We start from the raw sequence: 144179 nt of genomic DNA, 5'->3' as shown, positions 1-144179 counted from the left end.
GAATTTTAAATATATGAAAAAAGGTATGGGAGGGCTCCGGAGAAACTCCACAACCAAAATGTTCTATCACTAAGCTATGAAACATGGCCAATGTAACTTGTTATGATGAATTGAACAAAACGGCTGCTGTGATTTTCACTGATCTGTTCATACTGTTTCCATGAAGAATAACTAGAGAGCAGAAGTGGACGCATCAGGGATTCAAAACTATTGACTGGCTGGGCAGAGAACTGGGGGAAGGAGCTGGCAAACTTTGTGTTAACATAAAAAATTTAAAGAGGAAAAAATGGAGATATATGTGCTTAAGACACACATAAGAGGGTGACAAAAAGAACAAGCACAACTCGGACTAGAAGAAGGAGCCGGGCAGCGGAGGACAGGACGGAAGTCGCTTCCTGAATTCCCGTCTGGCGCAGTGGAGAGGATCAGTCATCCGTCTCCACTTTCCCTCCCCAGCTGGATGACAGGTGCTTGAAGGCAAGAACTTTCATGGCTGGGGCCTGGCGCCTGAGCCCGTGGCTGGCAGGGTGGTCCCCACTCTATGGATTGGTGCAGATGTTTCCGTCCAAGTTCACCCTGTAGAGGGAAGAGGAAAGTCCTGGCAGCCGCTGGTCAATGTCTGGTCCACCGAGCTGGGCTGCTGTCACTAGAAAGAAAATGACTCAGGGTCGGCTGACCATGGAGTCCCGGCCCGTCTAGCTGAAGCCCACTTCACGGGACTGCTGTTTGGAGATTCCTCCCCCTCTGCTGTCACTCTCTCCCCGTCCTTACTCTACACTCTCCTGGGTCTCTTCTACCCCTCAGCTCTCCTGGAGGGTCCTGGCTCCACCAGGGGGTCCACAGCAAGGTCCTGGAGGTCATGTCGAACATGGCGCTCAAGTCCTTCCATCGCAGAAAGACATTGGGAAGAAGAGCTCGGATGGTTACAAGCTGCACTGATGCCTCCTTTGGGTTTCATACAAACAAAAGTCCACTTCATCTCACCACACACCACCTCTCGCTCTAGACCAGGGAGGGGGAAGGGGAGCCAGTCCTGCCTTTGCTCCTTAAATATTTCCAGTAATTGTAGCATCAGACTCTGCCCCTTTCAGGTCCTGACAAGTCACCTGGCTAGGAGGGTGGCCTTTCTAATGTCCACAGAATCCTGAAACATAGATGCTGCTAAATTCACCTCTCCTCATGGCCCATTGCCGAGGAAAAACAGGCTCTATTTTCATTTAGAGGTCTCTGGAGACAGGAGGGTGGATGAAGTGACCTCCGGAACTCCAGGCTAGGCTCAGGAAATTCTGACAAACTCAGAAATGCAGGTTTAAGATACCAGCAGGCTTCACACAATGAGACCCTTGTGCCGCTGCAGGCTGATGGGCTGAATTAATCACTGTTCTTTGCAATCAGCTAAGGAAAATGGCTGTTCCTTCAAAAAACAGCTGTCGGCAATGACTATAAATTGGTTCATTTTATGTGCAAAGATGCCCCGTGATAGGTTGTCAGCTCAATGAATTCTTACTCCGATGTGACTCGAAACAGAATGTTGGAAGTGACAAGCTGTGAATGAACAAGACGGGATAATAAACAGCAGTGTCTCAGTCACACTGAGGCAGCAGAAGAGATACAAGGGGTGAATTTTCAAGTTGACGGCTAAAAGTCATAATCCTAACTATGATGCCTAAGGTCTATTGAACACTCATTATGTCCTCGGCACTGTGCTAAGTACATCACTTGCCTTATCTCAACCACCATTAAAGTATATCCAAGAGATCTGTTTGCTACTGAGACCTGCCAGGGCTTCATCAAAATCACAGGCCCATGTCAATGGTCTAAATGTACCAATTAACAGACAGAGATTATCAAGGTGGATCAAACTGTACGTTGGCTACAGGAAATTCACTTTAAATATAAAGTCACATACAGATTAAAAGTAAATGGATGGAGAAAAGTATACCATGCTAACCTAATCAAAAGAAAGCAGGAGTAGCTACATCAATTTCAGGCAAAACAGACTTCAAAGTAAGAAAAGTTTCAGGGATAACGAAGGGCATTACATTTGGATAAACGGGCTGATTCTCCAGGAAGACATAACAGTTCTGAAAGAGTATGTGCCGGGACTTCCCTGGTGGCACAGTGGTTGGGAGTCCACCTGCCGATGCAAGGGACACGGGTTTGTGCCCCGGTCTGGGAAGATCCCACATGCCGCTGAGCGGCTGGGCCCGTGAGCCATGGCCACTGGGCCTGCACGTCCAGAGCCTGTGCTCCGCAACGGGAGAGGCCACAACAGTGAGAGGCCCGCGTATCGAAAAAAAAAAAAAAAAGAATCCACCTGCCAATGCAGGGTACATGGGTTTGAGCCCTGGTCCAGGAAGATCCCACATGCCGTGAGCAACTAAGCCTATGCACCACAACTACTGAAGCCCGCATGCCTAGAGCCTGTGCTCTGCAACAAGAGAACCGCAATGAGACGCCCGGGCACCTCAGTGAGAGAGCCCACGTGCCCTGGACCCCGAGGGCCACAACTAGAAAGAGAAAAAAAAAATCTGCTCACCACAACTAGAGAGAAGCCCGTGTGCTGCAACAAAAGATCCTGCATGCCTCGATGAAGATCCTGCATGCCACAACTAAGACCCAACACAGCCAAAAAATAAATAAATAAAATTTAAAAAAAAGAAGAAAGGTCTAAAATCAGCAATATAACTTTCACCTTAGGAAACTAGAAAAAGGAGAGCACATAAAATCCACAGTAAGCAGAAGAAAAGAACACGTATTAGAGCAGAAATCAATGAAATTTAAAATAGGAAATCAGTACAGAAAATCAACGAAACCAAAAGGTGGTTCTTTAAAAAGATCAATAAAATTGACAAGCCTCTAGCCAGGCTAACTAAGAAAAAAGAGAGAGAATACAAATTACTGATACCAGAAATGAAAGAGGGATATCATTTGCGTATTCCAGTATGAAAAACTCTGTGCCCACAAATTTGATAAACCTAGGTGAAATGGACCAATTCCTTAAAAGATACAATCTGCCAAAACTCACACAAGAAGAAATAGACTATCTAAACTGGCCCGTATCTATTAAACATCTTGAGTCAATAATTAATAACCTTTCAAAACAGAAAGCACCAGACCCAGATGGGTTCACTTGTGAATTCTACCAAACATTGAAAGAAGAAATGATATCAATTCTCTACAGCCTCTTTCAGAAGACAGAAGTGGAGAGAATACTTCCTAACTCATTCTATGAGGCAAGTATTATACCAAAATCAGACAAAGACATGGGAAGTAAGGAAATCTACAGACCAATATCTCTCATGAACATAGATACAAAAAATTCTCAACAAAATATTAGCAATGTATGAAATGAATTATACACCATGACCAAGTGGGATTTGTTCCAGGCATGCAAGGCTAGTTCAACATTAGAAAATCAATAAATATAATCAATCACATCAACTAACTAAAAATTAAGTTACATGATTATGTCAACAGATGCACAAAAAGCATTTGATAAAATCCAACAGCCATCCATGATAGAAATTCTCAGTAAACTAGGAATAGAGAGAAGCTTTGTCAACTTGATAAAGATTACCAAAAAACTGACATACTTAATGTTTAACGTGAAGCTTTCCCATTTATATAAGTTACAAGGCAAGGACATCCCCTCTCACCACTCCTTTCCAAAGAGTGGAAGTCTTTCCTAATGCACTAAGACAAGAAAAGGAAATAAAAAGCTTACAGATTGGGAAGGAAGACATAAACCTATCTTTGTTGACAGGTGATATGATGACTATGTAGAAAATCTAAAAGAATTGACAAAAAACCTCCTGGAGCTAATTGATTATAGTAAGGCTGCAGGATATATTGTGTTAATATACAAAAGTCAATTGCTTTCCTTTATATTAGCAATGAACAAGTGGAGTCTGAAATTAAAAGCACAATACCATTTACATTAGCACCCCCAAAATGAAATACTTAGTTATAAATTTAACAAAATACGTGGGACTTCCCTGGTGGCACAGTGGTTAAGAATCCGCCTACCAATGCAGGGGACATGGGTTTGAGCCCTGGTCCGGGAAGATCCCACATGCCACAGAGCAACAAATCCCATGTGCCATGACTACTGAGCCTGTGCTCTAGAGCCTGCGAGCCACAACTGCTGAGCCTGCGCGCCACAACTATTGAAGCCCATGCACCTAGAGCCTGTGCTCCACAACAAGAGAAGCCACTGCGATGAGAAGCCCACACACCGCAACGAAGAGTAGCCCCTGCTCGATGCAACTAGAGGAAGCCCACACGCAGCAATGAAGACCCAACGCAGCCCAAAAAAAAAAATACAAGATCTACATGAAGAAAACTACCAAACTCTGATGAATGAAATCAAAGAACTAAATAAATGGAGAGCTATTCCATGTTCATGAGCAGCAAGATTCAATACTGTCAAGATGTCAGTTCTTCCCAGTATAATACACAAATTCAATACAATCCCAGTCAAAATCCTAGAAAACCGATTCTAAAGTTTATGTGACAGGCAAAAGACCTAGACTAGCCAACACAACGCTGAAGAAGAACAAAGTCAGAGGCCTGATATTACCTGACTTCAAGACTTACTATAAAGCTACAGTAACCAAGGTAGTGTGATATTGGTTAAACACTAGACAAATAGATCAATGGAACAGAATAGAGAACCCAGAAATACACCACATAAATATAGTCAACTGGTCTTTGACAAAGGAGCAAAGGTAATACAATGGAACAAAGATAGCTTTTTTAACAAATGGTGCTTGAACAACTGAACACTCACATGCAAAGAAATGAATCTAGACAGACCACATACCCTTCACAAAAATTAATTCAAAACAGATCATGGACCAACATGTAAAACACAAAATAACAAAACTCCTAAAAGATAATATAGGAGAAAATCTAGGTGACCTTTGGTATGGTGATGACTTTTTCCATTAAACACCAAAGGCATGAACCATGAAAGAAAAAATTGATAAGCTGGACTTCATTAAAATTAAAAACTTTTGCTCTGCAGGAGACACTGTCAAGAGGATGAGAAGACAAAACCACAGACTGGGAGGAAATATTTGCCAAACACATATCTAATAAAGGACCGTTATCCAAAATATACAAAGAGCTCTTAAAATTCAACAACAAGGAAACAAAAACCTGATTAAAAAATGGGCCAAAGATCTTGACACCTCACCAAAGAAGACATACAGTTGGCAAATAAGCACATGAAAAGATGCACTATATCATATGCCATCAGAGAAATGCAAATTAAAATAACAATGAGATACAGGTACACTTCTATTAGAATGGCCAAAGTCCTAAACACCAAATGCTAGCAAGCGTGTGGAACAACAGGAATTCTTATTTATTGCAGGTGAGAATGCAAAAGTGTACAGCCACTTTGGAAGACAGTTTGGTGGTTTCTTACAAAACTAAACATACTTCTTACCATTAAATGCACTAATTATGTCCCTCGGATTTACCCAAAGGAGTTGAAAACTTATGTGCACACAAAAACCTATGCGTGAACATTTATAACAGCTTTATTCATAATTGCCCAAACTTAGAAACCACCAAGATATGTTTTCAGGAGGTGAATGGTTAAATAAATGTGGCTCTTGAAAAAAGCATTCAGTAGAAGTTTCATGTCCCTGATAAACTCCAGATATAGCCACTTTGAGAGACATAATGGTCTCCTTGAAGTACTCCTTTCTATTTATTTATTTATAATTTTAAAAAATTTTTGCCACACTGCCCGGCTTGCAGGATCTTAGTTCCCCGACCAGTGATTGAATCCAGGCCCCTCGCGGTGGAAGCACAGAGTCCTAACCACTGCAAAGACAGGGAAGTCCCTTATTTATTTATTTGTTTATTTATTTATTATTTTTTTAGGTTGTGCATTTTTTTAAGTTGACGATTAGTAATCTCCTTTCCCTGCTTCCCCCTCCTCCCCCTCTATCTCCGACTCATCTTCGTTAGACAGTTGTACGCATTGAGGTTTAATGGACACATGATATGTGGAACATATGTAAATCATATAATGTGTTTTGACACGTGAAGTCATCATGGAACTGTGACCTCATCATGACAATCAAGACAGTGAACACGGCCATCGCCTCCAAAAGTTTCCTCACGCCCCTTTGTAATCCTTCCCACTGCCCTCTCTTCAGCCAGTCACCGATCTGCTTTCCGTCACTCAGTCAACTCCTCTGTAAATTCCAGTCTGGCAAATAGGTCTCTGTCTTGCTCCAGGCCTTAATTTCTCTTAATTCAAGGTCCTTGGCAGACTCACACCTCACACCAACTTTTAAAAGTCTTTCCCATCACCCCTTCTTATATTTAAAGAGGGATATTTCTCCCCTCCATGTATCTAAGGACTCACATTTGAGGCCCTTTAATTAATGCTTTATAATTAAAGCATAAATTAATATGCCTTATAAATTACAAATTTTCAATTTTGAAAATTTTTCAGCTTTATAAATGTTCAATCTTGCCCTCATCCCATAAGGGCCGGAGGCTAGCTGGAGGGCACATACACTCCTGGGATCTACTAACCATAGAGTGTTCCATGGACCAGGCAGCTTCTCGTCTGCTATGGGTCATTGGCGTGCCAAACTTCCACCACCCCCAGCGCAGAAACAAAAAAATCTATTTAGGGCGGCTGTACACCATTCTGTGCTGTTGGTCTTATGACTATTGGTCTGGGTGCTTTTATTGGTTTCAACCAGACATGACACGTGCTGAGGTCCACACGCCACCATGTTTGAGTAACAGAAGCCCCCCAAAAAAAAAAAAAAAAAAAAAAACAGAAGCCCCACAACCCAAAGACCTCACTGGCTTGCCCATCACCACCTAAACCTACAGCTGAGGGGAAGGGCCCATGGTAATCGGCCGACTCAGAGGGCCTGCCTGCAGGCTCACGCTGGAGCTGCAACCGTAGCCACAGATATTTTAATTGGCAAATCACCTTACACCCTATCGACATCATAGACCCCGATCAGGACATATGGTTTAAAACCCATTGCAGTAGAACCCTTCTTATCACCCATCTGGGCAAAGCCTCAGATCGCTGGAAACTTTTAGATTCAGCCACACCCTTAACTGGGGCTTTAACAGACAGCTGGGCTCTGGCATGGATGGCAGCATCACCTGTACTCGCTGTGCACCCATGAGCACCTTGACAGAAAAGTTCTTTCCAAGTTAAGCTCCAAGGCCCAAGGTTGCCCTCAGATTACACAAGTGGCTTAGCCTCATTACAATAACAGAAAGAGCCATGAAAGCAAGATCCTCAGCAACTTGAGGGCGTATCCAACCGGAAAGGATTCCCCAGTCCCACGTCCCAGTTGATATCACCGTGGCCCAGGAGCTTGCTCTGGAGATGACTTCGCCCTCTGCACCAGAGGTGACCTTACCCCAGACTCTAAAACCTCCCCCCAGTGACGCCTGCAGGCTGCCTCCCCTAAGGTGCTGACGACTTGGACACAGGACATTACTGCTTTTTTGTTCCTTTGATATTAGGAATTTAATTATGTTTCTTGAGCTTTCTACTTTCTGCTTAGCCCGTGATCCTGGTATATTCCTTGCTCTCTGCCAAAGGTACAGCACAGGCTTCCGTGCCCAAAGGGAATCTGGGAGAGGTTACTGCTATCACTGTCATTCTAAAATGAATGGAGATTACTGCTTTCCCCAGTAGGCACCTACCTCATACCAGGCAACTCCTCGACCCCTTGAAGAGAGGACCACCCATCCCCCAGAGCCTTCCCCCACTCCCTTCTCCAGTTTTCCACCAAAACCTCCATATGTTGTCCAAGTACCATGAGGCCAATTGTATTAGCTATGTCTCTTCTTTTCTGTGTTCTGATTCTTTGGCATCTGGAGGTTTGCCGACCCTGAAGGGACTGTACTTCCCAAGGTCCTAGAGATAGTACACAGCTCACCCCCAAGAGCACAGCTTTTAGATGCAAACCAACCAATCCACAGCCCACAGCCCAGCCACCTCCTTTATCAGCTCTCACACTCCGGACCACTGTCAACCTATCCCAATCACCCCAGAGCCAGGTACCAGACAACCAGACAGCCCCTATGCCCCAGAACCTGCTGAAATTATTCAGTCTACCCAATCCTAAGCCCGCCTACCCATTCCTTCAAGCAGAAACCACAATAAAGGCTCTTACCACTTTCCGCTTCTCCCTCTGCCCCATGACCAGCCCCTGTGCATTCCTGTGTGGCCCCTCTGGATGAGGCATGCCCCCTTCTTTTGGGATCTGTGAGTGTAGTAAGCTTCCTTTTTTTTTTTTTTTTTTTTTAAGCTTCCTTTTAAATGGCAGTCATCTCCCGATCTGCTGGCCTCACCGTCTATGGCCCTGTGTCCCCAGCCACCCCAGTAGTGCTCAGCAGTGCTGAGATTGAGGAATCCTGACTTAGAGCAACATTTCCTCTGGATACACCATGATCAAGTGGGATTTATCCCTGGGACGCAAGGATGGTTCAACATACAAAAATCAATAAATGTGATACACAGCATTAATAGATTGAAAGGCAAAAATCATTAGGTCATCTCAATAGATACAGAAAAAGCATTTGACAAAATGCAACATCCCTTCATGATAAAAACCCTCAACAAATTGGTTAGAGAAGGAATATACCTCAACCTACTAAAGGCCATATACAACAAACCCACAACTAACATGAAATTCAACAGTGAAAGTTTGAGAGCTTTTCCTCCAAGACCAGGAACAAGCCAAGGGTGCCCACTCTCAACACTCCTATCTGACATAGGACTGGACGTCCTAGCCAGAGCAATCAGGCAAGATAAAGAAATGAAAGGCATCCAAATTAGAAAGAAGTAAAATTATCATTTTTTTGCAGAGGGTATGATCTTATATACAGAAAATCTAAAGACTCTATTGAAACTAATCAATGAATTCAGTAAAGTTGCAGGACATAAAATCACAAGCTTTTCTAAACATTAACAATGAAATAGCTGAAAAAGAAATAAAGAAAACTATCCCATTCACGACAGCATCAAAAACAATAAAATAATTGGGAATAAGGAGGAGGAAAACACCCTCAACAAATAATTAGCTGTAGGTATTTTAACTATTGGGTTGATACTGAGCTTTCATAAGCCCAGTGATTATGAGGCTTCGGGCCCTACAGCCACTGGTTTCCATCATAAAAGACTCGTTGCCTCCGCCAGCGTCCCCTGAGTTACTCAGCCCCAGGCCAGCACGGAAGGCCCTGCTCGATTTCCAGCTCTGATTTATCGGTACTTCTGCCCCAGATGCATCACTGTTCACAAAGCAGTTCCTTTAAAACAGCTCCATGAAAACCCCCGAAGCACAGCCCGTGAATGGGGCTCTTTCCTGCTGCTGCTCTCAGCCCTCTCATCCCCTAGAACCGGGAAAGGCCTAGATTCCTGGGGAGACACTGTTACCTGGAGCATCGACCCCGGATCAGGGCAAACCAAAGGGTTCTGAGCCCAAAGTCAAACCTCGGGCTGTGCCCGGACATTGCACTCATTGGTATCACTTCGTTTAAAGTGGGCAGATTCACACCTCTGAGCTGTCGCCGACTCTGCTTCTGTATGTGACCCAGTTTGTTTACTCTGCTTCCTCATCCAGTCTCCCCCATCCTTGGCCCCTGACGCTTCTCCGTGTAATTAGGAGATACAGCCCCTCCCCACTCCCACCCCAACTGCTCCCAGTGTAGACGGGTCGTGATCCCCACAGTGAGGGTGGGCACCCGGCTATTGGGCCACAGGGCAGCTCCATGGGGAGAAGAGGCGTCTGACCCCCTGTCCCCCTGGAACTGAACCAGCAGGCAGAGTCTCCAGGAGGCCACTCCTATGTCCAGCTCAACCTTGGACCCTGATGGGCTCACAGGCCGAGTGCAGTGTGTGGGCAGCTTCACGCCTGCTCTGGTAGGACGGTTGTGGCAGTCTCAGGAAACACATTTATTATGAAGAAATTAAAATATTTGTCATGCTTGTACATTTGTGAGACTGGAAGCCATATTTTCTCTTATATTGCGGTAATCTACCCTCGTATTTAAAATAATGATAATGTCAACCACTATTAAAGTCTGGTAGGTGGTTCTGCAGCTCACTGATACAGAAAACACTGGGAGACTTGAAGCCCCATCCAGTGGTTATCTCAGGTCAGCCAGGTGAAGTGAGGTTCACAGGATTTTGGTGAATCTGTGACTCTTGATAGGGAAACATCAAAACCTTTACATATGGATTTCTGGATTTCCTTGTTATAATTTTGGGCATAGAAATTACACGACTTGGTTATGAAAATAAAGGTCACCTAAAAGATCCAGAATATATATATATCTCAATTTTTTTAGATTATCATCTAAAATAAGACATTTAAAAGTATTTTTGAGGAACCTGGGCTCATTGAGAACATGTCTACAGGCCTCTGGGAGTTTGAGAATCCTGCTATCATTATTTCAGTGGAAATAATCAAGAGCTCCATCTCTCCCTCCCAGGATTTGGAGATTCCTGTAAAATGCCAGATTGACCCACCAATCTTGATTGGATGGTTAGCCTAACAAATCTATTGTAATGACCAGTTATAAATGTTATCTGAAAGGACTTTCTTCTTGTAGGACACGTTTAACACTTAAAAGATTATACAAAATACTGTCCCTGCTTTCTGATAGTTACCAATCCTGCGTCATCACTGTAAAACATCATAATAATATAATTATAATTTAAAAAATCAGAAACAGAAAAAGACCATTCTGAAAATAAAATCTAGTTTAAAATTAACACGAAATAAATCAAAATCCCAGCAGGGTCTTAAAAATGCAAACTGACAATCTGATTCTAAAATTTGTATGAGATGCAAAAGGCCAAGAAAATCCAAGACATCCTTTAAGTAGAACAACAAGATAAAAGAAACTACTCTGTAGACACAAAGGCCATATAAATCTACAGGAATTATGACTAATACTGAAACAAGAATAGAACCAAACCGACTGAAAAGAGCAGAGCCCCCAAACTGACCCACACATAGGCAGGCATGTGCTCTATGACAAAGGAAGTACTGTAGATTTGTGAAAAATTAATGGTGCTAGGTCATTTGGTAGCCAAGTAGGCAAGTCTTCTCAAAACTGGGCAGGTGATGTGCTCCAGAGACCTGGACCGCAGGGGCTTTGAAAGGACGCTCCTTGGAACGATCCACCTAACCTTCCAGGTGTCAGCGCTGCCTCTGTGGCCTCAGAGAGGAGCGTCGCATGCCCACAGGCCGTCTGAGGAAGCAGCCGTGCCTTCCCACCACTCTGGCTCACAGGGGAGGTGCTGGGCCCACGGGCAGCTAACTTACAGGATGACCTCCGTCTTAGGAGGTGGACTGGGGCGAGGTCTCTGCCCAGTAGGAAGGAGAGAAACTATGTGAAGCAATCACATCCCTTCTTTGTGGGGACCTGAATGTGAGATGAAGGGGATCAGAGTGTACCACCCCAAAACACACAGCTGTGGCATTGTGACGAGCAACCCCCTATGAGACCTTCCCAGAACAGAACCCCACCCATGTCCCCTGCCTGCCTTTTGTCTGTAGAAAAACTTAAGTCAAAGAATAAACTTAATCAGAGAAGTGAGAAAATGCAGAAAGAAAGGTAAAATCACCTTTACCTGGGTGACCGGCTGACCAGGTGCCCAACTAAAGGTTGTGTTTCTACATGTGAAGGGAAGAGTGAACGCTGGGGACAATGACAGTCTCTGGCAGAATAATAAAAGCTCACGTGAGGAAAGATAGTCTGGAAAGGTCCATAGGATGGATTTGGAGGAGGAAGTCTTAGCACACTGTGGACAGTTCGTGTTTGCTGACTGTTAAGTCCGTGGACATACTTAGGACGTTAAATAACAATAAATACATGTGTGAAAGGATGAAGATCTGAACAGGGTGGTAGCCATAAAAATGGACAGGATTGGAAAAGTCCAAGAGGAAGTTTGAAAAGCAAAAACAACGGATACTTCTTGGTGAACGCAGAATGTTACAAGAGTCAAAGCTCTTTGAGCCTGTCACCCAAAAGAGGGAGGCGCTCCTGGAAATGGGGGTCAAGGGGGGTCTGCCTTCAGGAAGCAAAGATGATGAGTTCAGTTTGGGACATTTTTGAGTTAATTGAGGGGAAAAGCTCTGGCAGAGAATGAGGCTCTCTTCAAAGAACATTCATGTAAAATTGACTAGTAAAGTAATCTCCGAGGAGCCCTCATTATCTCAAACAAAAGAACATTCTCTAGTTGTTTTTTTAATGGATAAAACTTACCTCTGAGCAAATGTAACCTATTAATACCGACCGGGCCACATCAGACAGATGAAAGAGAGACCATTAACATAAAAGTGACACAGACTTGGCATTTGAAAGCTCAGGTGGGAAAAGTTAAACTGCAAATTTGTTCTGAGCTCAGACTGCCCATGGCTTCAGCGTCAGGAGGGAGGTTTAGGCTTCGATCACGGACAGCAGAGCCTCTAGCCATTCTGAGATACCGTTCAGGTTGGGGTGTGGCCAGGAGGGAAGGGAGGTGGTGGTGGGGCTGTAAATGAACCAAGAAAGTGAGACCCATTTCTCTGGGTCATTCAGGCGACCCTCCACCCCTCGGATAGAGGGATTCAGTTCCAAAGGTGGGACCGGGCTTCTACATGTCAGTGGAGGACTGTTCCCTTTGCCTAGTTGTTGATGTTTTGCGTTAATCCTATTTTCTTTCTTTCTTTTTTGCGGTACGCAGGCCTCTCACTGTTGTGGCCTCTCCCCTTGCGGAGCACAGGCTCCGGACACACAGGTTCAGCGGCCACGGCTCATGGGCCCAGCCGCTCCGCGGCATGTGGGATCTTCCCGGACCGGGGCACAAACCCGTGTCGCCTGCAACGGCAGGCAGACTCTCAACCACTGCGCCACCAGGGAAGCCCAATCCTATTTTCTTTTGGTCCCATAACTTTATAAGAACAGACTGGGAGAACACTGTTGGAAACTATTTCAATACAAATGTCAAGCCCTGACAGGTGTAATATTTCCCCAGGGTTTCAGCGTTAAGCTTCCACAAGAAGAGAAGGGAAGAGCTGAGGTCATCTGTGTGACACATTATTAGTAAGACATATGTTAATTCCAAAGAACTCTTGGCTAAGCATGACTTGTACCGTCTTTGGGTATCTAAATAGTTTACTTCACAACTTCTCCTTAAAAAAAAGATCACAGGGACTTCCCTGTGGTCCAGTGGTAAAGAATCCGGCTTACGATGCAGGGGATGCAGGTTCGATCCCTGGTCAGGGAACTAAGATCCCACATGCCACGGGGCAACTAAGCCCGCGTTCCACAACTACTGAGCTATCACACCTCAACTAGAGAGCCCGCATGTGGCAAACTACAGAGCCCACGCACTCTGGAACATGTGCGCCACTAGAGAGAGAAAACCCGCACACCACAACTAGAGAGAAGCCTGCGCACCACAACGAAAGATTCCAAGTGCAGCAACTAAGACCCACCACCGCCAAAAATAAATAAATAAATAATAAAATAAATATTAAAAAAGAAAAAGATCACAAAACTAATAAACCAAACACAGGAAAGCATACCCAAGTGCGGGCAACTGAGATCTTTCCCAGGAACTACAGCAGAAGTAAGCAGTGTGTCTACCGATATAATTGGAGACTAACAAACAGGCAGGGTTAGTTGTCCACTGGAATCGTGGCAGCTGTTCCAAGAAAGTGCAAGGTCATCCTGAAGTAGGAGAAAACGGATAAAGCTAGTCAGACTGAATGTGGCACAGTTCCATAAACTAGAACAGTCAGCCCTGTTCTCCGTGTGGCCTGAATCACCCCTCTCCTGCAGCACACCGGCCTGTAAGGAGGCAGAGGGGGGCAAAGTTATCAAATGAATCCCTTACTTTTCTGTACTCTTTCAATTTCTCCACAATATTATTTCATAAAAACAGGGAGGACTTCCCTGGTGGCGAGGTGGTTAAGAAGCTGCCTGCCAATGCAGAGGACGCAGGTTTGATCCCTGGTCCAGGAAGATCCCACATGCCGCAGAGCAACTAAGCCCATGTGCCACAACTACTGAGCCCGCGTGCCACAACTATTGAAGCCTGAGTGCCTAGAGCCTGTGCTCAACAAGAGAAGCCACCACAATGAGAAGCCCGTGCACCACAACGAAGAGTAGCCCCCGCTCGCCGCAACTAGAGAAAGCCCACGGCAGCAACAAAGACACAATGCAGCAGCCAAAAAAATAATTAATTTTTTTAAAAAAAGGGAGGGAAAGATGGGGGGGCAAGCAAGTGGCTTACTGTCACAGCTGACTTGGCTGTGACAGCCATGAAGTCCTGTCCTTTCCTGGGCAGTAGAGGGAGAGAGGCAGATGGATGGGAGTAGGGGAGGTGCTGCCAGCATGACCAGAGGGATTGCACGTGTGTGCAGGCATCAGAGGCCACCCCCAAGTGTCCTACAGTGGAAATCATCGCTCACATCTTAACAAATATATTCCCAACTTTTCAAAAGAAATTCCACATTTGAAACTCTTCCCCTGGATTTTATAAATAGAAATCAAGGTTAACTGAAGAACAAGGAAGGCTTTCCCACACATCACAGCTTCCTGTTGACTCGCTTTATTTCATTTCTTGGTGTTGCAATTCCTTGCTACCCCTCAAAACTAACGGCCCCTTGGTCACTTGCAGAAAGAAAACTAAGCTGGAGCTTGAGCACCAGGCTGTGGTCTGGGAGCTGAAACACTGTTTGAAATCATTTTGAGCAGAAGTTCTGGAATGCCTACTCCATTCCTTAAGGGCTAAGAATTGTTATTAGATTCATTTTGTTTGTTTGTCTCTCAATCTCAGTGTCAAATATAAACTATTTCACATTCCTGTATGAGTTTTACATATGGACTCACAGATCATCTTCTGCATGTTTTTCTGTAAATTTCTACAGTTTTTCTGTAAATTTTCTTTCTTTGACTTTTTGAGGAGTTGAAGAAAGTGCCCAAATGATAAGCGTTGAACAAAAATCATGGGTGAAAAATATGGTCTCTGCATTGGAAGGGACACATCTAAAGGCATCCCTCCATACTTCTAGGTCAGAAAGCTCAGAAAGCCATAATAAAAATGTTTCATTATATTAAGAATAGAATTTAGCAAGCTGAGTAACAAAAATTATTGAATAGTGCTCTAATGTTCCAGGGTTAGTACACCTTCTATCAGAAATTTTCCCCAAAGTCAGATGGAAATAAAGCTAATAGAATCCAATGCCCAGTGCAATGTCTGGCACATAATAGGTAGCTAATAACTATTTTAAAATAAATAAACAAACAAATGAATATGAAATAAAATACAAAAAGGAAGAGAGATGAATGATCCACACAGTAACGGGGGCTGTATGTGCCCCCAAGTAGCTATAGTCACTTTTAAGAACAGGTCTGTATCAGGGGAATAATAATAAAGAACCGTCCATCAGTTCTAAGGATATTAAAAACAACAAAAAATAAATTAAACAACTCCAAGTTTTATAATTGAAATATTCGTCTAGTAGAACACTATTCTCAGAGTATTCTTAGTGTTATGGGTTGCCTCATGTCCTCCAAAAAAAGATACGCTGAAGTCTGAACTCTTAGTAGCTCAGGATGTGACTTTATTTGAAAATAGGGTATTTACAGAGGTAGTCAAGTTAAAATGAGGATTTGGGTGGGCCCTAATCCAAAAGGACGTGTGTCCGTAGGAAAAGGGGAAATTTGGAAACAAAGATAGACATGCACAGAAGGAAGACTATGTTAAGAGACTCAAGGAGAACTCCATGTGAAGATTGGAGATAAACTACCACAAGTCAAAGAACACGTAGGACTACAGGAAGCTGGAAGAGTCAAGAAAGTACTCTTCCCCTACAGCTTTCAGAGGAAACACGGCCCTGCAGACACCTTGGTTTTGGACTTCCAGCCTCCAGAACTGTGAGACAATAAGTTCCTGTTGTTCTAAGTCACCCAGTTGTGGCACTCTGTTATGGTGGCCCCAGGAAACTGTATGCTCAGCATAATCACGTTATATTTGCAGCTAGAGCAATGAGGGTGTTAAAAGGTAATCTGAGGCCTCAAACTATACAGATGTGAATCCTAGAAATGGGGGCTGGGGTACAGTTACAGCAACTCTGTTTCCCTCCTCAGATGCATCTGTGTTCTCCCCTTAAATTAAAGATATTGTCACCTCTGTATATTCTCTGAGCTAGTCTCGTAATAAGCAAACACCCACAGGGAGTTTGTTGAATTTGACTAAGTTAATAAAACAATCACAGAATTTTTTATCAGCTTTTGTGATTCTATAGTGGTTCATGTGTTTTTAAACATTCATTGCTATTCAATGGAACCTGTGTTAATCCTTAGTGGTTATCATGTGAAGTTGGCTTCGTAAAGCTGACTGACTTTGTAATATTTGTAACACTCTCCCCACTCTGCCCTTTTAAATAACATTGACGGTATTCCCTTACAGAGTCTCTGAAGTTAGCCGATGATTCAGGGGGGAAAAGAAACACCCTCATTTGACAAATGACTACACTAAGTCCCAAAGAGGTGAAATAAACTGACCTTAAATCACACAGCTAGTTAAGGACACAGGCAGGACTATCTAATGCCCTTCACTTACACTCCATTTTCCCCCTGCAAGGTGTTCCCATGTAAACTACCCTTTGAAACATAGGGTTTCGAGTCAGAGAACCTACGTTCTTTCCCCAATTTTAACACTTATTGCTGTATGATCTTGAGCAAGGTGATTTACCTCTATGAACTCTCCTCTTTAAATGGGTTTAGTGATATCTATCTTATTGTTATAAAAAAAGATATGACAAATACCATATATCATAAAAGCATTAAACAGGTTTAAAAAAATAAAGTTTATTAAAAAGGTAATTTGGGGCATTTTTCTTTTTTTAATTTATTTTTTATTTTATTTATTTGTTTATTTATTTATTTATTTATGGCTGCGTTGGGTCTTCATTGCTGCATGCGGGCTTTCTCTAGTTGCGGCAGGCAGGGGCTACTCTGTTGCGGTGCGTGGCTTCTCATTGTGGTGGCTTCTCTTGTTGCGGAGCACGGGCTGTAGGTGCACAGGCTCAGTAGTTGTGGCACGCAGGCTTCAGTAGTTGTGGCATGCGGGCTCAGTAGTTGTGGCTTGTGAGCTCTGGAGCACAGGCTCAGTAGTCGTGGTGTGCAGGCTTCAATAGTTGTGGCACATGGGCTCAGTAGTTGTGGCTTGTGAGCTCTAGAGCACAGGCTCAGTAGTCGTGGCGTGCAGGCTTCAATAGTTGTGGCACATGGGCTCAGTAGTTGTGGTGCGTGGGCTCAGTAATTGTGGCTCATGGGCTCTAGAGTGCAGGCTCAGTAGTTGTGGTGCACGGGTTTAGTTGCTCCGCAGCATGTGGCATCTTCCCGACCAGGGTTTGAACCCGTGTCCCCTGCACTGGCAGGTGGATTCTTAACCACTGTGCCACCAGGGAAGTCCCATTTTTCTTTTATGTTATTTTAAAATGATTATTTCTCTATAATTTGACTAAAATATAAGAATTTTAAAATTTGTTTATATTTACATCCTTCGCCTCTCACTATTCTAATGTTGCTTGAAGTTTACATAATTTAATTTAGAATCAGCATTCCTGGGAAAAAGACAACGTTCCTAAGTAAATCCTACTGCTGATAATAAAATAATAACAATAAATATTATATTTGCTACACAGTATCTACGAAAGGGGTCAGTGAGGTAAAGGAATTTTCAAAAAATTTATAAACACACACAACAGCAGAACATATTACATTCATTGTTCAATAATCCTTATGATGACAATGCTTTTATGTAAAGTAATCCGCCGGAGCAGATTACAAGTGAATTTATCCACCACAAACCAAAATCTAGTCACTTATGTTATAGCCACATCTCTTTCTTAAAAATAAAAAGTTGGCATTACCTAGCTTAATCACTTGCATTATACATCAGCGTTAACTGTGAATGACTTTTTGACTATTCACAATAATCAAATCCAATGTCGGTGGATGAAGATCTATCACCATTGACAATATTTGTAAAAATATGCTTAAAGTTCTGAAGGCAATTCTTAAAAAAGAAGCACTAAATGTTTCAGAAATTTCAGAATGTTTTTTTAAAAAGTTAATTTCCAGTCGGCATTTTTTTAGTATTAATATGTTGGCCAATGTCTTCCTGAGGCAAAAGATTCCTTCCAGGTATATAAACGTTATTACATTCATTTAAAAAGTAGACTGACAGTTTTAGAAAATGTGAATACAGATAAATTTAAAGGGCATATGTCCCTCATCTTTTGGTTCTAAAGTAAAGACAGCATGATGTTAGGTTAGCTTATACAGTAAGGAAATTGCCCGCGAGTGGACAAGGCACATAGTTCAGCAGGGTTGTCCCACTCTGTACAACCCAAGTGTGGTCGGTGAGGAAAGCACTAAACAGTTAATCCAGGCAGCTCTCTTTTACAAACTTCCCCTTGATTTTGTGCCAGCCCTGCTGGTGCCACGCTTTGTTGGGTTCAGCCCTGCATAGAGATTCTTTCCTGAGCCTAAAAGAAGCAGGCTATACGAGAACAAAATAACAGGATAGATGTACGGGAAAAGAGGAAGCAGGAGCACGAAAGAAGGGCCCTGTCGCTCGCTCGCTGGATAATGTCCATGGATGTGGAAGTTAGTCATGAAGCAAACATGTTTTAGTTGCATCCAGCTTAGGACCTGACATAATTTAACAACTTCATCAAGGGATTATTACCTACCAGCTGGAACATTAACACATAAAAATTAGAACATGTTATATACCGGTAATTGTCCCTAATGTGCCAGTAATCTAACCTGGAGACAGTCTGCAAGTGAGAAGCTGAACGATGCACTCCTTTAGCCAATAACTTTATCCCTGGTGTCTTTACGAAAAGAAGCCGTGTTTTCCTTCGCTGATTGATTCAGATGAGGTGAAACTTGTTCTTGTCTCTTTGGCCCCTTTGCCCATCGTTTAATCAAATGTTTGTTGTTGTTGTTAGTCTGTATGCATTCTCCATGGAGTTCTCTAAGCCCTCTCAAGCATCCCCGTTCAAATTCACGGGGTCTTGATTTTCTCTAATTCTGTGTTCTAACTTTTACTTACATGAATGGTGACTGTAACTGACAGAGTAATTCAGCAACCCTAAGTTTCAAATTTTGAGTTTAGTTTTCAGCTACTTTAGCCTTAAAACATAGAAGAGGATTATTTTTGGTTTTGGGTGTTTTTACATTTATTTATTTTGTGTGTGTGTTTTAAAATTTTCTTAAAAAAATTAAAAAGTGAACAACATTGACTTGAAGGACCTAATAGCTCATAAGAAAGATAAATTGAATCAAAGGATTAGGAAGATGATTGAAGGTGATCTTACAGAATGCCATGATAACTTCAAAAGAAAATCACAAAGAATCTACAGACACGGTGTTAGAAATAGTAAGATAGTTTAATGAGGCAGACGGGTGTAAAATTTTCATACAAAAGTCGACTGCACTTCTTTACACCAGAAGAGAGAGTCCAGATACAGACTCAGATATATAGGCCATGTTGTCTATGATAAAAGTGAACCATGGGGGAAAGATTATGGGGGATCATGGGGGAAAGATTAGTCAATAAAGGTGCTGGGAAAGAGAAAGACAAATACCATTTGCTATCACTTATATGTGGAATCTAAAATAGGACACAACTGAACATAGCTATGAAACAGAAACAGACTCACAGACATAGAGAACAGCCTTGTGGTTGCCAAGGGGGAGGGCGGGGAGAGGGCTGGACTGGGAGTTTGGGGTTAGCAGATTGAAACTATTATCTATAGAGCAGATAAACAACAAGGTCCTACTGTATAGCACAGTGATTAACTATATTCAATATCCTGTGAGAAACCATAATGGGAAAGAATATGAAAAAACATATATGTATGTATAACCGAGTCACTTTGCTGTACAGCAGAAATTAACACAACATTGTAAATCAACTACACTTCAATACATAAATTTTTTAAAAAGGTGTTGGGACAAAAGGTCTGTCCTTCAGCTTAAAATATTCAATATGCCAAGATGCCATACCATGGGGTAGTATGTCCTGAACCCCATCAGTACATATCAGACTAGCAAAGATTTTTTTTTTTTAAAAAGATAATGTCCTGAGCTAGTAAGAATGTAGTAAAAAAAAAAAAAAAAACACTCTCTTACGTTTTATTGGGAGTATAAATTGGTGTACTTTTTAAGGTAATTCACTGGTGTTTATTGAATTTAAATATTCATACCTGTCTGCCCTCTCACAGTCCCACTTCCAGGAATTTAGCTACTGAAACACTTATTCAAGGAAGCAAAACATACGTTATCTACAAAAACAGCTACAAGTAATGAAGAATATCTATAAATACTAGCACTGTAAGTTCAAGATGTAGACAAAAAATTACACAATAGTTTATATAGCATGATCCCCATTTAGTAAGAAAAAAGCAATTATAACATATATGTTAATATACTCATAAAATATCTCCAGAGGTTAAGACAATAGAGTTTTCCCTTTTAGTGTTATGTTTATGTTTAAAGCACAAGCATTTATAAATTAATAATAATTATATATTAGTAATAATTTATAATTGAAATAGGTCACGGGAGGAGAGTAGACACCAAAGTATAAGAGGAAGTCTCTCAGGAGGGAAAGATAGGCTCCAAGGGTCAGGCAAAATGGGGGCGACACCAGATGGTAAAAGTCACTAAATGCTTCATAATGAACCACCAGCCAAGCAGTCTGCACACGACAGTTAATATTCAAATTAAATCTCTCATCTATTCATTGAGAAATACAGTATAAGTTAACCACCACTTTAACATTAAAAAAAGCTGCACTAGTTTTCCACAATTTAGATTTTGCATTAATTCTGAGAAGGTCTTTCTCTTGCTCCCTCATCTCACTTGAAATTATCTCATGAGTGTAGATTCAAACGCATCTGTGCAAACAAACGCTTTCAATGCTCGGAAAAGTGCTGGATTCTGTGCATCTGGACCAGGCTTGAGCGGAATAGCAACAAGCATACAGATTGCTCTGAGGAAAAGTGAGTTTTACTGCTCCATGTCAGTAAAAGTGCATAGGTTTATTATAGTATTTTGACGTGAAACATTATATTTAAAAAAACTGAACACTATTTCTGAACACAAAGTCTTTCTGAATGCAGTATTGATTCTTCACACGTGTGTGATACCGCCTGACGCTGCTCTTTAGTTTTGCCTCTGAAACAATCTCTCCCTTCATATACTTACCTTTAAATTCATCTTACATTGAGTTTAGACCATTAACATAACATAGGCCATCCTTGTTTAACTTGCCAATCCAAGCCATTTATTCCTAATCTTAAAGCACGCTTCATTTAAAAAAAGCGTTCAAGGGAATGAATGCACGGAAATGGAAGTTGCCCAAGAGCTTCATATGTAGGCAGATACAAAAGACATCTGTGTAGTAATCCAGGAATCAGATCACTCTACTTGTCACCGTTTTTTTTTCAAGGATGGTAAAGGAACGGGTGTAACCATGGAAATGTTCCATCCTAAAACACAAATCTTAAACAAAAGCCCAAAGCCTAGGAACATCAAGGAAACCAAAAGCCCTGGCCTTCCAACAGAGAATTCAACATTACCATGACACAGAGAAACTAAAAAAATCCTTTCCACAACAGAAAGGAAAGTGCTACAAAGAAGGGGCCCTTTGCTTTTACCCTAGGCAAGATGCCTTTTATTCTGTAAAATAAAACGCTTGTCAGCAACTACAGAAATAAAGTACGTGTCTAAAATTTTTTCCTAAGAAGGACCATTATTCAGTAGCTAGATTCAGCCACTTTCTATAGATAATTGTGGTGTGGCATTTAGATCCCAAAGTAAGGCTGGATATTCCTCATGTACTGGCTGAAATGAGGTAGTACTTGGGGGCACATGGATCCCTCTTGGTATAAACTTAACTGGAAACAACTAAACCTTGGACAAATTCATATAAAGATAATAAACCCTCTTTTGCCAAAGAGGCTAGAGTATGGACTACCAACACGTATTTGTCATACGTATATCATACGGTAAACACTGTCTGTGCTGGGCAAACAGCTGCCAACAAAACAGACAGGGTCCCGAATCTGATAGAACTTACATCTCACTTAGTGAACAATTATTGAATAAAGTAGAAGGGACAATTGCACATAGTCTTAAATCGTGAGAAGGAAATAAAAGTGGTGAGTTAGGGTGAGAGGCTACTTGAGGCTGAGAAATATTGAAAACATGACCTTTCAGCCAAGACTGAGAAGCCAGGAAGAGTGAACACGTCCAGAGGAAGAGGAAAAGCGGTCTCAGCAGAGGAACGACACCCGGAAAAAGCTCAGAGAGTTAAAATAGAGGAAAAGAAGGTGTGCCTGGACCTTAAAGAGCTCAAGGGGAACTTTAGGGAGGGCCGAATGCATAGGGGCTTACAGACCACGGTGAGCAGAATGAATTTTATTTGATGCACAAGGAGAAAACACTGATGGATTTTTGCTCTGATTAATGTTCTGAAACATCACTCTGCTGCTTCGGGGAAGAAGGAATAGAAGCAGAGACCAGGTGAGACACTTCCATGGCTTCGATGAGGGTGACAGAAATGGAGATGAAGACAAGACAAAATCCTGTGACACCTTTCACAGTAAGGCCAATGGGCAGGCTCTTGCCTTCCCCTTACCTAAATTAATTAATCAAGGAAAAGAATGTCATTGCAGGAGCAGGTGTGGGCTGACCTCAAACAGGTCTCATCATCTGAGAATTAAGGAAAAATTCTCCTCCTAGGGCCAAAAAGAGACAACTTGGAAATTTGCCATGAAAAGTTATAGCCATTTCATAAATGGCTTAAAACACAAACAAAAAAATCAAAAACACATTCTGAAGATTTGGGTAAATAAAAATTTGCAAGTTTCTTTCTTTTTTAAAATAAGCCTGATAACAAAGTTGCTTATTTAAAACAGATGAAAGCTGGTAACTTACTGTTATCAGTATGAGGACAAATGCAGAGGTCAGATTATAAAAAATTAACCAAATAATATGAAACGTGAAATTCTAATCAAGACTGGGAAAATATAAAAGATATCTGAAAAAAATATGTATGAGTGTGTTAAGAATGGATAAGTGAGGAAAGAAAATAAAGAAGAATAAGCTAGAACAGTATTGGAGGATGCTGGAGTGTAATATATTATCACAGTAAAAAAAATCATGCTCAAAAGAGAAATGCATTGAATGTGTGAATTTAAAGTAACATAAAAACAATGAATTCCACTCAGATGCCGTGGTTTCTGCTCTATAGAGAAGGAAATAAAGTCTAGGCTCAGGTATACTCTGTGTGTAAATTGGATTTTTATATGCCCAAACCTCTGTTCCAATCAGTTATATATTATTACATTAATTGTGATAATAATAACTGTGATAATTTTAGACACCAATTTCCCATGAAAATCCATGGATTCCTCAAGATATCATAACATTTCAATGAAATCTGTCAGAAGACTTTAAAAATATATATTTAAGAGAAAAATACTTTCCTAAAAACAGGTTAAATATTACCAACAATAGGGTACATCATGATACATTCAAGGAGGATACCCAAGACCACTGGTGTGGGCGTTTACTATTCAGAAATCGGGCTGGCCAAGCACCAGAGCAGGACCCAGGAGGTCCCTAATGGGCCATCCATTTGCCCTCTCGCTGCTGGAGAGATTCAGTGGGAAGCCACACCGAGGACTCAGGGCAGCACCCCTTACCCACCAGTAAGGAGGTCTTTTCATATTTTAACAACCAGTATGGCTGTCCCTGCTGTGAGGTAAGTCCCAGTAGAGCATCATTCCCGAGCAGTCTACATAACACGGTCCTCTGCAGCCACTACACACATCAGCGTTTCATGACATTGAGAGCCGTGCCATGATACCTTACTACATGAATAAGGTAGGTTACACACAGTGAGCGTGTTCTGACCCTTCATGTAAGTGGGCATGTGTGTGTGGGGATGGACAGACAGGACCAAAAAGATTTATAGACTCAAGTAGGACTGTGGGTGATTTTTTTCTTCGTGCTTATTCTTATTTTGTAAATGTCCTATGATAAAAATAAATACAAGTTAAAATAGTATGCTTAGAATATAAAATTACACTATTTTGAAAGTTATAATCATTGGTAAAGAAAAATGGAAAGGCAGAGTATGTATGAGTGAAGAAGCTCTGATCCAATCAAAGAAAGCTGCAATCCACAATTGTTCTCCCTATTCCTTCCTTTTACTATTACCAAGAATGACACCGTCTTATACATAAAATAAACAACAAGGACCTACTGTATAGCACAGGGAGCTATGGTCAATATCTTGTGATAGGGTTTCCCTGGTGGTGCAGTGGTTAAGAATCCACCTGCCAATGCAGCGGACATGGGTTCAAGCCCTGGTCCGGGAAGATCCCACGTGCCACAGAGCAATTAAGCCCGAGCACCACAACTACTGAACCTGTGCTCTAGAGCCCGCGAGCCACAACTACTGAGCCCTCGTGCTACAACTACTGAAGCCCACGCGCCTAGAGCCTGTGCTCCGCAACGAGAGAAGCCACCGCAGTGAGAAGCCCGCACACCGCAACGAAGAGTAGCCCCCGCTCGCCGCAACTAGAGAAAGCCGGCGTGCGGCAATGAAGATCCAACACAACCAAAACTAAATAAATTAATTAATTAAAAATTTAAAATATCTTGTGATAACCTATAATGGAAAAGAATCTGAAAAAGAATTTATATATATATATATAAATAACTGAATCACTTTGCTGTACACCTGAAACTAACACAACATTGTAAATCAACTATACTTCAATTAAAAAAAAAGAATAACACGGCATTAGAAATATAACACTGTACTCGTAAATCAATTGATTAAGACTCTAGGATCTGAAAACTGGAATTCTATTTACCTGAAGCTTTATTTCACTTCCATAGAATCATGGGATTTTATAGCAAAAAGTATCCTTAGAAGATCACATCCTCTGTGTTGAGGTCAGGCAGACTTGGAAACATATTAATCCTACTCTCTGCTGGGTTGGTTAAAATCCAAGGATGTACCTTGACAACATAATATATCCACTCTACGTTCCTGAAGGAAAGGATAAAATCAAATTCTTTGCTATTCTATGCTTATCAAAAGTTTAGCCTCAAAACACACATTTCTGAAGGGTTGCTCAGAAGACATGGGATCCATGTGTTCACTAATCAGTGTGTCATACATCCTCGGATCATGCCACATGACTGAAGAGTCACACGTCAGGATCATAAGATAGTGGTCCCTCCTTGATTTGTCACGATAAAAGAAAAAGCCTCACACTTTTACTGTGGGAGTGTTACCAAAAATCTTGTTCACAACATCCTATGGCATCAACTTCATAAATATCCAAAGAAGAAATCTTTCCCAGGCCCCACTACCTGGGAAAGTTGCGCTTCCTCTGAGCCATTGCTTTGTGTTTATCATATCCGGAAGTCTTGCCAATAACCTGGCTTCCTCTTTTCTTTGACATCTGGGAAGCTCTGAGGCTACCTCATGATCTGTATTTTGTGTACTAACCTTAGTTGGTGCCTTTGGTAAGAGCACATTGGATCAGAGCATGAAAACTGCAGCTCTGCTATTCACCAACCATGTGGCCGTGGGCAGTCGGCTCTCAACTATAAAATGAGGGCAATAATAATACCCACTTCCTAGACCGTTTTGAGGACTAAATGTACATAAATCACTTTGAACAGTGCCTAGGACACAGTAACCACTATTATTAATTCAGACCTTTTCCCCTGTGAAGAAATGGATCCTGACCACACAGATCCTCTCTTTCTTTCCAATGAAAAGAAGGTAGTTTTCCTACTTATCCAATGTTGACTCATATTTTTGAAAAGCAAAAGGAAGGAAGTAACTACTTATAGTCAATGCATTTAGAGATGAGCTTCATATCTGTTTCAGGACTTCCTTGTAATGGGGTGGGGCTGGTGGCAGCGCTGAGACGCAATTACACAAATAAAAACAAAGAAGCTGCTCAGAAAAGTGCAGAAAATGGAGAGTTCATTTCTCCCTCCCTCTCTCTCCCTCCCTCCCCCCTACTTTTTCTTTCCTGCCCAGCATACGTAGCAGATACAAAGGAAGGCAACAGATCTATTCCATGAGCCCCAAAGAACACAAAAATGATCAGAGGAAAAGAATCTTTTCTTCTTATTTTATTACTTCCTGTTCTTGAGAGAGCTGGTTGAATCAACTGATTTTACCACCTTACAAATATAAAATAAACAGATGTTTTAGAATACAAAGAAATAACCATCATAACTGAAGTGGCCATCTGTAACGGTTAATGGCTTTTCCCCTTTGGAAAGCTTGAAGGCAAAGAAAGATATACTAGATCCAGTTTGTTTAAAGTATGGATTACAGCATTGAGAGTAATCGAATGAAAAGTTCTGTCTCTAAATTTCAAATCGACAGCCAAATTCAAACTGAGTTTGAGACAACAGAGCTTGACAACTTCTGGTATGTTCAATGTGCTGATAAACACACGAGTGGAGATCCCTGGGGAGAAACTCTGTGACCACCAGTTTGCATAATCATTTTTATACAAGTAATCAAAATCCAGAAATCACTGGCTATTTAAAAAACCTCATTTGGGGGCTTCCCTGGTGGTGCAGTGGTTGAGAGTCCGCCTGCCGATGCAGGGGACACGGGTTCATGCCCCGGTCTGGGAAGATCCCACATGCCGCAGAGCGGCTGGGCCCGTGAGCCATGGCCACTGAGCTTGCGCGTCCGGAGCCTGTGCTCCGCAACGGGAGAGGCCACAACAGTGAGAGGCCCGCGTACCGCAAAAAAAAAAAAAAAAAAAAAAAAAAACCTCATTTGTCAAACATAGAAGTTACAACAAAAGAGTTCTTAATCTGCAAACCTCTTTAAAATTAGTAATGTATTCTTAATATTACTATAAAATTAAAATAGACTATAATTTGGAGGGTTAGTTTTTTTAGTTATAGACTGTGACTTGTTTTATAGTTATGACCTTTTTATGGTTATGATGGTTTAAAGAACTAACCATTTTTATGTACTCTTCGAGGCCCTGCAAGTACACAAATAAACAAAAGAGATGAAATCCCTGCCACCTCTGAGGAGCACGATAAAGGCAGGCAGACAAGCTGAAAACAAATGGCTTCCAAGATGCTGACACACTGGAAGCAGAGGTGCTGCTGGGCAACGCAGGGCACCGGGTCTCCCATCTTCCTTTGAACTGAGAAGTCCTGGGACTTCCCTGGCGGTCCAAGGGTTAAGACTTCAGTGCAGGGGGTGTGGGTTCAATCCCTCCTCTGGGAGGTAAGATCCCACATGCCTCGGGGGCCAAAAAACATAAAACAGAAGCAATATTGTAACAAATGCAATAAAGACTTTAAAAACAGTCCACATCAAAAAAATCTTAAAAAAAAAAAAGGAAGAACTAGAGAAGTGTTAGAGAAGAGGCTGACTAGGCTCATATCCATTCCATGGGACTCTAAATTGGTACATCTTAGTCTGTTCAGGCTGCTGTAGCAGAATACCATAGACTGGGTGGCTTATCAACAATGGAAATTGATTTCTTCTAGTTCTGGAGGCTGGGGACCCTAAGATCAGGGTGTCAGCATGCTCGACTTCTGGCGAGAACCCTCTTCCAGGTTGCAGAAGGCGAGTGTATCCTCACAAGGCAGAGAGAGGAGAGAGCGTTCTAGAGTCCCTTTGACAAGGACACAAATTCCACACAAATTCCACACAAAAGAGGACCTAATCACCTCTTAACGGCCCCACCTCCTAAGACCGTCACACTGGAGGTTAGGATCTCAACATATGAATTTCAGGGGGACACAAACATTCGGTCTATTGCATACAACCACTTTGGAAAGTGCTTGGTGCTATTTGTTGAGCTAAACATTAACAGAAATTCTACCCTTTGGTTTAAGCCCCAAAGAAGTTATTGCTTAAGTACAATAAAAAGTAGGAAAAACCTTGAAACAACCTATCAATAGAAGAGTGGAAAACAAGCTCTGGTATATACATATAGTGGGATGGTGTCAGAAGACTCCATATAATTTTGAAAAATTCCATATAGTATGAATATAATTCTTTTCTTAGTTAAAAACAAGTGTATTAGATAATATTTTAAGGAAATATATAGATAAAGCCATGTAAAGCAAAGGACTAACAGGCAAAAAGACAAGGGAATGATAAATACCTCAAATGCAGGGAGACCCGGAACAAGAGGGGGGTGTACTACAGAGCTAGTTGTAGGTTAATATCAAGGTTCTGGCTGTTGAACTGGATGGCAGCTTTATGGATGCTTAATCAATATTAAAAATAAGTAAAAAATAAATGAGGACCTTGCGTGGATCAGTAGTGAGAACATGTCATGAACCAGAAATTATTATTCATCTATTTCTGTGCACCATTTGAGGTCCACTTGAAAAGACACAAAATGAAACAAACAAAATAATAATATTCTCAGATTAAAATTTTAGATTATTTCTCAAAATATAGGCATGTCACAAGGGAGAAATGGAAAAAGAAATCAGGCTAAATGTCTTTTATTTGAAAGTTGGAGGTTAGATACTGATTAATTCTCCACATTGATAGAAAGATATTTCAAATACAGCTAGTAAAAATTTAAACACAAGAGATAAAAAAACAAAACCATCATCAATGAAGTTTTACAGGCAAAGGAGAAAAAAGAAATAATCAGGAAATATTAACAAATGAAAGCCGTTAAAAATGTCAGAAATAAGAAGAAACATAATTATTACAATAAATTTGTGAGAATTAAGTGAGGATGAAACAAGCTCGGTGCCTCAAATCTTATTTTATTTACTTACTTAGAAGAAAAAAAACTGGAGTTACCGAATTAAGATAGGCCATTTGAGGAATTTCACTGCTGGGGCCCAGGTTTGATCCCTGGTCAGGGAACTAAGATCCCTGCAAGCTGCATGGAGCAGCCAGAAAAAAAAAAAAGATAAGCCATTTGAGATAGTGAAAGATTTTAACATAATATTCACATGCATTTAATTGGCTTTACAAGTTACATAAATATTATGTTCATTAATTTAAAAATATAAAAGTAGCTACCTCTGTAATGGCCTATACTTTCCTTTTTCAGACCCTTAACAGGATTTTCTTTAGGTAAGTACTGCCAAGACAGTAGGCTATTGGGTTAGTCTTTTCTAGCTCTATCTTTTAATTGTTCTCAGCCTCTCCAGGATATAGAAATTCTCCTGTTTATTAAAACCAGGCGAAGGAGGCATTGCCATTCTACCCACCCCCTTTTTTTATTAGATGGGGAAACAGCCTCGGAAAGGTTAAGTAGTCTCTCCAGGCCACACAGCTGGGAAGTCATGCTTCCAGCATTCAGACCCCAGTGGCTGACCCCACGGCCAGCATTCAATTACAAAGCTGTCACTGAAACCACAGGCCGCGTGTGATAATCCACTCTGCAGTATAAAAACCACAAGAGACCATATAGAAGATAACCTAGAAACAAAGTGAAGCTATAACCATGCCCTCTGTTTTCCCTTACTCTTGGAAGATTCCTGATATTTCAGTTTTCAATGTGTAAGGTCTAAGACTTCGTACATAAGAACAAAATGAGAATGGTCCTTTGCTGCCCTCTCATGGAAGATGTCCACAGACGCACAAAAATCCCCAGCCAGTAACTGCAGTGTCACTTTGTCATAACTAAATTATTTCAGGTGTACCCTGCTTTAAATGATAGATGAGTTTCTAGTACGATGCAACTAGTACATAAGAGGTACCCGATGAATATTTGTGGAATTGAACTGAAAGTTTTATCCACTGAATCTCTGATATGTACTAGGAGTTAGATTTTATAAGAATCCTATGATAAATTATTTATTTAGTTAAATGACTAAACACCTTCCAATATAATCTTTATGGTATACAGACTGGAATATATTATGTTTATTTAAAATTATAAAATTGCATCATGTAGCCAATTTATTCACAATAAATAAATAAAATCATAAAATTTACAAAATAAATAAAAATCATAATCTAAAAATATTTGTTTCAAGCACCTTTGCTTCCTTTCTTAAAATTGAAGTATATTTGATTTACATTATTAATTTTAGTTTCAGCTGTAAAACACAGTGATTCAATATTTTTATAGATCATACCCCATTTAAAGTTATTATAAAACAATGGCTATATTCCCTGTTCTGTATAATACATCCTTGTTGCTTGTCTATTTTATATGTAGTATTTTTTCTCTTAATCCCCTGCTCCTAACTTGCCCCTCCCCCCTTTCCTCTTCCCGCTGGTAACCACTAGTTTGTTCTTATATCTGTAAGTCTGTTTCTGATTTCATTATATACATTTGTTTGTTTTATTTTTTAGATTCCACATATAAGTCATGATATAGAATATTTGCCTTTGTCAGACTTATTTCACTAAGCGTAATACTCTCTAGGTCCATCCATGTTTTTGCAAATGACAGAATTTCATTATTTTTTATGGCTGAGTAATATTCCATTGTATATATGTACCACATCTTCTTTATCCGTTTGTCTGTTGATGGATACTTAGGTTGCTTCCGTATCTCTGCAATTGTAAATCATGCTGCTATGAGCATTGGGGTGCATGTATCTTTTTGAATTAGTGTTTTTGCTTTCTTCAGATAAATAACCCAGAGTGAAATTGCTGAATCATGTGAATCATGGTAGTTCTATTTTTAGCTTTTCGAGGGAACTCCATACTGTTTTCCAGAGTGGCTGCACCACTTTAATGTCATTTGGAGAAGAGCCCTCTATGGAACTGACATTTAAGCCAACACCTGAAGGATAAATTGTAGTAGTCTAGGTGAAGAGTGAGAAAGGAGAAATCCAGGCAGAAGAAATAGCAAAAACCCTAAGCCTTAGGAAAGAGCATGGCATGCTTTAGGGTTAACATAAGGCCAGTGAGGCTCAGAGATGAGACTGGAAAATAGAGCCTAAATTATCAAGGCTTTACAGGCCACGTGAAGGAGTTTGATTTCATTCAAAGAACCACAGTACCATTGAATGGTTTGGAGCAGGAAAGCAATGAGAACCTAATTCACGCTTTTAAAAGCTTACTCCAGTTTCTGGTTAGAGGATGGTTTGGAGCACAGCAAAGGCAAGAGTGGAGAAATCACAGAGAAATAAAGGAGACAACTGCAGGAGTTCCAACAAGATGGAAGCTTGGACTAAGGTGGTGACAACAGAATTAGAAAGAACACAGAGAATTTAATAGATGTTTTAAAGGTAAAATTAATAGAACTTGATGATGGACTAGATGTAGACTGGTTTGAATGGAGGTATCTCATATACTGAGGTAAGGAAGACCAAGGAGCCAGTTTAGGCGGGTGGGGGAAGATTTCTGAGAGATATCCAAGTAAATCTGTCAAGTAGCCAGTCCATAAATGACAAATAATGGAAATGGATGAGCTCACTTAAGCAGATAGTAGGGTGAGAAGAAAAGAGACTCAAGACTAAGCCACAGGGGAGGATAAAGAGGAAGAGCCCCAAAGACCCAGAGAGGAGGAAAGTCTGGAGACTGCTATGCCACCTAACTTTAAGTTTAGTAATTGGAGCTGTTAAAAGAACATATGAATAGCAGGTTAGTCCATTTGACCAATTTCTTTAAAAAAAAAATTAATTTATTTATTTATTTTATTTATTTATTTTTGGCTGTGTTGGGTCTTCGTTGCCGCGCGCGGGCTTTCTCTAGTTGCCGCGAGCGGGGGCTGCTCTCCGTCACGGTGAGCAGACTTCTCATTGCAGCGGCTTTTCTTGTTGTGGAACACAGGCTCTAGGCGCGCGGGCTTCAGTAGTTGTGGCACCTGGGCTCAGTAGTTGTGGCCTGTGGGCTCTAAAGCGCAGGCTCAGTAGTTGTGGCGCATGGGCTTAGTTGCTCCGCGGCATGTGGGATATTCCCAGACCAGAGCTCGAACCCGTGTCCCCTTCATTGGCAATCGGATTCTTAACCACTGCACCACGAGGGAAGTCCAATTTGACCAATTGCTTACAAAGGTCTTATAGAAGAATTAAACGCTCAAAACCAGCATATTGTAGAAGTTCACCCCCTAGCATCGTGATCGCATCATAAAATGGGGTAAATGGTTTTCAGTGGGAACGTGGGCCTCCTTCCTGTATTTTGAACACATCAAATGTATTCCTATCTCAGGGTCTTCACACTTGCTGCTGTTTGGAACACTCTTCCCCCAATGGCTCCCCTTTCATATTATTCAAGTCTCAGTTCAAATGTCACTTCCTCAGAGAAGCTTTGATGACCATCCTCTAAGTAGCCTTCTTCTACCCTGTCATTCTGCTTTATTTTTTCACTGCACTTACTATTATATGTTTCCTACCTATAAGAATGTAAGAGTGAGGGCCTTACACATCCTGAGTTCACCATCATTTCCCCAACGCCCAGAATAGTGCTTAAAACACAGTAGGGACTCCACAAATGTGGGGAATAAAAAAAGAAATATATAATAATTTTCCAGTAAGCCTAGGGAATCACTGCTATTCATGGCTTGGAAAATATAATATTAAAGATAGATCTGAATCAGATAAAAGCAATATGTATTCTAGAATTCTGAATCGTTGTTGGTGTCTTATCTTTCTTCTAGTCCTGAGGACACACTGAGCTTTCACGCTGCACTGCTACTTTCTTCCCTTAGGTCACACTTGGCAATATCACTCTGCTCCTAATGAGGAAGCCTAGCTCAATAAGTGAATGGATAAACTGCGGTACATTCAGACAAAGGGATTTTATTCAGCAACAAAAATAAATGAATTATCAAGCACCCCCTCCCCCTAAAAAGACACATAGGAAATGTAAATACATATTGCTAAACAAAGGAAGCAAATCTGAAAAGACTACAAACTGTATGATTCCAGGTATACGATATTCAGAAAAGACAAAATTATGGAGACAGTAAAAAGATCAGTGGTTGCCAGGGATTCAGGGGGAGGAAAGGAGGGATGAATGGGTGGAGCACGGGAGATTTTTAGGGCAACGAAACCATTCTGTATGATACTGTAATAGTGGATACATGACATTATATTATACATTTGTCAAAACCCATAGAACTGTAAGATGCAAATAGTGAATCTTGGGACTTTCCTGATGGTCCAGTGGTTAAGACTTCCACTGCAGGGGGCATGGATTCAATCCCTGGTTGGGGAGCTAAGATCCCACATGACTTGTGGTGCAGCCACAAAAAAAAAAAGTGTATTTTAGAGAGTGAACCTTAATTGAACTATGGACCTCAGTTAATAATAATGTATCGATATTGATTTATTAATTATAACAGATGTACCACACTAATGCAAGATGTTAACAGCAGAAATTGCAGGGGTGGAGGGAGGAGAAGAATATGGAAACCCTTTGTACTGCCTATTCAATTTTTCTGTAAATTTAAAACTGTTCTAAAAATTAACATCTATTGGATTTCCCTGGTGGTCCAATGGTTAAGACGCCATGCTTCCACTGCAGGGGCATGGGTTTGACCCCCGGTCAGTGAACTAAGATCACGCATGCCATGCAGCCAAAAGAAAAAGAAAAAAAAAGGCTAAGGGAAAATAACATCTATTAATTTTAAGAAATCATATGACTTGGAAAGGAAGAAGTTAAAGTGTCTTTATTTGCAAACAAGTGATTAATATATAAGAAATCTTAACAGATCTGCACAAAACCCACTAGAAATAGTGAGTTTAACAAAGTTATGAGATACACAGTCAATATACAAAAATTATTTATATTCTCTATATAGCAGTAAACAAATGACAATTGACATTGAACAGATACCATGGCACCAAGAAATGTGAAACATGTAAGGATAAATTTAACAAAATATGTGTTAAGACCTATATACTGAAAACTAGAAAATACTGCTCAGAGAAATTTTTAAATAGCTAAATAAATGGAGATGTATACAATGTTCATGGATCAAAAGACTCAATATTGTTAACATGTCAATTCTTTCTAAACTGAACTACAGATTCAGCACAAATGTCAATCAATATCATGGCAGGATCTTTTGAAAAATCAACAAGCACACTTCTGTGGTTTCTGGGCTGACATGTAAAATGGTTTTACATTGTCACTTCCATTCTTACAAGAGAAAATCTAAACAAACTGAAAATCACTAATTCTTCTTTGACACATCAGAGAATTGAGGTCACAGGGAAAACTGCTGCCCCCAAAGCTGGGGAAACAGACAGGATAGGAAGAATCTGAGATACAAAGAATCACAGCTTACTGGGAACAAATACCTAGGAGCACAAGCTGGCAGCTGGTGCCAGTAATGGAAAGAACACTTTAAACCGTAATTGACGAATTGCTGGAGGCTTAGTGTGCAGAAGCTTGAGAGTTAAAATATCCTAAGAGAGCCCATTCTTGGGGGGGGGATCCCATACTTAATGAGTTTTACCTCCTGGAATCCTACCACTGTAAAGGTCAGACAAAAATCCTTTTGTGCTTCCAGGAGGGGATTGGGAAATGAACCACATAAAAGTGCACCCAGAGTATTTTGTTCTTGTTAACAAGGGAAACTATTTTACCAGAGCCTACTGGCTGGGGTTTTACCTTCGCCTAACTGGCCAAAGGGCAGGGAAACAGCTCAGTCCTCCTGTAGCCTTCAAAGTGGGCAAAGGCAAATACGGACAATAGATTGCTTCTCCTCCCACATACCTTACCACAAAATCAATAGAGCTCCTCTATAATCACAGGGGATTACAGCTAAATTAACAGCAAGCGTCAGAACTTATTTAAGGAGTCTCTAGGAATACCCGGAGACAATAGGGGACACAAAAACGAGGGCACTAGAGGAGATTTTAACCTCTGACACCACAGCTACAGCCAACAGTAAACACAGCCTAACTCTAAGCCAGATAAACATAAAATCTCATTAAAGGCATATCTACCTCATTTTATCATATATAGCTTTCAACAAAAAATTTTAAGCCATGCTGAAAGGAAACAATGCAGTCTGAGGAGGTAAAGCACACATCAGAAGCCAACTCAGATACGGCAGGAAATTTGGAATTATTAGATCAAGAATTTTAAATAACTATGATTCATACGCTAATAATGAGAAAAGCAGACAACATGTAAGGAATGGTAGTGGATGTAGGAAGATGGAAACACTAAGAAAGAATTAGAAAGAAAGTCTAGAAATCAAAACACTGTAACAGAAGTGAAGAACGGATGGGCCTGTAGACAGAATGGACAAGGAAAGAATCAGAGGTTGAAAACCAATCAACAGAAACTTAAAAAACTAAAATGCAAGGAGAAAAAAGAATGGAAAAAAATGAAATAGAATATCCACAAAATATGAGACCACTGCAAAAGGTATAACGTAGTGTAATGGAACTGCCAGGAAGAAAAGAAAGAGAAGAAGGAACAGAAGAAATATTGGAAGTCATAACAGCTGACACTTTTCCAAAATCAATGACATACACCAAACCACAGATCCAGGAATCGCAGACAACAGGAAGCAGGATAAATACCAAAACACCTCGGCATATCATATTCAAACTGCAGAAGATCAAAGACAAAGAAAATATCTTGAAAGAAGCCAGAGAAAAAGAACACTTTACCCATAGCAAAATAAGGATATGAATTATATCAGATTTCTCACCAGAAACCATGGAAGCATGAAAACAGTGGAATGAAATATTTTAAGTGTTGCAGGAAAAAAAGCACCAACCCAGAATGTAACTACCAGGGATGGTAATTACAAAGTTTCTTCTGGGTGAGGATTTTAGGAGACGGGAGCTGGGAAAGACAGAGAGAAAAGGGATAGGCCCACATAATCAAGAAAGAGCAGATGAAATAATGTAACATGGAATCTACACCAGGCAGGAGAGGAGCAAAAAGAAAAGAGGAAACGGAGAAGTCAGTGGTTTCTCCCACTGATCACACTGAGACTGAAAATGCTCATAGCGGTTGTGGTTGGGAGAGGGTGTTTGAATTACTGAGTTTGGGAGAGAAGCAGGTCCAGTGTGTGCCCTTGGGTGTGGTTGCCAAGCTAAGTAAGTAAAAAGACACTGGAGAAGACAGAGCATTAAGGTTAGAATTTGGGGTGACAAGACCTTGTTTTGTTTTATTTTCCCTTTCTTCTTTTTTCCAAATTTCTTTAAAGGAATAGTTAGAAAAATTAAATTAGCTTCTTATGTCCACTGTAATTACCCACCCTTTCAAACCTAAAATAATCTGACTTTTCTCTGTTCTATTTACTTTTATGCTAGAATTTAATTTTGCTTAATATGCCAAGTTATCCTACAACTAAGTGGAGTTTGCTAGGTTTAAACAAGAAAGACATGCAAGGGAATTCCCTGGAGGTCCAGTGGTTAGGACTCTGAGCTTCCACTGCAGGCGTCGCGGGTTCGATCCCAGATAGCCGGGGAACTAAGATCCCGCAAGCCTCAGAGAGAGAAAGGAAGGGAGGGAGGGAGGGCGGGAGAGAGAAAGAAAGAAAGACATGCGATACACTACCAAACGTAAAATAGATAGCTAGTGGGAAGCAGCCGCATAGCACAGGGAGATCAGCTCGGTGCTTTGTGACCACCTAGAGGGGTGGGATAGGGAGGGTGGGAGGGAGGAAGACGCAAGAGGGAAGAGATATGGGAACATATGTATATGTATAACTGATTCTCTTTGTTATAAAGCAGAAACTAACACACCATTGTAAAGCAATTATACTCCAATAAAGATGTAAAAAAAATTAAAAATAAAATAAGAAGTACAGAATATAATAAAGGATAGTATTTAAAATAGAATAAATCTAGTTTTAAGAAAAAAAAAGTGAAGGACGTGCTGCAACTAAGGAGTCTGCCTCTTGCAACTAAGATGCGGTGCTACCAAAAAAAAAAAATGGAGGAAAAAGGTGCAGTCATTGTGGAAAATTGCTTGGCAGTTCCACAAAAAATTAAATATAGAATTACCATATGACCTAGGAATTCTGCTCCTAGGTATACAGTTGACCCTTGAACAACACAGGTTTGAACTGCAAGCGTCCACTTACTTGTGGAGTATAATAAATTGAAATTTATTTTTTTCGATAAATACATACTACAGTACTACACGATCCATCGTTGGTCGAATTCAAGGATATAGAATCACTGATATGGAGAGCTGACTATAAAGTTAGAAGCTGGGACTTCCCTGGTGGTCCAGTGGTTAAGAATCCGCCTTCCAATGCAGGGGACGCAGGTTTGATCCCTGGTTGGGGAACTAAGATCCCACGTGCCGCTGGGCAACTAAGCCCATGTGCTCTAGAGCCCGCGAGCCACAACTAGCGAGAAGCCCGCACGCCCCAACAAAGAGCCCGCATGTCACAACTAAGACCCAACGCAGCCAAATAAATAAATAAATATTTTTTTAAAAATAGATGGGAGGGGAGTTTGGGGGAGAACGGATACACATATATGTATGTCTGGGTCCCTTGGCTGTGCACCTGAAACTATCACAACATTGTTAATCGGCTACACTCCAAAATAAAATAAAATATTAAAAAAATAATATATTGAAAAATATAAAATAAACTTTGCACCTATTTAAAAAATAAAATAAAATAAAGTTAGATGCTGATTTTCAACTGTAGGAGGGTCAGCACCCCTAACTCCTGCATTCAAGGGTCAACTGTATATCCAAAACGCTTGAAAGCAGGGATTTAAACAGGCATCTCCACACCCATGTTCACAGCAGCACTATTCTCAATGGTGGAAACAACCGTGTCCATCAATAAATGAATGGATAAACAAAGTGTGGTGTATATATTACACAAAGGGATACTATTCAGCCATAAAAAGGAATTAAATGCTTATATATGCTACAACATGGATGGACCTTGAAGATATCCATGAGGTCTCACTAAGTGATATAAGCCAGACACAGAAGGACAGATATTGTATGATTCCATTGAGACGAGGTAGCTAGAATAGGCAATTCACAGACACAGATCAGAAAAGAGGTTGTGGAGGGGGTGGGGAGGAGAAAAGGAAGAGTTGGTATTTCCCGGGAATAGAGTCTATGTTGGGTGCAGATAGTAGTGATGAGTACACAGCATTGTGGATGTAAGTGATGCCACTGAATTTACACTTATGAATAGTTAAGATGATAAAAATTATGTATATTTTACCACAATTTTTAAAAACTATTTTAAAAAAGGGAAGGAGAAGTAAACAGTTTCTCAGATAAGTAAAAATTGACAGATTCTAAAATGTATGTGGGAGTGGAAATGGAAAGGACCTAGAATAGCCAAGCAATTTTGAAAAATAACAAAGTTGGACATCTTATACCACCTAATGTCAACACTTGCTGCAAAGATACAGTAATTAAGGCAGTGCAGAATTGGTGTAGGAATAGAAATGTTGACCGATGGAAAAGAACAGGCAGTTCAAAACTATACCCATGCATATACAGCCATTTGATTTCTCAGCACAAAGACAAAGGTAACTTAATGGTGTTGGAACAACTGGAAATCCATGTGATAGACTTAAAAAAAAAAAAAAAAGGACTCTTGACTCTTATCTCACACCATAATGAAAAAAATCACCCGGACAAGCTAAAACCACACAATGTCTAAAACAAAACATCAAAGAAAAAAACTGTTCCCTTTACTGAAAGTACATTTCCTATGCAAGAAATTGTTTTATAACAGATTCAAGAAAAAATGCAATGAGTCGCATATAGTTAATATTGACTTTAGAAGGGCATTGAAATAAAAAATGTTTCAAAGCAGCCTGAAGAGTTAAAATAAGATGCTCTCCTAAAAGCAGTCAGCTGTATTCAGTAATACTTTTTAAGTTCTCAAAGCACTTCCTGATTAGATTTATTTTTATACAAAGTTTAGAAAAGTTAAATTATTATTTTAAAAGTCTCTACTAGATATGTATTTACCTAAAAACTATTATCAACCACCTTTCTAACCAAATATTATATCTTAAGTCACAGGGATAAAAGTAACAAACTTCCCACGAGTGATATTTAGATAGCAATTAGCTAAACATTTAAAAGAGCAGAAAAAAGATCGTTAAGGAGATTAGTGAGAAAAAAATCACATCACTAAGAAGATAAAAGTCTGTACCAGTTTTTTCCTCCATAAATTACCAACTCAAGGACAGTACAAATTAATTAAAGATATGGGCAGTTGTATTCCCTCTTTCATGTCTTCTGAAATCTAATTCTATTAAAAAAATAGAGAGATGTGTATAATATCCTAACACAATGAAAAAGGGACAAAATTATAACTGTGCGGGATCATTTAGTAGGAATGGTATGTCCCTAAGTTTTTAAATTAAAGAAGCAGAAATACATGTTCCCTTGGAAGAGCATTTCCCGGGACCCAAAATTTGCTCTAATTCACACAGACAAATTGGAAGTGATTCAAAGTTCATTATTCTTAAAATCTTTTTAATTAACATGGAATATTGGAGGCCAGTGCAAACAATCAGAAAGAAAAAAAGAATTAAAGGTAATTTGTCTTTACTTGTTTTCAAATCCCGTCTCTGCCACTCACTAGCTATGTGAGCTTAGGAAAATTACCTAACCTCTCTGTTTGCAGATTTTTCATCTGTAGAATGAAGATACTATTGCCTACTGCATAGACTGATTATAAGATTAAATGAACTAATATGTGTAAAGCAGTCTTTACAGTGTCTGGCACACAGTAAGTATACATGTCAGCTACCATCATTGTAACATTGTAACATTACATTGTTATCATTCTCCTAAACTATGCTACAGAAAATAGATTCCTCAAAACTATTTACACAAACGGTCAGGAAGGTAGATTTGGCATACACAGTCTGATTCCAATTTCCATGTTTGACTACAGTGTCCAAGCCCCCCTCCCATATCCCTCCCCTGTGCCCCACATCTGAGCAAGCTGATGAGAGCATCGAATGCTCCTACTTTGGTGCAAGTTCAAACCACACAAGCCCAGGCTGGGTCGTGGGAACCCTACGCCAAACCAAGGCAGTCGCCCTCCCCTGCTCTCTTGAGCCACTTTCAAACCAGGCTGGGAGCCAGTGGCTGCTCGCCCCAGAAAACCTGACTATGTAAATAAACTTTTTTTTAATTTATTTTTTACTGAAGTATAGTTACAATGTTGTGTTAATTACTGCTGTATAGCAAAGTGACTCAGTTATGCATATATATATACATCCTTTCTCATAGTCTTTTCCATTATGGTTTATCGCAGGATATTGAATATAGTTGCTTGTGCTATACAGTAGGACCTTGTTTATCCATTCTATATATACCAGTTTGCATCTGCTAATCCCAAACTCCCACTCCTACCCTCCCCCACCCCCTCCGCCTTGGCAACCACCAGTCTATTTTCTATGTCCCTGATTTTCTGTTTTATAGACAGTTTCAGTAAATAAGCTTTTCCATACTCACTTGGTGTGATGGTGGCGTCATCCGTCTCAACATCAGAACCAGTTTCTGGGTGGGGTCCATCCTCCTTCTATTGCAAGGTTTTCCAAAGAGAGGAGCTAATCCAAACAAAAAATTATATAGAAAGGGTTGAAGAATGTTATGAGAACACCAAGAAGTAAACTGAAAGCTTCTGTGAAAGACACATATTATGGTGTAAAATATGTTTATGAATACCTGAAAAACAACTATTATAGTATTTCAAAACCTTCTAAAATATGTTAGTAGCAATAAAGTGAAAAATAATTATAACCGTCCCTTGGTATCTACAGGGGATTGGTTCCAGGGCCCCCTCAGATACCAAAATCCATGGAAGCTCAAGTAACTTATATAAAATGGCATGATATTTGCATATAACCTACGCACAGCCTCCAGTATACTTTAAATCGTCTCTAAATTACTTATAATACCTAATACAATGTAAAGGCTTTGTAAATAGCTGCCAATGTGCAGCAAGTTCGAGTATGGCTTTTTGGAACATTCTGGAATTTCCCCCCAAATGTTGTTGAATCTTCATGGATGCAGAACCTGCAGACACAGAGGATCAACTGTAGCAGGGTCTGAGTTTCTGTATTTTCATACACCTCAGGATGTTGTCAGTATATTCATAAAATATACTGATTAAAAGGCAAGAAAGTATACGGTTGGGGGCAGTGTGGTTCTGTACTTCTATGTCTAAATTCAAGGTGTGTTTTCTAAATAGTAATACAGAATATTTTAATTAAAAAGTTTTAAAGCTTTTTTATTTCATCCATTAAGTTTTGCCCTCCTTCACTGGTTCTACCTAAATCTTAACTGACTAAAAATAACCTACGTGTCACTTTAGATCTAAAAAACCCAAAAAACTGTTTTTAAGGAAAACGCCAGAAAAAGAGGGACTGGAAGGAAATATCAAAATGTTAATATAGGGACTATTTCTTGGTGGTAGGATCATAGATAACTTATTTTTCACTTTATAGTTTTCCATGGTTTCTAGTTTACCTATTAACAGCAAGTCACTTGCATATTGATGCAATCTTGTTGCTGTCGTTATTTTGTTTTGTTTTCTTCACATTCATTGGACAAATGTGAGTAGCAATTGTGGGTATGGGCATTGAGATGCTTGGGAATCTCAGGCAAATTTTTATCTGTCAAAAAAAAAAAGCTCAGGAATATATATAGTATATTTAGATGATCTGTAATCTTCAAAATGATAATGAAGACCAATCAGAAATACTCATTTTAACTCTATGAATTGTAGTTAGTACAGATACAATATAAATCTGTACCTATATATTTACAGATTCATATATATCCTATCAAAACTAAGTCCTGTATGGATGAAAAAAGCACAAGAACCAAGTTACAGCTTATAAAAGGGAGCAACACAGAAAGACGGAAATCCTGTCTTGGAGATCAAAGTCCCCTTGCACAGTCACATCACCCTCATGTCTGTGAGTTAGGCAGCCTCCTCTTTCTTGCAAGTGTTTTACCCTTGTTCTCATGTCTTCCTCTTTCTCTTATGTTTTCCTCTTTCCTCTCATGTCTTCCTCTTACTTTATTACCTTCCAGTAACTATTATTTGTACATACACTTACAGATTGCAAAGTACTTTTCACATGACTTGTGTGTTTAGGGAAACCGCTCATGTTACCCAAATAAGATGAGTAAGGCACAGCAGAATGTTTCAGATAGTCTAGAGGTGGTTTCTTGTCGCAGTAATTTTATAATCTGACATCTGTAAGTTTCGTCCCTGGCAAGATGAATGAACTCACGTGTAGTTAAAAATTAGAAATCATCTCACTGGCACCTCTCCAGTGTATACCATTTCAGAGTCTACCAGCCATCCTTACACATTAGGACAGTTAGTCCAAAGCAATTCAAATTCTCCCCAGAATACTACCTAGAACTTATAACTTGAGGCAGTGCCCACTGACCAGAGGAAACAGGTGACTTCCTTCTAGCAGGGTACACCAGAGGTGCCCTCAAGAGAGGTGAGAACGTCCCTCCAGTGAAGTGAAAAGGGCGAGTCTAGTAGCCGTTGTCTCTTGCAAGAATGAGAAAAACACAGGAATACTCCCCATGTAGAACTAGTGGAGAAAGAATCCCATTCTGTAGCGGATCTCTCTGCCTTTTGCATTCTCCATTGATAAGCCTATCGACAACAGGAAGTCGGTCACCAGTTTAACAAGCACCCAAAGTAGGCAGGATTCAGCATTATTTACTCCAAATAGTTTGTGAAAGTGGCGAAAGGCTCTAAGTAGGCAGAAAATAAGAGGAGGGGGCAGTGACTGGAAGCGACGACATGCCCCCCAGATACAAAGATGGCATGAGTCCTGGAAGTTTTGATTTTATCCTTTCTTCAGTCTTGAGGACACCTGTAATAGGTAGCTATCCAGCACTTACTTACTACTTTGGATTGACTGCTAGTTGGTTATAATTTTTAAATGAGGCCTCATTTCCTCCACTATTAATTTTTAAAAGCAAACATCTATACGATTAATTTTTTTTTTTTTTTTTTGGTACGCGGGCCTCTCACTGTTGTGACCTCTCCCGTTGCGGAGCACAGGCTCCGGACGCGCAGGCTCAGCGGCCATGGCTCACGGGCACAGCCGCTCCGCGGCATGTGGGATCCTCCCGGACCGGGGCACGAACCCACGTCCCCTGCATCGGCAGGCGGACTCTCAACCACTGTGCCACCAGGGAAGCCCACGATTAAATTTTATAATAATTTTCAAGTGAGAAAACATTACAGAACACATGAAGGCAAAATAATTTGACCAAAAAAAGGAAGGAAAGTAACTGGATGAGGTTAGATAAACAGAAGCAGTAGGTAAGACTGGAGTGGGAACAGATCACACATAATTGCCGGGAAAGGCTATCTCCTGCCCACGGCCCTTCGACCTCGCTCGTTCCCTGGATACTTCCTCACCAAGGGAAAGAGCCCACACAGCCCGGTCTTTTACGGCCTTGTGTGGGATGTATTTCCCTGTTTCAGGCTCACTGTGGGCTCCTTTGCTCCGCTCTGGTGGGTGTCTGGATAACCCGCAGACTTTCAGTATTTCAGACTCCTCGGGGAGGGACCGGGTCCTTCTGCTGCAGCCCAAGAGAGATGCGTGCAGGCCGTTCGTCCTGCCTCGGCTGGGGTGGGGAACTGCTGGCCGTGGGAGAGCAACACACACTGTTTACTGGAGCTGATCTTCCGCTGTCTCTTCTCCACACCAGTAAAAGTGTTGGTCCATTCAGCACTAGAGCGCGCTGTGTTTTCCTTGGAGACTCTGATACCAGTGATGAGTTTCGCTGCCCTCCGGGGGCTGGAACCCTCCCCTGGCAGTGTCAGCCAATGCACGGTGTCATCCCTCCCTATTCTATTCTGTCTATTTAACTAACTTTTCTAACTACCGTCGCAGTTCTCCAAGTGTGGTCCACAAATCATTGGGGGTTTCCAGACGCCTTTCATAGGGTCTACAATGTCAAAACTACTTTCATAACAACACTGAGATGCTGTCTGCGTTTTTGGCTGTGTCGATGCTGTACTGATGGTACAAAATCAAAGGTGGTAAAACTGCTGGCACCCTAGTACCCATCAAGGCAGTGGCACCAAACTGTATTCTTCACCACTGTGCCCTAATGGCTAATAGACTGCAGGCTTATCAAGATACGTAGAAAAGTTTTTAACTCTTCAAAATTATGGACATATATTCAAACAGACATTAAGAGGAGACAATATAATGCATATACTAGAAAACCATTTTCTATTCCAACACTCTTTGATTATACTGAATTATATCAAACTGCCTGAAATTTTGCAAGCTGCAAAAAGGCTAATAGTAACCAGCTGCACTAGGAAACACAGGCGCCACGACTGTTCACATCCAAAATACGATTTTCTGAATTTCATCTGAGTGAATAAGAACAGCAACAACCAAAAAGAAATGCTCTAAACTTTCCATAAAAATGACTGTTCAGAGACTTAAGTTATCATAGCGAGAAGTCTCCTGAGATTTCTAACGTGTTCAGCTTCACTGAAAGCCAAACACTGTGGACAATTTAAAAAACACTGATGACTGACTCCTTTCTGTGATGACTGATTCCTATGTTTCCCCCAATCACTTTGTGTCAAGAAAACCTTTTCCCTATCAAGCACTGATGATTACTTTTTGTAGCATGCGAAAAACTGTGAAAACTGTCTTCCCATTAAGTTCTACTTAGATCTCAGTTACAACAGAAACGCGTAAATCCAAAAGGTCTCTTTTGACATTTACAACGTAAGTTAGGACAACTGTGGTCTAAAATAGGCTACATAGAAGGCTTCTTTCATCACAACATTTTAAGAGGTAAGCTCGATTGTCATTTCTTCCTTCTTTTCTGACTTTTATCAGTTCTCATTTTGAAACAACTTTGGACACTGAATTCTCCCAAGGTTCTGAGATTGTATAGTAGAACTTCAGCATAAGCCAACAGCTATAAAGCACTCAGGCCAGGTCTTTCTATCTTACCTACCTGATTTTAGCTCAGAGGACATTAGCCACAGGAGAGAAAGGCCCATTAGCAGGAACTGTCCAGCTTCTTCAGCATGCTTGATTAATGGGCCCACGAAGACTGTTGCTGTGACCACCCGGGGTTAGGATCTGACACAGAATTTAGGCCTGGGAGCACGTACGTTGGTAACAGAAAAGGTATCGTTTCCAGATTTTGTTTGTTTTCTGACTAATCTGCATTCTAAAATTTGAAGTTTTCATCTGAGTCAATTTTCATTTCTGGTTCAAAACCGTACTGGCACCTATCATTCAACAGGAAATTAAGATGTGGCTCCAGAGGCGTCCTTTGTGTTGCTTGTGACCTGGCAAAGCTTGCACCCACACGTCTCTAAGGAAAGTATTTCTCCCAAGCTTGCAACTTGAGCTTCAAAGTCTTCCCCTAGGAACCCTAGGAAAAAGGATTTGGACATAATGCTTTCCTCTGGTAAATGTCAGGATCACAGGAAATGTACTGGAATGTAAATTCAGATTCATTAATTTAACAACACAGACTTACCTATGAATAGAAAAAAAAAGAGAAAAGAACGTATAAGAAGGTATTTTAAAAGGCTGGTGTTAAATCCTTTTTTTCCCCAGTTTTATTGAGATATGATTGACATACAGTTGGGTGTTAAATTTTCACTACAAGGCACACAACTTTAAAAACAATCTATTGTAGGGCTTCCCTGGTGGCGCAGTGGTTGAGAGTCCGCCTGCCGATGCAGGGGACGCGGGTTCGTGCCCCGGTCCGGGAAGATCCCACGTGCCGCGGAGCGGCTAGGCCCGTGAGCCATGGCCGCTGAGCCTGTGCATCCGGAGCCTGTGCTCCGCAACGGGAGAGGCCACAGCAGTGAGAGGCCCGCGTACCGCAAAGAAAAAAAAACCCAATCTATTGTAAATGTGGAGGGGAAAATGTTGCTGAAATGACACCTAGTTATCTGTGACTCCACCCTGTATACAAAGACACCTCCCCCACACACTCAAAACATACAGAGGTCTACCTCACAAATTTGACAGCTGAGCTTTTTAAAAACTAGACTTTATTTATGAGAGTTTTAGGTTTACATACAACGGAGCAGAGAGTACAGAACGTTATCGTACACTCCCTCTCTCCCCATCTCAGTTTCCCCTACTATTAACGTCCTAAATAGGTGTGCTACATTCATTACAATTAATGGACCAAGGTTGATACATTATTAACTAAAGTGCATAGTTTACTTTAGGGTTCACTTTTGGTGTTGTGTGTTCTATGGGTTCGGACAAATGTACAATGACATGTGTCCACCATTATAGTATCACTCTTGTAAAATCCTCTGTGTTCAGCCTATTCATCTCTCCCTCCCCTTGGGCCCCTGGCAACCACTGTCTCCATAGTTTTGCCTTTTACAGAGCGTCATATAGTTGGAATCATACACTATTCAGCCTTTTCAGACTTCTTTTACTCAGCTACGTGCATTTAAGATCCCTCCATGTCTTTTTGTGGCACGATAATTCATTTCTCACTATCCTGGAATAGTATTCTGTTGTACTGATGTACAACGGTTTGTTTATCCATTCACTTACTGAAGAACATAGCATACAGAGATCTACTGCACAAATTGCTGTGTTCGCAACTGCAACATAAAAAGAATTTTTTAATACAAAATGCTTTGCCTTCTAGGCAGACCTTACCTAGACCTTAGAAGGTAATTTTATCTGAAAAATTAAATCATCTTTCCCTAAACTTCAAAAAGGTTCTGAAGTCACTGAGAAGTGACATATACATCAAAATTCTAGTTTGATCAGTCACGTAAAGACCTACAGTGAATATTAAAAAGTCTGGAGTACTTCTTAGTTGTGGCACGTGGGATCTAATTCTCTGACCAAGGATCGAACCTGGGCCCCCTGCATTGGGAGCACCGAGTCTTAGCCACTGGACCACCAGGGAAGCCCTGAAAGAGGAGTTACTGGGGCAAATGGCATTGACATTTGTAAGGATCTTGAAGCACATTACTTAAATTCATTCCTACCAGCAGTGTATAAGCAAGCCCATTTTACCAAACTCTTGCCAGCACTGAGTACAGGAATTTATATAAGTACCTGGAATTTGAGAAAGCAAGAATGTGTAGTTATCCAATTTTAAAGAATAATAGGCTGCAGTTGGAAGGTACAATGAGGCTCTCGTCATCACCTAGCTCCACTCCTTCATTTTAGTCGAGGAAACTGAGATTAAACAACTCACTCAAGGCCACACGCTATTACTTAGCTGCAGAGCAGTTAAGGAAATTGTTAAATGTCTCCTAACTCTTTATGTGACTTTAACGTTTTTTCTCTAATGGCACCTAAGTGATAACGCTTACTGCCAATCACCCTAAATAAGCATGGCCTTTAAAACCTTGCCTACACTCTTCTCCATCTACCTTCTTGCCCAGAACCTAAGTGAGCTTGGTCAATCTCATTCTTAAAATGCATGCACACGCCATGTCTCCAGAACGTCTATCTCCAGCTCTACTTTCACCCTTGAACTCCAGACCTGTCTATCCACTGCCTACTTCACATCTACAATTAGACATTTAACTGGCATTGCAGTGTGAGGAGTTCCATGAACCCACTCCCCAGCAAACCTGATAAAAGGTATTTAAAACAATCACTTATAGTCTCTGGAAATTATCCTAAGGGCATGCAGCAAATGAAGAAACATTCATTCAAGAAAATCTACTAGGGGCTTCCCTGGTGGCGCTGTGGTTGAGAATCTGCCTGCCGATGCAGGGGACACGGGTTCGAGCCCTGGTCTGGGAGGATCCCACATGCCACGGAGCAACTAGGCCCGTGAGCCACAACTACTGAGCCTGCGCATCTGGAGCCTGTGCTCCACAACAAGAGAGGCCGCGATAGTGAGAAGCCCGCGCACCGCGATGAAGAGTGGCCCCTGCTCGCCGCAACTAGAGAAAGCCCTCGCACAGAAACAAAGACCCAACACAGCAAAAATAAATAAATAAATAAATAAACTCCTACCCCCAACATCTTTAAAAAAAAAAAAAAGAAAATCTACTATAATTTGGTAAAATCAGCAAGAGTTTGTGGTATTTGAACCAACACCTGCTCCCTCCTTCACACCCTCCCAAATCAGAGAGACAGAAACTCCACCCCAGCCTGGTGTCACCCAAAACACGGGGCTCCCTGTCCCCCAGCTCCCAGGCAGAGGGCCATCTTCTGGAGCTGTCAGCCTTTCTCATTCTGCCCCCAGCTCCCTGTTCCTCAGGCTAAGTTCCAGGAGGATGCAGCCAAGAGGAGAGGACTTTCTTCTGCCCAGCTCCCGTTTGTGAACCGAAGGCTTTACGCCTCAAGTGTGGCACCACTGAGAATACTGGGGCCCTGACTGCCTTTGCCATGGTCCCAAGGCAGAGGTACTGGGAGGAGAGGACCTGTGGCTACTGTTGTCCCCTTCCGCCGAGCGCCCAGCCCCTAACACAGTGTCACTTAGAGAGAGGCGTGTCACTGCCCCACTCCCAGCTCCAGAGTCCTGGATCAGAGACTTTGCCAGGAGGCTACAGGAGGCTGTAAAACAGACAGCTTCTCATCTCCTCCCAAAAGAACTGGCTTCATCTGCAACAGAGGAGAGGAAGTTCGAGCTTCCAGATACTCTCAGAAACAGCGGAGGATGTGGGGAAAGACAACCCGGAGGAGATCGGTAGAATCATTGCATATGGAGGTTAAACTGTAGGCCAGCCGTTTGTAAGAGAACCAGGGATAGAGACTGGTGGTAGGAACCCACCTTGAGTCAGATCTCAGTCAAATCTCAGACAGTGACCTTAGAAAGTATCCTGTTAAATGTCCCTGAATTTGATTGGTTTAGTCTGTGGACCAATTTATGCCCCAGGGTAATGTTGAAAACAATACAGCGGTCAGCCAGCACCTAGTGGAGCTTAACACACCGGGGTATGGCCAGTACAAGAAACAGGCAAAGGGAAACTTTCCAAAACCACTGTCATCCCAGAGCGACTGTAGGAATCCACAAGGCTGCACTCCCTCAGAAGCAACACCAGAGGCTTCACACAGCATGGGGTGAGGAAGGAATAGACTTCACTAGAATAACTGAGTCACTAAACAAACGAACAAGCATATAATAATAACAAGACTGGAGAAGGGTGGAAACCAGTAACCAGAGTTGCTAAAACATGCCAACTTCCAGCAAAAGATTACAAGGCATGCAAAGAAACAGGAAAGTATGACCCCACACCATGGGAAGAAAGCAGGCAATAGAAACTGTGAGAGTAACTAGATGTTGGACTTAACAACGGCTTTCAAAGTTGCCACTGTAAACATGTTCGAAGAACTAAAGGAAACGTGGTTAAAGAAGTAAGGTCTGATGACAATGTCACATCGAAGACAGAATATCAATAAAGAGGAATTATTTTTAAAAAACAAGTGGGAATTCCGGAGTTGAAAAATACAATAATTGAAATGAAAACTTCATTAGAGGGGCTCAACAGTAGATTGGAACTGGCAGAAAAAAAAAATTAGTAAACTTGACAATAGATCAATAGAAATTATGCAATCAGAAAACAGAGAGAAAAAAGAATTTTTGAAAGAATGAACAGAGCCTTAGGATTGTGTGACACTCTAAAGCACACCAACATACATGTAAGGAGATGGCCAGAGAGAGAAGAAAAAGGAGCAGAAAAATATTGGAAGAAATAATGGCTGGAAGCTTCCCAAATTTATTGAAAAGCCATAGAACAAAGAACTCCAAGTAGAATAAATGCAAAAGAGATCCACATATTAACACATCACAGTAAAATTGCTGAAAGCCAAACACAAGGAGAAAACCTTCAAAGCAGCAAGAGAAAAACAATTCATCATTTAAAGGGGACACTGGGACTTCCCTGGTGGTTCAGTGGTTAGGACTCCAAGCTTCCATTGCAGGGGGCACGGGTTTGATCCCTGGTTGGGGAACTAAGATGCGGTGTGGCCCAAAATAAGTTAACCTCAATGAGATTAACAGCAGGTTTCTCAGCAGAAACAATGGAAGGCAGGAGGCAGAGTAATAACATATTCAAAAGGGTCAAACAGGCTTCCCTGGTGGTGCAGTGGTTAAGAATCCACCTGCCAATGCAGGGGACACGGGTTCGAGCCCTGGTCCGGGAGGATCCCACATGCCGCAGAGCAACTGGGCCTGTGCGTCATAACTACTGAGCCTGCGCTCTAGAGCCCACGAGCCCCAACTACTGAGCCTGCGAGCCACAACTACTGAGCCCAAGTGCCACAGCTATTGAGACCCGTGCGCCTAGAGCCCGTGCTCCGCAACGGGAGAGGCCACCACGGTGAGAAGCCTGCGCACTGCAATGAAGAGTAGCCCCCCTTCACCACAACTAGAGAAAGCCTGTGCGCAGTAACGAAGACCCAACACAGCCAAAAATAAAATAAACAATTTTTTTTAAAAAAAAGGGTCAAATAAAAACCTGTCAACCAATAATAGTATATCTAAAAAGTTATCTTTCAAAAATGAAGATGAAATAAAGAAACTTCCAGATAAACAAGAACTGAGAATTTGCTGCTGGCAGTCCCACCCTACAAGAAATACTAAAGGAAGTTCTTTAGGCTAAAAGAAAGTGACCACAGACAGTAATCTGAATCAACACATAAAAACAAACAGCACTGGTAATTAGGTAATTACAAAAGACAGCATAAATGCATTTTTGTTTCTTCTCTTAAGAGATTTAAAAAACAATTGTATATATTCATACAATCGAATATTATTCCTCCATAGAAAGAAATGAAGTACTGATACATACTACAATGTGAATCAACCTCTAAAACAAGTAAAAGAAGACAGATACAACTGGTCACATAATCTATTATTCCATATAGATAAAATATCCAAAATAGATGAATCCATAGCAACAGGATGCTGACTGGTGGTTGCCAGGGGCTGGGTGGATAGGGGAATGGGGACAAACAGCTTATTGGGGACAGGTTTTATTCTGGAGTGATGAAAATATTTGGGACTAGACAGAGGTAGTAGTTGTACAAAATTGAGAATGTACTATAAAATTGAAAAAGAAAAAGACAATGATTGCCGAGAAAAGACAAATCCATAGAGAAAGAAAGTATATTAACGGTCGCTTGGGACCAGGGGTGGGAATGGCGAGTGACTGCCAGTGGGCATGAGGAGATATCACAGGGGTGATGAAAATGCTCTGAAACTGGCTTATGCTGATGGGTCACAATTATGTAAATTCGCTAAGAATCACTGAAGTGTGCACTTAAAATGGGTGACTTTATGATATGCAAATTATACCTCAATAAAGTTGTTTTTAAGATGCACACATAAAAAAAGCAATTGTATAAAACAATACATTTTATGTATATAAATAATAAAATGTATCGTTGGGTCTATAACATATAGAATAGAAATGTAACATATTTGCTCACAGCAGTACAAAGGAGGTGGGTAGAAGCAAGGCTGTACTGAGCTAAAGAAATTACTCCAGGTGGTAACTTGGATCCACAAAAACAAGAAATAAAGAGAACCAGAAATGATAAATAAGAAGGTCATGCATAATAAAAGCTATACAGTCGACCCTTGAGCAATGTGGTGTTAAGGGCACTGACCCCCCTCGCAGTTGAAAACGTGTTATAACTTTACAGTTTGCCCTCCATATCCAAGGTTCTGCATCCATGAATTCAACCAAGCACGGATCATGTAGTACTGTAGTATTTATTGAAAACAATCCACGTATAAGTGGATCCACAGTGTTGTTCAAGGGTCAATTGTAAATATGTATTGCTTTCCTTTCTTCTCTCAGTTTCCTTAAAAGATATAAAGTAATCATCATAACAATGTACTGTTGGGTTTGTAAGATTTATAGATACAATATATATATAATAATTATACCACAAAAAATAGGTAAATAGAACAAACCTATACTGGAGTAAGGTTTTTAATCTCATTGGAATTACGTTAGTACAAATTTGGAGCTAATTCTGGTAAGTTAAGATGTATGTGGTAAGCCCTAGAGCAACCACAAAGGAAATAACTAAAATAGTGGGGAAAAAAATCACTTAGAGATTAAACTGCTACATTAGAAAATATTCACTTGATTCAAAAGAAAACAGTAAAGGAGGGACAAAAGAACAATAAGACATGAGACATACAGAAAAGTAAAATCATAGACATAAATCCAACTATGTCAATAACATTGAATGCGAGTGGATTAAACAAGCTCTAATCAAAAGGTAGAGATTAGAATAGATTTTAAAAAACAAGACCCAACTACATGCTGTCTACAGAGATATACTTGATTTCATAGTAAAAATCATGCAAGCAGCAACCACAGAAAGTGGGAATGACTGTGCTAATGTCAGACAAAACACTACAGAAAAAGAGGGACATTTTGTAATGATAAAAGTGTCAATCCAATAGGATATAATGTTTATAAACATGCGTGAACCTAATAACAAAGAACCAAAATACATGTAGCAAAAACTGACAGAAATGAAAGGGAAAATGGACAATAATAATTGAAGTCTTTAAGACCCCACTTACAATTAGACATCTAATAGACTCTGAAATCATAATAGGACTGAAACAGAACTCTTCATTTGCCCCCAATCCCCACCAATTAAATCTGCTCTAAGTGGCAATTGCATTATATCTGCTCAAGCCAAAATACCTTTAAGTCACCGTCTCTCACACCCCACATCCAATCCATCAGTGAATTCTACAGCTTGTCCTTTCAAAATATATCCAGAATCCAACCACTTTTTCCCACTTTCACCCTGTTCTAAGCCACCACCTCCACTCACCAGGATTACTGAGTTACACTCCTAACTGGATTCCACCTTTCCTCCCCAGGTCCCCGGCTGTCTAGCTCCTTGGAGCAGCCAAGAAAACATTGTAAAATAAATTATGCCATCCTTCAACCCTGCACTTACTCTGTCCAATAAATTTTAAGTGAAATCCAAATCCTACAAACTCCCTTTCCAGCTTTACTTCCTACTCCTGTAATCACTGCACTCTCTCCACACTGGCCTCTTCGCTATCCTTGGCCCGTTATGAGACTGCGTTCATAATGCAATTGCAGTTTTTAAAATGTCATTAATATACGAATACAAGTATAAAAAAGTGAGAAAGGCTAGGTAGCCCTATTATAAAATGTGAATAATAATTATCTACAGGGAGTAGGATTACAGTTTTCATTTTTTCTTACTGCAAAAAGTGCTTCTAATTTATGTATTATTTATGTGTTAATTATGTAATAAAATTATGAAAAGCTGTGTATAAAACCCCTTACACCCAATGTAGCAATTGTATGTAACCACATACAAAATCTGGAACTAAACAAAAAAATCAGAACAAAAGAAACAAACTAAAAAAAAAAACAAAAACCTTGCCTATAGAAATAGCTAGTATTTATCAATACATGCTCCAGGGACTTTCACTCATTATTTCATTTAATTCTTGTAATAATCCGACATGATGGGAACTATTACCCCCACGTTACTGAGGTGTAAAGTGAGGCTCCAAAGGTTAAACACGTGGTGAAGCCCAGGTCTTCCTGACCTGAATGGTCACGTTCTGAACACCACTGGAGTCACTGCCTCATCAGTCACACACAACAGAGCAACACTGACCCTACTGGACACCCAGTAACAAGGAAAGGGCCATCGTGTAGTTACGAAGACATTTACTAAAGCTAGAATTATGTAAAACTTGATAGGCATGGGGCTTCCCTGGTGGCGCAGTGGTTGAGAGTCCGCCTGCCAATGCAGGGGACGCGGGTTCGTGCCCCGGTCCGGGAAGATCCCACATGCCGCGGAGCGGCTGGGCCCGTGAGCCATGGCCGCTGAGCCTGCGCGTCCGGAGCCTGTGCTCCGCAATGGGAGAGGCCACAACAGTGAGAGGCCCGCCTACCGCAAAAAAAAAAAAAAAAAAAAAATTGATAGGCATGTTACGTGGAAAAGCAAACTATCACATTCCATACAGGAGTACAAGAAATATTTCACGTGGAAATAGGCCCCAATAGGCCCATACATGGATTTTGGTTCAGTTTGGGTAATGGAACTCTGGATGGTTTTCGTTTCGTTTTCTTTTGCTCTCTTGTATTTTCCAGATATTCGTGAATGCATTGGAGCTGCTTTAAAACAAAGAACAAAAAACTATTTTCATGGAACAAAGGGAAAAGTTTTTGTTTTGTAATAAAGGAAAAACTCAACCCAGTGTCTTCCCAAGCATCTACAAATCCCGTCTAGATCTAAACTGAGTCAAACCTTACGTGTTACCTAAAAGGTCGTCGACATTCTTTGAATTGACATCTGGGGAGTCTGCGCGGGCCAGTTTTCCTCAAAGGACTTAGGATAGCTGTTTGTTTGTCTGCTAACAAGCCACGCTATAACGAGCCTATGAAGAGCTTGGCGCGATCAAGAACGGGGTAGCTTAGAAGGTCCAAGTTTAATACATCGCTTGGCACGGAAGGAACGTCACGCTAAAGCACCGCACTATTTCGGGAAGGTGCGTCTTGCCGGAAACCACTAATACTTGGAAAACGGTAAGAAAAAGTCCAGTGTGCGAAAATGCGTGCTTGTCCCCCAAACCTTGTCCTCGGGCCGGAGAGTGTGTCCGGCGTCCGGGCGCGGCGGTCCCCGACATCCGTCAGCAGCACCGAGCAACCCTCACGGGTCCGCTCGCAGGCGCGAGGCTGGCTGGGCTCCGAAGGGCGGGGCGGGGCGGGGCTGCAGCTCTCCTCAGCTCCGCCCACCCTTGCACAGGCGCACGCACGCAAGGACGCACGCACGCACGCACGCACGCACGCGCCTCCCTGGGCCGAGAAACGCGCGCTCGCCGAGGCCCCGCCCCTCCAGGGACTTCCGGTGGGCGGGGTCACCCCCAGAGCTAGCTCCAGGCGCGGGATCGACCCAGCGGCAACTACTGCGGCTGCTTTCCGGTGCAAAGGTTCCCGAACTAGGACAGGAAAAAGTAGCGAGGCTGAGAGGATGGGCTTCAAGTTTAAGAATGAAAAGTTGGGCTTAAGTTTGTCGCCTAGTAAACGTTTGCTGAATGATTAAAGTAATAAGTGGATGTTTGCTTTAACTCCGCCTTCAAAGAACCCCGTTTTTCCCAAAACTTCAACGGCAGTATAGTTCGGACTGAGTCCTTGACAAATCCTGTCCTAGTGCACCCTCCGAGAGTAGTACCGAGCGAGAGAAATGTGTTTGCCAGCATCATTTTCTGAAACTTGATTTTTACTATGCTCTTGTTGAAAAACTTGAATGGTTTGTCTAAGTCTAAACTTGAGCCAGTCATAATCAAGCCTGATAATCAAGCCTTCAAGCCTGAACCTTACTTCCTGTGTTCCCCACCTAAACTTCGCCACACTCGGTATGCTTAATGTCCACATGAAAGCTGCTGCAAAGAAACGCGGAGCGGGGGCGGGGGGGGGGCGAGGGAGATCACGTTATGACTGAGGAAAGATTGGTTTATGAGCGTTCCACGAATCAGCAACAAGGAAGAGACTACTGCTTACGGACACAGAGAAAATAAGGAATTTCTGGGTGCCCATCCAGTGCTCTTTCCGTTACCTTTATTCGAAAGGAGTTTGAAAACCAAAGAGCTGTGTGGGTGGGTGCTCAATAAGAGGATGCTAAACCAATGACATTTCTGTGGGAAGCAGCACAGTAAGAAGGAAGAGCACAGACTTGAGAAATTTCAGTTCAAACCGTGTCTTGGCACCTAGGAACTGAGTCATCACAAGCAAGTCACCTTACCTCTGAGTGCCAGTTTGCTAGGCTTCTTTGCCTTAAAGTATATTATTCTACTTTATATCCAAGGTGAGATCTCTTACAGGCTTGCCCTCAATTCCAAGAAGAGATCTGTAATAAGTCTGTTACACTCTATTTTCATTTTAAAATTATTTATTTAAAAATAATGTACTAATTTTCTGTTATTTTAATAACATATTTGAGCTATTCTTAACACAATGACACATGGCCTTGCCTTCGTGGGACAGAGAATATAATCTGTAAATACAAGGCTGCCATATACAAAATACCTTTGAAAAGATATACAGGGATGAGAATCCAGAGGTAGGAACAATTAGTGGAACTCTGAAATCCCAACCTACACACTATTCGTACATAGATAAATATATTGTTGAAAATATAAAGCATTCTTAACATATTTCTGAAAACTATTTCCTTTGAAAGAAGCCTTCTAAGTTATTATACCTGGATTTGATTATTAAGGAGAAAGAGAAATCCTTAAGTAAAACAATATAATTAAGGACCATATAAAGAAATGCAACAATGGGTATGTGTGGGGGGAACCCACAAAAATCAATAAATATCCAGGGATTGATTTAGTGTTCCATGTTAATAAAGTCTATGAGGGGAAAATGCTTAACATTTTAACACATTTGGAATTCCAGCCAACGAGGGACTTACTTTGTAAGAGTACTTGTAACTCTTCCTCTCTGAAAATCAAGAGATATATATAAGAAGCTCAGATATTCCGAACTCAAATTTCTAGGTCAAACCAAAACTCAGTGGATTATAAGAATAAAAGTGATCATCACCCTGCTTTCAGGTTCCAGAGTATGGAGAAAGATATGTCTCTTTTAAGAGACAGAGTATGTAAAAACTTCCATGGTATTGAAAGCTCTCCAAGAGACAGTAAATGTTTTCTCATACGTTTCATTTAATCTCGTTACTGTAAATTCATTATAGAAAAACAAAGTTACAAAGTTATTCGGACCAATTACAGAACCAGCGAAACTAAACAGGAGTAACGGATTCCTGAATCGTTACCCCTGTACTTAGCAAAAGCTGAAACAAAGTTCAAAAGTTTCAAAGAAATGTATTAATAAAAATAGTTCCCTATGTTCTAGGTACAGCCCTAGGTTTCCAGTACTCCTGCCTTTCTACAAAGTTTCCTTTAATGCCGCTTCACATTGACTTATCTAGACAGTAAAAGGCATTTAAAAGCAGTCATCTTGTTTGCCCCAGTTTGAGAATTTTAACCCAACTGTGGGCCCCACAATGTAACCAGTTCTCGGAACCGCGCCCGCAAGGCGGACACCCCCTTTTTCCACCGGGGTCCTAGAACGTAACGTCGGTTCTAACCCAATCAACGCGCGCCATTAAAGCCCCAGCCCTCGCCGCCGCAGCCCCGCCCCGTCGCGGAAGTGCGTCATGACGCTAGTGCGCCCTGTCCCCGGATGCATTTTATATCCGGATTCTCCGAGCAATTCTGAGTTCCACGGTTCCCGACGCTGTCGGCACATGCGCGACGGCCCTGCTCCCGCTTCCTCCTCCTCCAGTGGCTTCCACCGTCCGGGCAACCACCGCCACCGCCGCCCAGGAGTCAGGAAGTTCAAGATGGCCGCCGCAGAGGCTCAGTCGCTGCGGGAACAGCCAGAGTAAGTAGTCTAGGAGCGCGGAAGGCCGGCGCCCGGGGTCGGCCGAGGGGGAACGGGCGGAGAGCTGCCCGGGCGGGCGGGCGGGAAAGTTCGGGCCCTGGGGCCGTGGCCAAACTTTGCCTCCCGCGAGGCGTCGTGGGGCGCGGGCGGGCGGCCTGCGCGCTCCGCTCGCCGGGAGGCCGCGGCTGCTGGGTGGAGGGCGGCCGGGCCTGCCGCGTCGTTGCCCCGGGAGGCGTGGGCGCGAGCGGCCTCTACAGGTCCCGAGCGCGCGGCTCCAGCGGGGGCGCGCCTGCCCGCCTGCAGTCCGCGGGGACGAGCGGGGCTCCCGGCGGCCTCGGTGCTGGCCCCCGAGCAGCAGGGCGGCGCGGGCAAGCCCTGAGACCTTCCCTCCGCAGGCGGTTCCCCCGGTGCTTCTGCTGCCCTTGTCAGTCTTAGGACCTGAAAGCAGGGAGGAGAAGGGGTGCCGGGGCCATGCTCCTTGACCACCCCAGAGCTGTAGTTTGCGGCTGGCGGGGTGCTTTTTCCTGCCACCCTGTACTCTACTCCAGCATCCACCCGATATCTCCCCTCCCCCTCCCCCTCCCCCCCCCCCCCGGCCTATTACTGCAATTTGCCAACTTGCAAACTTGAGACAAAGTAAGATCAAGTCCTCGGTTTTGAGGCCTAGCATTTTTGGCCTGCGTTTATAGTGCTTCTTTGGGAGTACGAGTGGAAGAAGTGGAAATTGTTAGCTACTTCCAAACCCAAGCACTTCATGTCTGTAATTAAGCTAATATAAGGATCGATGCGGTCGAGCGAAAACAGACTTGTACATGCTGCAAGGGTGACCGTTGCTTAACTAAAAGCAGTATCTTGTTTTTCGTGTGTTTGTTAGGAAAACTCAAGAACCTAGAAGAGAATGGATTTTAAAACCGTATTCCTATAGCGACCTTTTTTTTTTGCATCCGCATTATCTGATTTGTTTCCTGACATCTTAGGAAAGAGGTAGATACATTCTCCCAGCAACTTTGGACTGAGAGAGAGGAGAAATCTTTGCCACCAGCCAGCCCATCGCTTCATTGCTGTGCGTCCAGTTCTGGACTGCTCAGTCATTTGTTTTACTCAGCTAGACAGAGATATTTACGAAGTTTTTCATTAAAGGCCTCTGAAAGCTGCTTTATTATCTTCACTTCAATTTGACTTAAAAGAGGGCAAATGGATTCCAAAGTTCTGGGTAGACTTTGCCTCTTTTTGTTTCTCCTCGAGTTCACAGTGAGGCCCAGTTCCAGTCTTCACGACAAGATGGTCCAAACCTTAGGCAACGCGGCTCATTTTTCTAGTAATCTGTTTAAAGTTCTATAGTAAGTCCATTTATTTGATTTCAGGGACAGTTCAGATTCCTTTTGAGGAGTGGCTCAGCCATATTTATTTACATATTCAAATAACACTAGATTTAATAATAATACTTATTTTGGCCCCTGCAGGATGAATGACCCTGAGATAGTCTTTAATTCCACCTCCCCCCTCCTCGACACTTTTTTGCATGGCATGTGTGGTCTGTGTGTGTCCCACTTTCACTTATCTGAAGATGTTTTGCCATAGAAAATGACAGTTTGCTAAGAAAGCAGGTACCCTGTTGGCTGCCCGCAGTGAATGCTAGAATGTAGTGTCTTAATAGTTTTTTTCTGAGGACACACTGAGGAGTTCCCAGTTGCATGGAGTCTATTCCAAGTGGAACATTTAGAAAAGGTAAACGTATAAAATAGTTTAAGCTCCCTGAAGGCCTTTTAGCGGCGTTTACATTTGTCAGTCTCTTTAGCTCAGTCTTTTTCGATGGTTTTAAGCATTTAAATTTTTATATGCACTGACTTACTTGCACTTACCAAGACCAGGTACTGAACAAATCTCACCTCAGTCAGTCCTTCTAACAACCCGATGGAGGTGGATACTGTTATTTCCCCCAGTTTACAGATGAGGCAACAGAAGTATGGAGAAACTAAGTTAGCTTGCCCAAGGTCACACTAAGTGACAGATGCAGGATTGAAACCCAGGCAGTCTAGTTCTAGAGCCCTGCTCCTGACTTTGGTACTGTCTGGTCCCTCGCTATACAGTGTGGCTCCTTTTAAAAATAGCCTTTAACCTTTGAAATCATTTTTATTTATTTCCAGTGTCCTAGAAAGGTCCGTTTTCATGATATGACAGTTCTAACTCTTTGAAACTTAATATCCCACTTGGAAAAGGTGGGGGGCAGAGGAAGGTTCGTTTTAAGACTAGTTGGTCTTTTGAATCCATTTTTATATCTACATAGTCAGAGAAACAGGCTTAATTATTTTCCTTATAAAATGCAGTGGCATTCATTTTGCTCCCCCTTGCCCCCAACTGCAAAGCATGAATTGAGTGCTTCCCGAATAAGATGTTATTAAGAATATTCTTTGAAAAAAATATGTGAAAGAGGAAGTTAAAATACTGCTAGAGGTTGGTAACTGGTCACTATTTTAAAGTTGTTCCATGGCTATTTTCATTGTGCCAGATGCCCCAAGACCCTGGGCTGTTTGAAGGGTGAAACTTGTACAATGTATTTAACCAAACACGTGAATGAATACTGTTGAACACTTCCATACTGTCTGCACTTTGAATTCAGCTTTGTTTCCAAGTGAGATTTGAAGGATGGCACTCAGCTCTCAGTAAGTACTGGTTTATGACAAACCTGTTGTAGACCAGTTTAGTGTAGACATATACCTGCTAAATGTGTAGTGTTAGGTTGCAAGATGTAAATGTTAGAGTATAAATTTATGTATATGGGATTTATATATGTGTGTTTATTGTTAATATGAACCATCCAGGAAGATGACCAGGTTTCTTTACAAGAAGCCTTTTCTTAAAGCTTTAGAAGAACGTTGTTGATAATGAACCTCGATTAACTGACCTAGCACAAGCTCGTGCATTATATGTGATATGTTACGAGTGTCACTTACTCCTTGAGTTCAAGTTTCCCTGATTTACCTAGCCAGACTTCACTCGTTATTTTCTTTGAAATTTGCCTTGAGAGATCAACGGAAGAGGCTGAAGGTCTGCTCTCTGCCTAACCCCAGTATAGGAGAACTCTGGGGTTAGTTATTAAGGTTAACCTAGCTGGCCCTAAGGCACTGGTAGCGTTTCATTAGCAGCCTAGCCATTATTTCTTGAATTACATTCATTAAGTTACAAAGAAAACTGGGGTCACTCAAACTGGGACCCAAAACTGGGAATGACTGTTTAGTAACATTGGGTACCGCTATGTCAGTCTTCATTCTCAGAGGCTTTAGGAACTTGATTTTCTTTTGAAGGAAATTACTTCCTCTGTGGGTAAACTCTTTTTTTTTTTTTTTTTTTTTTTTTGCGGTACGTGGGTCTCTCCCGTTGCGGAGCACAGGCTCTGGACGCGCAGGCTCAGCGGCCGTGGCTCACGGGCCCAGCCGCTCCGAGGCATGTGGGATCTTCCCGGACCGGGGCACGAACCCGTGTCCCCTGCATCGGCAGGCGGACTGTCAACCACTGCGCCACCAGGGAAGCCCCCTGTGGGTAAACGCTTAAGAATTTTGATTTGAAACTCCTTGGAAGACTTGTAAATTATAGGAAGCATTGGAAAAAAGTTAAAAGAGCAGATTTTTCTGCGGGAGGTGGTTAAATTTAAATCGTTTGAGGGTATTGCCGTCAAGAACTAGGCATGGGCACTGTGTGGGGCACTGGGGGTGTAAGTGAGCGAAAGAGGTCACCGTCAGGAGCTGCGAGTGGGTGCAGACAGTGTAAACCAGCTGTAGCCAGTGATACCGTCTCTGTATGTTACTCTATGTAGATCGTTTCTTTGACACAACAAATACTTACTGAGTACCTGCTCTAGCTTAGATCATCTTATGGGCCTCAGGGGTAGAGCATGGAGCTAAACAGATTCAGATCCTGCTCTCAGGGCTTGTGTTACAATAGGGAGAGTGAATAAGAATTCTATTAAGTGGAGGGCAGTTAAGCAGAGAAAGCGCATCTATGTGGGCTAGGGTGGGGTAGCAGTTAAAAGGAACTGGCCCCAGGCCTGGCTGAGGAAGTGTAATTTGAGCAAAGGCCTGAGGTGGGCAAGGGGCAGCAGCGCTGTGTCTGGGGGAAGCGTGCCAGGCCCTTTGGTGGGAGAGCCCCTGCTGTGGGAGGAGAGCAGTGAGGGTGGGAGGGAACAAGGGGTTCAGGGTGGTGGACGGGTTGGGCTGATAGTATAGGACTCATAGAGAGTTTGAGTTTTTGCTCTGAATAAGGTAGGAAACAGTAATCAGTTTTCACTCAGAGTGGTGACATGACCTGACATTTTAAAAGCATCTTTGAGCAAATGCAAGAGCTCTGACTTTGAATGTAATACCAGCCTTCTCACCAGCCTGAGATACATCTGCCCTTAGGCGAGTCCCGTCCACCTCCTTGAATGTGAAGTCTCATCTGTCCTGGGGACATAGCAGAGGCAGTACTTCTTGAGCGCTTTGTGCGACAGTTTAATTTGTATGAACTCATTGCTGCGACTCATTGCTGCGACAAACCTGTGATTTGCCAGTACTGTTATGTCCCCCGTTTTTACAGTGGAGGAAACTGAGGCACAGGGGAGTAGCTTGTCTAAGGTCACATTAGAGGTGTCCCATTGCAGGCGGCATTGGAACAAGGCCGTTTGACTCGAGGATCCTTGCTCCCGCCAGGATTCCTTAAAATAACATTCTTAGTGTCCGTCCACAGCTGCACAGTATCCACAGTGGGGAGCACATTTATCCATTGTCTGAACAATAAGAACAACTTACTTTTGGGGCCCTAGGGTTGTGCTAGGCCTTGCTGTCCTTGATGTCTGTTAGCCAGCACTGTGCTGTCCTTACCGCGTGCCTTGAGGTGGGCACTGCTCCTTTCTCCATCAAGCTTAAACTCACCTAAGGCCACACAACTAGTAAGTAGTGAGACCAGGAACTGAGCCCAGGTAGTCTGGCTCTGGAGACTTTACCACCCAACTCTCCTTTTCCTTGAGGATACTTAGAGGGTCTTCAGATGGTTTGAGTTTGTTTTTTTGCTGTACTGTGCAGCTTGTGGGATTTCAGGTCCCCAACCAGGGGTTGAACCCAGGCCCTTGGCCGTGAGAGCATGGAGTCCTAACCACTGGACCACCAGGGAATTCCCTAGATCAGGGGTCCCCAACTCCCCGGCTGCGGACCGTTACTGGTGCGCCGGTGTGTGGCCTGCTAGGAACCGGGCCGCACAGCAGGAGGTGAGCGAGTGAAGCTTCATCTGCCGCTCCCCATGGCTCCCCGTGGCTCCCCATCGCTCGTGTTTCTGCCTGAACCATCCCCCGCTACCCCGTCCGTGGAAAAACTGTCTTCCATGAAACCGGTCCCTGGTGCCAAAAAGGTTGGGGACCGCTGCCCTACATTGTTTGGGTTTTAGCTTATTGACTAGAATTTTGTACTTCGGACACTGAGATTTTATATACCTGAAAACCCTTCCCGACCTCAAAAAGGTTCTCCGTACCTACTTCTGTATCTTGAATTAGCCTAGTTCTGTTTTTCTCAAGCTTTTCTCTCTGTAGCTCAAGGTTCAGAAAAACCGACACATAGCTCACCTTCTAGACTGTGGGCTGGGAGATTCTAGGGAAGGGAGGTGGTTACCTGTATGAGGTTGTAGTCTATACAAGGATCAAAGTTGAAATGTCTTTGTATCTTCACCCTAAATCTGTGATTTTTTCCCCCCTCCTTGATAAAGCCATGTTGGTTTTTTGTTTTTTAAACACAAAAATTACACTTTCCTTTTCCAAATCTCTGAGAAAATTTGATGATCCCAGAACACTACTTCATCTATCCTGTGTCTTCTTATACCACATTTGAGAGAAGTCAGGCCAGACTAAAACCTGACTCAGCTGAAGACACGGCTTCCTCTGCAGCATTGTTTAATACTTTCTCCTTTCCCACAGTGCGTAGTGCCAGAAATGGACATTGGCAGTCTGGCGCCCCACATTCAAAGTTCGTGCCATGTGGTAGTTGTATGTTCTCCATGTTCTCCACACCCCCTCATTGTTGTGAGCGAGTAACTTCACAAGCATGCTGTGCTGTGTTGTGCTGCTTGCCCCGCCCCTCATCCCCCAAGCGTATCGAAGACTGAGACCTGGCTGGAGGACCATAACAGCAGTATCATTACAGACCATCCATCCAGTAGCTTAACCTTGCAGTTCCTGAGCCTCTGACTGTCTCAGCCGTGTGCTTCCAGAATCCCATACTATATCTTTCCATCTGGAATTGGTCTGCTTGAGATCTTAACCTCCGTTAGACCAGTCTCTTCCACAAGTTTGACGTCCCGGTAACACTGATCTTTTTTCCTGTATCTAAAGTACCCCTTAACCCTTGTGGTTAATTTCTTACTCATTCTTTAGGACAGTGTTACTCACCCTTTTTTTTTTTTTTTTTTTTTTTTGCGGTACGCGGGCCTCTCACTGCTGTGCCCTCTCCCGTTGCGGAGCACAGGCTCCAAACGCACAGGCTCAGCGGCCATGGCTCACGGGCCCAGCCGCTCCGCGGCATGTGGGATCTTCCCGGACCGGGGCACGAACCCGCGTCCCCTGCATCGGCAGGCGGACTCTCAACCACTGCACCACCAGGGAAGCCCAACTTTGAAGTTTTTAACCCTCGGGATGTGTTTACAATATCAACATCAGCCATCAGCCGCCTGTGCACATCGAAGGGACTGCTGCTTTTGGGTGTAGCTCTGTATTGGCTTTAGAGATTTAAATATATATATATTTCTGAATCCAAGTGGAGAAGGAGATGTGTGTCCCAATATATGTCATTACTAATGTTTTACGGAAAAAGAAAATGGGAGGGGAGGTCCTTTGGTGTTGAGTTGTGTGGGAAATGCTGGTTTAAAAACCAGGTTACTTGAGTGACTGTTTAAGGAAGTCAGCATTAACAATTTGTTGCACCTGGTTTGGATTCCCTTCCTTATTCTATTAAGTATAATTATGTTAACCTCCCCCATTATGTATTTCCTGTAATACTTTTGGTATTTGAGTTCAACCATTAGAAACAAATTAAAGTTAAATCACTGTTCAACTCAGTTCTTGCCATATACCTTTGAAATAAAATATTTCAGTGACTAACTTCATGTATCCCATTGAGATGTATTTTATCTTTGCTATTATTTTGTTATGATTCTGAATGCTTGATAAATGATGTGACTTTTAAATGTGTTTGATACATTTATAGGATGGAAGATGCTGATAATTCTGAAAAGAGTGTAAATGAAGAAAATGGAGAAGTATCAGAAGACCAATCTCAAAATAAGCACAGTCGTCACAAAAAAAAGAAGCATAAACACAGAAGTAAACATAAGAAACATAAACATTCTTCAGAAGAAGACAAGGATAAAAAACATAAACATAAGCATAAACATAAGAAACACAAAAGAAAAGAGGTTATTGATGCTTCTGACAAAGAAGGTATGTCTCCAGCAAAAAGAACTAAACTTGATGATTTGGCTTTGCTGGAAGACTTGGAGAAACAGAGGGCTTTGATTAAAGCTGAACTTGATAATGAGTTAATGGAAGGAAAGGTCCAGTCTGGCATGGGGCTCATATTACAAGGTTATGAGTCTGGCTCTGAAGAGGAGGGGGAGATTCATGAAAAGGCACGAAATGGAAATAGGTCTAGTACTAGATCTTCGAGTACGAAGGGGAAACTTGAACTTATGGACAATAAAAATAGTACAAAAAAACGAAGTAAAAGCAGATCCAAAGAACGGACTAGACATAGGTCTGATAAAAAGAAAAGTAAGGGAGGTGTTGAAATAGTTAAAGAGAAGGCGACAAGGAGCAAGTCAAAGGAGAGGAAAAAGTCCAAAAGTCCCTCCAAACGAAGCAAGTCTCAAGATCAGGCAAGAAAGTCCAAGTCTCCTACCCTTAGAAGGCGCTCTCAAGAGAAGATTGGGAAGGCCAGATCTCCTGCCGATGACAAGGTGAAAATTGAAGATAAAAGTAAGTCAAAAGATAGGAAAAAATCCCCAATTATAAATGAAAGTAGAAGTCGTGATCGAGGCAAAAAATCTAGATCCCCAATTGACTTGAGAGGTAAATCCAAAGACAGAAGGTCACGGTCCAAAGAGAGAAAATCGAAACGGTCTGAAACTGATAAAGAGAAGAAGCCAATTAAATCTCCCTCTAAAGATGCTTCCTCTGGGAAAGAAAATAGGTCACCCAGTAGAAGACCTGGTCGTAGTCCCAAAAGAAGAAGTTTGTCTCCGAAACAACGTGATAAGTCAAGAAGAAGTCGATCTCCACTCTTAAATGATAGAAGGTCTAAGCAAAGCAAGTCACCTTCTCGAACTCTGTCTCCTGGTAGGAGAGCCAAGAGCCGATCCTTGGAAAGAAAACGCAGGGAGCCTGAACGGAGACGCCTTTCTTCGCCAAGGTAACTTGACTGCAAAGCTGTATTGCAGCAGATTTCAGAGGAGAAACTAGAACTTGTGGACAATAAAAATGAGATGGTAATGAGTTTTATAGTGTTATGTATAACCCTGTCCACTAACTATATTAATGTTTGCACTTTCTTGTCAGTATCTTGACTCTAGGTGATTTTTAATTTTATTGACATTTTTAAAGTTCTTAATTTAGTATTTGATGTGCAGAATCACTCCTTTAAATCCAAGTAATTTGGCTGATGAGTCTATGTATGCCCATTTTATTTATTTATTTTTTTTTTATGTATGCCCATTTTATGGGAAAGGAGATTGTATAGTTCCAGAGTAGGGATTGTTCTTTGAACAGTATGGGCTGACAATTTAAAAAATGGAGGTATCAGTTTAAGGATTGTGATCTGTCCATTCTTTTGAATTGACATGATTTTGAATTCTGACAATATGACTGGAACTACAGTTGTCTTTTTTGGTCCCCAAAATATAATTAAATTAAAACTGGAAGTTTTTTTCTGTTACTAATTCATATACTTGTAATCTCATTGAAAAAAATAAATAGTACCTCTTAAGTTTAGGAAGAATAGTGTAAGACGTGATTTTATTTCTTATCAATAATAATGAAAATGTTTCATATACATCTGGTCCATCAGTTCTTTTCTCATAAGTTCTCGTGATTGTCTCTCATGAAGTGGAGTGATCCTCATACTTAATTTTTTTTGTCATCATTTTTTTTTTTTCACACCTTTATTGGAGTATAATTGCTTTACAATGTTGTGTTAGTTTCTGGTGTACAACAGATTGCATCAACTATATGTACACATATATCCCCATATCCCCTCCCTCTTGAGCCTCCCTTCCACCCTCCCTATCCCACCCTTCTAGGTGGTCACAGAGCACCGAGCTGATCTCCCTGTGCTATGTGGCTGCTTCCCACTAGCTATCTATTTTACGTTTGGTAGTGTATATATGTCCACGCCACTCTCTCGCTTTGTCCCAGCTTGCCCTTCCCCTTCCCTGAGTCCTCAGGTCCGTTCTCCACATCTGCGTCTTTATTCCTGTCCTGCCACTAGGTTCATCAGTACCGCTTTTTTAGTTTCCATATATAGTTGTTAGCATACGGTATTCATTTTTCTCTTTCTGACTTAATACAGAGTGAAGTAAGTCATACTTAATTTATAAATGAGAAAATAGATTGAGAGGTTATCTAACTTACCTAGGGTCATAGAACTGATGAGTAAAGGCACAGAAGGGATTTTGGCGGAGAGGGGAGGGTGTTGTTTAGATTAGTCCAAAAGCTACTTTAGAAACTGATTTTTTAATGTCTTTATATTCAGTAATTAGACATGAGAAATTACCAACCAAGTTTCCCTTAAAAGAATGTCGGCTTATACCATGCAAAGATAACTCTGAATTCCTGGCCATCTACTGTTGCATGTTAATGTTTCCTGTGTATGGGTATAAATCTGAACTGGCCTTGAAGTTTAAATAAATCATCCTATGTTTTGAGAAGCTTCAAGAATGCTATTTTCAAAGTGCTGTATCTTAAGAGATCCTGTTGACTCTGCTAAGCAGTGTAATGAAATGGCTCTGCCTGCAGCTCTGTGGAGACAGTGTTGCTGGTGTTATCTGACGTTCTTAAGGTCCTGTTCTCTTTCTGTTGCTTTCAGTTTGAAAAGGAAATTCTGAGGAGGAGTTTATCAAGGACTAGAGTTGAATATTTGAAACAAATTTTTATTTTTAGTTGCAGAAGAGATACATGCTAATTTAAGAGAAATTTAAATCGTGCTGGAAGCCTGTAAATTCACTTTTTCCATCCCTCCTCTGCTGCCACTCCAAAGAAGACTGTCTCTTTCTAGCCCCTTTACTATGCACATACAATTGTATGTATGCGTTTTTTCTTAAAAATAGGTTTCATACTATTTATGTTAACAGTGATTTTTTTTTTCATGAAACACTTCTGTGACAATACATAAGGATCGTTTTTAATTCTTCATATATCAATAATAGCAACATGGTATTTCACAGTGTAGAGGTACCATAATATATTTAACCATTCCCTTGTTGAAACTGATGAAAGTTGAGGTTGGTTCCAGTTTTTCATGATTGTTTGCAAAGACATCCATTGGTTCTGTGTTAAGTTTCTTTTAGAATAGATTCATAGAAGTAGAATTGCAGTCTGAGATTATGTACATTTACATTTTAGAAAGTTAACTGCCACATTTCCTTCCAGATAAGTTATACCAGTATTTACTTTGATGACTAGGTGGACTGTCCTTTTCCCTAAACTCTTACCTGTATTTCCTCTTCTGAGGTTAATGTTGACTTTTAAGGGGGGTTTTATTCTTAATTGATACGTTAAAAATAAGGCTCTTAATTGCAAAAATTTAAAAAGAAAACAGTATTCAAACCAAGGGAATGGAATATTATTACTCACTTGGGCAAGTTTTTTTTGTTTATCTGAAATTAAAATCAGTGGCTTTAACGATATGAATAATCTTTAATAATGCTTCAAATTGTGAGACCAGAGGAAATAGACCTTCTATTGTGTGTCTGCCGTAACACCAGATGTCACTGTGATCATCTGAATTTTTGTTATAAAACTTATTAATCTGTGTTTACTACCTTTAGGTTAATGTGCCCTTTCTTCAAGTGTTCTTTACATGCAGAAGAAATTCATTTATTCTGATTTGATTTATTCTTCTTTGAACTTGTATTTGGTCCCCTTAAGAACACGACCTCGAGATGACATCCTCAGTAGGCGGGAAAGGTCAAAAGATGCCAGCCCAATCAGTAGGTGGTCTCCAGCCCGAAGAAGAGCCAGTAGATCTCCTGTTAGGAGGAGGTCCCGCTCCCCCCTCAGACGGAGCCGATCTCCCAGAAGAAGAAGCCGGTCTCCTCGGAGAAGGTAAAGATACCCGTTTGATCTATCAAACTCTGACTGTTTTTGAAGCTCAGTTGGTAGGTTTTCTTAACAAGCAGTTTTCTCTGAAAAATTGTAGCCTTGACGCCATATAGTTTTCTATTACCAACATGTGATATTTCACACACACTGATTTTTCTTTAATAGAGTTTTCCTTCAAATTTATATAAATCCGTGTTCATTAAAAACACAATCTTTTTTTCTTTTTAAGTAGGGCATTTTTTCCCTCTGTTTTAAAGAGAGATAAATACTAAATGAGCTAGGCTTATGATTTTTCTTTTAACTAGCAGGCTAGATCACAGTAATAAATAAGTATCCTGTCATTCCAGAGTTGCAGCTCTGTGTTTATTTTTCTGTGAACTTGTATTTGGTCCTCTTAAGAACACGACTTGGAGACGATGTCCTCAGTAGACGTGAAAGACTCTTTGGGTGAAGATCTCTTTTAACTCACAGCAGTAGAAACCAGTCTTTATGTATGTATCTTTGAATGTTTTTTGTTTTTTTTTTGTTTTTTTTTTTTGCGGTATGTGGTCCTCTCACTGTTGTGGCCTCCTCTGTTGTGGAGCACAGGCTCCGGACGCGCAGGCTCAACAGCCATGGCTCACAGGCCCAGCTGCTCCACGGCATGTGGGATCTTCCCGGACTGGGGCACGAACCCGCGTCCCCTGCATCGGCAGGTGTACTTTCAACCACTGCGCCACCAGGGAAGCCCTCTTTGAATGTTTTTGTGTACTAGATTCTCAGAAGTGGAAATGCCTTGATAGTGTGTTTGTCTAAATTTTTTTAAGTTATTGCCATATGTTTTGGTTTCATTAGTTTTTTTAATACTGTTCCTCACACGTTTCTGTTCTGCCCAGTTTCATCACATTTCTTGCAGATGGACATGGTCGAGGTTAATGTAATCATTGTGATCGTATACATACCGTTCATTCCAGAGCAAGCAGTCGGTGGGAGAGGGGAAGAGAGGACTCTCATGCTCCCAGCCTTCTGGCTCCAAGTTGACGGTAGTTTGCGTAGGATTTGCTTCCCTTTTCCAGAGTCCCTTGTTCTTCTCTGACGTTGTGATTCCGTTTCCTGTATCCAGTTTCTTGCTTTACCTCCTTGTTTGCTAATGCATCTCCAATAGCTTTTTGAGGAAAGTGAACAGAAAGGACAATTTTGGGGAACTGTGTCTCTAAAAAATGCCTATTATTCTCATTGCTGATTTATCAAGGAATAGAATTCTAGTTTGAGATCATTTTCTAAAGAATTTTTAAATTGTTATTACACTGATTTCTAGCTTCCCTTATTGCTGTTCAGAAGTCCTCTTCTGATAAGTGGGCGTTTCTTTATAGGACTTGCTTTTTTCTCTCTCTTTTTATAAGAAATGTCCTGTGTTCCGAAATTTCACTATAATAATGCCTTGATGAGCAGCTCCTTCTTTTCCATTTATTTTGCGGGGCACTAGATAGGCCCCTTAAAGCAGGGAGATTATGGCTGCCTGTACTGGCAAATTTTCTCGTGTTTTTGTTTGCTTTCTCCCCCATTATTTTCTGGATTTTTTCCAATTAGACCTTATAAATTGTTACACTGACTTCCCCCTCTCTCATCTTTTCTTTTTTAATTAATTTTATTTTATTTTTATACAGTAGGTTCTTATATGTCATTCCCAAACTCCACCACCACTGCCCCCCACCGCTTTCCCCCCTTAGTGTCCATACGTTTGTTCTCTACATATGTGTCTCTATTTCTGCCCTGCAGACCAGTTCATCGGTACCATTTTTCTAGGTTCCACATATATGCGTTAATATACGATATTTGTTTATCTCTTTCTGACTTACTTCACTCTCTATGGCAGTCTCTAGATCCATCCACGTCTCTACAAATGACCCAATTTCATTCTTTTTTATGGCTGAGTAATATTTCCATTGTATATATGTACCACATCTTCTTTATCCATTCGTCTGTTGATGGACATTCAGGTTGCTTCCATGACCTGGCTATTATTGTAGGTACTGCTGCAATGAACATTGGGGTGCATGTGTCTTTTTGAATTATGCTTTTTCTGGGTATATGCCTAGTAGTGGGATTGCTGGGTCATATGGTAATTCTATTTTTAGTTTTTTAAGGAACCTCCATACTGTTCTCCATAGTGATTGTATTAATTTACATTCCCACCAACAGTGCAAGAGGGTTCCCTTTTCTCCACACCCTCTCCAGCATTTGTTGTTTGTAGATTTTCTGATGATGCCCATTCTAACTGGTGTGAGGTGATACCTCATTGTAGTTTTGATTTGCATTTCTCTAACAATTAGTGATGTTGAGCAGCTTTTCATGTGCTTCTTGGCCATCTGTATGTCTTTGGAGAAATGTCTATTTAGGTCTTCTGCCCATTTTTGGATTGGGTTGTTTGTTTTTTTAATATTGAGCTGCATGAGCTTTTTATATATTTTGGAGATTAATCCTTTGTTGATTAGTTTGCAAATATATTCTCCCATTCTGAGGGTTGTCTTTTCGTTTTGTTTGTGGTTTCTTTTGCTGTGCAAAAGCCTTGAAGTTTCATTAGGTCCCATTTGTTTATTTTTGTTTTTATTCCCATTACTGTAGGAGGTGGATCAAAAAAGATCTTGCTGTGATTTATGTCAAAGAGTGTTTTGCTTATGTTTTCCTCTAAGAGTTTTATAGTGTCTGGTCTTACATTTAGGTCTCTAACCCGTTTTGAGTTTATTTTTGTCTATGGTGTTAGGGAGTGTTCTAATTTCATTCTTTTACATGTAGCTGTCCAGTTTTCCCAGCACCACTTATTGAAGAGACTGTCTTTTCTCCATTGTATATCCTTGCCTCCTTTGCCATTGATTAGTTCACCATAGGTGTGTCGGTTTATCTCTGGGCTTTATATCCTGTTCCATTGATCTCTGTTTCTGTGCCAGTACCATATTGTCTTGATTACTGTAGCTTTGTAATATAGTCTGATTCCTCCACCTCTGTGTTTTTCCCTCAAGACTGCTTTGGCTATTCGGGGTCTTTTGTGTCTCCATACAGATTTTAAGATTTTTTGTTCTAGTTCTGTAAAAAGTGCCACTGGTAATTTGATAGGGATTGCATTGAATCTCTAGATTGCTTTGGGTAATGTAGAAATTTTCGCAATATTGGTTCTTCCATCCAAGAACATGGTATATGTTTCCATCTGTTTGTGTCATCTTTGATTTCTTTCATCAGTGTCTTATAGTTTTCTGAGTACAGGTCTTTTATCTCCTTAGGTAGGTTTATTCCTAGGTATTTTATTCTTTTTGTTGCAATGGTGAATGGAATTGTTTCCTTAATTTCTCTTTCTGATATTTCGTTGTTAGTGTATAGGAATGCAAGAGATTTCGGTGCATTAATTTTGTATCCTGCAACTTTACCAAATTCATTGATTAGCTCTAGTAGTTTTCTGGTGGCATCCTTAGGATTATCTATGTATAGTATCATGTCATCTGCAGACAGTGACAATTTTACTTCTTCTTTTCCAATTTGTATTCCTTTTATTTCTTTTTCTTCTCTGATTGCTGTGGCTAGGACTTCCAAAACTATGTTGAATAATAGTGGTGAGAGTGGACATCCTTGACTTGTTCCTGATCTTAGAGGAAATGCTTTCAGTTTTTCACCATTGAGAATGATGTTTGCTGTGAGTTTGTCATATGTGGCCTTTATTATGTTGAGGTTGGTTCCCTCTGTGCCCACTTTCTACAGAGTTTTTATCATAAATGGGTGTTGAACTTTGTCAAAAGCTTTTTCTGCATCTATTGAGGTGATCATATGGTTTTTCTCCTTCAGTTTGTTAGTATGGTGTATCACATTGATTGATTTGCGTACATTGAAGAATCCTTTCATCCCTGGGATAAATCCCACTTGATCATGATGTATGATCCTTTTAATGTGTTGTTGGATTCCATTTGCTAGTATTTTGTTGAGGATTTTTGCATCTGTATTCATCAGTGATATTGGTCTGTAATTTTCTTTTTTTGTAGTTTCTTTGTCTGGTTTTGGTATCAGGGTGATGGTGGCCTCATAGAATGAGTTTGGGAGTGTTCCTTCCTCTGCAGTTTTTTGGAAGAGTTTGAGAAGGATGGGTGTTAGCTCTTCTCTAAATGTTTGACAGAATTCACCTGTGAAGCCATCTGGTCCTGGACTTTTGTTTGTTGGAAGATTTTTAATCACAGTTTCAATTTCATTACTTGTGGTTGGTCTGTTCATATTTTCTATTTCTTCCTAGTTCATTCTTAGAAGGTTATACCTTTCTAAGAATTTGCCCATTTCTTCCAGGTTGTCCATTTTATTGGCATAGAGTTGCTTGTAGTAGTCTCTTATGATGCTTTGTATTTCTGTGATGTCCATTGTAACTTCTCCTTTTCATTTCTAATTTTATTGATTTGAGTTCTCTTCCTCTTTTTTTTGATGAGTCTGGCTAAAGGTTTATCAATTTTGTTTATCTTCTCAAAGAACCAGCTTTTAGTTTTATTGATCTTTGCTATTGTTTTCTTTGTTTCTATTTCATTTAGTTCTCTTCTGATCTTTATGATTTCTTTCCTTCTACTAACTTTGGGTTTTGTTTGTTCTTCTTTCTCTAGTTCCTTTAGGTGCAAGGTTAGATTGTTTATTTGAGATTTTTCTTGTTTCTTGAGGTAGGCTTGTATTGCTATAAATTTCCCTCTTAGAACTGCTTTTGCTGCATCCCATAGGTTTTGGATTGTCGTGTTTTCATTGTCATTAGTCTCCAGGTATTGTTAGATTTCCTCTTTGATTTCTTCAGTGATCTCTTGGTTATTTAGTAGCGTATTGTTTACCCTCCATGTGTTTGTGTTTTTTATGTTTTTTTCCCTGTAATTGATTTCTAATCTCATAGCATTGTGGTTGGAAATGATGCTTGTTGTGATTTCAGTTTTCTTAAATTTACTGAGGTTTGATTTGTGACCCAAGTTTTGATCAGTCCTGGAGAATGTTCTGTGTGCACTTGAGAAGAAAGTGTAATCTGCTGTTTTGGGATGGAATGTCCTTTAAATATCAATTAAATCTATCTGGTCTCTTGTGTCATTTAAAGTTTGTGTTTCCTTATTAATTTTCTGTCTGGATGATCTGTCCATTGGTGTAAGTGAGGTGTTTAAGTCCCCCACTATTGTGTTACTGTCAGTTTCCTCTTTTATAGCTATTAACAGTTGTCTTATGTATTGAGGTGCTGCTATGTTGGGTGCGTGAATATTTATAATTGTTTTCTCGGAGTGATCCCTTGACCATTATGTAGTGTCCTTCCTTGTCTCTTGTAACATTCTTTATTTTAAAGTCTGTTTTATCTGATGAGTATTGCTACTCCAGCTTTCGTTTGATTCCATTTGCATAGAGTATCTTTTTCCATCCCCTCACTTTCAGTCTGTTTGTGTCCCTAGGTCTGAAGTGGGTCTCTTGTAGACAGCATATATATATGGGTCTTGTTTTTGTATCCATTCAGCAAGCCTGTGTCTTTTGGTGGGAGCTTTAATCCATTCACGTTTAAGGTAATTATCGATATTTGTCTTCCTATTACCGTTTTCTTAATTGTTATGGGTTTGTTTTTGTAGGTCCTTTTCTTCTCTTGTGTTTCCCACTTAGAGAAGTTCCTTTAGCATTTGTTGTAGGGCTGGTTTGATAGGCTGAATTCTCTTAGCTTTTGCTTGTCTGTAAAGCTTTTGATTTCTCCATCGAATCTGAATGAGATCTTTGCTGGGTAGAGTAATATTGGTCGTAGGTTCTTCCCTTTCATCACTTTGAATATATTGTGCTACTCCCTTCTGGCTTGTGGAGTTTCTGCTGAGAAATCAGCTGTTAACCTTATGGGAGTTCCCTTGTATGTTATTTGTCATTTTTCCCTTGTTGATTTCAATAATGTGTGTTTCTCCTTGGGTTTATCCTGCCTGGGACTCTGTGCTTCCTGGACTTGGGTGGCTATTTCCTTTCCCATGTTAGGGAAGTTTTTGACCATAACCTCTTCAGATATTTTCTCGGGTCATTTCTCTCTCTCTTCTCCTTCTGGGACCCCTATGATGCAAATGTTGTTGTGTTTAATGTTATCCCAGAGGTCTCTTAGGCTGTCTTCATTTCTTTTCATTCTTTTTTCTTTATTCTGTTCCACAGCAGTGAATTCCTCCATTCTGTCTTCCTTGTCACTTACCCGTTGTTCTGCCTCAGTTATTCTGCTATTGATTCCTTCTAGTGTATTTTTCATTTCAGTTGTTGTATTGTTCATCTGTTTGTTTGTTCTTTAATTCTTCTAGGCCTTTGTTAAACATTTCTTGCATCTTCTCGATCTTTGCCTCCATTCTTTTTCCAACGTCCTGGATCATCTTCACTATCATTATTCGGAATTCTTTTTCTGGATGGTTGCCTATCTCTCCTTCATTTAGTTGTTCTTCCGGGGTTTTATCTTGTTCCTTCATCTGGTACGAAGTCTCTGCCTTTTCATTTTGTCTCTCTTTCTGTGAATGTGTTTCTCGCTCATCTTTTATGTTTGTCCTCTTGTTCTACTTTCAGTCTTGAGAAGCTTTCTCAATCTGCCTTCTTACCTTTCTGTTGATTTTGTTTTTCTCCCTTCTGCGCACACATAATTTTTTAAATTGCCAAGGCCTTGTTGGCTGTTTTTTAATAACATTTTACTCTCATTTTATGGAAGTAGCATCTTTATGTCGTAGATGATAATGAGTCTGCTTTGTGGAGCTTTTCTTCTCTGTAGTCTCTCCTCTTCCCTGTGTATTGTTTCTACCCAGATTTCTTTGGCTGCTTGTTGGCCTTTTCATTTGAGGACTTTCCTCCACCAGGTGGGTCCTCCCTTGCTGCCTATTCTGATTCATCTGCCTATCCTCTCCATGAGAGTAGGATCTTAGGTCTCTGACCAGGGATGGAACCTGGTCCCCCTGACGTGGAAGTACAGAGTCCTAACCACTGGACTGCCAGGAGAGTCGCAAATGACTATTTATTTATTTGTTTTTCTATTCTGGTTTAGGATGCTAAATGGAAGCTTTCTTCCATTCTGACAACCTGGAGCTTGTGGATTGGTGGCGGATTAGCGTATCAGTGACTGTAGATCTTTCCTTTTGGGCTTGTGAGTTTTCCAGAATCTCCTCATCTGCTGGAGAGTAAGACATGGCCGCCAGTAGAGTTCTGGTCCTAAATAATGTGGGTCCCCCCTTAACCCTTCTTTTCCCAGTGCAGTGCCCTCCGGTACCATGGGCCAGTTTTCACAACCACCACTACCTCTCTGTAAAGTGAATATTAAGTTTCCTACGGTAGTGTGGGGAGGGGCGGCTGGTGGCATTCTCCACTGAGTCAGAAAGGGGAATATACCAAATCAAACTGTTCCTAAAGGATTTCAACCAATTCTCTTTAGCTTTTCCCTTGTATTCCATCCTTCAGAGGATACAGTATCTCCAGATCTTGAGACTTTCTGGGGCTTTGTGGCAGGCACTGACTTGTTTCTTATTTACCTTGTGTGTCCCTATTGGACTAAGATTTAGACTTGATCTGCTGCTGCTTTTCTGTCCACTTTGCATGTTTCAAGCTTTTATTGGTATCTGTTGTCCCATCTCTTCACATTGTCTTTGACTGAAGGTTTTTTGTCATTGTTCCTTTTAATGTTGTTTTAGTAAGTTTTCAGAAGAAATCTGAGATAAACATGGTCAGATGTGACATGAACATAGTTTATCAGCCCTTTGTAGACTCACAGCCTTCTCTGTTGGGAGTCCCACAGCACTTTCTCACACAGACTTCCACCTTCATACTTGAACTCTGAAGTCACTTTCTATTTGGTTAACAGGGCACTTATAACAATGCCTGAAGGCCATATTAATTAGACTTATAATTTCTGTCACCTTTGTCTTTCCCGTACTTTATTCAGCATAGATCTTTTTAAAAATCAAGTTTATCGCGATACATTATTTACATAAAGTAAAATTCACCCTTTTTGTTGTAAAGTTGAGTTTCGACAGATGTGTGGTCGCACAGCTGCCGTCATCGAGGTACAGAGCCCGACAGTTCCCTCGCGCCCCTTTGTAGTTGATAAGAAGAGTAGCTGTGGTTTAGTTGTCGTCAGTTAGGCTGGGTATCCATATCTCATTGATGGTGTGTTAATTTTGTTTAAAAATTTTAACTGTTTTTAAAGACTTGACTTTTAGAACGCTTTTGGATTCACAACAGAGCTGAGCTTTTGAAAGGTACAGAGAGTCCCTGTACTACCCCTACGCCCAGCAAACTCACAGCCTTCTCAACTTTAATTGACCTTTAAAGTATGTCTTCTTCTTCTCCTCAAACAGGGACAGAGGTCGAAGGAGCAGATCACGCCTGAGAAGGCGGTCTCGGTCACGGGGTGGTCGTAGACGTAGGAGCAGAAGCAAAGTAAAGGAAGATAAATTTAAAGGAAGTCTTTCTGAAGGAATGAAAGTTGAGCAGGAATCTTCATCTGATGACAAGTAAGAACGGAACTTTCCTATAATTTCCTTTTTCCAAATCAGAGAAACACTGTTTGACTTGGAAATCTTTAATTTCCTTCTGAATATTTTAAGCAAATACATTAATTTGACCCTGAATTTAAGTTCATCTTCTGTGCAGGTTTTATGGGTTATGTGACAGAGGTCATGGTTTGGCTGGGATGAATACGGGCCGTCACTTGATCACGAGCCTTTCCTTCTGTATTTTCACTAGGAACCGTGGAGGTATCCTGCCAATCTCAGTTACCAGTTTTGGTGGGGGGATTTTTTTACTAAGTTTAGACTTCGCATTTTGTGTAAACGATACACACTTGCTATGCCTGTTACAGTGTAGAAAATGCAGAAATATTCAGTGCCTAATAAAATAGTGGGGACATTTTTTTAAATGCAGACTTCGTTGTCTAAATGGCACATCTCAGAAATAAGTGAGATGGATTTAGAGCAGTGGTTCTCAGCGGGGGGAGATTTGCCTCCCTGGCATGTTTTGGCGATGTCTGAAGACCTGTGTAGTTGTCATCTAGTAGCGGGAGGCCAGGGACACTGTTCTGCATCCTCCAGTGCATAGGATATGCCCCACCGCACAGAACTGTCCTAGTGTTAGCAGCGCTTGAGCTGAGGAGCCCTGGTTGGAGCTGGGAGAGAAGAGGGCTGAGTGGAGGGAAAGTGTCCTGCGCAGACCTGGTACCTTCCAAGTGCAGGTGCAGGTCGCTTACACCTCTGCAGTGAACACCCAGCAGGTCGTAGAAAGGGCTGCGCTAGGAGCGATCATGAAGAGTGCGGGGTTCTTGGGGGACCATCTGAACCGCTCGGGGCAGTGTTTGCAGGGAGAGCCACTTTCCCTTCAGATTGTGTGCAAATGTCTACCTGTGCATTTTGGGTGGGGAAAGGATCTATAGCTCTCAAAGGCTTCTGTGACCCAGAAAAGGTAGCAGTTTACTTGTGTATCCCAGCCCCCCTCTTGTTGTATAGGTGTGGAAACGAGGGCTGCGGAGATGAAATGACTTTACTACAAGGCACAGCTAGTGATGACTTTTAAACTTAGGCATCTTTCTTTTGTTCCCAGTCTTTGTGCTATGATACAGGTGAGGAGAAAAATGAGACGTAGAAGGTTAAGTTACTTGCCAGGATTCCAAACCAGGACAGTTCGAAAGCAAGGATAGAGTGGGGTGGCTTAAGATTGTTCCTCAATGTACTGATGACCTACATTTTCCAGCTTTTATTTTTTTTAATGTATAAACGTAATGCTTTTGGAGTGTCTAAGTATGTTTGAAGTTAATTACACAGACGTGTGTTAATTTTTTCTAAGCCTTGAAGACTTCGATGTTGAGGAGGAAGATGAAGAAGCCTTGATAGAACAGAGGAGAATACAAAGGCAGGCCATTGTTCAGGTGCGTGGTTTCAGGAACGTGTTGATCGACACTCCTTCACCACTGTTGTAACAAAACTAAGGATTTTTACTTTGACAATGCAGTGACAGTAGTAGCAATTGAATAGGTCTTGAAAGGAAGGTGGTTCCTTAATAAAATTGAAACAGTTAATCTTTTTTGTTACACATGGGATTCTGATACAAACCTCTTTTATAAGACAAAATTTGGAGTTTGCTTTCTTTTTTTTCTTTAAGTTGATGAACAAGAAAACCCTCATAAGTGAGTATAAATTGGAGGAATTTCCTTTAGCTCAAACTTATAAATAGCCTGTTAATATGTGGGAAAGGTTTTTTAATGCCTAATAAAATGGCACATTTTCTAATGCAGATGTGAACGTTTAAATGGAACATCTCAATAATTGTAAGACTCCTTGAGAGCCGATCGACGCAGGGATCGGGTGGGAAAGGGTGTCAAACTCAGGCCTAATGGTAAGGTGAGCTGCCTGGGAAGGCTGCCGGTTCTCCCTGCCATCCTGAGATGAGGCCTGGCTACTCCAGCCTTGGAGGACGGTGGTCCCTGTATAGCGCCTTCTCTCACCATCATGTGATGGGGGTGAGTGATGGAGCTGAGAGGAGGAATTCTGGAACATATGAAACATACTTGGGTGCTGTTAGGAGGACAGCAGACAAGGAAAGGACAGTCGTAGCAGCTTGTGTAAACAGAGAGAGCAACCACAGCATTTCAGAGTGAGGGAAAGAATTTGAATCACCTGAGTACATAGGGCATAACTAGAATTCCAGGGAAACTTACCTTTGTGGGGCACTGATGAAACTGTTATTAAACTGATATCCCTAAAGACTTGGTTGAATCTTTTTTTGTTCTTACCCAGGTCCACAATCCCTTATCTCCAACCTTTGGGGCCAGATGTGCTTCAGAACTCAGAAATATGTGAATGTTAGAAAGGTAATATGGTGCATATATGTGTGTCCCTTTGCCCCGTCAGTGGGGACTAGCACGGCACCCCATTACCAGCCGCTAGGAGAGTTTTGCAGTGCGTGCGGCGCATCGTGTTCACACTGGGAAAGGCGAGACTGTTGAGAACGCCACATCTCTGCAGCACAGATTTCGCCACCTAATGAACGTGCACCAGACAGAGCAAAGCTTTCAGAGTTTTGTGGATTTGGAATTATATATAAGGGATTGTGGATCTAATTCAGTCAAGACTTCAATACCTTTAAAACTTTTTTAGCATTACTTGACACTTAACTTTTCAGTTCAGGCCCTCTTAGCACCAGATGTTGTGACAGTAACACTCGGTGTCGTTACCGCAGAAATACAAATACCTTGCTGAGGACAGCAACATGTCCGCGCCGTCTGAGCCCAGCAGCCCCCAGAGCAGCACCCGTACCCGCTCTCCCTCCCCGGAGGACGTCCTGGAACGCGTCGCTGCCGACGTCAAGGAGTACGAACGGGAGAACGTTGATACGTTTGAGGCCTCAGTCAAGGCCAAGCATAATCTCATGACAGTCGAACAGAATAATGGTGAGTCAGTTACAGTTCTGTTTCAGCCATGCTTTTCTCTGAATTTGCAGCCCTGTTGCTTCCTAAGGAGGGAGGTTATTTGGGGATGGGGGTGGGAAGGGGGACAAGGAATGCTGCTTCTGCAACAAACTGCAGAGGACGGCAGGGCCCTGGGCGCCTCAGCGACTGCTCCCTGTGAGCAAGCGTGACCTGAGTGTCGCCCTGAACCCCGCGCGCGCTCACCGCCTTCGCTTTGGCTTGCTAGGCTGTTTTCAGGCAAATCCCAACCGTGATTTGATTTCACCTGGGAACACTTCAGTTTGTATCTGCTAGATAAGGACCTTTTAAAAAACATTACTTACACTTGATAAAGTTGATAATTTTTAAATATCTGATGTCTAAAGTTGGTTGGTTTGAGTCAAAATCCAAATAAGATACACATTATGTTTGGGGTATACATCTCTGAAGTCTCTTTTTTAATAGTTTTCTCATTGTGGTGTGGTCTGTCGCCCGCCCCCCGACGCCCCCCTTTACTTGTGAAGGTGCTAGGGCCTGTGTCCTGTGAACTTTTCTACTCTGATTTTGTCTGGCCACGTTCTTGTGTCATTTATTTCCTCTCTCCTCCGTATTTCTTGAAAACTAGTAGTTAGTGTTAGAGACTTGAATAGGTGTCGGTTTAACTTTTTTTGGCAGGAATGCTTCATTAACTGGCGGTATGTACTTTATATCACATCTGGTGGCACGTAGGTGTGGTGTGGCTGTCCCTGTTTGTATTGGCACTGAGGTTGTGTGTTTAGGTAAGATATTCCACTGAAGTTTCTGTTCAGCTGTTTGCCTCACGTGAGCTTTTAGCAGCCATTGATGGTTCCTGCTTAGATCCATTATTTCATCGGTGGTGGCAGGGTTTCCAAAGTGGTGATTTTTAAAATCTCTATCATTCCTTTTGAATTGTTAGCTCTAATTCTGTAAAAGAAGAGGTTTCCATTCTTTGGTTACCCCAAAATATAGTTCGTACAGGAAAGGCAGGTTAAATGCTCGATTGTTTTCGCTTATTGACCAGTTTTTAGCATAGCATAGAGTGGTGCCCCAGCGCCCTCCAGAGGTGAGCAGTGAGGTTTTGGTTATTTTGTTGGGTTTTACTATTTGCTGTCATTATGCTCTTGTGTTTGGATCCACTGCTGCCATTTTCTTTTTGAAGCTTAGATTGTTCTCTCTTCACACGAGGAGGGAGCCCCTTTTAAATGGGTTTCTGGTGTCTTTTTGAGGCAAACCCTGCAGTATTTATTTAACATGGCTGTTTTACTTTCTGGGACAGGGGCTTTCTGTAAAATATCCAATGTTTTAGGCTTTTGTAATTATTTTAGACTTTTTTCTCTGTTCCAAGTACTGAGCTCTGCTCTCGTGGTGCAGAGCGGCTGGGCCAGCACAGATGGATGAGCATGGCCACGTTCCCAAAACACTTGATGGACTGAAGTTCACGAGGTGTTCACGTGTCAGGGCCATACAGGAACAAGCAAGGGGCCAAATTCGGCCCAATCTGTAGTTTGCTGACTCCTGTTCCAAGGCAGTAAGACATCATAGGCTCACCTTGTGTGTATCTTGCCCCAGAGCAGAATCAGTTATTATTCCAGGGAATCCTTGGTTCCACTTAGTAGGAAATGCCACTTGGAGACTACAGGGCACTTAGGGATGCCCATTACTGGTGGGCCTTTTCAGTGGACCAAACTAGGAAAATACATACGTTTTTGGAAAGGAGGAGTTCATACTGATTTGCCGATTCAAATTCGAGATTACAGGGTTTTTATTAACTTTCTTGACTTTGTATTTCTCTCTTTTACAGTAGAAAAACTTGGTTCCTAATAAACACAGGTACTTAGGTTATTTTGAAACTTTCATACGCAGAGTTATCACTGCGATTGTCAGTATTAAATGTACTGAATGCAGTTTGAAAATGTAATGGTTTTGTCCCTAGGATATAGTTCAGGATGTATACAAACCTGTGTTGTTTTAAAGTTTTTGAAATAGTTCTCCTCTGTACGGTTATACCACCAGTTTGATTTGGTTTAGGCTTATTTTCATTTGCTTTTGATTTTTAGGAATATTTTGAGTGTTTAAAAAATCACTAAAACATCTTTCATATATGCATGTGTTTGTATTCTGTCTACACATGCACACAAAATATTATACACACTCATCTGTATGAAATGACCTTCATTCCTTTTTACAGCTGCGTATTACCCCAGTGTGATGAGTGTACCGTAGTTTATTCAGTTAGTCTTCTAACGGTAGATGTTTGGCTGTTGATTGGAGCATTAATGATAATAGCGTTGTGCACTAAGTCGTCTTTTTCTGCTTGTTACTGTGTCTTTGGAATGGTTTCATAGAAGTGGGATTTCAGGGTCTGAATGAATATGTCATTTTGCTATATACTTCCAGATTGCCCTCTGTAAAGGTTATACAGTTTTGCAATCCCACAAGCCATGTCTGAGGGCTTTTTATCCGGGGCCTTGTTAACAGAATGTTGTCATACTTTTAGATTTTTAGCCAGTCTCATGGGATGGCATTTCATTGTGATTTTAATTTGCGTTTGAGTTGGGCGTATGAGATCGGGCATGTGTTCGTGTGATTAAAGCTGTTGCGTTCTTTTTTTCCTTACATTTATTTTTTTGCCCAGTGTTTTAATGGGGTCATTAGGCGTTTTAGGAGAGAAATACGTAGATCTGTATTCATAGTGCGGGGTGCTAACCTTCTGAGAGAAATTGCCGTTTAGAGAGGAGCGTCCCTTGTAATACCTAATCGTTGCTTGGTTATTAGCATATTAATTCAACGTTAGTGGAAGTACCGCTATTAGGTCTTTCAGCTTTCTCAAGTGCACTCTCAGTAAAAAGTGGATAGCTGTGTATGTCTTAGTGTCACAAGGTGATTGTAAGCTGGATGTTGGTGAAAAACGGATGTGCAAGAGGAAAAAGAAGTTAGAATTGCTGTTAGTGACTTTCCATTGATATATATTATTTGTGTTTCAATTTGTATCTCTTCATTTTTCAAATATTAATGCTAATTTCCATTAAGGGTCATCTCAGAAGAAGCTGTTGGCGCCCGACATGTTCACAGAATCTGATGATATGTTTGCTGCGTATTTTGACGTGAGTAATTTTAAGTCATAAAAACACAACTGTTAATCAGAAAAGGGTATATAACAAATATGTATTTCAGTGGTATATACATATAGAGAGAGAAGGATAAAGCAAATTAATGCTAACATTTGGACAGTCTGGGTGAAGTGTATCTAGAATCTCTTTACACTAGTTGGGCAACTTTTCTCTGTCTGAAACTAAATCAAATTTTAAAACAAGTACAGCAGAACAATCTGAGGGCTTCATAAAAGTTAAATAGCAAATGACTTAAATGTGCAGTTATTTTCTTTTTAAACAACTTGCTTCTTGGATTTACAAGCCTCTGTGTATGTGTGCTGTAGTTAGGGGAGACCAGGTGATGTCAGTAATTTTCAGGCCTAAAGTCCACTTTGGGCCTCTGCATTGTAGGCGATTGGGAACTTAAGGATTTGGAGCCTAACAGTAGTCATGGAAGAGTTGGAAATGTTATAAGGAGTGGGTTGAGAAATTTTGTACCGTTAGCCACTTTATCAGTGGTTTTTCTTGAAGAGATTTTCTTGAAAAATGGTCTCAAAAGTAGCAGACCGTTTCCATCATAAATTTAAAAGAACGTGAGAAATACAGAGGCTTTGGTGAAGGGAGGTGGGAGAGATAAACATGTAACAGGGAGATTAAAAATGGACTAGGATAAAGCAGTGATGTCCAGGACCCTGAAGACACCGGTGATTGGCTTAAGTAACGTGTCCCGTGTGTGGTGTGCTCCCACGGGAGCACGCAAAAAAGATGGGTTAAGAAAGCGTGAGATGATTTTGAGCCAGTTAAAGTATTGCTACCCATCATCCACCTGGATGATGTTGAAGGGCTTTCTGGGTGTCATGGAGAGTGATGTGAGTGACGTGTAGTGAAGACACTTCAGAAGTACCAGATATTCTTAAACTCATCTTCTAACACAGCCAGTGACATTTCATCCATAGACGGGAGGAGACAGGGAGGGGGTGTTGCGTGACTAGGGCAGTAAAAGAAATGTGAAGATAACTTGTTACCTTTTTTCTTGAGCATTATTGTGATTCAGGAGACTTAGATAACCATGTTTCTGCTGTGTTGCATTTACACAAGTCATAGAGTTCATTTAAGTTGGCATAAAATGTTATCAAATTTTAGCTGGTTCTACCTGTTTTTCTTTGGAAGGAAGTGCTTTAAATGTCTGCCCGTTTGGTGGCTAAATAGCTCACGTTTGCTGCCTTAATTTCAGAGTGCGCGTCTGCGGGCTGCTGGCATCGGAAAAGATTTCAAAGAGAATCCCAACCTCAGGGATAACTGGACTGATGCAGAAGGCTATTATCGTAAGTTCACAGTTTTTTGTTTCTGTTTTTTGAACTTTTTATTTTCTATTGGAGTATAGTTGTTAACAGGGTGATAGTTTCAGGCGTATGGCGGAGTGACTCGGTTATACACGTATCTATCCTTTTTCGATACAGTTCCTATTAATTTTAGAGTTCATTGTAACATCTTGTAAAAGCGCGTGGCCTAATGCCTTCACACTTGGGAGGACTCTGAAAGTCACATCCCAGTGCCGTCACTTCAAAAGTGTGGCACGTCTAGCAGCTTCATGAACCCATGTTACAGCCCAGAAGCATCACAAATTGAAGTGAGCTGAAGACTTGATGTGAAGCTTAAATCTGTTCAGAGTTATTTTCAGCCATGAGATCATCCTCCAGAGGGAAGGGGTGCCAGCCACGCAGACTGCAGCTGGAGACCCTGCAGTGAGCACAGTTCTTCCTTCCTCGGCGTTAGGACCGTCAGCAGTTGCTAGGAGAGCAGAAAGTCTTCCTGCAGCGGTTGGCAGCCGGCAGCTTTAACCGCATTATGCAAGAGGGTCACGACGGGGGCGAGGCCTTGAGTCTCCATGGTGTCCAGGAAGCCAAGCACGCAGCAGAGATTTGACACAGTTTTTAAGTGACTGCACTGTGTATCCTACTTTCCGACTTTCCGATGTGTAGCTCACAGTTTTGTGCAGTAGTCTATTATGGTCAGAATTCTGATCTTGTAGCTTACCTTTTCAGGTGTGAACATAGGTGAAGTCCTGGATAAGCGTTACAACGTGTATGGCTACACGGGTCAAGGCGTGTTCAGTAACGTGGTCCGAGCCAGGGATAATGCGAGGGCCAACCAGGAGGTGGCCGTGAAGATAATTCGGAACAACGAGCTCATGTAAGTTCAGGGCACAGAACAGAACCTTCACGGACACCGTCACGGGTGTTCACAAATACGCCTGTTTTTAAGTAGTGACCGCAGTCTGTGTAGGACAGGTATTGGGCTTATAAAACGACAGCAGCTCTGGGTATTTAATTGATAGTCACGTGTTGTTCTGTGCGAAGCACTCGAGCCGTAGGCTGATTGTATTTAATTCATTTCAGTGCATTTCAGCACTTGCTTTGTGCACTGATGTCAGCTCAGACTCCTTCCGTCTACCGCTTGTCTTACGACCATCCTTTGCTGTGAATAGCTTAAGCTCAAGACGAAAGGTGAGAAATCAAAAGGTCAGATTGATCAGGTGTCACTGAGCATATGGTGGCCTGCAAAAGGCGTAAAATCAGATCGTTCTGGGAATTATCTGTATCTTGGTCTGTCACCTCCTCTCTTCATGAGCAAGGAGGTGATGGCCGTACCCGTGTGCTTTAATGCACAGTCTATGCCACACACTGAGCTGGCATTAAAGTCAACTTGGCACTGGTTTGGAAACGCAAGAAAGAAGTGTTTAGGTTTATACTGAAGTCTTAGGTTGCCTAGGCTTAGAAAGTTTGTTTGATGGAAGTCTCCAACTTCTGTATTATAGACACTAATTTTAAACTGTAGCCTATTGACAAATTATAACTAGAATTTCAGAGGATAATATTTACATCAAGACATCTTGAGATAAAATGTGCAAGATTGATTTCCGTTCAAGCAAGGTGGGTTTATTCCTCTATGTTTCTGTTTTGTTCATTGATTATTTTGGAAATTAACTCCATGAAAACAATATTTGGCTAAGAGTAAAGTATTGTGTGAATGACATAGAGACTTGTGTTCCTCAACAGTTCTATTATTAGTACTTAAAAAAAAAAACAGACTAAACACATCACCAAATAAATCCATATTATTTAGTTTTCCTAAATTCTTTTTTTTTTTAATTGGGATATCGTCGCTTTACAATGCCGTGTTAGTTTCTACTGTACAGCGAAGTGGAGTTCCCTGTGCTATACAGCAGGTTCTTATTAGTTATCTGTTTTATACATAGTAGGGCATATATGTCAATACCAATCGCCCAATTCATCCCACCCCACACACCCACCCTGGCTCTCCCCCCGGGTGTCCATACGTTTGTTCTCAATGTCTATTTCTGCCTTGCAAACCGGTTCATCTGTACCATTTTTCTAGATTCCACGTATATGCGTTAACATATATTTGGTTTTCTCTTTCTGACTTGCTTCACTCTGTATGACAGTCTCTGGGTTCATCCACGTCTCTACAAATAACTCCATTTCGTTTCTTTTTATGGCTGAGTAATGCTCTATTGTATTTATGTGCCACATCTTCTGTATCCATTCATCTGTCACTGGACATTTAGGTTGCTTCCATGACCTGGCTATTGTAAATAGAGCTGCAGTGAGCATTGGGGTGCATGTGTCCTTTTGAATTATGCTCTTCTCAGGGTATATGCCCAGTAGTGGGATTGCTGGGTCATATGGTAGGTTCTATTTTTTAAAGGAACCTCCATACTGCTCTCCGTAGTGGCTGTATCAATTTACATTCCCACCAACAGTGCAAGAGGGTTCCCTTTCCTCCACACCCTCTCCAGCATTTATTGTTTGCATAGTTTTCCTAAATTCTTGATGTATCCAATTTTGACCTAATTTTCTTTTTCATTTCAGGCAAAAAACTGGTTTAAAAGAACTAGAATTCTTGAAAAAATTGAACGATGCTGATCCTGATGACAAATTTCACTGTTTGCGACTCTTCAGACACTTTTATCACAAACAGCATCTCTGCCTCGTGTTTGAGCCTCTGAGGTACAAGTGTCAAAACCTGTACATTACCCTGAAAACTCAGCTTCTTCACCTTTGCCAACCTCAGTTCAGATAAATGCCGTGATAAATGTTCTGGGTATTTGATGTGTTTTTTCCCGTTGGCTCTGGGTTTTGTTTTTTAACTATTGGTGAAGACCTAGCTTCTTGACAGTTGTTAATGTGTAAACAGTGATTGGCTGTGTACTGTGTGTCACACGCTCACCTCGTGTGTCCTTCAGCTCAGCAGAGAGTTCTCTGAAAATTAAATACTTCAAGAAAGGATTAAGCCACAGTGAAAAGAAATGGGAATAGTGGAGTAGGACTATGACGTCCCCCTTCAGAATTGTGGCTTCATGTTTATGCTTTCAAGCGGAAGCCCATTCCAAACCAGTAGGAATTTTAGCACTGCATACCTTCCCTTCTCTTCATTTTGAAAATTGTGTTGTGTACACACAGTTTCATGTGCTCTCATTTCAACGTAGGATAATTTATCAAACGTTTGGGCCGTGGGAGGGGGTTCTTGAACAGAGTGTTTTCATTGTAATTCATGCTTTGAACTTGATTTTACTTTATGCTTGAAAATGGTTTTGCCTTCCTTAATTTCCATTTTGCATTTTAACCCCTAATTTTATTTGTTTTTTTCTTTCCTAAAAGTATGAATTTACGAGAGGTGTTAAAAAAATATGGTAAGGATGTTGGCCTTCATATTAAGGCTGTGCGATCCTATAGTCAACAGTTGTTCTTGGCACTAAAACTCCTTAAAAGATGCAATATTCTCCATGCAGACATCAAGCCAGACAATATCTTGGTAAGTCAAGCGATCAGCTGCCTTGTTACATCCATATAACTCCTACTGTAACGTGCTTACCACTGTGTTCTAGAAAGGACACCTCTGAAGAATAATTCAGTGCATTACCCATTACAAATGACTTTGCCAGTTTTTACTCTTCTAGAAATTGGGCCATGAAATTTTATAGTAAAGTATGAAGAGAGAGGAAGTAGGCTGCTGTCCCAATGTTTTCCTGTTGATTGATGGATTTGATGAGTGCACACAGACCCCAAGAATGCTTTGATGTAGTAACGATGGGCTTCCTCGGGTACCTGGAGAAATGCTGCAGTGTTGCTGTTTTGAAATAAGGAGTGTTCACAGTCTTTTGTTCTCTGGTTTTATAGACTGACAGAGCGAGGGACGTTTAAGGGAGTTACCCTCTCTGAAGTAGATGCACGGGGTTGAGTTCACGGTGTCCAGGAATAATTCTTTTTCATTTATTCTTCATGATGTAGAAGCTGTGGCTTCTGGCGGCCACACCCGGGAAGGCTCGGTTGTACTTGGGCCTTGTATGGAAGGGAGCCTTTCCCAGTCTTGACCTATCCTAGCTCGTGCCTTCTGGTGTGGTAGATGCAGATTTCCCAGTGCTTATGTTTTTGAAACTTAGAAACACATCTCATCACAGTGGAGTGATTGGTGTGTGCGCGCCCCTTCCCTCCCCAGCCCTTTCTCTGTCATGCTGTCAGAGTCGGGGCTGTTCACAGCTGGGGGATTCTAGCTCATCTGCCCATAACATGTTCCACATGTTTTTAAGAAAGATACAATCCCGTTAAAGTTTGTTTTGGACTCCTTGTCAGTAACTTAGCTCTTAGTTCAGATTTCCCTTTCTCTCTTTTTTTAAAATCTTAAAATATCTCTTTCCAGACCACCACATTAATGGGGCGTTCCATTTTGTACGTTTGGTCTGAGTTTCAAAGGAAGGTACTGCATCTCTGATGTTCCTTGAGGTTAGAGTGGCTGAGCAACCCCAGCGAACTGGCGGCCACGGTGTCAGCTGTGGGCTGCCCGGTCCACCTCATAGTTGATCTTTACCTCAATTTTTCTTTCTCTTTTTTGAATTGTGAAGTACACCATCCACATCAAAGAATGTATAGACTATGTGTAAGGTAAAGGTAACGATGCACAGAACATCTGTGTAACCACCGTGGAGGTTAAGTAATAAGACATTTGTTAGCATCTTGGAAGCTCTTGTTTTTAAAACTTCATTTTTCTTTGAGTTAGTGCTAAACTAGTATGGGTTTCAGACAGTTCGGCCTTCTTCCTGAGAAAGGAACAGACATCCGCAACCACGCGGCGCTGTTTGTTAATGAAAATCCAAAGCTTTTAGCCCAGGATTTCAGCCGTCAGTCTGGCAGAAGTGCTGCGTTCCCCGCGGGCGAGTGGAGGGAAGTGCCCGGAGTGTGGGTCCCTGCTGCTGAGGGCACTTCACCCAGCGCGAGCACTCCCCTGGCAGACTCAGATTTTAAAGTGGCCCCGGGGTTTTCTCTGGTTACTGCAGCTGCACCCTTAAGCGGCTGAATGCAGTTTATATTTTAAAACTTTAAAAGTACTTTTCCTGTATTATCTTAATTCCGTGGATGTCGTCTGTAGTGGACCGGTCTGTAGCGCTGACCAGGCTTTATGGTATCCCAGGAGAGACCACCCAGGGCTGCTTATTTAAAGTGTTACGTTTCTTTGGGGTGCGAACGGTAGGCCAAGTTCAAGTCCCAACTCAGAATTTGTGTGTGTCTCTTTCGAAGGGGGGAAGGGACTCTGCAGTGTGGATTACCTTCACTTGTTATCCCTGAACATGCTCCAGCTCATGAGTGTGGCAGTAGCTGTGGGAGCACCGCCAGCCCCTCTCAGAAGGTGCCACTGTCGCTGTGTATGTGGAAGTGTTGGCAGAGGAGAAAAGAGACAAATGACCGATACAGTGTTCCTGTTTATCCGTCTTGCCAAACATATTTAACATTTTCCTGACTAATACTTTCTTTACATTTAAGGGATTTAATGTTTTTTAGGCTCGAAGGGAGTGCTAAATTTGGGATGGTCTAGCAGCTTCGGGTGAAGAATTGTTTTTATTCTCTTTTTGTCCAAATTGAATCTGAATCATTCTTCAGCTTTCATTGCCATCGTAATTTTCTGGCAAATGAAAGTTAACTTAAGTCAGTTGTAAGTTAATCTAAGTCTGATTTCTTCCCAGTGACCGTCTTCGTGTTCCTTAAGGCAGGAACTTGATTGGTTCGGGTTTCCTGGGGGTTTGTAGAAGACGCTTTGCTTCAGTGCCTTCTGTTACTATTCCACCCTTTCCTAAATAGCTTTGGTTAAATTTACTTGGCATTATCTCTTATTTCCTCACTGAAGAAAGCTCTTTTACTAATTTATGATCAAATATTTGAGAGCTCTTAATTCTTCACAATTAGGAAGTTGAATTATAAAATAATTAGAAAAGGAATTTTCAAGTGAGTGACTTTGTTCTCAGTATTGGGAATAACTTCTCAGAGCCATTTTTTTAAATCTGATCATGTGTCTTAATTTCTCCTGGCGTGAGTTAAACTTCAATTATAAAATGTTTTGCAGGTTAATGAATCAAAAACTATTTTAAAGCTCTGTGACTTCGGGTCGGCTTCACATGTTGCGGATAATGACATAACGCCTTACCTTGTCAGTAGATTTTATCGCGCTCCCGAAATCAGTAAGTTTCTTCCAGCGCTCTTCGACCTGGGCCGCCGTGCGCAGTGGGAGCGGCATGCTGACTGTCTAAGCAGTGTTTTCCGTCGCTGCAGCAGCTGCTTGAGTCATGCGTGAGGAAGGGAACCGTAGCCAGTCCATACTCCTCAGGTGGGATGGCCGTGGTGGTGGCAGGTGTGGAAAGCCCTCGGCTTTGGGAAACTGCTCCTACTTCCTCAGGGCCTGACTGTCACATTTGTGGATTGTCTGGGACCTGTGTTCTTCCCCTTCTTTGGCCTTGGCTGAAGCTGGTTAGCCCCTCCTCCAAAGGCGAAATGAAAAGATAGAAGAGATGCACCCTTTCTTCTGCCCCTTCAGTTCCTTCCCCACGCCCTCATTTTTTTTTAAGGTATTTAAGTTGAAGAGTCCCTATTAAGAATTCGTGGGAAAGAATATGAAGCTGATGTGAAAGTGAGGTACTCAGGCTGTGGTTACATAGTCCGAGCTAAATTGATTCCCCTGTTAATGGAAGTAAACAGTAGTTGATTGTTTTTATCATCATACGTTAAAATTTGTATTATGTTTTCAGTTATAGGTAAAAGCTATGACTATGGTATAGATATGTGGTCCGTAGGCTGCACCTTGTATGAACTCTACACTGGAAAGATTTTATTTCCTGGCAAAACCAATAACCATATGTTGAAGCTCGCCATGGATCTCAAAGGAAAGATGCCAAATAAGGTAGGATGTTAGTGTGAGCTTGTTTCCGAGGTCTCAGTGGCGCCTCCGGCAGATGCGTGGTTGCTGACACTCATCTCTAGTGGTTATAAAACAGTTTCTGAGAGGTGGGTACGTGGCTACTCTGATTCCTTAGCTCTTCTCATTTCTGGTGTTTAAATTAGTGGTTCTAATCAGCCAAGAGCTATCAAGAGAGAATAAGAGGATCCCATTTTCCTTTTCTTGTCTAAAATCTGTCTTTGTGCTTTTCTTTACTCTCCTGAATTAAGCAGAAGCGTAGGGCCTATAGTTTCAGGTAGAATTGGAACTGAGGGAGAGAGGATACATGCGACTGTTTTCACGTCTCTGTCCTTCCCTTGTTCCACTGGTTGTCATTCCGTGATGGGCAGAGCAGCAGCAGGGTTCCTGGGAGCACACCTGTATTGGTAACAGCTGCAGTGAGAAAAGATGCAGGTCCAGGTAGGCAGATGGTGGAGGGAAGGACTCAGTCATCAAAGAATGAGCGGGGGACGTGGCGGCAGTCCGTTTATAGAGGTTGGAAGCTGCTGGGAGAGGAAGAAGGTACCGAGAAAACTCACGGCCAATGACATCTTTTTAACGTGAAACTCGCTCGAGTTCACGCTTGAGTTTCACGTTAAAAAAAATGCTTGAGCTGTGATATTAGTTTGTTTGATGAACACAAATCAAGAACTTTATAGGCATTTATAAAAATGTCTAAAGACCGTATCTTAGGCTTTTATGATTTCAGCTTACGTGCTGACTTTCTGAGAGATTTACAGATTTTTCTCCCTGTAGGTCAGAAGCCATTATGTTTTTTAAGTTCTGTCCAAATTCTGTTATGTTGGACTCGTTTAGACAGATACACAGAAATTAGCTATGTTGGTACTTGTTTTAACGAGGCCTGACCTGCTATCACTTTAGGGCTGTTAGAACATAATTTTTTAAATGTCCTTAGGTTTCTTAACTGCCAAGAGAGAAGGCCCCACTTGTGTGGTATCTTTCCTAAGAGCCGCTGACGTAAGTCTCTGCTCACTTAGTCTTCAGTGTTGAATAGTGAAAGCACAGCATGGTGTGCTTACCGCAGTTGGTTTAAGTCGCTGCCCGGGAAAATAGAACTCCCTGTTGTTAAGTAGTCTTAGGCAGAGCATTCGTCTGAGCTTCTCCAGAGGTGTTACTCTCTCGAGAACAAGCAATCGGAGATCATTCTCGAATAAGGAAGCAAACCCAGAGACACTAAACAGGAACACTTGTGTGCCTTGTGTATTGGGGTCATCGGTAGACCAGACTACCAGTGTTGTCTAAGAGCTCAAAATCCAACTGTTCTGTTTTATTGCCAGATGATTCGGAAAGGCGTATTTAAAGACCAACATTTTGATCAAAACCTCAACTTCATGTACATAGAAGTTGATAAAGTAACAGAGAGGGTAAGTGTCCTTTAGGTGTGCTACATTAGATGATGATCTCATTGTTGACGGATTGCGTGCCGGGTGGTTCTAGGAGATGCGAGTATTTTAAAACAATAAAAATAATTCCTGTTGCAGTCGGCCAGTTCCTGAATAAGACACGTCAGGCCATGGAAAAGATTTTAAAATGTCTGCCTAGTAGAACGAGTTTATTTTTATCGTATTTAGGCCCTTTTCTCTCTCCTTGGGTCCCTTTCTTGGTCTGGCTTCCCCTCCTGCTTCCATACTGCTGCCAGTGATCTTTTTGAAAACAAATCCGATCGTGTTACTCTCCCTGCTTAAAAATTCTTTCTTGGCGCCCTCTTACCTATAAGATAATGTATTTAACTCCTCAGAAAGACTGCCGTCCTCAGCGGTTCCCCCTCCTCACGACTCCATGGACCCCACCATCCCACACCTGGCAGTAGGCCAGCGGGCATGCTGCTTGTTCCAGACCTCCATGCCTTTGTTCACACCCCATCCTGACCTTAATCACTTAACTATGTTTTTGAATTCTCAGAATTCCTTTCTGTTGTCATTCTGATCTGTTCATAAAATTAAACTACAGAATGATGTTTAAACTATCATAGCTAACTTGGGGTTGACCCTTTCTCATTCAAGTTTTTTAGGTTATATATGTTTAGTAATTTATTTAGAGATACACATTTAAAAAATTATTTGTAGGAGAAAGTTACTGTCATGAGCACCATTAATCCAACTAAGGACCTGTTGGCTGACTTGATTGGGTGCCAGCGACTTCCTGAAGACCAACGTAAAAAAGTGCACCAGCTGAAGGACTTGTTGGACCAGATCCTAATGTTGGACCCAGCTAAACGGATTAGCATCAACCAGGCCCTACAGCATGCCTTCATCCAGGAGAAGATTTAAGCGAGATGAAGAAGCTCCAAGGGTTTGAGTAATTAAATACAAAGACTGAAGAAATTTCACAGCAGTTCATTAATGTATATAAACTTATAAATATTTCTCCTGCAAATTTGAGGAAGCATGATATATTTGAATTAACACCAAGGGTGATATTTCTTTTAGAAATGTTAGTTAATCTGTTCTGTGTCGTATGTGAAATTTCACTGTAGAAATGTTTCAGTTGCCAAGACTGCACAGAATTACGATGCTAATGTAAGTGGTTGCAGTTCACGTAAAAGACAAAAGCATCTGTTATAAAATGAGCAGTAATACTGGGTGGTTGATTTATTTTTAGCAAACTTGGCTTCGTTTTGGTCTCCAGGTAAAAAGGCCAGCGTAAATGCTGTTTATATTCACGTTTTCCTAGGTGTGTGTGTGCAGGCCACAGCAGCATGCCCTGGGTAGTCAGTGCCGAAGGGGCCTGTTCCTTCTTGAGCCTGCCTGCAGGGATGGCCTCCTCTTTTAAAGCAGGTTGTGTACAGCATTCAGTACACTGAAGGTAAGCTAAACCATCAACATCACTGGTGTTTTAAGATGTTATTTTATTGGAACAATTGACAAATGAGGGACATTAGCTTTGTGGCGGAATTCCCTGCATGTGTGATAACTGATCTCGTTTTATTTTTTGGCATTGCAACTGTGGCATAGTTACAATTTCTGTTCTGTTCATCACATTTGAAATTTGAAGAGTATGCGCTTGATGGATAGAGCGCCTTCAGTGTACTGTTTCTTATTAACTTTAATTTTTTTTAAATCAACTTGCTATAGACTTTATATACATTTTGTTTAAATACAGTTCCTAGTGACATAGAAACAATGCGTAGTTTTCATTTACTAATAACAAATGTTGAGGCCTGATTCTGGAAGTCCTCATATTTAAAAGTGAGATAGACAACATAATGAAGTTTTTAACTATTTGTATGTCATTTTGAAAGTGTACTGCTTTATGGTAAAAGTGTTTTTCGTTTGTTCATTGTTTTCATTATTTGTGATCATGTTGTCTTTCAATACAGGCATAAACCTTCCACTCTTGAACAAAGCAGCTGCTTTTTAAAAGCGGTAATTGCTTCTTTACCTTTTCTTCCTTTTGTAAGTGAAGCTTTCCTTTAAGGATGTGGCGTTAAGGTGTGTCTATTGCATAAACAGCTGACGCTCACTCCCTGTACAGTGAAGGTTGTTCTGCTGCGTGTGGCGGCGGGCCACGCAGATCTCTGTACGCTCTCAGTGTGCATCACTAGGTAATAAAGTCTTTTGTGAACAAGGCATTTGTAGCCATTTTTAAAAGTTGTTGTCTTCAGTGCTGGTAAGTCAGGTAAACGATGTAGAGTTAAAAGCAACCTTGCGTTTCTTCCTTTAAGTCTTTAACTGAAAGAATTATTTGTTAAAGGGGTAAACCTAGCCAGAAGGTTATCATTTTATTAATAACTAGGGTCCTAATTATTTCATCAAAAAATTCTACCAGTATTGTCAGCTTTCAGTGTAGTGAGGTAATTCCTGTAGGTTATGGGGTATAATTCAGGATTTAACTAATGTTTCTGCTATTTTCTCACTTTTCCTTCTGATGGTGCGGAAAGAGAAAAAGGAAAACGGGGCACAGGCCACTCACCGCCTTCTCCAAGGGGTCTGATTTGCTGAGACACCAGCTTCACCTTCCTAACAAGGTTATTTCTGACAGCATGTGTAGATAAACATTTAGCAACAATTTAAAACAAAATCATGTAAATCGGTTTGGTTTTGCAGCACGAAGAAATTAGTATTTTTTAACATGATAGCAGAGAATTTTCAGAAATGTATGTAATCTTTTCTGTTTGGGTGGTAAAATTAATGCTTGTCTCCCTGAGGAATGTGGAAAATCATCAGATTTTAGGGGTTTAAATAATATTTTTAAATTGTAAATGGGATTTTTTTATTCACCCAGGCACCTAATTACAACAAGCATGCACATTTTGGTGCATCCAAGAGTGGAAATCAGAGTAGCAGCATTCTTCTGGTGGGTTGTCCTCCATTTAAAGGCATGAAATGCACTACAGCCAGGAAGGTGATAGGTGATACGATAGGCCAGCTTTGACTCTGTACCCCCGTCTCCTCGTGGTTCAGACGTAAACTGACATAAACGCCAGGTGGTTCTCATCCTCAGGTGGCGACGCCTTGTACACAAGGCGCCACAGGTGCAGCTTTCCTACCTGAATGAACGGGTGGTGACTTGCCCACCGCTGTTCACCTTGGTGACAGTGCTGCATGGTCAGGCCTCTCCCGGTCATTTTCACTCAGAATATTGATAGTTAGCGTCCGTATGTTTCTGGTGATTTTCATGGCTTCATTTTATATACTTATTTAAGTAAGTTAACTTCCGCGTAGAGACAGTTCATCTTATGCCTTCAAAACTGTTGCGTGTTCTTTAAAAAACAAAGTTGCTTGTTCCTTGTTCTTTGTGTTTTAGGCGCAGCTCGGTGGAAGATGATGACACCAGAAGACATGAGCTAAGGTTTCTGTGCTATAAAAGAGTACAAAAGAATCCTCCACTCAATTTCTGTCTAGCTTTTTAGTTTTCAGCATTATGATTTGGCGTGCATTACTGTTGGGGGGTTTCTGTGCTATAAAAGAGTACAAAAGAATCCTCCACTCAATTTCTGTCTAGCTTTTTAGTTTTCAGCATTATGATTTGGCGTGCATTACTGTTGGGGGCTTAGAGCGGCGCCCCTGTGCTCACTGTGAAGTTTTCGCTTTATCACGCGTCCTGCCTCTCCCCCGCTTCCCCCCCCCCCCCCCCAGGATGAGAATGGTGCTCAGATCTGGTGCTGTCGGCCGTGTGGGTGGTGAGGTTCCACGTCACACGTGGTTGTCAAAATTGGTCCCTGAGGATTAGACAGACAGTAGCCGGCGGAAGAGCCTCGGTCTGAAGGCAGCCGCCCCCGTGCGGTGCCACGTCTCCTTGGCTGGTGCAGATGGTCGGAAGGAGCCCGAGAGCGCTGCTCAGCGCCCGGGGCGCCCTCTTCTCCAGCTCACCCGCGGTGTCTGTGTTCAGCCGGTGCTCCAGGCGCGGTCTTGAAGTAGACCAGATACCCAGAGCGCTGCCAGCGTTCCTTCCTAAGGGAGATGGCGAGGGCACGGTCCGTAGATCTTTGAAGTTCCCGAACTCAGCATTCCTTGATTTATCTACTTGAAAGGAGCCCTGTAAGCAGTGTCTGTCCACACACGCGTAATTGTATTGGAGTCTGTAATGTTCTGAGGCAGAGAGACGTGGAGCTCCGCAAGCCCTCTGCTGGGTGGGCCCAGGGCATGGACCGTCCTCTGCAGACGCGCGGTCAGCTGCTGTGTAGTTCCTCTCACGAAGGTCTTGCTGTATTTCACTTTATGGCAAAAATGATGCCAAGTGATTGTGAGACTTCAGGGTCCAGAAGTCCTGGGACGTAACCCACAGAGATGGCATCGTTCTCTCTGTAGTTGGGGGGATAGTTGAGCGTACACATTTTAGACACCGTGCTCTGGGTAGACCTGTTCTCGAAGGTTACCATCAGAAATGAGGCTGCAATGTCAGGGTTTTGAAGGGAGTGTCTTGTCATAAATTTTAAGACCCTCCCAGCATTTGTATTCACCCTCACCTTCAAGTCCTTATTAATAGCGTCCTGTTTCTTGATTCCCCAGTGCCTGCTTCATTCCATTCTACTTTTTCTCAAAATAATTTTGTGTTTAAAAAAAACTGTTTTTTGCCATTATAATTACCACTTTCTTTTCCTGACTAAAACAAATACTCAGGACATTTTTACAGTCACAGTGTTTTGGGTATGTGGTGGAGGCAGTGAGGTGCAAAGTTCTCAGGTTTGTCCCTTTTTGCATTCTTCCCCCTCCCCTTCACCTGGACTTCTGTAGCTGGCCGGGGGAGAAGGAGAATCTCTGAAACGGGCATCACATGTCTTCAGATTTAGGCCGAGCAGTTGAGGGAATCCCCTTTTAAATGTCGAGATAGGAAAGAAGCCAGGTATCACATGCGCAGTTACCTTGTGTCAGTTATCATGACATTGTCAGAAACTGGGCCTCACAAAATAAAGTGTTTTCTTTTTCATAGAATCCTAGTTCAGGCGTATATTTAACGTGAATTTTATCATTCTTTTCTGAGACGAAATGTCCTTATAGAAATGTTCACTACAAATTCATGTGTTTTACACGTCAACTCGTGTACACTAAATTGACTTTTAAAATGCGTTCCAGTTATTTTGATAGATATCATCATGGTATCTTTAATTTTTCTTCCCCTGTGTGTAGGGTAAGGGACTGTTCTTCTGAAGAATCTTTCCATTTAGTGATCAAGATATGGAAGCTCATCTCTGAAAATACTTGACATGTACCCTAATTATTCCCAGTGTCATTTGAATTGTAAGTTGCATTTCAGCAGCAATGTTCCCAGTTGACTTATTAGGAAAATGTAATAAAATGTGCCTCTTGTTACCATACTGCCTCCTGAGTTTTCATTGCTCGAGTTTGGTATCTTGCATTTAGCTTTAGGTCAGAAGCACTCTTTCTTACATGATCTATGATCATAGATGTGCTTTGCGAAGTGTTTTGTGCTCAGATATGACCGGGAACCGCCACGTTAGGGAAAGTTGTCGGAAGACGTCCAGCAGGCTTTGTGAGTCTCACGCAGGGGAGGGTGGGGAGGAGGTCCCGCCGAGGGAGCGGACCTGCGCTCGGAGCCTGCAGCCCGGAGACAGCCTGCAAGCCGCGGAGCGCGGAACACACGCCAGAGGGTGCTGTGTTCTCGTTCCCGCCACACATGCTTGCTTCCCTTTTCCTAGGGAGAGAAACGATGCGTAACGGGATGACCCCTTCCCGCAATGACTTAAATCAGTCAGTTCATTGCAGGCAGGGAAGCCTGACGAGTATTGGACCCCTGTCCGCTTCTGCCCATTCTTTATTTTCTCCTAAGGAACTGTCTTCAGCTTTAAACAGAACAGTGATGAAATGCTTAAGAGGAACAGGGAGGTCATGCGAACCTTCAGCACACGCAGAACAGGACCGGAGGGCGGAGGGCAGAGGCCCAGACTGGCTTTGTAGAGCACGTCCGACCCAGCTGGAGCCCCTGCCAGCGGTGGCTGGCCAGGCCGTCTGGTCAGGTCGTGGTGGTTGGAGCGACGGGCTGAGTGGCAGCGGCTCTGGAGAGCCTTCGTGTCAAAGCCCCGGGCGTGTTTCCTGTTCGGCCTGGTACAAGACTAAGGTCTACGTAGTCATCTATCCAAAGTGATGGGCAGGGGTCATGAGATCCTGTTTTTATTTAGGGGAAGTAGTATGCAGGGTGGATTTAGGTTGATGGCAACTTTCAGCACGGGCTTTCTTCTCCGGATGAGAAACTCAGACTCTACCTCAGTTAAGACCCGGAAAGGAGCCAAGAAGAAGTGTCAGTGCCGGAGGCTAAACGTGGGATCCACGAGCAAGCCGGCAAGCCAGAGTTAACTAGAATTTCCTGAGCAGGATTACTTTGTACGTGTCTGTTGCAAACTTTGCCAAATGTTTCTGCAAAAACAGTGGTAGAAGTTGACTTCCAGCAGGTCTGGGAAGTAGCAAAATGTCTTGAATTTGTTGATAACTGCACATCAACCCGCCCCCCGTGGTGAGTTTTTCTCCTCACCGGTCTGTATCTGTTGCCTGTTTTCCCCCATCGTTGGACGCGGTGCCTCGTTCTGGGGCCTGGGTTTAAACACCGGAAAGAGAATCCCAGCAACTCTGTTTTAACCAAGTGCTCCAGACATGTTACATAATTACTAGTCCCTTTGCCTCATAATTGAAGTCTTAGCAGTGCTGCTAACAGCGTTTACATAACTACATTTAGAGCCATTTGGGACTCTTAACTGAAAGCTATCTGGTAGGTGTTTCAGTTGTTACTTTCTTTTATTTTTTTAGGTCCAATGGCATCCTAAATAAAACAGTCTGGTTATGTTCCCAATGAGAAATTTGCCATTACCTACCCCTAAGACATCAAAGCCCAGAATCAGTGTTCCCGCACCCCTCACTCCAAGAGACGAAATCCTTCAGCGCGGCATTCTCGTGGAGCCCCCGGCAGACACTCCGCGCACGCCTCCTGCTTCCCGCCCTCCCCCCCCCCACGCCCGGTCCCACTGCTGGTCTTTCCGGAAGCCAGGGTGTATGTGCCTCACTCCATACCAGGTCCCCAGTGCCCGGCACGTGCCTCCCGAGAAGTGGGACGCTGACGGTCTATCGTGAGCTTGTCAATCCGGTGACGGTCCAGTGCCGGGGCAGCCCACCAACCGCTCTGCCCTCCTGCGCCCTTCCTACTCTCCCTGATGACGTGCCTGAGTTTGCCAGGCACTTCATTGACTTGATCTCACGTGATTATATGAGATAAAAGGTATCCTACTCGCTTTACAAATTGGGTAAGTGAAGAACAGAGAGGTTAGGGAATCTGCCTGGGGAGTTGGGGCTGTTAGTGGCGGCGGAGCCTGGGAGCCAGTGCTCGAAGCTGCTTTGCGAACGTCACAGCCCTCTGTGACGGGTGAAGTCCACTCCAGTCAAACGCCTTAAAGGATGTCTACCACCTGCCAAGCAGTGACCGGGCTGCAGCAGTGGACAAAATGCATGTCCCTTCCTGAAGGGTTTACAAGGAAAAACTAGCTCATTCCAGCTCTACAGGTGAGGGGCTAAAAATCGAAACACGTAAAGAAAGAAGAAAATGAGAATGGATACAAAGGGCTGGTACGTAAGGTTCAGGACTCAGAATTGTAGGCAGGAGTAAAGAGAGCTGGTGGACGAAACGAGGAAGGTCATTGCAGGTTGGAACTGAGTGAAAGTACAAGTCCATGTCTGTATTACAGTCTGTGAATGGGATGTTACGCCATTTGGCTAAAGACACTAATTCTATGGGATTTGGGTAAAAGTCTATTATAATAAGGGATCCTGAACAACTAAGTTTATTTGTTACTGCTGTTGATGAGGTTCCAGAACGTTCTTTGAAATTAACCTAAGAGCTAAGTATACTCTGAGCCCTGCCTCCAAATACTATTTGAGCCTCTTGTTCTTTTCCTGACGATAGAACAGAGGAAACAAGCTACCTCTTGTTGCAAACAAGTTGCCTCTTCGACATTTATTTCAATTGTCCCTTCAATCATCTCACCCATCCCTAACCCGAATATTCCATCTTATTTAGGGGGATGATACACAGAAGCTTAATACTGACTGCCTTAGTGCCGGGGAGGAGTTTGGGGGTGGGAAGAAGCCTTTCCCTTTTGGTAATGTTTGAGGTTTTAATCATGTGTGTGTGTGTTTCAACGTTAAATGAAAACTAATTTGAACTCACTCACCATCCACCGAAACCAAAGCCCACTACCCCCCGAAGTATCCAAACTCTGATCCACGCGTGTCACACCGGGTTTTCCCCTTTACAGTGTTTTTCAAATATGTTGTTCCAAGAACCACCTGCAGTAGGATCACCTGGGATGCCTTCTTCTGCAGAGTGGATCCCTGGGCCCGACTCCCAAAGATTCTGTTTCCGTAGGCCTCCGGGAGAAACCAGGACTCTCCTTTTTTGTTTCCCTGACTCTTAAGTACAGTGAAGTGTCATAGTTTCCCTTTCTCACCGGTTAATGAGGTAAGCTCTGGCTGTCTGAGCTTTATCTAACCAAGGTTAACACTTCCAGCAACAAAGAGCCTTGGGGGAAAATCCCATGAACTGAGAGATTTGGGCTGCTCTGTGGACAGTGGCCTTCTCCCATTTTTCTTCAATATCCTAAAACAATTGAGATCTGAGGGAAGTGGGTTGTTTCAAGCCTGAACCTGTAGCTAGGCCCCAAAGAGAAATGATCTTGCTTTCCTGTATATGACAAAGGGCCTGGGGAAGGGAAAGTTTCTAAGGATTCATGGGAGGACCTAGAGGATCTTGTATGTTAATTTAACAAAATAGCAACTTCTTTAGCTTTTAATGGCCAAGCAAATACCCAAAGTTTAGGTCAAAATGACAGACAAAGGAGATTTGTCGAGATGGGAAGGGAAAGAAGCAAAGGGTACCAGTGGAGGAAAAAAAAAATCACTGAGAGAGACAAATACTACATGATGTTGCTTATATGTGGAATCTTAAAAAATGACGCAAACGAACTTATTTGCAAAACATAAACAGACTCGCAGACACAGAAAACAAATTTATGGTTTACCAAAGGGGAAGGGATAAATTAGGAGTTTGGGATTAACAGATACACACTACTATATACAAAACAGATACACAACAAAGACCTAATGTATAGCACAGGGAACTATATTCAATATCTTGTAATAATGGAAAAGAATCTGAAAAAATATATACATATATATGTATAACTGAGTCACTTTCCTGTGTACCTGAGACTAACACAACACGGTAAATCAACTCTACTTCAATTCAAAAAAGAAGAAAAATCACTGACTCTCATGATTGTTTAATAGAACAGAATAAAAGAATAATTGTACCAGCGATAAATCTATCAGCCATTTATTGATGATGGAATCACACTGGGAAACAATCACAACAAGAACCACCCTGAACAGAATGGTTTTCCAAGTGAAACATTCCTTTGAAACATAACATGTAAGAGACTCAAATACGTCATCAGGGAAGCCCTTGGTTTATATGTAGACATCTCAGCTGCGACTGTCACAAAGTTCCACTCCACAGCACATTCAGGAATTGTGTGTGTGTGTGTGTAATACCTGTACCTCGGGATGAGGAACCATATTTTTGCCAGGCTTCTTGGAATAGACCTGCTCACGTTGAGATGCAGGAAAGAAAAGTTATTTTTGGTCGATGGGTGAGCACTTATCCTTAGCTATCAACGAAGGTGATTAACAGTTTAGCTTCTGAATACAGAATGGTCTGTTCAGTACCATGTCTTTTCGGTAAAGTTTCTTTCTGGTCCTTGGTGGTGCCTTAATTTCTTCCCTCTGATTTTCAGGAAAAGACAGAGGTGTAGGTGAAACTGGTGTAGGAGACTTTAGTGGCAGACATCTGGTTGAGACCATTTTAACCAGCACCCGAGCTGTCTCGGCAGGAGCAGGCTTGGCTGAGTTCTCGGCACGGGTTTAAAATGGAGACCTTGGGGTTCTTAAAGTCGTCGTAAGCTGCAATCACCTGTTTTGTGGTGGGTGAGGTTTTCAGAGCTGGTCTAGAATTCCACTTGTACTTCCCAGCACGGCTGCAATTCCACTTGGGAGCATTGTATTCAAGCTTGCAAGAACCAGAATTGGTTTTCCTTTCCTCGTGACTTTTCTCTACACAAGTTGTCTGAAGACCCACGGAGTCGGAAGGTTTGGGCTGTCTCATTCTGGGTACGGCTTTGGAGGAAGAGGGCTGTTCGGTGGCTAAGGGAGCACGGAAGGAGGTCTGCAGTCTCGGCCGTTCTCTTTGAATAGTCATGCGCTGCAATCTCTTTAAGTCCCGTAAACGAGCTGCCAAATGTTCCAGAGAGCTGTCTAGAGGCTCCGTTGTCATTTTCCAATTTTCAGATTTTGAGATGGCTAATTTGTGCAAGTCCAGGGTATTGAAAGGAGGGGGAAGAAAATCAGGATATGGAAATACTTCACTTGGTTCTTCTGTGAAAGAGTCTTCAACATTTTCTATTGTTTCTGGCTTTAGGTTCAGGTCCATCTTTTTAAAATAGCTGAGTAAAGTATCATTTGCTTTTTCATTTTCTGATAGATCACTTTCATCTGTTAAATTTTCTTCCACACTGCTGTTTCCATACTTCAGATTCCAATTTGGCGCAGTTAAAAGTTCGCCACTGTTGTTTCCTAGAGTTGAGCATAAATTAATATGAGGCTCATTTCTGTCCTTAAAAAAGTCTCCATCAGCATAAGGCCAGCAGTGACTTAATGGCGTCTGCAGGGCAGGGTAGGAGCCAACTGGCTTGTCCACTGAAGCACTTGTTAGTGAGTGGTTCACAGCGAAGAGCCTTATGTGATTACTGGTCACATTACAGCCAGTTTCCACTGAAGGTTTTTTGAAATCCCTTAAAAAATGATTTATTTAATGAATGGTTGGTTGCCTAGAATTAAAATGCTATTAAAATGATAATGAATAAGAAACCTTATCGAAGACTAGCTAATGTTTGGTTCCCAATGGCATATGTGTATCTATCTGTAACAGAAACATGTTAATTTTCAAACATGCTCTAATTATATACAGCTATATACATTTTTTAAAGTACAGATTAAAACAGTAACTGGGCATCCCTTTGTACATGCACAGGTGACTAGATCATTATACCTACAAATGGCTAACTGGCTATGAATGGCCACTAGGCTGAAAGTGTCTAATTACAGCTATTTGCCTATGATATATTGTACGTTCAACTACGATGCCTGAAAAGGAGGCTATCCAACTCAAATTGAAATTATAGTGAAATGATTATTTACCCAGAATTAGATAAAAGGAAACTCAAAGAATGTAGTTAGGTTACTTAAGAAGGGCTTCTACTTTAGCCACTGTGGTTTTTTAAAACGTATTCTAACAACAAAGGAAGCAAAACAATGTCTATCAAACAAAAATTATCCCAGATAGAGTCTATTGTAATGTTCATCTTTTAGTTTAGGATCAAATGAAAACTGCAAGAAAGCCCGGCCACAGAATACTGAGTTTACAGTTAGTGCTTACTAGAAATACTGCCACGGAAAGATCTGATGCGTTAATTGACATATTTATAGCCCCATTATCTTCCTGCTGCTTTTAAAGCCAATTTACACTAAAGACAACAAAGCAGTCTTGAAGGATTTTGAAAAGTACGGAAAATAATACAAAAATTTTTACTTAGCTAATAAATACTCCAGCTTTACTGACTTGCCTCTGAAAAATCACAGGAAAATCACCTTAAATCTATAACTGATAACAGACACAATCCATGTAGTACAGTTAAAAACAAAAAAAGCATGGCATCTGGATGCGGAAGACCTAAGCTTGAACCGCTTTGCCACCAAGGGGCAAAATGGAAATTAGAATACCCACCCTGGAGGTGGTCTATTATATGAATGTACTTTGCAAATTGTTAAACACTAAATGAAAGCTATGGTGACTTTTATTCTTTCCTTGTTGACAGCATATTGAGGAGAAACATCTCAGTAGTAAAGTGTCTCACTGACCGCAAGCTTCCAACTCTGCACCATCACCAGGCCTCCCCAGTATCAATCACGAACACCCACCAAACGCGTGATTCTGTTTCGTCCTCACGACAGCCCCATGAGGTCGGCAGCTTCATTCTCTACCTTTGACAGATGAGGGAACTGAGGCCCAGACTGGCTGAGGTCGCTCATCTCATAGGTGGTGGAGCTGGGATTAAACCCTGGCATTGGGTCCCACGTTCACGTCTCCAACCCCTGCGCTCTGCCGACTCATTTACGTCCTCTCACGTCACTTGACCTCTTCCTTTGAGTTCCTTCTCTTAAAGCAGGCTTCCTCCCCCCATCACCTCCCGCATCCCCAGGACATGAGTCACTACAATCCCCTTCGCGCCTCTTGGTTCTCCCCTCAATGTTAGCGCTAGGTGAGCTGTGTCCCGAGCCACACAGGGGAGAATCCTCAGCCGAAGAGCCAGCGGCTGTCAAGGGACCCAACCACACAGTTGTTAAAACTGTGTCGACAAAAGAGAGGAACGCAACTCAGCATCCCCTTTAAATAATACGCTATGTAAAAGCAACACCCGGCGGTGCTCGATACATGTTAATTTCGGCGGTGCTCGATACATGTTAATTTCCCAATTACAGTAACCTTCATTTTGAAGAAGGCTTCTAGCTGGTTCTCACGCACACCAAAGTTTAAGAAGCAAAAAGTAAGAATTCAAATCCCAGGAAGGGACTGAAGCAGGGAAGGGGGTGTGAGAGCATGAACCAAGCCTTCACATTCTGGTTCAACCATCTGGTACCTGTCACCTGCTTCCATGTCCTCACCCGTAAAACAGGGACAATGACAACAGCACCTCCCTTGCAGGACTGTCCTGAGGGTTAAATGAGTTAATACGCGTAAGGAACGAAAATCATTCCTGGCACGTGAATTATTACTTTCCTATTACGGTTCCTTTTCACTCGAACGGGAAGTCCAAACTCTCTCCATCTAGACCCTCCCGGTAAAGGCCCAGTCACCTCTTCACCACATACTGTGCTGTCTGCCAGCCATGTCCTATCTTAGGGAGCGTCGCTATAACTTCCGCTATAACTACTTGCACACAATACTTTTTTTCTTCTGTTTGTTTTCTGGCCTCGTACTTCAGCTGAGCAGTTAACTCATCTGTACTTAGATTTATTTCAGTAATTTAGGGGTTTACAAACATAAATATTCTCTCACCTGTTCTCCGTGGCACTTCCTTTGTTGAGAGGATAACTCCATAACTGGAATACCCCTTGTTTACTATTCTAAGAACAGGAAAACCATGGACAACATTTTAGTCAGTAACTGCATGTCTTTTTTTAAAAAAATAATACTTTCAGAGTGTGATGAATAAAACCCTACCTGTGTTCTTTTGGGAGCAGGCTCTGACAAAGTAAGTTCCAGCATGAGTTGCTCTACTGGAATTTCCAAATGGTTCTATAAAGCAGCAGAAGACTTTTAAACACATGACATCTCTGTTCCCGACTCTTGTTCTAAGAATGTACAGTTCTTGTTCTAACCAAGCAATATATAGTAAAGTCCTATAATACTCCCTCATATCCATATAAACGGTTTTTACTGACCTCAGTAGGAATTAGTATAATCTGTTTATAAACATCAACTAAACAGTGTTAACTAATAAGCCTTGACTATCATTAAGATTGTCTTTATTTTATTAACTGTTTCATTTTTGATCAAAAAAAGTAAATGAAAGATTCATTTTTTTTCACTACTTCAAAACAAAATATAACCATTTCAGCTGCTTCAAGATATCTTAAGGGCTGAGACCACTTCCCTTTTGGCAGTGACTGGAAAGCATTATCTTCACTACAATGTTAATTTCCATTTATAACACTGTTATGTTGAAGAAAAGTAATATAGTAAGATATTTAATGCCCAATTTGCAGCCTTGTAAAATAGTAAATAAGGGCTTTGACTTGTTTGAAGAACTCTATAGAAATAAAATTTTAAAGTTTAACTTTGAGGAAAGAAATTTTATTTAAGGAGCATACATGGTAATGTTAAAATAATGTTTTGTGAATTACTTAAAACCAAATACCTATCCTTACCTTGTTCATTTTGTCTGAAAGAATGTGTATGAAAAAAAAGACAATTAATAGGTACATAAAACTGGTGATATTCAAAACGAGCCCCCCTTTAATATGAGTCGTTGTTCATATTATAAATTAGAATATAAATTTTCATATATTTATAAGTATAAATATAAATAGACACATCGAGGATTTCTTACCACCCGTGGCACCATCCCTTCCAGGTGGGAGGTTTTTATTTTCAGGAATGGGTACTTCTGTATCCAAATTCCAGTGAGATAAGTTCTAAAACAATATTTGTTTTAGGATAAACTTAATGTAAGAAAAATTTAAAAGCTCAAATACATAATATTACAAGTCCCTTGGTTAAAATATAACAAAAGGCACAAAGTTCCATGACCGGCCCCCTCCCTCCTGTAAAGGACACTCAGCATTTGTGAGGAGTGGGCAATGTTCTCATCAAACTATCGTCAGCTGGATAACACCTCTTAGGAAATGAAAGGCTTTTATAAGAATTTATGATTTCATTCACATTTTGTTAAAATGACGGCACACCAGTTTTCAAAACTTGTGATTTAAAAAATATGTTAAAATGTCCAGTCCACAATGGCACAGTCACCAGATTCTATACATCTGAGTACCAGATCTGAAAGAGTATAAAAATCTTTCCGTCAACCGGACAAGATTCTCACATACTCAGCACTGACCAGCCCACCTCTCATTCTAGACTCCAGATGCTGAGAGACACTTAGGAAATATTTTTTAAGGCAAAAAATGAATAAGGATAGGTACACTATCTATCGAGGGTTTATGTTCCAGACACTGTGCCGAGTGGTATGCGGGAGAAGCGTGGGGTGTGTGCAGGAGAGGGATGTGATCATTTATCCTGGAAAGGGAAACTGAAGAGGTGAGCAGTTAATTTTAAAAAGTGATCTTTGAGGGATGAACTCTTTTTTTTTTTAATCTCAAATGAGAAAATCCTTTGCAAACCAAACTCCAAGCAGGTAGTACTAGGTATTATCTCTGCACTAAGGAGAAACAGGGACAAATAAGCTTAAGTACAGGATGAGGATTTAATTGATCCACAGGGAAGTTATCTCTCGACAGGAAGGAGGGTTGAACATGGGAATGTGGGCTGCAGATTATCTTTCTCTGGAGGTTTTCATGAAAAATAAAATTAATAAAATTCTCTGCTCTCTGAGATAACATGCATTGGATCTAGTCTCTGCATGAGAATCACCAGGGGAGCTCTTTAAAAATAACAGTTGAAGAAAATGGCACAGATTCTGATTCAGTAAGATGAGGCCAGATATTTGTATTTTTAAAGCCTCCTGACAGATTCTCAAGCTTCTCTCAGCTCTGTAATCCTGGTTCCCTAAGGTACAAAATAACCTGTGAGAGAAATAGCCTTACCTTAACATGATAAAGGGGAGGTGATGAAAACCATGCTGGTGAGGTCAAAGAATAAAAGTAACCAAATTCGTCAGCCAGTAAGGAAGGCTGTCAGTAGTCCATGAAGTCAGCCAGACTGCAAACTGCCTACAGGGTGGGCATTGGTTCTACTATTTGATATCCACCTGCCTTACCAATATTTTTCACAAAACACGTGTGAGAAAATTTAAAAGGTGAGCACTGCCCGACGGTTCAAGGTGGCATGTTTCACCAAATCCAACTGCAATTAGAAATGCTTGGAGGACTTCCCTGGTGGCGCAGTGATTAAGAATCCACCTGCCAATGCAGGGGACACGGGTTCGAGCCCTGGGCCGGGAAGATCCCACATGCCGCGGAGCAACTAAGCCCATGTGCCACAACTACTGAACCCGTATGCCACAACTACTGAGCCCGTGTGCCACAACTACTGAAGCCTGAGCGCCTAGAGCTCGTGCTCCGCAACAAGAGAAGCCACCGCAATGAGAAGCCCGCGCACCGCAACGAAGAGCAGCCCCCGCTCGCCATAACTAGAGAAAGCCCGCGCGCAGCAACGAAGACCCAACGCAGCCAAAAATAAATAAATCAATCAATAAATTAATTTTTTTAAAAAAGAGAAATGTTTGGAGATTTACAAAGAAGCTGGTTAGCTTTTCCTTTGTTAAAAGACATAAAAATTTTCAGGGAACTCTACTCAACACTCAGTAATAACATAAATGGGAAAAGAATTTGAAAAAGAATAGATGTTTATGTATAACTGAATCACTTTGCTGAAACTAACCTGAAACGAACACAACATTGTTAACCAACTATACTCCAATATAGGATAAAATTTTAAAATAAAAATAAAAGAAAAATTTCCATTCGGTATCCCCCGACGCTGCTTCCTGGGCAGCTGCCGTACCTCTCGGGAGACGGACGCGCGCAGCCTGGGGCCGCTGTCCTCACCATTTCTTCCCCCCGTCCCGCTTCTCTGTTTCCTCACAATCTTGCACAGGTGTGGGACAGGCACGCTGAGGGTACTGCACGAGGCTGATTTCAAAGAGCGCGTGAACTTGGGCTCCGCATCCAAAGGAGCTCAGGAGAAAGCCTGGAACGCGGGAGAGAGGGCGTGGGGTGAAGCGGGGTAGCAACAGGAAATTAACTGGAAGCCAGAGGCGATCAGACAAAAACGGGGGCACAGAAAAAGCAAGGCGGGAGCTCTAAATGACGGAAGAGGAGGAAGTGAAGGTCTGAAGTGAGAAGGGAGATACTTTCAGACAGGACGATAAAACACAAATTAGCAAAAGTATGGTGAATTATCTGGAATTAAAACACAGGGTCATGAACTCTGCTTTAATGATTTAAGCCAGCTGCTCCGTTTGAAAGCAGGATTAACCTTACACACGGCTACACGGGCACAGCCGACACTCCCATATGCCTCAGAGGTACCAAAAGGCCCGCTCCTGTTTAAGGCATCAGTCTCCGAGAACCACAGGGTCATAAAACAAGTGAAGCAATCTTTAAGGCGTTGCTTAAACGGATTAAGGCATTGCTTAGGGCATGGGTGTCTGCAAAAAGCCACAAACCGAAGCCACCGCAGTACTCAGAGTCTTTCCAGTCGTTTACAACTGTCTGTCCCCTAGAGGAAGGGTGGGTCCTGAAGACGCAGAGAACGCAGCTCAGGGATGCTTGCTCTGCATCAGTAAGAACCGATCCACCTGCGCCACGCCCGGGCGTAAGGACCGGGAGGGAGGCGCGCGCGGGCGCTGGAGATCCGGCGCCGCGGGGTGTGCGGGGTGAGTGCGCGGCCCGGCCTCTGTGACGGGGACCCGGGGCGGGGCCGGGGGGTGGGCGTCCGGCAGGTGCGGGCCGGGCCGCCTCTTACCGCTCGGCGCCGCTGGCCACCGGCTCGTCCCCGGCGGCGTCTCCGCGGGCGCTGCCGCCCCGAGGCCCCGGCCGCTCCGCGTGCACAGCCTCCGACTCGGCCCGCCTGCAGAGAGGACTGAGGGCAGCACGCGGCCGGAACGCGGCCGGCGGGGCCGCGACCCCGCCCCCTGACCCCCGACCTCGACCCCACCCACGGCCCCGCCCCTGGCCCCGCCCCCTCCCCCTCGCCGTACCCGGACCCTAGACTCCGGCCCTGTCCCCGACCTTGAGCCCAACCTCGCCCCCGACCCCGGCCCTGACTACGCCGGGCCACGACCCTGATCCCGATTCCGCCCCCGCGCCACCAGGCCGGGCTGTGTGTCCAGTGCTGTCCACGCTGCCAACATGCAGTGTCCCCATAACTGACGTGAGAGCAGGAAGGTGTCCCAGCTGAGTGCAAGCCCGCCTCTGGGCGGGTCCTCATGAGTCCAGATTCGATTATACGACAAAGCACTGACATTTGAGCCAGAAATGGGGGTGGTACTAATGCATTCTGTGCGTGTAACACCCAGCTCTGGACTCAACCCCCTAAAGCCTCATTAAGCAGCTAAATGCACTGGTTCTTAATATCTGGGGGGAGGGATCCTTGGAGAAAAATGCAGAGGCACCAGATGCTCACCACCATTTCAAGGGTTTCTCAGATCTCTGACTCCCGCCTCCACCCCCAGCCCCTAAGTGTGTCCCCCATTTCCATTTTCCTCTCAGAAAAGCCTTCCCTGACTCCACTTTAAAGAAGCCCTTAAGCAGTGCTCTTCAAATTTATAAATATTTGAAATAAAATTATGTGGGTAAAACACACACACAAAAATAAAGAAGCCCTTCCCATGCACTTTACTGCATTTCAGAACCCCCATCTTTCTTTCTTCCCTGCACTCCTCACCATCTTGTTTGCTTCTTTGTTGTCTGTCTCTTCCCAGCAGAATATGACTCCATGAGGGCAGGGGCCCTGCGCGTCTAGTTCACTGCTGTATCCCCGTCACTTTAAAACTGTGCTGGGCTCTTTTCCATCTTGCAAGATGGCGGGTGAAAAGGCTGAGAAGCCAGATACTAAGGAGAAAAAACCTGCGGCCAAGAAAGCTGATGCTGGTGGCAAGGTTAAAAAGATGAAGCAGGGGGCTTCTCTGGTGGCGCAGTGGTTGCGAGTCCGCCTGCCGATGCAGGAGACGTGGGTTCGTGCCCCGGTCCGGGAAGATCCCACATGCCGCGGAGCGGCTGGTCCCGTGAGCCATGGCCGCTGAGCCTGCGCGTCCGGAGCCTGTGCTCCTCAACGGGAGAGGCCACAATAGTGAGAGGCCCGTGTACCGCAAAAAAAAAAAAAAAAGAAAGTTGACATTAAAATATCTGTAAAACACACTACAGAGTTTTAATAAGCTGCAGAATAAGGAACAATGATTCCATTTTTGCCAAAAGAAGACTATGTATTTGTAAAAGCAAATATGTATATAAATGCATAGAAAAGAGTTCCAGAAGGAGACACAGCAAATTCAGGGTGGTGCCTACCTCTGAGGAAGGATAGAGATGGGAGGGAGGAAGATGTTCCCTTTGCTATTGACTTGAACCAAAAGGACCGCCTGGTATTTCTCCAGCAAAGACGGGTTTATTCAGGATCAGAAGAGAACCGCAATTTGGGGTCTGCAACCTTGGGGAACCACCGGCAAGTCTCCACATGGCATGGGAAGGATAACATCTTATAGAGAGGGAAAGAAGTTAGGAGGGCAACAAAAATAGTAAACAAAGAGTCTGTGGTTGAGTCCTAGCAGGAAAGAAGGGAATCTTTCTTCTTTCTGGTTGGGCTCAGCTCTGAATGCAGGGGTGAGAGCTCCCCCTGCTGGTCTCTCGGCTCTATTTAACTGAGGCTTCTGTTCATTCATTTTTTACACTATGTATACTTCTTTAAGTTGTTTGATTTTATTTATTCCAGTGGAAATCTTTTCATGTGTCTTTAATTTTTGTAACTAAAATGCAATTTTAAAATCGGAAATACAGTGAGCGTTTATGTGAGGTTGGAGAATTGGGTTTTGATTTCCCAGTGATATTCCAGTTAAATGTTGATTTAGTTTGTTCTCTTAGCCTCCCAGTGTAGACACGAATATTGATACATCTTTAGCAGCTGGTAGTGTTCATGCCGTGTAGACTGCTGTCCATTTCATTAGACGTGAAGTTCTGACAACCAAAGCAAACCCTATGCTCTTCCTATTGTTCGGGCAAGCCTGTGGGAGCTGCTGGGCGGCCCAGCTGTGTGGTCACTGAGCCTTCACCCACTGGGCAGGAGCTCCATATTCCAGGCCTGCTCTTGACTCACTTGGAGTCGTTTTTCTGGCCTCTAAGGATCAATCTATTCATCAAGTCATTAAACCATTTAGTCCGAATGCCAACCTATGGTCCCTTGAGCCAATTCTTTGTCCCTTAGGTCTCTGTCAATTATCCTACCTAGGAGGGACCTTCAGGGATTCAGCCTGAGAAATAATGGGGGCCGGACAAGCACTGATCTAATTCCTAATCCAATGCAGGGTCCCCCTGAGTCTCTCTGAGGCTCAGCTTCTCTTCCTACGGTAGGTGTGTAACAGCTTATTTTCTATGCACCCAAATGGCTTGCAGAGATGCTCATAGCACAGCCTGCAAACTGGCTTCCGCTTCTCAAATTGTCACCAGTTGGCAAAGAGATAACAAGCTTACACTACAAGATAACTCAGCTATGTCACTAAACACCCTGCGTGGTTCAACTGACTCCCCTTCTCCTTCCCTCCTTCCCTCCCTCCTTCCCTTCCTATCTCCTTCTCTCTGTCTCCCTCTTTCTCCTTCCCTCCCTTCCTTCCTTCTTTTTGGAGAAGATGGTTTTAATGAAGGAAGGAAGTAGAGTACTGGATTACATTCTGGCACAAGCTCTTTGGGTCACTACGGATGGGCGATTTGGTTAGGGGCCAACTGAGGTCAGTGTGAAGCAGTGGCAGAGTGTGGTTAATATCGCTGAAGATAAAAAACGTAGTCCAGTTACTTACCATTCGTTTGAGAATCATGCAGAGATTACACCAGTGACCTTCAGTCCCTGTGGTGGTGCGAGCACACCTGAGCACACCTGCTTTGTTCGTTCATTCACTCATTTCTTGCTGTGCGTCTATTAGACGTCTAGAACCAGGCTACGGTCTAAATGTTGCTCGCTGATATTTTTGGAATGAAGAAACGGCAGAGACCTCAATAGCAGTTAAGTGGCACAAACAGTCTTTCTCAAATTAATGGCGTCTTACTCTTGCTGTGCAAAGCTGGAAAGGAACACTGAATTGTATTAATGATTGTTCTACTAGTAGGTGAGAATTCTGAATTCTCTGGCTTAGAAAGGATCTTAGAAAGACATCGATTTCCCAGAGAGATTCATCTGAGCCCCAAACCAAGCAGTATGCCCCTGTGGAGAAGAAAAGTCAACAACAATGCAAATCAGGGGTGGAAGAGATGCCATTTGTGGAATAAAAACACAAAGGAGCCTCCAGTGTCAACCATAGCTGTCAGGTAGGTGCCTGACTTTTGTCCTATGCAGGCATATTTAGAGATGGATAGGGTGACCACAAACCCTCTTTATGCCTTAAAAAGCTAAAAAGTGACTTAATGTTGTCTTTGGCATATACGGTGAGTGTGAAGACAAGCATTGCTCTGTATAAAAGCACGTGAGTCCCGTTTGCACACCTCCCCGTGTCTGCAGGAGCCCTCATTGGGAGAAAACTCATGGAGACTGGAGCAGGTGCGTGGGTTCCCCACGGGCCATCGCATTCCAGGTCAGTGAGCAGAGACCTAGCAGGGCTGGAGAGGGATTCTTAGGGACCCAACCACCGAGCTGTAGGGCTTTTATGCTGCATGAGTTGGGAAGCACCAGCCCACCCCAAGCATGACCAGGACCTAGGATGATATCATATGAGTGGCAGAACTTCGGCTTTACACCTAGTCTACAAGATTTCTTCCTTTAAACATAAGTACGTACAGCTATAAAATTTCCCCTTAGCACTGATTTGACTTTATCCCACAAGTTTTGGTATGTTGTGTTTTTATTTCATTTGTTTCACGATATATTCTAATTTCCCCTTTGACTCATTGGTGGTTTAAAGGTGTGTTGTTTAATTGCCGTATATTTGTGGATTTTCCAATTTTCCTTCTGCTGTTGATTTCTAGTTTAATTCCATTGTAATTAGAAAAAGATATATGATTTTACTCTTTTTAAATTTAGGGCTTCCCTGGTGGTGCAGTGGTTGAGAGTCCGCCTGCCGATGCGGGGGACACGGGTTCGTGTCCCGGTCCGGGAAGATCCCACGTGCCGCGGAGCTGCTGGTCCCGTGAGCCATGGCCGCTGAGCCTGCGCGTCCGGAGCCTGCGCGTCCGGAGCCTGTGCTCCACAGCGGGAGAGGCCACAGCAGTGAGAGGCCCGCGTACCGCAAAAAAAAAAAAAAAAAAAATTAACACTTGTTCTGTGGCCAAACATATGATCTTTCCTGGTTAATGTTCCATGTGCACTTGAGAAAAATGTGTATTCTGTTGTAGTTGGGTGGAGTGTTCTGTACACATTGGTTAGGTCCAAGGGATCTATGGTGTTGTCCAAGTTCTCTATTTCCTTATTGATCTTCTGTCTGGTTTTCTATCCACTATTGAAAGTGGGGTATTGAAGTCTCCTACTATTATTGTAGGCTGTTTCTCCCTTCAATTCTGTCAGTTTCCTTATATATATTGGAGTTCTAATATTAGTGCGTAAATGTTTATATCTTCTTGCTGTCTTGACCCTTTTATCATGGTATTATCCGTATCTTATAACAGCTTTTGAGTCTATTTTGTCTAAAATAAGAGCCATCCTCCTCTCTTTTGGTTACTATTTGTATGGAATATCTTTTTTTCATCTTTTAACTTATGCATGTCGCTAGATCTAAAGTGAGACTCTTATAGGCAGCACACAGTTGAACCCTGATTTTTTAATCCTTTCTGTCAATCTGTGTTTTTTGATTGGAGGGTTTAATACATTTAATTATCAATAGGGCAGCACTTACTTTTGCCATCTTGTTTCCCGTATGTCTTACATCAGTTTTTTGTCCCTCATTTCCTCCATTACTACTTTCCTTTGAGCTGATATTTTTGTGTTGACACATTTTGCTGCCCTCCTCACTTCTTTTTGGGTGTTTTCTTTGTGGTTACCATGCGGGTCACAGATAACATCCGAAAATCATGATGATCTGTCTTAAACTTTTACCAACTTAACTGCGTACAAAAACTACTGATTTACAGCTCTGCATCTCCATTTGTTTTTTTTATTTTTTATTTTTTGCGGTATGCGGGCCTCTCACTGTTGTGGTCTCTCCTGCTGCAGAGCACAGGCTCAGCGGCCACGGCTCACGGGCCCAGCCGCTCCGCAGCATGTGGGATCCTCCCGGACCGGGGCACGAACCCGCGTCCCCTGCATCGGCAGGCGGACTCCCAACCACTGCGCCACCAGGGGAGCCCTCTCCATTTGTTATTGATGTCACAGATTACATCTTTATATATTATATACCCATTAACATAGATTTATATCTTAAGCATTTGTCTTTTAAATCCTGTAGAAAATAAAAAGTGAGGTTACAAAGCAAAATTACAATAATAGTTTTTTATTTGTGTGCATGTGTTTACCTTTGCTGGAGAACTTTATATTTTCATGTGGCTTTGACTTACTATCTAGCATCCTTTCATTTCAACTTGGACTCCCTTCAGCATTTCTTGCAGGGCACATCTAGTGGTAACGAACTCCCCCAGATTTTGCATAGGAATGTCTTAAATTTCTCCCTCATTTTTGAAGAACACTATTTGCCAGATGTAGAGTTAGCAGGTGACAATTGTTTTTGTTCTTTCAGCACTTTCAATATATCATTCCATTGCTTTCTGGCTGCTGAGAAATCTGCTCATCTCATTGGGGATCCCTTGTGTATGATGAGTTGCTTTTCTCTTTCTGCTTTCAAGATTCATGCTTTGTCTTTGACAGGTTTGATTATAATGTGTCTCAGTGTAGGTCTCCTTGTGTTTATCCTGCTTATAGTTCATTGAGCTTTTTGCATTGTATATCATGTCTTTCCTCAACCTGTGTTAAGTTTTTAGCCATTATTTCTTCAAATATATTGCTCTGTCCCACCGTCTCTCCTCCTCCTGGAATTCCCATTGTGTGCACACTGGTCACTTGATGGTGTCCCACAAGTCCCTTAGTCTCTGCTCACTTTTGTTCTTTCTTCTTTTTGCTCCTCAAACTCAATAATTTCAAATGGCTTTAAGTTTGCTGATGCTTTCTTCTTCCTGTTTGAGTCTGCTGGTGAACCCCTCTAGTGAATTTTTCAATTCAGTTATTGTAATTTTCATCTTCAGAATTAATTAAAAAAATAATTTCCATCTTTGTTAATATTATGTCACACAGTGTTCTCCTGATTTCCTTTAGCTCTTTGCCCATGTTTTCCTTTAGCTCTTTTGAACATATTTGACAGTTGTTTTAAAGTCTTTTTCTAGTAAGTCTCATGCCCGTGTTTCTTCATGGACTATTTGTTCCTTTGAATGGGTCACATTTCCCTGTTTCTTTGCATGCCTTATGACCTTTTCTTGAAAACTGTGCATTTGAAAGAACAGCCACGTCTCCCAGTGCTTGCACACCTCTGTGCAAGGCCTTGAAATGGCGGGCCCACGAGTCTTGAGGCCAGCCCAGGCCTTTTCAGGTTTAACTGGGCATGACTCCTGTCTAAGCCTGTGTATAGGTTTAATTTTTGGTTTTGTTTTTTTTAATCCTGCCCCCCCACCCCCCAACTGCTTTTAAATGTCTTCCCAAAGAGTCTCAGTCCAGCTTCTTCTCAGGGTCTTAAATGCTGTAGTCTTCCTCTGCTTGTAATCTTTCTCTGCATCCACGGGTGTGCAATCAATTTGTACTTTTCACGTGTTTCAGTGCCTTCTGTGGCTTCTAGCCCGGGACCCAAACTATGCCAATGTTTCCATCTGAACTTTGAGTCAGGCAAGACAGCAACCAATCCCTCAGGCAACTCAGACAGGCCAGCATGTTGCAAACAAGTTCCAGTCTGTTCCTTCCATCCCAAGAGGAGGAGGTGGGAAGTAGACTAATTCCTTCCAACCACATCATGCAGTGGAGTAGGTGGGGCAAGAGTAAAAATGTCACAAAATCTCCTATCATTTTTAATGTAACTTATTTCTTGATTGGACATTCACTTGTTTGCTGTAGATGTCTGACGGGTTTCTGTAGTAATTTGATGTTTCTGTTGGGCGATGAGGACCTGAAACTTCCAACATCTTGCTGATGTCACTCTGATTATTTTTCCTAGTATTTTTTTCTCTCTGTACTTCACACTGCTTAGTTTCTGTTGATTTATCTTCTAGGTTCTTTGACTCCTTTGTCATCTACATTCCGCTAGAGTCCCTCCAGAGATTTTTTTTTTTTTCCCACATCATGCAGCTTGTGGGATCGAACCCAGGCCACCACAGTGGAAGTGCTGAACCCTAACCACTGGAATACCGTGGGATTCCCTAGAGAATTAGTTTTAAATTTCAGATTTTCAGTTCTAAATATTTTATTTGGTTCTTTTTTTTTTTTTGTAGCTTGTTTCTCTGATGAGAATTCATGTAGTTTTAATCATTTCAAGTGTGTTTTTCTTTACCTTGTGGAGCACAGTTATGAGAACTGCTTTAAAGTCTTTGTGGGACAATTCCAACATCTAGGTCATCTCGGGATTGACATGTGTTGTCTTTTTTCACCTTAGTGTTCACACTTTCATGGTCTTTTGTATGTTGATAATTTTGGATTGTGTCATGGACACTGTGAATATTATGTTGCCTGGACCCTGAGTTTTGTTGAATTATCTGGAGAATGTTGATTGTTTTGTTTTAGCAAGTAATCAACCTGCTTAGGTTGAGACTACAAGCTGTCTTGATCTTGTGTTAGTGGTGCTTAAATTCCCAGTTTACTTCCCAAAGCCTTTACCATGTTGGTTTGAGCCTGTCCCACTTGTGAACCTAAGCTGTGTAGGTTTACACCTAGAATTAGGGGAGCATCTCACTCCTTCTCTGCTCTGGGATTCTCCTCTCCAGCCCCAGGGAATCCTTTTCCTGGTTAGAGAGATGTTCTTCTTGGCCTCAAATTTTCTTTTGCCAGTCACACCATGGCAACCACTGCACCGCTGCACAGTTGGGCCTGCCTTTGGGGCATATGTCCCGTGCTCAGGACAGAGATCCCAGCAATTGTTTCCTAATGTCCCACAATCTCAGAAACTCATGGGCAGGTGCTTCTCCACATTTTGATGCCTTACCATAATCCATCTGCTTTTGTTTAATGTCAGCATCCTCAAGCCACTGTTTTTCACCTTTTTTCCAGAGATGTTAGTTGAAGTCAGTGGGAGGGATGGGTGGCTCATGGGGACACAGTGGGGCTGGGACTCTCTGACCCTTACTGGGACTCTGACTCTGGAAAAGCTACTTACATCTCCATGCCTTGGACTCCTTACTTGTGAATGGGCAGCAGCAACAGTTTACCTCATTTTAAATTCTGGGCATTGTTTTTTGAGGACAACATGTGCTTACGGGCATTAAGCACTGGAAGCACATAGTAAGTGCTCAGTAAACATGAATGGGTTATTACTATTAATGTATTTCCTGTAAGAGTGAACACTCTGGATTAGGATTACTGGAATAAAAAAATTGAGAATTAAGAGGTCCGGTGGGTTGGCTATCTAGCTGCTGATGCTTGAAGGAGGTTAAAAAGGAAGGAGGACATTTAGAAGAGCAAAATCTTCCACGCCAATCCTACAGCCACTGGAATTAAACTCGTCAAGTGACTGATATGGCAGCCATCGAAACAGAGAGTCACAAGGACAGTTAAGGCAGCTTTCAGGTGTGCTTTTTATAAAGGACCACATTAAACGAGAATGAAGGCTATATGATAAACGAGGAAATAATCACTGATACAGAACATCACTTTCCAATGAAACAATCCAATCCCTTCATCCCTTTTTATCAAATTATAGGGGGCGAGATGAAACTAAGATTCTAATTCATCCTCTAGTAATATTGTTCCCTGTTTGTTCCCCCTGCCAGACGGCTGAAAAAGAACACGCGACCCACCGAAGATCTTGACTCGGTCATCCAGAGACTGTCGGTGTTTGGGCCAATCAAGTCAGTGAGCCTGCGTGGATGGCAAAGTGCAGTAGTGGTTTTTGAACACACGGTCTCAGCCTGCAGCACTGTGAATGCCTTTCGGAGCAGGACGCTGGGCACAATGTTTCAGTGTGCCTGGCAACAGCGATTCATAGCGAAAGACGTAAGACTCCCCACTACCAAAAACCTACGTAAATTCTCAAAGCTGGTTTCACATCGTTTGTTTTTCATCAGGGCTCTAGTGAAGTATAATTATCATAACTGGTATTTTAGCACTGAAAAAAGGCACAGCGAGGTCTACTTAGTTCAGGAATTGGAAAGCAGAAATAGCAGCACATCCCTTCCTTGGAAACGTTTAGCTTTGATGTGATGGCCATCACAGCTTTGCTTTTTTGGACAGGAAGCTCACGACGGCGTTCATGCACTCATCTGACAGCCACCTCTCCCGCAGGATGTTGCTTTCTTCAGCATTAACCGCGTGCAACTTTTCTTTCTCCGTATTTCTGATGACCTGTTTTGAAATTCTCATGGCCTGAAAAAACAAAACCAACAGTGAGGTTAAGAGGAGTGAGATTATTCTAGAATTCTGATGCTTGTTTCTCTGTCGTTCATTTGATCCTGTGACACCTTAAGAAATATGTGTAGATAAGACACTGCTCCTCAAACGTTCGTGTGTGCACACATCCTCCCAGCAGGTGTGGGGCAGGGCTTGTAATCACACATTTCTAAGAAGCTGTAGATAGAAACCAAAGCTTCTGGCTCCAGGACATTTTGAGCAGTGAGAACATGAGAAAATCAGTCACCAGCTATCACATATAAAAACGAAGGTGCTGTGTGGTCAGAATCTCCTCAAAGTTAACCTGTCTGGCTGCTCACCTGGATTCAAGGATGAAAGTGCTGGCAAAGGTTGCCTATCAACCTCCTCAAAGTGGTGCCCAGAGAGAACCGCCCCTCGGTCTCCACAGCAATGGAATGCCTATTTGATAAGTTTCGTAAAAATCACTATTTCTAACGTTATTATGCTTGCTTTTAATCTCAGATTCAGATGTGCTCAGAGCCAGCTGTCTTGTTTTTAAAATTGCTTATTCTCTTAAGGCAAACAGATGATTTCCATGGTTCTTACAAGCAAAACAAAACAAACAAGAAAACGAATACTAACATTTGGGGGGAGCTTTGAATATGCTTTCAGCCTGACCCAAACTTCTTTCTGAAAAGTGCTGTCAGGAAAAACTTCAGTAACAAGTCCTTGGGTACATGCTTCCCGGGCTGTTAACTTCTTCCCAAAAACGAGCATCTCTGTTGCCTGCAATGAAAAGCGGGATTGAGACGTTAACGCAGTGAAACAAGGCTCAGCTAACCTCAGAATGAACTGCTTTCAGTAGACACAGGGACATCTCCTTCTGGCCTCTGAGGCTGCCAGTATTTCTCATTAAGGGAGAAACTGATGGCGCCACAGGCAATGGTTTGCCAACTTTGTGCTGAGACCATTGGGCTTTCTGGACCGTTTGCAGAGGTTGCTGCTTCTGTGTTTGTCTACGATGCGGAGCAAAAAGAGCCGGGAGCCTGGGGCAGAAAGGCTGTGAGGCAGGTGTTGATTCTACGACACACAGCAGCAACGAGCTCCTGTTTTATACACTATAAACAATTATAAAACAAAAAGAAAATCACCATCATAGGAAATGCCAACCAACATTCAGGCACACCAACTGTCCAAATTCCCTCCCCCGGGGACCTCCCTGGTGGTCCAGTGGGTAAGACTCCACGCTCCCAATGCAGGGGGTCTGGGTTTGATCCCTGGTTGGGGAACTAGATCCCGCCCGCCTCAATTAAGAGCCTGCGTGCTGCAGCTAAAGATCCCACGTGCTGCAACTGAGATGCGGCGCAGCCCAAAGAAATAAATAAATATTTTTTAAAAATTCCTTTCCCTGGAAATTCACACAGTGGTCTGGCTCTGACAGTTTTCTTTACCTGCCCAGGTACTCCAATGAGCTCCACTTAACTGAAGGAAAGTGAGGGAGACTGATGCTCAGTTTCTAACAATACTGGGGGCACCAAGTGGGTATCCTTTCCCATGTTTGCAATTTCTCTTCCAGAAAAGGAAAGACGGTTTCAGAGTCAAATGTTCTAAGCCTTAGGGTTGGGTCTGCCCAAATTTTCAAAGTTCAAAGCTGTATAAGAATTCAGGGCACGTGACTGAAGAAAGAGACTTAAAAAGGGAATTCCTTGGTGGCCTAATGGTTAGGATTTCAGGCTCTCACTGCCGTGGCTGGGGTCGTTCAATCCCCAGTCGGGGAACTGAGATCCTGCAAGCCGCATGGCATGTCCAGAAACAAAAGAAAAGAGATTTTAAAAATATACATCTTTTTCAGAAATGAAATTGAGCTATTTGTAATGAGATGGATAGACCTAGAGTCTGTCATACAGAGTGAAGTAAGTCAGAAAGAAAAAGACAAATACCGTATGCTAACACATATATATGGAATTTAAGGAAAAAAAATGTCATGAAGAACCTAGGGGTAAGACAGGAATAAAGACGCAGACCTACTGGAGAACGGACTTGAGGATATGGGGAGGGGGAAGGGTGAGTTTTGACAGGGCGAGAGAGAGTCATGGACATATACACACTAACAAACGTAGTAAGGTAGATAGCTAGGGGGAAGCAGCCGCAAGGCACAGGGATATTAGCTCGGTGCTTTGTGACAGCCTGGAGGGGTGGGATGGGGAGAGTGGGAGGGAGGGAGACGCAAGAGGGAAGACATATGGGAACATATGTATATGTATAGCTGATTCACTTTGTTATAAAGCAGAAACTAACACACCATTGTAAAGCAATTATACCCCAATAAAGATGTTTAAAAAAAAAAATATATACATCTTTTTCAATGAAAACCTAATAGCAACGAACAGAGGCTCAATTCCCACTCCCCCCCCTTTCAGATCCCGAAGGATGTTTGCTAAGCCTCTCCCTACCCCCGGCTCTCGGTCTTGTCATGATCCCCTTGGGGTCCTGCCCACCAAGGGTGGGCACCTAGGTTTCCGTAACTGCAGGGACAGACCTGAGCAGCCACTGGGCCCCTTGGAGCCTTGCTGCCCTGTGGGACAGTCTGGAGGAAAGGCTGTGGGGGCCGGGAACGGCGCTGGGAGCACGGGGCACCCAGCTGAGAGTCACCCCCAGTTTGGGGACAGAGCGTCTAAATTTCCCTGCGGACCAGACGCTTCCCACAGCCTGGTTCCTCTATGTTTAAAACTCTTGGAGTTGGGGAGCAAATAATTCGCTTCCGTCTGCTGCCTCTACTATAGAGGGAAAGAACAGAGAGTGTGGGGTTACTTCTGGAATGGAGATGACATGACGTTTCATTTTAAGGTTTCCAAAAATTACCTTGCTTGGGCCCATCATCTTCGGAAAAGTGTAAGAGGAGCACCCTTCTGGACTCTGGCCTAGGTGACTGAATGGAGTATGAAATGTTGCCTTTTTGAAGAGAGAGAAAAAAAAAAAAGAAAATCATCTTTTCACATGTGATTTCAAAAAAATCACTGCTTGTTTCTACCCTCCTTACAATACTTAACTGCAGAACTTTAAAATGATGGTTACTGTACTATTAGACAGGCAGCCCTCCTTTGATCGTGCTTTGCTTTATTGTGCTTCGCAGATACCACATTTTAATTTTTTTTTTACAAATGGAAGGTTTGGGGCAACCCTAAGTCGAGCAAGCCTGCTGGTGCCATTTTCCCAACAGCGTTATTTTTAAATTAAAGCTGTTTTAAAATGTCTGATTGTTTTCTTAGACATAATGCTATTGCATGCTTAACAGACTACAGTATAATGTAAACATAACATTTACATGTACTGGGAAACCAAAAAAGTCCCGTGACTCACTTTATTGTGATATCTGCTTTACTGCGGTGGTCTGGAACCAAACCCACAATCTCTCTGAGGTCTGCCTGTATACAAAATCCACTCTTAACGTATGCGGTTTGATGAGTTTTAAACAAATGTATACAGTTATGTAGCCACTACCATGACCAAGATATAGAATAGTTCTATCACCCCCCCACGCCAAAGTTTCCTCACGCCGCTTCTGCAGTCAGTCTGTCTCTCACCCTCAAGCAACCACTGATGTTTTGTTCCTACAGTTTTGCCCTTTCTAGAATGCATATAAATGGAATCATACGTTCTGTAGCCTCTTCTCCTTTCGTGGGCTTCTGTCCTTAGCAGCAGGCTTGAGTCACCACGCTGTTACTGCACATATTAAGGTCTGTTCCTGCTTATTTCTGAGAAGTATTCCATTGTACGGATGTGTCATAATTCGCTTATCCATTCACCAGCTGGAGCCACTGTGGTATTTCCGGTATTCCGGATATTATGAATAAGGTTATGATGAAGGTGTATGTTCAACTCTCTTGGGTAAATGCCCAGGCATGCAATTGCTGGGCTGTGTGGTTCACGTGTGGTGTAACTTTCTGAGACGTTGCCAGACTATTTTCCGAGGTGCAGCAGGGAGTTCCAACCACTCCCCGTTCTCCTTAAACCTGTCGTTATCCTTAGTCTTTTCAATTTTACCCACTCTAGTAGGTGTGTTGTGGTGTCTCGGTGTGGGTTTTTTTTTTTTTTTTTTTTTTTTTGCGGTACGCGGGCCTCTCACTGCTGTGGCCTCTCCCGTTGCAGAGCACAGGCTCCGGACGTGCAGGCTCAGCGGCCATGGCTCACGGGCCCAGCCGCTCCGCGGCATGTGGCATCTTCCGGGACTGGGGCACGAACCCGTGTCCCCCGCATCGGCAGGTGGACTCTCAACCACTGTGCCACCAGGGAAGCCCTTGGTGTGGTTTTAATCTGCTGTTCCCTAATGACTAATGATGTTGAGCATCTTTTCATGTGTTTATTAGCCATTTGCATACCTTCTTTGGTGAAGTAGCTTGCAATACTTTGCCCACTATTTTTAAGTTGGATTGGTTGTCTATTTTTTAAAAATTAATTAATTTATGGCTGCATTGGGTCTTCATTGCCGCACATGGGCTTTCTCTAGTTGCAGCGAGCGGAGGTTACTCTTCTTTGCAATGTGCGGGCTTCTCATTGCCGTGGCTTCCCTTGTTGTGGAGCATGGGCTCTAGGCACACGGGCTTCAGTAGTTGTGGCATGAGGGCTCAGTAGTTGTGGCTCGCGGGCTCTAGAGCGCAGGCTCAGTAGTTGTGGCGCACGGGCTTAGTTGCTCCTCGGCATGTGGGATCTTCCCAGACCACGGCTCGAACCCATGTCCCCTGCATCGGCAGGCAGATTCTTAACCCCTGCACCACCAGGGAAGTCCCTACAAGTCCTTTTCTTTTTGTTTTTTTTTTTTTTGGTGGTACACGGACCTCTCACTCTTGTGTCCTCTTCCGTTGTGGAGCACAGGCTCCGGACACGCAGGCTCAGCGACCACGGCTCACGGGCCCAGCCGCTCCGCGGCACGTGGGATCCTCCCGGACTGGGGCACGAACCCGCGTCCCCTGCATTGGCAGGTGGACTCCCAACCACTGCGCCACCAGGGAAGCCCCAAGTCCTTTTCTTAATGGTGTCTTTCTCACGTGGTTTTTAAGAGCCATTTATACTTTCTTTTCTGTGAGCTATTTATTCCTCTCTGTCGTGTATTTTTATATTAATTTGTTGATCCATCACTTTATAGACACATTTTAAAAAATATATTAGAAAGGTTAGCCTCTATTGTGAGTTGAAAAATTACTTCTTCAATCTGCCATTTGTCTTGATTTTGCCCCAGAGGTTTTTTGATTGGCTTTAAATACCAGAAACTACTTTAATATTGGTTATTTAGACTACAGAGTCATTTGTAGTTTTTTTCTAGATGTCAGAAATAGTTTTGTGTGTTTCTTGATGAATGAAAAGTTCTTATGAAAGGAAATTAACTTATACTCAACAATTCCGTAAACAGCATATTTAGACTTCATTTCCCATAATCAGGTATCGCGGGGTTTTTTTTTAATGAATATTGCTAGAAGATATAAACATATAACGTACAAAGCATACAAATCAAAATAATAAAAGTAATAAAGTAAACAGTTATTAATGTCACCTGGCTTCTCTTTTCCCCCCTAAAAGAAAGCGTATTGGAGAAAATGTGCTGAGAAGTCACAGCCTAAGGAACATGACCAGAAAACTGAAAGAAGCAGCCGACCTTGGTAAGAGCCACAAACAGGTGCGTGGAAAGCTGATAACAAGCAGCATTTAATTCACTTATAAACATTATTATAAGCAATGGAGCAGCAGATGTAGTTAAGGGTTAGATGCTGGCGTCAGGCTGCCTGGTGACCCTGGAGCTTCTTAACTTCTCTGTGCCACGGTTTTCTCATCTGTAAAATGGGATGAGAGCACCTGCCTCGCAGGGCAGTTACTGAACACATAAAACATGCATCAGCAGAGTGCCTCCTAGATACTGAGCGCTCAAAGATCTATTACTGTTATGGTTTCTGCCTTTTTATTAACTCAAAGAGGAAATGTACTGTTTGCTGACAGAGAAGCTAATAGGCAGAGGCACTACTTATTGCCCATAATAAAGAATAACTTGGTTATATGGGTTAAATGTTAACCCACATTAATATGGTATCTATTCATGAAGCCAGGAATGAGAAACCCTGTAAAACGAATTCCTCTCCACAGCTTCTTTCTTCTGTGTCTTTGCCTGATTTTAAATTGAACCTTGGTTTAATTCAGTTGGGTGAACTCTCAGCAGTGGTCACTATTTGTCAAATATTTTACTTTGGGCCCAATCTTTTAGCACACATAATATATACGCATTTCCCTCTGGTTTCAATTTTAATTCAAATTGTATCGTAAGATGGGAGTCCTAGAAATCTTTAAAAAGATGATGTACATGACAATCATTTGGAATCCAGTGGGAGAATCGGGACAAGATTCAAATATGATGATACTGGCCTCCAAGTACTGAAGGATGAGACCCCCAAGTTCAGGTCAGGAACTCCTGATCCCACCCTGCTCAAAGCAGGTCAATTAATTGGTCATTTAACACACAGAATGTGACCGAAGACTCTTAATTTCTGCCTTTGAGCAGAGACTTCCACCTACAAAGGTTAGGTAGCCTAGCGTCTAGACTTCCATTTGCTATTTTTATGGGAAAATTATTAGTAAAAATTAGATCCGACAATATGCCCAACCTCATTGAAAGGAATCCAGTAAAAGGTGAGCCACAGAGTTAAGGACCCTCATATACGGCCCCATCAGTGGAGAAAACACCTCCAAACAAAGCCAGGAATCTCTTCAGCGGTAAAAACCAAGTGTTCCCGGCAAGGCTGTCTGTACATTAGCAAATTGTACTGCCACAAAAGCAAAAGTCACTCCAAGAATCTGATAACCCTAAGAGGTGGTTATTAGTTCTACAGTAAACGTTCTAAGACAAACATTCATCACATTTTTGTTTATAAGGATAAAAACTGGAAATATTCTAGGGTTCCAGTGTCAGGGACTGGTTAAATTAGATAAGTTAAATAACCCAAATGTTAGCACTGCTTATCTGAGTGGTGAGATAAGGAGTGACTTTTAAATTAACTCTTTTCTTTGTACTTCTCCATATTTTCCAAAATTTTATTTTCTACTATGACATATATTATGACCGTAGTAGGAAGAAAAATTAAAATCTATATAATTCAATGGTGAACACGACTTCTCTGAGCTTTGGTTTTCTTATCTGCAAAGGAGGGAGTGAAAGTAGAATAACGCCTGAAAGTTCTTCCTTATTCTGGATTTATAAATTCCAGGATTCATTTACTTGGGAAAACTGATCAAATAACTCACTTGCATAACCTCCAAAGCAGCTATTTTTTGCCCCCTGCTAACAAGCTTTGAAGGTTCCTGACTATTTTAGAGTAAAAATGAACAAGTGTTGTGTAACGGGATTAGAGCACAGAGCCAAAAGAGCTGGGGCAAAAATGCTCACAACAATATTCGTGTTTAGGAAAACCCAAGTTAATAGTAAAGGAAAAAAAAAAGCGTCATATTAGACTAATTCTTTGGGAAAAATTTAAATTCGGTCCATTCTACCATAAACCATATGTAATCTGTTTACTACTAGCAACAATAAAGGAGGATTCAGAGGATCTCTTTTTAACTTGTATAACTTCATACATTTCTGGGAGCTGACTTACCCTGTCGGTCGCATACACGATATCAAATAGCCCGAGAATGGTGACGGAGATTCCTACAGCTGGTCCATTTACCACTGCAACCAGAGGCTTCGGAAAATCTATAAAACAGTCGACAAAATCCCTACAGACGTGGAAATATAAAAGCATGTTTAAATATGCCAAAGTAGCATCACTGAAGTATGCAGGTGAGACAGGGTGAGTCTGGAACGTGCTTTTCTGGCCAGGCTGGTGAATTTCCCATCGCCCAGCAGTGCCTCTCTGCCCTGCCACCTCCCCGGCCTCTCGCACCAGGTTCCTCCCATCTGAACGGCACTTGAGGGAAACTCGCAGAGTCCCACAGGTCAGCCTTGGTTCAAATCTTGTGTTCTAGGCATTCGGTCAGGGACGGAAGCCAGCTGTAGACTCAGAGGCGAGGGTGGCTGCCAGCACGTGCTGCAGTATCACAGCTCAGTGGGCACCAGAGACGCAGCAGGGACTAACGAGGCGGGAGGAGATGCCTTCACGCCCTCTGCGTCTTCCCAGACCATTTCAAGTCTCCTATTAGCAGCGATCATGGCAGTCACGCCTTCCTCTGGCCAGAGGAGAAGTTGCTAAACTCCTCTGCCTCAATATGGGAGAACTTAATTGGTAGCGGTAGTTGACTTGTATGCTTTCCAATCAAATGTGGTGTAGGGAGGCCAGGAGAACGGGTAACAGAAGTTACAGTGATGGAGCAAATGCCCCCTGCTGATAGAAGCTTGGAGAAATATGCTTGCCTAAAGTCACAGCCGATTACACGGAACCTAAGAAGTATTTATTTTACTTTGGCGCAGCTGAAGACCCCACACCGATAAGGATAAGCCCCCCGGGATGAGACAGACGTGCTCTCACCTCAGTAAAACGGCCCCGCTTCTGGCTTTCTCCTCCACTCCACCAGGGGGAATATCCGTGAAGTTGGTCAGATCATTCCCACTACAATAATAGTCCCCATTGCCTGTCAACAAAATCCATGGATCCAGCACTCACTCACTCTGCAGTAGTCACTGGGCATCTTGTATGTGCCAGGCTCTGTACCAAGCTCTGGAAATACACTGGTGGACCAGCTGGGGTCCTGCCCTAATTGACAGACCAGGGAGTCAGCTGGACCTTGATTTAAAGACACATGAATAACTAGGCAATGCAACTATGATGATGCAAACGGACACGAGGACAGGAGAGCAGGCAATGGGGCTCTGCTCTCACCTGGGGGTTCAGGGAGGGACTTTGCTAAGGCGGGAATGACTGGACTGAGATCTGAAGGACACGGGCAGGGGTAGATGGAAAGAGGGTGGGGGGAATACTCTCCAGCGGTGACAACATGTGCAAAGGCTCTGGGGAGGGGGGAACCCAGCGTAGCGTGGGCTGAGAGAAACAGATGCCTTTAATTTTCTTTTTTCAGTTCAGACAGATAAATTAGAAAACAGAATTTAGGAAATCTATATAACATGAATTAGAGAGGCAAGTCTAATTGATATAATTGTAACTCTATACCTTAAAAATCAAGAATGAACTTTTAATTAAAAAAAATTTTTTTTATTTAAAATATTTTTTCATTACTATTATTTTTTTGGCTGGACCGTGTGGCATGTGGGATCTTAGTTCCCCGACCAGGGATCGAACCGGTGCCCCCTGCGCTGGGGACACGGAATCTTAGCCACTGGACCACCAGGGAAGTCCCTGAACTTACTTTTTAAGTGTTCCTGGATGATATAAAATATTGGCCATTTTTGATTCTTAATCTTCAAGGCAGAGATTTCAATACATAGCTAATATACACGAAATTTTAATAGATTCTAAAAAAAGTAAAACCAATCATTTCTGATTATAATACAATAAACTAGGAATTGATAACAGAAATGGAAAACCCAAAAAAAAAAAAAATCCTTTCTGGAAATGAAAGGACCTACTGTTACAACGTTTAGATCAAACAGGAACTAGAAAACGAACGTGAAGGATATACAGAAAATCACTACAGGAAAAGTGCTATTTATCAAAACCTAACCTTTCGGTTTCCTCCCCTGTAAGATACGAGTAATAATAGGGCCTAATCTCACGGGGTTGTTGCAAGAAAGCTTAGAAAAGTGAAGAATCAAAATGCTATCAGATGAATTAAAACGCTTAGACCCGTGTCAGCAAACAGGAAGTACGATAAAAACGTTAGCCGTTATTACCATCATTAAGAAACCCAGCAACTTCACTTCTAAGAATATAGCCTTTGGATTTTGCACATTCACTGCAAGACATATGTCCAAGGATACCCTTGCAGCATGATTTTAATAGCAAAAGACTAAGTACGGTCTACCCATTCGTCAATACAGGAATGATAAAATAAATGATGGAATCCCAAAACTTTCGGACTTTGTAGTCCTGCAGAGAAAAACTTAGATGTATACGTGCTGACAGAGAACCATTTTTCGGGATATGCTGTTAGGAGAAGGTGGGTACAGTATGTATGTACTATATGCTTCCTTTTCTGTTTACAAGAGGCGGAGTACACACGTAGGCAGTTTCTGGAAGTCTCAAGAAAAGCTGAGTTTTTCTAGGAAGCAAGACTGGGGTTCCAAGGAGAGTGAGATTCAGTTTTGTTATATGCCATTTCACAATCTTTGGATTTTCTAAAAAACCATGTGCCTGTATTATACTTTTAGTTAAAAATTTTTTTATGTATATGTATAGCTGATTGACTTCGTTATAGAACAGAAACGAACACACCATTGTAAAGCAATTATACTCCAATAAAGATGTTAAAAAATTTTTTTTAATTAAAAAACCAGAAAACATTCTTCTCCTGTATCAAGCCAACGCCACCTCTAGACTGATTTTGTTGCCTCCGTTCTCCGAGGTGTATTTGTGAAATACAAGGGCCATGCTCAACTCTTCCCTTTCCTTCACCCCCCCTCATCAGCTGTTAGGTATCTCTCTTTCTCCTCATCTCCCTTTTTTTACTGAAAGATCTCTGATATCTCTATATAATATTATATATTTTACAAATTTTAATGAAAATTAAAAGAAAATAAAATCACTCTGGGAATTCCCTGGTGGTCTAGTGGTTAGGACTCCGCACTTTCACTGCCAAGGGTGCAGGTTCAATCCCTAGTTGGGGAACTAAGATCCCGCAAGCTGCATGGCGTGGCCAAAAAAGAAAATAAATAAAATAAAATAAAATCAGTCCTGCTTCCACTGCGTCAACAAACGGTAACAGCTCCCGTCTCCCAAGTACCTGCTGTGAGCCCTGCCCTGCACTGTCTCGTGCCACCACCTCGACCATTCTGTGGGGTTAGGAAGATACTGTCTTCTCCATTCAGGAAGCAGAGGTCGCCCACAGGTAGTGAGGAATGAAGCCCGGATTTAAACACCAGTTGATCCGAGTCCTGACCCTCAGCTTGTACCACTACACGCAGTGCCCCTTCCAGGTTCCGTGACTTCCATTCTCTGAGTTCTCATCAGCCCAGGCCCAGAAGCATCCATCATATTTTCCACTTATTATCACAGTGTTGATATAATTGCTAATGCTTTTTATTATATCTTAAACATTTGCTATACTGTCGGTTTCTAGAGTTGTAATTTTTAATACTTGTACAGTATATAGTCTACTGGATGTTCTATAATGTGCTTTATTATTCTGTCACGCAGAATATTTACAATGTTTTAACATCTTCACAATTATAAGTAATGCTGCAAAGATTATCTTTCTTGCGTGAGACCTTTCCTTTTTCTTGGATAATTTCCCTAAAATAAATTCCCATAAGTGGGATCCCTGTATCAAAGTATATGAACATTTTACATACTGTCAAATGCCCTTTCCTTAGCTACTTACACTTTTTATAGCCATCACGCTGCTGTCGGCAAGGGAGTAGAGGCATTTATTCTACCATAACCTTGTCAAAATTGGGTATAACATGAAATTTTGCTAATTCAGGTAAGTATAAAGTGGTATCTCATCATTTTGATTTCTGTTTATTAACCTGGTTGCATTTTCCTTGTTTCTTTTATGCCTGTACTTTCTCACATAAACTATCTGTTCATTTTACTCACCTGTTTATCTAATAGGTCTTAGCACTTTTCTTACCAATTTGTATCTGCTTTTTACGTGATAAAGATATCAATCCTGTGTCTATCGTATTTTTTATGTATTTAAGAATTAGAGTATCTTAGCACTAGGAAATATATTAGAGCCTATTTACTCAATTTCCTACTTAGATGAAAATCCCCCCAAATAGAAATTTAACTAGAAATCTCAGAAAATGTCTCACCTGTTAAAACAGTTATGGCTGAATCATCCTTGCCTGCGGCCTCAAGTGCAAGCATGATGTCGTGATACATCTGTGTGAAAGGGGGAAGACGAGGAAAAGAAAAAACTCTGAAAATGGTAACCATCCCCCAGGGGCTTCACTAAACATCAGTCTGCAAAGCCCACCCTCTGCAAAGTGCCAAACACTTACGCTGGCTGTATTTATAGAGCCAGAACGAAAGACTGAAAAGGACTTCCATTCCTTCTACGATTACGTGGTGCGTATTCTGTACCAAGTGCTATGTAGAAGATGCTGGGGAACATATCCACGTTTTTCCCCCAAAATGAACAAGTAAGACACAGTCCTTGAGCTTTTGGAATTAATAGACGGGGAGGGACAGCTCTAAAATGGGTGGAAAGTACAAAGCAGCAGAAAGCTCAGAGGAGCTGCCGGTTCTTTTCTAGGGTGGGTAGGACGGGGCGGGGAGCAGAGAAAGATTTCCAGGAAGCAGTTTTTTATTTGGGACGTCAAGACAGCATGAGTGTGGCAGGCAGCCTGGGAGTGTTATGGAGGGTGAAAGGCTGGACTCCGTCAAGAACAGTGGGCCCAATATTTCAAATCAGCAACGTCTCTGAATCTTGGACGTGTAGCTGTCATAGCTTTCAAGGCATTTAAAACAGGTGCAGTTTCTACCTTAGATGAGGGAGAGAATGGTGAAGAGCGCTGACGTTTACAGATACACATCCTTTACTGAAAAAACAGACGCGTGGACTTTACATAATGTATGAATGGAGGTGAAATCATTTCTACTGAGGGAGGGAATGAGGAAGTAGTTCCATTATGACTACCAGGATGATGATGAAGCATGACAGGGTATCTGGGAAGAGCCAGGCTTAAGGGATGGATAGATCATGGCTTCAACTTAGATCTTCCTGGTTATTAGTCATGTGAGTTGGAGCAAATAAGTACTTAACCTAATTATTTTATTGTTAGGTAGCAATAGTGGTCGGCTCCTTGTGGGAATTAAACCTCTGTGTGGAAAGTACTGACACACACGCGCCACTCTGTAAAGAGTAGTTATTACTATCATGGATATATAAAAATGAGTCAGTGGGCTTCCGTGGTGGCGCAGTGGTTGAGAGTCCGCCTGCCGATGCAGGGGACACGGGTTCGTGCCCCGGTCCGGGAAGATCCCACATGCCGCGGAGCGGCTGGGCCCGTGATCCATGGCCGCTGAGCCTGCGCGTCCGGAGTCTGTGCTCCGCAACGGGAGAGGCCACAACAGTGAGAGGCCCGCGTACCGCAAAAAAAAAAAAAAAAAAGGAGTCAGGAGAAAAGGAAAATGTTTTGAGACTCGAATGCTTTGTTAACTGCATAGTGCATATCCAACTTCATGGAATCCTTATTTAAGGCTATTTTAAGGTAGTGTGCTTTTCCTACTACAATAGAGGTGATATGTCCAATGAAAAGGGGTTACAGCCCTTTTGAATTTTACTCCCAGTTCAGCACCAAGTATCCAATTAATTCTCTACTTTTTTTGTCAAGGGGAAAGGGCTGAAGTGGCTATTTTTTCCTTAAACTTCGGTTTATTTTTTTTTAAATGATACATATGTTTGTTTCGGGTGTATAACATAATGATTTAATATTTGTATACATTGTAAAATGACTGCAATCAGCCAATGTCCATCACCACACATTGTTACAATGTTTTTTCCTTGTGATAAGAAATTTTAAGATTGTCTTAGCAACTTTTAGACATGGAAAACAGTATTATAGTCACTGTGCTGTACAGTATATCCCTGTGACATTTTCATTTTATAACTGGAAGTTTGTACATTTTGACCCCCTTCACCCCACACCTCTGACAACCACCAATCTGCTGTTCTCTGTATTTGTAAGTGAGATCATACGGTATTTGCCTTTCTCTAAGCTATTTCGCTTAGCATAATGCCCTCAAGGCCATCCACGTTGTCACAAATGGCAAGATTTCACAATTTTTTATGGCTGAACAGTATTCCACCGTGTATATGTACCATGTTTTCTTTGTCCATCATCCACTGATGGATGCTTAGGTTGCGGAAGGGGTTATTTCTATTATTCTAGTTCAATGACCGATTCAAAGACTAACAGTGCCCTCGTGAAGCAGCTCATTTCAAGCAGAGCTGGGTTATGATCTATTTAAGTTCTTCTCTCCTTTTTCCCTCTACTTGTACAAAATAAAGCTCCATGCAAGTAGATTAGTACTCACTCTCAAGTCTAAGTGACATGAAGATATGTCCAGGGAGCGTCTATGCCAACCTTAGAGAAGCCCTCTGCATCTTCTCTTACTGTGACGTGTTTCATTTATATTCACATCATTTATCTGTGTTTCCATCATCAGAAAAGTTGCAGTGCCTTCTGGGCATGCATAATCTACCCGAAGCTCACAAATTCTAAATAACGAATGTCCCACTCTGCTGTATGAAGTAGCCACAATCATTAATCTTCTGTACAAATCAAACACGAGCTCTCACAGAAACAGAAAGGATGCTGACACACTATAGTTTTTGAGTGAAACAGACCGAGGAAAGAAAAGCAGGACGGACTCTTAGGGCAGGTCGTGTTACCTGAGTGGTGAGTGCATTTTTTTTGTCGGGCCGGTTCAATGTGATGGTTGTGATGCCATCTTGGGAGGTCACCACCAGGGCGTCACTCCCTGGTTGCTTCCTGTCTGCTGCAGGTGTCACCTGGATGGAGGACTCAGACGAAGCACTCAAACTGGCCACCAAGTCCACGTAGTTATGCCTGGCGGTTTCCTGAAGAGAGATGACAATTTCAGCCCACGGTCAGTGAACAAGCATTCTGAGAAACTTCCTGGCAATGAAGAAAGAACAGAGATTCTGGTTCGGTAGAGGGGTCTCAAGATCTAGAAGGCTCATCCGTAATGGCTTAATAATCAGAAGCGACCCCTTCCTTTAGGAGCACAGCAAATGGAATAAAAGCAGAATGATAAGTAAATGTACCTTGGGCAGACTGCCAAGAGCATTCCAAGCATCCCACTTGGCCTTATTGATAAAGTCAAGCACACCTGGTTTGGGCACATTACAAGGTCCTTCAGTGGCCTGTGAAAAGGAGAGGGGCAATTATTGGTCAAACACCCATGCAAACTGGAGCCTTAAATAGTTAAGACCCGTAAGATGCATGCCAGCGTGAACGCACCTTCCCCTCCCAAGGTACATACATTTATGTGAATTTTCTTCTCCCTTTGATGCTGTTGCTAAAAATGCACAGCAAGAGAAAAAAGACTGGAGGGACAAAATATGCCATTGGCTATCAGTCCCTAAAATAAGTTATAACTGCCTGTGCATGAAAATAACGCAAGATTAGGGTTTTGGGAAAGTATTGAATACTTTTAAAAAAATCATCATCGTTCATTAGTTTTAGCGATGGTCACATTCTTCATACATGATCAAAATCTTCAAGCAAACAATCTTCAAAGGTAACTCGCCCACAAACATTTTGAACACACAGTGTATTCTGAAAGCCCATTCAAAAGAAACACCCTCCCCAACCCAGTTCCATGGCAGATATCTGATAACTGAGCAACACAGCTGCAGCTGCGTACGAGGGGGCAGGGGTGGGGTCATCAGAGCCGCTGGCCCTTAGGACACTTAACTGAAGGACACGCAAGCAGAAACCAAAAAGCAACTAAAGTTTACTTGTTTGAGGGGAGGCGCACTGAGTGTTTTGAGATGAAAAAAATACGCACTCAGTTATTTTCAGAGATGGCGATTTAAAACTCCATTTAATAACCATGCTTTTCAACTTCGTAATATAACTAGCTGAAAGAGGAAAGAAGAAAGAGGCTTTGAAAAACAAGGGCAGCAAAGGAGGCTAAGACTCTCCAAAGAGAGAGAGATAAGACTCACCTCGCAAGAGTTAGCCATCTGAGAAATTAGAGGCAACGCAGGCCGTAAGACTGCCCCCCTCCACTTCTGACACCAAGTGCGAGATTGGGGGACTCCTGAAACCACCCTCGGGTTCAATAATCTGCTAGAATGACTCACAGCATGTACTGAAAGCTGCTGTACTCTTGGTTACCGGTTATTAGGGGGAAAGGATACGGATTAAGGTCAGCAAGGGAGGATGCAGAGGGTGGAATCTGGGGAAGGTGTGTGTGACACCCCAGGCTGCCGCCAACCGGCCACTGCGGAGTCAGGACAGCGTACTCCTCCAGTCCCAGACTAATGAGTGACAACACACAGAGTACTGCCCACGAGCGAAGCTCATTCAAGCCTCAGTGTTCAGAGTTTTCACTGGGGCTCCACCACCTCCGCATGGTTAAAGTGTAATCGCAGCCCCTACTCTAAATACCACTGTTAGACTCTACAGGCAAACAAAGACACTTCTATCACGCTTGGCATTTCAAGGGCTTAGAAATTACCTCCCAGAAGCCAAGGGCGAAGTTCAGACCTCTTTGGGGGCAAAGTTAAGTTCTTTACTATACACACCAGTATGAAAGTAAGAGAGGCTCATATGCGTCACAGGAAGGGAAAAATAGAAAACACACAGGAACCCAGAGGGGCTGACTTCCCAGGACATTTTTCAGACATTGTAACTTAAAAACTTGAGTTTTAAAATTTTGTAATAAAAAATTTCAAACATATACAAAAGTAGAATACTGTCATGAACTCCCAACCTTCGTCACCCAAACTCAGTAATGCTCATTTTTGCCATACTTGCTTCATCCACCCTTTTCTTTCCTTTTTTGCTTCATTATTTGAGAGAATGCCAAACACCATACTATTTTACCCCTAGGTACTCAGTATGCATTCCTAAAAAAAAACAAAACAAAAACAAAACATTTTCTTATACAACCATGATGCCATTAAGAATAATTCCTAGGTAACACCTAATACTCAGCTCCTAATCAAATTTCCCCAATTGTCTCAAGACCACTTTTTCAGCTGATTTATTTTAATTAGTGGCCAAATAAGATCTACACCTTTGGTTGTTATATCTTTTAAGTCTCTTTTACTCTGGAGTGGTCCTGAGGAGTTACTTTTTGCCTTAATAATATTTTGAAGTCTAATATAATAAACTCCCACGTATACACTCTTGGTAGGAAAGGCAACACAATCCCTAAAAGCATTAAGGCTGCATTTTAGTACAACACACAGCACGTCTGTCTGAGGACCTATCTGCTCAAAATGCCTTTACATCGCACCTTAGGTATTTACCTGCTTATACAATGCATACAGTTTTAGCTTCACTTCATTTCCTGGATCCTTCTTCAAGAGTTTCACCTGATTCGTGGCGTTTTCAAAGTCCTTCTGGCTGGCTCTCATTGCTGGGCCACACAAGTGCAGCTGGAGTGCCGGGAAACGAGTGACCTGCAGAGGACTGCAAACAGGCAGGCTGACTGCTAATCGTTCCCAGCCCTTACACGCCAAAATGCTACGTTTCTCCAGAAATAGTTTCCCTATACTTCCCCAGCCACCTGGCTGTGAATGGTTAGTGGTTTCCAAAACTGTCCCGAGATAAGAAATCAGTACAGAAGCTAATGGCAGTCACGTAGCCTTCAAATCAAACAGAGAGAAAGCAGCCAGAAGCCGGGGAGCCGTGGAATTGTGCCACGGGCAGGAAGTCAGTAGAGGCCTGTGGGATGCAGGAGACCCGGAGTGCCGCGCGGGGTGTGAAGATGGCAGAACCCCTTGCGTACAACTGAAGTGAAAGCAAAGACCCAAAAAGTTGTTTTTAGAAGTGAAGGGGTTTTGATATAAGAATGATGTGAGCTGTGTCAGGTTGACATCTCATCTTCCTGGCTGGTAGCCGCTCGGAGCTCAGCGTCTGAGGGGTCCTGCAGGGGATGTACTGATAAGAGCAGATGAAATGACTATATGCAGAGGGGTCACTGAGACTATAAATCCCCAGAGTTTGTGAGGACCGCCCGAGAGTGTCAGTCTGGGCAAGGCTCCCCTCTGCTGATCCAAACAGCTCTCCAAGACCTTGGGGCACTAGCTCCTGCCACGGTAAAGGGGACTCTTCGATCAGCAGTGGTGAAAGCCATGTAGTGGCCACCGAAGACTCAGCCTGCCTGGCCACACCAGCAACCTGCTCCAGCATCAAGGGACTTTTACTTGGGGGCTGGCAGCTGGACATCAGCTCTTGGATGGCAAAGTCAAAACTCTTTACTGCCTTATGAAGAGGCATTATCCTGTATGCTACTGGCTTGTGAAATTATTACTATTCCCGCAGTGAACCTGGGTTAAATAAAACAGTGGCAAAGACAATCTCAGTCTCTGAGTTTAATATGCCTGCCCCACCCCCAGACAAAATAAAGATACTGAGACCAAGGGAGTAAAGTACAAAGAATTCAGTCATTTGGGCCCCAAGGTCCAGAAACAGCCTCTGCAGTTGAAACTGAGCCCCCCTAAAACCGAGTTTCCTTACCGAGTTTGTGAGTCATCCCTCTGTCCAAAACTTTATTCCCTTTCTTGTCTCCTCTGACCTCAATCCTGGGCTAACTGAGCACTAATCAACCAGAGTCAGATGACTAAAATTGCTGCTGTCAATAACATCGTTTTTGTACTAAAACTGCTATTATAGACATCATTGTTAACGTGTAGACTCAGGTTGTTTCTGCAGAGCCGGACGAGCTCACAGACCCCTGTGCCATGGACCACCTGGGCAGAGAGTTATAAACCAGAGACACGCAATGATTAATAAATGTCACAAGAGGATAATTAATTTCAGCGTCTTTGTTCTTCCCCTCAAAAAAAAAAAAAAAAAAGCCTGTAACACAAAGATCAATTTGGAGTGGACCTGAGGCTTGTCCTCCCACTGCCTTGCTTAGTGGCCTGCAATAAATCCTTACTTTGCTGCAAACTCCTGCTGTCAGAATTTGGTTCTGCCAACGCCCCCTCAGGAACATAAGCCCTCTGCTCAGTCACACAGTCACTGATCAACAAAGTATAAACTTTCATCAGGTCAATTCCTTACTCTGCTCAGCAAACATGTGTGTCCCAGCACACACACAGGAGAAAGGAGGGGAAAATGAAGATGTAAGAAATGTTCAGAGGAGGGCTTCCCTGGTGGCGCAGTGGTTGGGAGTCCGCCTGCCGATGCAGGGGACGCGGGTTCGTGCCCCGGTCCGGGAAGATCCCACATGCCGCGGAGCGGCTGGGCCCGTGAGCCGTGGCCGCTGAGCCTGCGCGTCCGGAGCCTGTGCTCCGCAACGGGAGAGGCCACAGCAGTGAGAGGTCCGCGTACCGCAAAAAAAAATAATAAAAAAAAAAAAGAAATGTTCTGAGCAGTTGCTGGCATTCCAGATAGAGAGCACTTCTTTCTTAGGGAGGTGAAAGACCTACCCGGGGGAAATCTACCTGCCTTGGATGCTAGGCTGTGAAGCCTGCTGAGAGACATACTCACCCCTAACCCAGAGATGTCTAATGAACCAGGTGCAGAGCAGAGACAGCAAGTGCTACCAGGTAACTAGCTTTTTAAGCACACACAGTAAGCAGAGGGGAGGGGAAAGCATCAATGCACAGCAGTGAGGTCACAAACAAACAACACTGTTGTTTCACAACAAATGACCCTGAGTAATAAAGTTAAAGGCATCAAAGATGATTAAAATAATAGTTACAAATAAAGCCCAAACCTAACAAATGTTATCACCTCCTCTGCAATAATGTAACTTTCAAAGAGTAGGTTCAAACCTTGAATTAGCCTCATTCAGTAAAATTAGCCTTCTATGAGTTTTACATTAAATAATTGAATCCGTTTTTTTTTTTTTTCCAAATAGGGAAAAAATTGCATCTTACATGAATTTGGCACCTGGCAAGTTACAAGCAGAAAATGAAAGGAAAACTTAAAATGTACATAAAGGGCGAAATGTGCAAGTTCTCACAAAATATGGTGCAAACTTATTTATTTTAAAATAGAGTTTTTAAAAAATTACAAAACACGACCGCTTAGTATATAAAATCGGGAAAATCATAACTCCACCCCCGAAGGCAACCGGCACGTTCCAGGGTTTTCCCCTTGCCGGTGCACAGCCCGGTTCTGGTTTCCACGTGGCCCGGCTGTGCATCCCGCCACCATCACTAGGCAGGCCGTTCTCCACTAAGCAGACGGGTCACCCCCCACCCGATCTCGGGGCGCGCTCCCACGGCGGGCACGAGCCCGCACGGCCGCTCACGCGACCCCCCCAACTCAGCAAAGCATCTCGGAGCCCGGCGGCGGGGGCGGGCGGGGACGGGCGCGACGAGACCCAGCTCGGCCGTCCTGACCCTCCGGCCCAGAGGAGGGCGAGCGGGAGAGGGACACCTGACGTCACGCTCTGCTGGAAGCCCGCAAACCCTGCTGCTACCGAGACGCGATAACAGACAGCGCGCCCCCCGCAAGCACGGCGGCGTCCGAGGGCGACCTTGGGCCCGGGCTCGGCACTTACCTGCTGAGAGCGCCCGAGCACCACAGCCGCGCCAGCCTTCCGGCCACTCCAGCCATGGCTGCTCCAGGGCGTGGGCGGGACTGAGGGCGGGGTGTGGGGGTGGGGACTGACTCCCGGACGGGGCCGGGACACCATAGGTCTGAGCGGGGCCGGGGCGGGGCGGGGCCTGAACGCGATAGGTTGGAGCGGGGCCAGGGGCGGGGCCGGAGCCCGGGGAGGGCGGACTGGGGCGGGGCCTGAAGGCGACAGGTGGCGGCGGGGCCGGGGGCGGGGCCCGAGCGGGGGGAGGGGCCGGGAGTGATAGGTTGGGTGGGGTCAGCGGCCGGGGCGGGGCCGGGGCGGGGCCGGGGGCGGGAGGCGCGTGGCTCCGCCCTAGGGCCCTGCGGGGTTGGCGGGAGCACCGGCTGACCCGGCTTTAGAAGCCGGAGGCGGGGAGGCAGCCGAGGGCGTGTGAAAGGCACGTGTTCGCTCCGCAGGGTGAGCTACTCGAAGACCCGGTAGAGTGGTGGCGTCAGACGTTCTCTGTCGAACAGTTTAAATCCAGCATTTCACGTCAGTCACCGTCTCAGGGTGTTTTTGAGTTCTGCCAAAGCATTTAACAAACTGTTTTTATGGGGAAGAAACCCTGAGAGTTGGAAGGGCCTTTGTCGCCTCGTCCAGGTCCCGGAGGAAAAAATTCCGATTTTTAGATGAACGGAGATGACACCTGCGGACCAGCTAGAGTGAGCCAGGCTCGTTGTTATCCTCTGAGCAGCCCTGCAGGGAATATGCTGTCGCCCTGTTTTGCTGATGTGTAACGTGAGGGCCGCGAAGATTAATTAGGTGACTTCCCCGAGGACCTGAGACTTGCAAGTGGTTAGAGTCCCAAGTAATTTTATTATTTGCGCTTCATCATAGGTGGTGGGCAAGACTGAAGGCCGTGTAGAACAGTTTGGACTTATTCTGAACCCTTTCTCCAGATGTTACAAGGTGATGGTTGGTAGGCTGAGTTGAGCCTCTCCAAGACCTGAGACCCTCTCTCAGGCTGACTTAAGTAACCCTCGGAGGTAATGGAAATGCGTGAGAAGAGACTGAGATACTGGAAGACTCACTGGGCTCCGGAAGGTGAAACACCGCTCACAGAAATATTAGTTAAAAAAAAATTCCTTACTGGTAAGCATATTTGGATGGTGAGACTTTTCGTAAGACAAGTGAAGTCTTCTCAGGCTTATGCCTACTATATTTTACACAGAAAAGTGGGGTATGGGAAATTTGCTGTTTTTGTCAAAGTATCATTTAAAAAATATAGGAGCACGTGTCAAAGATTAACCTAACCCATTAATTAGGGAACCAGCAGGATGATAAAAAAGAATTTGAAACACTGGTTTATAGAGTCAGCGTAAAAACGTGAGCCATGGCCACAGAGCCTGTGCGTCCGGAGCCTGTGCTCTGCAACGGGAGAGGCCACAACAGTGAGAGGCCCGCGTACCGCAAAAAAAAAAAGAGAAAAAGAGAAAAAAAGAGAAACGCGGAAGCCCAGCCAAGACCTCACCTAAAGCTGTAATCATCCTGTAATAGGAGCAGGTTCCCCCAGTGCTTATGAAGGCTTTGGGAGGGGGACGTCCCATCTGGTTAGATCTTAAGGGTATTGATAGCAGGGGAGGCGTCTGCCTAGGAGGGGAGTTGATCCTGTTCTGCGTGCAGAGAATCCCGGATACCCCCTCGTGGCCGCAGGTGCCCGGGAGGAGCTGTCCGCTGCTGTAATGAGTCTTAGGGGCACAGTGTTTTGCTCAGTGTTGGAGCTAAATGTTTACTTTTTAACATTACAGAGTAGAACCTACCATGTTTGACACTCCCGCAGTCATAGTATTATTTTAATTTCCGATCTTTAAACCATCAGGTGCTGTTATAATGATGCGTGAAAAGCCTGTCGTGCTCAGTCACGAGGGACATTCTGACATCGTTGTTTAGTTAACCATGCAGACCGGGAGCCGGAAGCACCCGGGCTCCCTCTGTCTCACTGACACATCACTTCTGTTGATTGCTATGTCCTGGTGATCCTGCCTCCTAAGTATTTTTTCATTTCCCCCCCTTTTCCCCTACCACTGTCTTACCTCAGGCACTTATCATGTTTGGGTTACTGTTGCTTAGATTACTGGGTTCCTATAACAGCCACTGACCGGTTTTGCTGATCTCAGCCCTGCATCTACAATCCACTCTCTTCCTGCTTCCTGACCGATCTCCCTACCTTGTAAACCCGACACCATACTCATAATTCTCCCCTAATCATCCCCCGCTTGGCTGAAAATCTCACAGTGGGACCCCTTCGCCTCCGAACAAATCCAAACTTCTTAGCCTGACGTATATACGGTCCTCAAGACTTGGCCCTAGCCTACGGCCCAGTTTATCTCTCACCAGCCCCACACTTGAACCTTTTCGTTTCCGGTGAACTTGGGATGCTCAGTTTCTCTCTCTGTATTTGCATGTTCTCTCATTCCAGGCACTATCTTATCTAGGAAGTCTCCTCTGACCCTCCACTGGGTGTGTCCCCTCCTTCTGTGATTTCACAGGAGATCTCTGGTGATCTTCTCAGGCTTCTCTTTCTCAAAGTAGCTGTCACTATGTTATGTGTGTGGTGAGTCATTTGTCTTATTACTCACCCAAGGAACACCCGGGGAAGTCTCCTACCCTTACCGTAAACCCCACTGCCCTTCTCCTGACACACTCCGTGACACAAAATACCCTGTGAATGTGTGTTAAAAGTTCTTATCTCCGCCATATTTTTCCATGTTTGATAATATGTTGTGAGTAAATTGCTACCTTTTTATTAAGTTGTCAGAAGGAATTAACATCAGTGTTTTTGTGCTTTGAAATATTTCTTTTTCAGTGAGTGGTAGCTCACGGAGAAAGAACTTGACTATTGCTAGGTTCCTGTAGTAAAACAAACTAGAAAAAGTGGTACCAAGGAAACTATGGTATTATTAACTCTATAAATTTCTGGGGGGAAAATATGTTATGTCTTCCGTTAGTCGTTAAAGATCGCTAGTCACGTTCTGTGTTCTGTATCGCAACTGTTTCCTGCAATGACATTGCTTGAGATCAGTTAAACCTATGCTGCTATGATGCTTTCTTTTCCAAATTAACGCTCTTTTTTTTCCCTAGTTAGGCTTTGTGTCATCTTCCTACACAGCCTTGTATGTTCATGTCAGAGATATTAATGGTAGTCTTCTGGAATCTTATATGCATTTGAGTGTTCCTTCCTAGTCCTAATAGTTGTGATTTAGAGAAGAAAGACATTTCAGAAGTCAACATTTGACCCACTGTTCTACCCCTGCTGTAGTTCTCATCACCTGTGAGATGTGTTCATTCACCCAAGGCTGGTTTTATCCACTTTTTGGGGGGTGTTTGTGCAAACATTAAACCAGCCTTGGGCTCTAGGATTACTTTTCAACTGGCAAAGAAATCTCCCTCAGGCATCCCCGTCTGAGAATGATTGGAACTGATAGATATTATTGTGTAAGAAATGGCAGTTTTTTTTTCCAGGGTCCCCCCAGTTCTTCATGTTTACACCAAAGCTTAACTTATAACCTGTCCAAATGCATAGAAAAGAACAAGAACAATGGCCACCATAAAAAGTCAGCTGAAAAGAGCCACAAAATCCCATAAGCTCTGTGTTCAGCCCAGTGTTATATAGCATACGTTGGTTCCAGGGTTTTGAAAGAGAGCATCCCTGTTTGGTGGAACGGAGGGCATCCTTGCTGACCAGCAAAGGTGACCCAGACTCTCCTTTCTGTATAAGAAAGTTTAAAGTTCTATTCATAAATCACCACTTTAAGGCTTTAAAAAAAGATTGAAAAGACACAGTCCATCCTC

General features: G+C 42.5%; 3 protein-coding genes across 3 annotated transcripts; 1 reads left to right on the top strand and 2 right to left on the bottom strand.

Annotated features, from left to right (window-relative positions):
* Positions 1-57369: 57369 nt before the first annotated feature.
* On the top strand, positions 57370-95120 carry PRP4K (pre-mRNA processing factor kinase PRP4K). The gene is made up of 15 exons (XM_065885360.1): positions 57370-57410; positions 64634-65833; positions 68566-68742; positions 77055-77210; positions 78535-78616; positions 79927-80137; positions 83186-83259; positions 84482-84572; positions 85293-85440; positions 87141-87278; positions 87930-88083; positions 90664-90778; positions 91343-91494; positions 92829-92915; positions 93618-95120. Exons 1-15 carry the CDS (start codon positions 57370-57372, stop codon positions 93819-93821), a joined length of 3030 nt encoding a protein of 1009 aa, XP_065741432.1. The 3' UTR covers positions 93822-95120.
* Positions 95121-102626: 7506 nt separating this feature from the next.
* FAM217A (family with sequence similarity 217 member A) lies at positions 102627-118830 on the bottom strand. The gene is given in 11 exon segments (XM_065886020.1): positions 102627-102894; positions 102896-103840; positions 106165-106232; positions 106330-106404; positions 107037-107050; positions 107219-107303; positions 107660-107664; positions 109432-109536; positions 110015-110067; positions 110314-110418; positions 118823-118830. Coding segments are annotated over 11 exon segments (1731 nt in total).
* Positions 118831-119871: 1041 nt separating this feature from the next.
* On the bottom strand, positions 119872-140383 carry ECI2 (enoyl-CoA delta isomerase 2). The gene is made up of 10 exons (XM_065885453.1): positions 140328-140383; positions 137116-137278; positions 134899-134997; positions 134503-134691; positions 131918-131987; positions 128517-128619; positions 127647-127767; positions 122875-122964; positions 120655-120798; positions 119872-120027 (listed from the first exon to the last, which is right to left on the bottom strand). The coding sequence occupies exons 1-10, from the start codon at positions 140381-140383 to the stop codon at positions 119872-119874; spliced, it is 1191 nt and encodes a 396-aa protein (XP_065741525.1).
* Positions 140384-144179: the final 3796 nt, after the last annotated feature.

This window comes from Phocoena phocoena, chromosome 10 (genome assembly GCF_963924675.1).
Source record: "Phocoena phocoena chromosome 10, mPhoPho1.1, whole genome shotgun sequence".
NCBI classification, from domain to species: domain Eukaryota; kingdom Metazoa; phylum Chordata; class Mammalia; order Artiodactyla; family Phocoenidae; genus Phocoena; species Phocoena phocoena.
Note: the sequence above shows the minus strand (reverse complement) of the source record. Positions and strands in the feature narration are given on the sequence as shown.

Excerpts from the sequence above, each read along its gene's own strand:
- PRP4K (XM_065885360.1), top strand. The coding sequence starts at position 57,370 with ATGGCCGCCGCAGAGGCTCAGTCGCTGCGGGAACAGCCAGA. Across the intron at positions 84,573-85,292 it reads TGATGCAGAAGGCTATTATC|GTGTGAACATAGGTGAAGTC; the intron begins GTAAGTTCACAG and ends TTACCTTTTCAG. Across the intron at positions 85,441-87,140 it reads ATTCGGAACAACGAGCTCAT|GCAAAAAACTGGTTTAAAAG; the intron begins GTAAGTTCAGGG and ends TTTTCATTTCAG.
- ECI2 (XM_065885453.1), bottom strand. The coding sequence starts at position 140,383 with ATGGCTGGAGTGGCCGGAAGGCTGGCGCGGCTGTGGTGCTCGGGCGCT. Across the intron at positions 134,998-137,115 it reads TGTATGCATTGTATAAGCAG|GCCACTGAAGGACCTTGTAA; the intron begins GTAAATACCTAA and ends TCCTTTTCACAG. Across the intron at positions 127,768-128,516 it reads AGCGGGGCCGTTTTACTGAG|GGATTTTGTCGACTGTTTTA; the intron begins GTGAGAGCACGT and ends CCACGTCTGTAG.